Here is a 144179-nt window from a genome sequence, read left to right on the forward strand (position 1 = left end):
TCTCACTGCTATGAAGGTAATTAAATATCAGAACAGCTTATCAGGGAAGCCCCTGAGTCACCAGTGCTTCTTATGTTGAAATAAAGATTAGGTATCTATGAAAAGAGATGCTCTAATCCAATCTATTTTCTGTATACGGAAGGTCAGATAAGATGGACCTCATGGTGCCTTTTGACTGTGCAGTGAATTTAGGAAGCATAAACTCCCCTGTGTAAGGATCTGGCCTCATCTGGTACATGACGTGTCAGGCACATCAAGGGGAAATGCATAATACAGGCTGAGAGCCCAGCTGAAGAGCATTCAGCTAATGCTGGGAAGAGAGTTCCGAAATTCCTGGCTTTTATCCCATTAGCCTACTGGAAGATAGATAAGCTTCCACTTTTCTTAAAACTTTACATGAATCACAGAATTACTTAAGGTATTTGGTTTTCCCTGGTATTTATATTACAACAGTAATAAAAAGACACAGTCTTGACTGTGCTAAATTGATGCAGGATAGAAAGGTATCCTCTGCCCTAACAGGGTTTAAAATCTCATTGAGGACAAGAAAGGACTCAGCTGCACTCAGCAGTGGGAGTATGTATATACAGAGCTCCAGCAACTCAATGAGATCATGCAACATGTTCCTCCATGCCAGAAACGAGAGGAAGAAAAGCCGTCAAACCTTGGAAGCGCAGATAAATAAAGTGGTTGTGATGGAGAAAGGGGTGCAGGCCCCAGCAGGATATGACCAAAGCCAGAATCTACCCAAACAAGGCAGTCTCCTGGATGATGTCATCTCCAGGGAAGACAACGGCCAAGAAGCACCAAGAATAAGGGCTGGAAATCATTTGGTCACATGGAGAAGTGCCAAAATAAGCCAGATGGAACAACTCTTGAAAGTGGCTGTTTCTCCCCGCTGATTTAAAGGGAGCCAGGGGTGATTGGCCCAGATGGAGACATATGCACTTGAGACATTGTAAATCAGGTGAGATTGAACTCCAAAGAGCCAGAGGAGTCACAGTCTGAAGTGTTCACAGCAGCGAGGTATTTCTCTAAGGGCTCTCTCTGACTCAGTTGCTTAGCTGTGAAAAAGGACTTTCAATATGATCTGTCTAGAATAATCTACAGCTCATCTGATGTGAAAAGGGAATTTCAGAGGGACTGAAACCATCTGTGAAGTCAGGTTTTTTTGTGGCCTCCTATATTGCCTGGGGATGATGCTCAGAAATCCTGGTGTCAGAAGTGTAACCCAGAAGTGTAGCCACAACACAGGAGTGGTGGTTTCTTTCTTTTTTTTTTTTCTCTTATTCTTTTTTTTCTTTTCTTTTTTTTTTTTTTGTTCTTATTTTATGATGTATCTCAAAGCATGCAAAAGAAAGAAATAAAAAAAGAAGAAATAAAGGTAAAGCTGAGACATGCTAAATAATCCAGAATAAAAAGAAAATGTTTCATTATGGACAGAAAGGGAACACCAAGCCTGAAGTCACTTCAGTCACTTCAGGTGTTTTTTATTATCTGGTGAGGTTTTTAATCATTTTGCTGAAACCCCCCTGGAAGACCCCTTTGCTTCAAAAAGAACTAGGGCTTTTTTTAATCTTTGTGATTTCAGGCACTGAACCACAAAATCCAATTTCAGTTCAGGTTTCTGGGAAAAGCCCTGGGTATTGGTGATACAGAGGTTCCTGTTCACTACACATCCCTGTAGGAGAAGAGAAAACATAGCAGTGCTAGTGAACACACACGCACACACCCAAGGAATATGTTTGCAAGGATCAGGGTGTGCAGGGTTTCTGTCTCTTGCTTCTCCTCCACTGCTGCGGGTCCCTGCTCCCATTTGGAACAGGATCCTTCTAAGCTTCTCCTATGTGATGCTGCATGGATCCTGCCTCCCATGGGCTGAACCTAATGCAAGGTGACCCTGCTGCCTATGGGGTTTGATCCAGCTTGGTGCTGGCAGGGGAAAAAGGATCTTGCAGATGTTGAGGGGTGACCATGCCACATTGCTGAGGTGGGAGGGACAAATAAAAGCATTTATCAGCCAGCTGAAAAGTTCCCTGAGACTGTGTCCCAGGAAATGCCTGAGAAGAGGGTGAGTTGTTTCCCAGAGCACTTTCCTTGGCTCCAGACACAACCCTGAATCCTCCAGAAGCTTCTAAACTGGGGTTGGTTTCTAGCAGCCTTCAAAGGATGAACCTGATGGGTGTTCCTTCAAACCTGTGTGACTCTTTCATACTGCCATGTTCTGCTGCAAGGAATTACAGCAAGAAGAATCAGGGAACCACCTTTTTATGAGAGAGAAAGCGAGAGAAAGAAAGAGTGGAAGAAAGAAATAATGAAGGAGGGGAAAGAGGAGAGAGGAGAGGAGAGGAGAGGAGAGGAGAGGAGAGGAGAGGAGAGGAGAGGAGAGGAGAGGAGAGGAGAGGAGAGGAGAGGAGAGGAGAGGAGAGGAGAGGAGAGGAGAGGAGAGGAGAGGAGAGGAGAGGAGAGGAGAGGAGAGGAGAGGAGAGGAGAGGAGAGGAGAGGAGAGGAGAGGAGAGGAGAGGAGAGGAGAGGAGAGGAGAGGAGAGGAGAGGAGAGGAGAGGAGAGGGAGAGAAGGAAAAAAACGTCTAGCCTAAAGCACTTTCCCTGTAACTGTTTCCATGTCCAAGGCTTTCTGCCACACCAGAGATGGAATTACAGTGCTGGAGGAAACTCAATGAAATAATGATTAGCCTTTGGATTTAATTAGCACAGAGCCATCAAACAAGCATGTCTGTGCATCAAAACATTTCTCACAGCACCAGGAAACTCAGACCCAAACCTCTCCGTCCTGAGTACTGGGAAAGCTGATTTCCCCCTTCTTTTGGCCACAGGCACTCTGCTTCTGGTGCAGGTCAAGACCTCAAGTGAAGAGTGCTCAAGGCAACCTGTGAAGCTCAAGGAGTCCTGAAAAGCAGTTATCTCCAGGTGCTTGTCTCCTACTGCTCTCCAAAGCCAGTAGCATTATGTTCCTTTTACCGATGGTGAAACTGAGGCAGAAAGCACAGAGCTAAGATGGCGATGTACCCATAACACCCTCCATGACACAGGGCAGCCGCAGGAATAAATTCCTTCCTGTTCATTTTCAGTGGACACCCTGCAAGACCAACCCTGCAATTATAAAGGCTAGTGATGGGAAGATGTTGGATATCAGTAAATTAAGGCAGGCTTCATTTACAAGCAGAAAAAACACACTCAGAGGAAATGGCAAGTCTTGGGTTTCTCAGCCAGGCTGCTGAGACCAAGAAGAGAGACACAACTCATTTAATATTAATTAACTTATTTTATAAGATTTCATGCTAATGGCTGTACTTAACACCAAGAGCTTCTGTTCAACCACAATTATGGAGCTCCTAGAAACTGCTCCTTTCATACCCATGGAACAGGAGCTCAAAACAGATGGGAGACCAGAACTTGTCCACTTTAATTCTGATTTTCTGTCCAGTCCCTTTATGCTCCTCTTCTTTGTCACAGTTACATTTATCCTGCATGTGTCTGACATTTATCCTGCATGTGTTTGTGATGACTTGGGGGATGGCAGCAGTGTGCAGGCACCATCCCCTAAATCACGAAACTCCCCACTCATTCTTCCACCACCTGGGCATTTTGTTAACAGCTTGGCAGAGAAATTGCTGAACAAATTAACACTGCTTAGCTCTTGGGATCCTCACACAGTGATCACACCAGACAAAATCCACAGGACCCAGAAGCCGCTTCTTCATCCCTTCCCCTGCAAAGATTTTTCCTGGGATTACCCAGAAAAAGAAAAAGTTGGTTTCTACAGCTGGTTAACAGAGGGCTTGCAGAACGAAGATGCATGCTGTATCTGGTTAAAATTAATAAAACTATTGGCCACAGGGTCATGGAATCGTAGAATCATAGAATGGTCTGGGTTGGAAGGGACCCCAAGGATCATAGAGCTCCAACCCCCCTGCCACAGGCAGGGCCACCAACCTCCAGGCGTGGATCTACACAAGGTTGCACAGGGCCCCATCCAACCTGGGCTTGAACACCTCCAGGGACGGGGCATCCACCACCTCTCTGGGCAGCCTGTTCCAGCCCCTCACCACTCTCTCTGGAAAGAACTTCTCCCTAACATCTCATCTAACCCTTCCCTCCTTTAGCTTCACTTCATTCCCCCTTGTCCTGCCATTGTCTGCCCTTTTGAAAAAGTTAATCCAGCCTCCTGTTTCTCGGCCCCCTTCGGGGATGGGAAGGCTGCAATGAGGTCCTCATCACATCCTTCTCCAGGCTGGCCCAGCCCAATTCTCTCAGCCTCTCTTCGTAGGTGAGGTGCTCCAGCCCTCTGATCATGGCCTCATCTGAACCCTTTCCAACAGTTCCACATCTTTCTTGCATTGGGCACCCCAGATCTGGATGCAGGACTCCATCTGGGGCCTCATGAGGGCAGAGCAGAGAGGGCAGGGTCTGCTGATCTCAGATGGTGTGTAGCTGTGATCTTATGAAAGAGCATTAGAACTGATTGACAAAATTGCTGCTAGTTGCACTGTCACGACATAAGCACTGCAGTTTCCAAACACTTGCCACAAAAGTCTATTGTCATTTCTGGCAGCTCCCAGCTTCATCATGCAGGGCTGAAATTTTCCAATTTTCCCATTTAATGGGGATCTATGGAGTGTTTCCCATAGCCTGGCCAAGCATAACTGTTATGTGGGTTTGTAACAACCAGCATCCAAGTGTGATTTGCTATTTTGGGTTGTTAAGAAGACTCTGCAACTTTACAAGCGGAAAGACACATACACACACCCAGCTCCAAGCAGCTTCAATGGGCAAAATTCATTGATTTTTTTTCTATTTGTGGGCAGGAAACAAGGACATTAAGGAGCCTGATTCGTCATTCCCTCACCTGCATAGCCAAGAGTTGAACCAGCATCTCTTAAACCTTTCTCTATGCATCTGATATTTGCTCTGTCCCACAGTCTGTAAGCACAGCACTTGGGGATGGAGCTGTTTCTCTGGTATCGTCCATGATATAGATTATGTTCCTTTAAAACAAATAGCTGCCTGCTTTATTTTCCAGCTCCCCATGCTCCTCCTTTTGCAATAAATAAGATTCCACCCTGGAGAACGAGGGATCTCGATGTGCCGCTCCCAATTAGAAAGGTGTTCAGGAGAAAAGAGGTGGGAATAAATAACCTCCTCATAAATCATTTGCAATGAAAGGAGCGGGGAGGCTAATGATTTTAAATGGATACTTTGGCAATTCCTTTAATGAGAAGGAACAGGTAATTATGTTGACCTTGGAGATCACATTATTCTCCTTGGGCCAGGGGAAAGGAGTGATAGATTGCTTTGTACTAGCTAAGCAAGGGGTGATGTTACAGAAGACTGACACAGTCAATAGCTATCCAGGGAATGGGGCATTTGCTATGTTGTCTCACTCCTTTCCTTCCTGCCTGCTTTTCTGGGGGACGGGGGTGGGGGGAGGGTTGGGGTGTGGTGCGGGGCGGGGTGGTGATAATAGGTTAGGGACCTCAGGTTTGACTACTTGTTCCTTTCTTTGGAGGAAAATCCAATGTATTGAAGACTGGGTTCTGAGTTGTCTTTGCCTCCAGAATTTTATGCAGAAGCCAATGGGCTTCAGTGAGACTGATGCTAGAAAGCAGCCTTCCACCACCCCAAAAAAAGGGAGAAAAACTGGAAAACTGCATTCTCCCAATGGAGCAGAGTAGAGAAGTCCTTGGGGTTCACCTCTGAGCCTGATGTAATGCCATTGTGTAATCCCAGAGCTGTGTTACACTGAGCAGGGAGCCACACACTATGAAACTCAGACTCCTTTGAGAAGACACTCTGCTGTTGAGTACGGAGGGTCTCTATATCATGAGAAAGCTGAGCACATTGGGTCAAAATTAGCAACAGCTCAGGAGCCAGGATGAGGTGGAAGGGCAAGAAGTGGGGGTTTGTTCCTCCCATATAGACATCTCCATTCAAGCTAGCAGCCCAAACTCACCAGAGGGGAACAGGCACTGCTGTGTACGGATCATCTTATACTGGGGTGAGGACCTGAACTGGGGCAGGTGAACCACACCACAGAAGCACCTATTTCCCTCCACTGATTATTAAGAAAGCCCATGGCAACCAGTTTTAGGGAGGTGAAACAAGTCCCACTGTGGGGTTATTCAGAGAAACAACTTCTTCCAAACCTGCCCCTAGCAGTCAAAATTTTGGAACAAGTGAGGGAAAAAATTAGTCCCGTTTTTCTTTTGATTCCACAAATTTCCAGACCTTTTACTGTTGTACCTGGTTTTGCCAGGTGGAACAAAGGTGCAGGCAAAGACAGGAATGGAAATAAAGCTATCAGCCAAGCTGGTCTCTCTTCACCTTAATTTCTCATTTTGCCAATAGCCAGACACAGTGTGAGGCTGGAGAAAGAAGAATTTAGGAAGTAAAGTTGTACAGAGTCTCACTGTACGATCACCTCTTTCAGAGACTGATGTTTTGGGCAGATGCTGTCATCTGCACATTGTAAAGGTTAGGACTGAAGTTCTCCTCCAGAAGAGATGTCTGACAGCTTGTCACATTGAAATTTCACTCTTTTGCATATCACCTGACAAAGAAGACAGTCTTCAGCATCATCTGTCACCTCTGTTCATTAAAATATCATCCAGACAAATGAGTTGTAAAAGTTGAGCAGCAGTAAGGTGGCACAGTGAAAGGCTGAGGTTCTGATGGAAGCATTAGCTGCTACAAGACAATGAGGCAGGGTCACATACGAGCCTGAATGCCAGATACGCTTGAGATATAACCAAGTCTCCGGCTAAGGTATGTGAGAATGGATAGATCATTGCTCTTCTGCCATTTATTTTCCCCCAGGTTGCCCCATTTATGCCACAGAGACTTCTAAAAAGAATCACAGAATCACAAGGTTGGAAAAGACCTTTAAGATCATCAGGTCCAACAATTCCCATCCTAAACTAAACAATATCCCTAAGTACCTCATCTACCCTTTTTTTAAACACATCCAGGGAAGGTGACTCAGCCCCTTCCCTGGGCAGCTTGCTCCGGGCCCTGACAACTCTTTCAGGGAAGAACTTTTCCCTCACATCTGATCTGACCCTGCCCTGGCACAGCTTGAGGCCATTTCCCCTTGTCCTATCTCCTGTCACCTGGCTGAAGAGATCATTGCCCACCTCTTCACAACCTTCCTTCAGGTAGCTGTAGGTGGTGATAAGGTCTCCCCTCGGCCTCCTCTTCTCCAGACTAAACATCCCCGGCTCCCTCAGACACTCCTCATATGATTTGCCCTCCAGATACAGTTCAGTTCACTACAGCCAGATGTGATGCCTGTCCAGTCCAACATATGAGCTTTGTCTAAACTTGCCACACTGACCCCTCATATCTCCATCCAAATAAATTAATTCCTTGTCTGGAAGCATCCCAGCAGGAACCACTGCTGGCTTGAAATATAGCCCGAGGGAAGTTTGTTAAGAACTGGAAAGAGAAGGTTAAACAAAACTAAGCCATCTGAAGCTTGTGAAGGAGATTGGGGGCTTGACGGGATAAAGAGCTGCTGTTCTGCAGTGTGGGTGGAGGAAAGGACTTGTCCCAGTGGGAATGCGAGCGTGCCAGCTTTCTCCTTCCCCTTCATTCATGCCAACCAAAGCTTAGAGGTCTTGCCCAGCAAAGACTCCTGATGGCAGTGATGTCAAAATACTGGAGTGATCAGTGAAGACCCAGTAAGCCCATGCACAAAGCTTTGTCCAAAATATGAACTCTGCCAGGTCTGGGGAAGAAAGAGGGGGTGGGGCAAGCAGAAAAAGTGTGATTAGCTAAACTGTAGGAGATTGGAGCAGAATGGATTGTAAGCCGAGGGCCAGTTCATTCATATTGTACTGTTTCCTTCCTGCCTGGGGTTGGATGTACTCTAAAGAATGGCCTGGCTGGTCCTCGGCCATATTCCAAAGTAACTCAATGAGCTGTTAACACAACCACAATTTATAGCAGAAGGCATTGCTAGGTCTCCCCTGAAGGTCCTGTGAGTTCCTCTGCACCCATCTTCTCCACCTACCTACCTACTGCCATACCTGGGTGGTGACATCATCCTGACTCCTCACTGGTCTCCTGCAGCAGAGCTTTGCACGAGGGGAATTTTCCCCGTAAACCTATTTGTCTGCAGGCACTTCTGCCATCAGACTTCATCCTGAGAGAGACAAAAAGACCTCAAACATGTGATGAAGATGAACCTCGGGGACCTGTAAGCAACTGAAGTGTCATAAGAGAAAGAGACCAGGAGTCTCTTGGCTGTATTGCTGATGAGAGTTGGGGCAATCCTCGTCATCTGTACAGGCTGGGAGATGACGTGAGAGAGAGCAGCCCTGCAGAGAAGGACCTAGGGGTGCTGGTAGATGAGAAGCTTGAGATGAGCAGGCAATGCACACTTACAGTCCAGAAAACCAACCCCATCCTGGGCTGCATCAAAAGGACCATGGCCAGCAGGTCAAGGGAGGTGATTGATTCTCCCCCTCTACTCCACTCTCATTAAAACCCCACCTGGAGTGCTGTGTCCAGTTCTGGTGTCCCTAACAAAAGAAGGGCATGAAGTTGTTGGAATGTATCCAGAGGAGGCCACAAAAATGATCAAAGGCCTGGAGCACCTCTCCTATGAAGACGGGCTGAGAGAGTTGGGGTTATTCAGCCTTGAGAAGAGAAGGCTCTCGGGAGTTCTTATAGTGGCCTCCCAGTCCCTAAAGGGGCATACAAGGAAGCTGGAAAGGATTTTTTAGAAGGACATGGAGTGATAGGATGAGGGGGAATGGTTTTAAATTGGAAGGGGGTAGATTTGTATTGGATATTAGGAAGAAATTCTTCACTATGAGGGTGGTGAGGTGCTGGAACAGGGTGCCCAGGGAGGTGGTAGATGCCCCCCTCCCTGGAGGTGTTCAAGACCAGGTCGGAGGGGGACCTTGAGCAGCCTGGTCTAGTGAGAGGTGTCCCTGTCCATGGCAGGGGGTTGGAACTTGATGATCTTTAAGGTCCCTCCAACCCAAAGTATTCTATGATCCTATGAAATTGGGTGCAAAGGTGCTATTGTGCATATGTGGGAGAAAAAAGTGAAAGCAAACACACCATTGTGCACAAAAATGTGTGTTTGAAGGAAAGCAATCCCAAAACCCCATCCCAATTTGTTTCCCACAAATTTCTCCCCTCTCTTGTTAGAAGGGAACACTTGGGAGCTGCCCTCCAGCACACAGGAGCAACCAGCCACTTAGGTTGCATGTGTTGAGCAAGCTACAGAACAACTCTCCCTGGAAGGACAATCATTGTGGATCTAATTAAAGCTTGTCACGCAGCTCTGCTCGGCTAAGTAGCCTCCCTGTGAATGAGATGACCTCTGTTAATTTTATCTGACAACGATTGTTGCATCAAGGCCAAATCCCTACATGGGACTCAACACCCGCTGCGAGACAGACACAACAGCTGGTGCTCTGAAGGTGCAGAAGACAGGGAGGACCTGGTAACCCCAGCTGTGCGTGTGGACAGGTTTGGCTGTCTCTTGTCCCAATGTGCTGATGGTGCTGCCTGCTGCCATGTGTGTTGTTGGGTGGAAGGTATTGTTAGGGGTTGTCAGGCATTGGAACAGGCTGCCCAGGATGGAGTTATCATCCCTAGAGGTATTTAAAAGGCTGGTAGATGCAGTGCTTAGGGACAGGCTTTAGTGGTGGTTTTGGCAGACAATTCTACAATTTTATGATTCTCTGATTTTAAAATGATAAATCTAATTAGATATGGAACAAAATATGAAGTTAACCGACACTTTGCTAATAATCCTTGTGCAGAAACCTCCATCTCCCTACCTACCTCTGGAAAGGATTTCAGGCACATTTCTCCTCTCCACCCATGCTCCAGGGATGCAAGCATTGCAGCTGTGCTAGCACAGTTCTGGGGGCTGTGCTTTTGTTCCTGTCACTGCACAGAGTTATATCAGGGCTCAGCACTGTGCTAACCATTGGTGGGCCCAGACAGCTTGGAGCACCGGGGGAAGTAGCAGAAGGCTGGTTTAAGAGAATGTCTTGAGCATGGCAGAGATACAAATGTAATGGGACTGTGATACAGGCCTTTCATCTCTGCCTGTGCTCCCTGATGGTCAGGAGATTGGGGGATGAACATTACTGATGTGAACTGCCTACTGAAAATTACACAATCACAGAACTGTAGGGGTTGGAAGGGACCTCTGGTCATCACTGAGTCCAACCCCCCTGCCAAAGCAGGGTCCCTAGGACAGGTCGCACAGGTCGGCATCCAGATAGGTCTGGAATACCTCCAGAGAAGGAAACTCCACACCCCCCTGGGCAGCCTGTCCCAGGGCTCCCTCACCCTCACTGGGAAGAAGTTCTTCCGCATGTTGGTGTGGAATTTCCTTTGCTCCAACTTGAGGCCATCGCCCCTTGTCCTGTCCCCACAGCCCACTGAGAAGAGGCTGGCCATGTCCCCCTGTGTCCCACACTTGAGATATTGATTACCATTGATCAGATCCCCTCTCAGCCTTATTTTCTCAAGGCTGAACAGCCTCAGTTCTTTCAGCCTTTCCTCATAGGGAAGATGCTCCAGGCCCTTAATCATCTCCATGTCCCTCCTCTGGACTCTCTCCAGGAGATCCCTGTCTTTTTTATACCAGGGAGCCCAGAACTGGACACAATACTCCAGGTGGGGCCTGACCAGGGCAGAGTAGAGGGGGAGGATCACCTCCTCTGACCTGCTGGCGACATTCCTTTTGATGCACCCCAGGATCCCATTGGCCTTCTTGGCCACTAGGGCACACTGCTGGGTCATGGCCAACCTGTCAACCACCAGGACGCCCAGGTCCTTCTCTGCAGAGCTCCCCTGGAGCCTCAGGAGTGGTTCCTGCCCCACATTATCCCTTGAAGGCTGCTCAGAAATTCAGCAGAGGTATGGGCCAAGACACAGACTGGTCTGGCAATGTAGCAAGAGATAATTGAATGGATGCTCCAGGCCCCAGAGAATGCCCTGGCACTAATTAATTGATTAATCTTGAAAAATGGGAGCAGATTTTTGATCAAATTGTCCTTCATAAGATCCCTGAAGTAATGAAGCTTACAGAAAGGAGAGAGGAATCTTGTTATCCAGTGTTGGTTATTAGCAGCATTTAAATAATCTCACTGAAGGCACATATACCCCTTAGAAACACCAAAGGACCAGGAGACTCCTGTGCATCTGGTGGTTAACAAGAGTCCTGGGTGACCTCTGGGAACAGATCTTCAGTGCCTCTGAGATTGAATCAGTGTGATGGACTTAAAACTTTTATAAATTCCCAGGTAAATAACAGGGAACACAAAAAAAGCATTACTCAGTGCAGCAGCGAGACCTGAATTGAAAATCTCAGAGAGCACCTGACAATACAAGGTCTCAGCTTGTTATTCTCTTGTTAGAATGTAATTACCTTTTTAATATAAAAGCTTTTTTAATATAAAAGCTTTTAGAATAATTTTCTGGAAGTTGCAATGTGGAGGCTCCATAAATCTCTCTGGATTGTGTTGTCTTGTCCTCCACACCAGCATCCACAACTCTCTCTGATTGAAAAAATAACTGCATTACCAAAATCCAACATTTTCATTAGCCTGATGAGGTAATTAGCACTTATCTCCCTGTGATTAATTTAACAGGCATCTGTTGCATGGCAAAAGCTTCACCTGATCTATTTCCTCTCTCCTTGTAGCTGAAGGACCCATTTGTGAAGGAGCTCGATATCTGAACATGAGCTGCTCTCCTGGCTCACACACCATGTGCAAGCAGGAGCTGCATCTCCATCCATCACACCAGGTGGTCACTCAGATGGTTTGTGTGACACCCATGGCCTGGGCTTTCAGAACACAACCTCGAGCAGGAGAAACTGTGGCTGGAACTGAATTAAGTCGGGTAGTTTCCTCTCTGTGCCCATCTCTGTTCTCATTGCTGATAGAAACAGCACATGGCACTGATGGATACCGCATGTGGCATCATTACAGATTACTGATCTGTATGGAGATCGATGGAGATAATTTTGAAGGCTTCTCCTTTTCTTTGGAGTAGTCTCTCAGAGAGATCTGGTCTTGAAATCCAGGCCAGATGTGGTGAAGCAGTTATTGATCTGAAGGCACAACCATCAAACCATGGGGCATCTTCCATCTAGAATGTCAACAGGTGATTCCTTGAGCTCATTTAAGCTGGTGCAGCAATATGAGAGCTTCAGGAATCTCTCAGGAATGACAAAAAGACTTTGGAAAAACATGAAGACCACAAGTTGTGGAGCAACGCTCAGTTGCTTTGCTCAAAGTCACTGGACTAAACATTTTTCTGAGCCCTGATTGTTTGGGAGTGAAATAATGAAATTTATCAGATTAATCAACTAATCTGAAAGGATCCTATTGGCCCCCTCAGATCCAGATATTTGTGAGGCAGAGCACAGCCATTAGTGGGTACTTTGATGCTTTTGAAAGGGATTTTAAGAAGACATGTAAAACCTGTTATTGAAGGTTTCCTGAGAAGCCAGGTTCCAAGAAGTTTGATTTGAAGCTCATTCCATGGTGATAGCCAAGATGGAAGACACCCAAGTTGAGTCTTTGATATGAAAACAGATAAACAAACAATCAAAGGAAAGAATTTGGGAGGGTTGGTTTGTCTCCTTCAGGCTGTTCACTAGGAATTCTTCTCAGACTGGAGGTTCAAGGTCCCTACATTTTCAGTATAAAGATTCTCTCTATTGTCTTCCTGAATCTCTGCACCTGAGGAATCTGCTTTGTTTTCCTTGGGTTACTTTTTTCCTTCCAGTACCATTGCATTGTTTGTGGTACTGATTGTCTCGCAGTGTCCCCAGTGCAGGGTGGCTTCATTCTAACACTGCTCTGCAGCCTCACCTCAAGGTAACTTCACTGAAAACAATGGGTGACATTCTTTGTTTCATCAGAGCAACAGAATCCCAGTTAATAACTAGCTTTTACCTTACTGGTAAACCAACCAGCTTACCCCATCTGAAGATCCAGCCATATGATGCTACTCAAGCACTGTGCCACAATACTGCAAAGGAAAACCAAGGCCACTTAATGCTGTTGGGTTTATAACAGACAAAAAAAATAATGTTCCTTTGTGTTGGAATTACAACTAAGACATTCATGTTCTGATCTGACTCCTCCAGCTCAATGTATCATCTCACAAAGATAAAAAGATATTAATTCTATGTGTGAAGAATGGTAAACTGTCAGGTTCCCTTTTTTATTTTTTAATTACTGAAAAGGAAGACAGGAAACTGGCTCTCTACCTAAGCTCTGGAGCTAAAAGCATTTCAAGATGAGAAATAACTTGAGCAAACATCCTTCTCCTTATCTCTCACAGTTCCTCTAGGCTCATTTTGTTGGGTTTTTTTTTCCTTAGGAGCAAATCCTGTGTAGTTAATAAGCAGGGTGATAAAAAGAAATCAATGCTCCATATCCAAACTGATGTAATTCTGCTCTGAGCACAATTTTGCCAGCATGTCTCTTGCAGTTTCAGTTGTCTTTCTCTCCATTTTGTCTTTTCTTTGGTGGTTGCTCGTAAAATAAAAAGGCTGAAAGGCGGTATGTGAGATGCTGAGATGTGGAGAAGGAAAGGTACAGGATATGGTCCCTTCAGATGGGCTGAGGGAGAGGCAGCAATGGTCTGCAATAGACATTGGTCTGTAAGTGTGAGTTGTACTTAGCCCCCCAGCCATGTCCTGGTATTGAATGTCTCAACCTGCCATGACACTGCCCTGTGCTGAACAAGCACTTTACACCATCATTGATGCCCCTGACTGAGCTCTGCACATTTCAGCTTTGATTTCCTCTGCCTTTACAGCGCCTGCGTGAATTATATTTCCCTTACAAATAGAAAGAGGCATAAAGAGACATGGGGAATAAAGGGATGGGTTCCTAGGTGGTGAGGAAGGGTCACTGTCAACTTGCTGCTGGCTTTGGGCATCTATCTTCCACAAAGATAGATCCCCCCCAAAGTGTTTTTTTGGTCTCAGAGCATATCAGTTAGGACCCTCTACAAGAAGCCTTAGACTTCTTTACTTTTATTTTCAATCCCCTTTTATTTTCAAGCAGTCACAGATGTCATGCTCCTAATGCTTGAAGACACAAGCACAAGGTCAAGAAGGTCACTTTCCTCCTCCTTGAGATACAGCTCATCAGCTGCCTGCGTGTGCTTTCCAGCCCGCAGATAAGGAGCGGCAATCCAGGTTAGGCTCATCCTCCCCTCTCATGAGCTAAACTCAGAAGAATAACGGTGCTTTTGCCTGGCAACAAGTTTAGACCCGAGAAATTGCTGTGGCTCAGCTGATTTGTTGTAATCTTGCTCGTGCAACGAGCACCAGCCATTTCCAAAGCTGTTGTAACAGCTTATTCCAAGGACGGCAGCTACAGTTTGACAGCGAGGCCATTTAGCTTTAAAGCACAGGCTCCTCCAGGCTCCTCTAAGAGCACTGCTGTCTTTAAGGCTGGTAGTAATAGGCTCTTGACCTCTGTTGGGTTCAATAGCTATCACTGAGAAGAAATAGGGCTCTATTGCGGCACAATGGCTTGGAGATGCTGCATTCAGATGGTCCCTTTGCAGCGGGGGTTGTTTATAGAGCAGGAGGGGTGATGCGTGGAAACATCGCCCCTTGTTTAATTCAGGCAGTGAAAAGAGAGCAGTCTCCTGGCTGCACTTTCATGAGCAAGCATTCCTGACTCAAGTGAATTAATGAGTTGTATCTTGTTCTCCTGCACATTTGATATCACATTGTCCTGGGGCATTTAAAGGAATTAAGCTGGGTGACTGTTTGGCGTGGGGTTTTTTCTCTATAAGAAAGAGATGTATCGTCTCTTTCTTTATCTTTGATGTCACCTAAGCTTTGCATTTGTTCAGCCTATTAAAATCCAGCGAAGGGAGGCATCTGAAAACTCTGTTGTGCCTTTCAGAGCTCGGTCACAACGGATTTCACAGACCACACTGCTCCTCTGAAAGAGGAACAAGGTTTAGTCTCACAAGACCTTGCTGAAATCCGTCAGTTTAATTAGGGACTATTTTGCAAGGGTGAAAAATAATTATAGTTCATACAAAGTAGAAATGACCAAAAATTGCCTCATTAATGTTGATTCATTGGAACTGGCACATAACGAGTAGAGACTGGAGACCCTTGATGAATAGTGCTCCCTCCACACCAACACACTCCGCATCTCTAATGGCTGAACACTGCTTATTATATGGGATCAACAATGTGGAGAGGAGGCAGGGATGAGAGCAAGCAACCTACATGCAGATCAATGTGGTGGTGCCACCCATCTCCTGTGTAGGAACCCAGAGGCTGGAGCATGGGGCAACCATGAAGGTACAGCTCTTCCTACTCACTGCCCCCTACCTCAGCCAGGGGGGCTGCCCTGGGGATGGGGCAACAGCAGCAAATTCAGGGAAGGGAAAAAATTGGGGAATAAATTGGGAATTGCTTCCTGTGAGGTCTTAAATGCTCTTTTATTACCACTTAGAATCGTAGAATGCGTTAGTTTGAAAGGTACCTTTAAAGGTTATGTCCCACCCCCTGCAGGGAGCAGGGACATCTTCACTGGATCTGGTTGCTCAGAGCCCCATCAAGCCTGACCTTGAATGTCTCCAGGGATGGGGCCTCCACTACCTCTCTGTTCCAGTGATCCACCACCCTCATAGTGAAGAACTTTTTCCTAATATCCAATCTAAATTTACCATTTTCTAGTTTAAAACCATTACCCCTCATCCTATCACTCCATGCAGTGGGAACAGTTCTTCCCCAGCTTTCTGACAGGCACCTTTCAAGTATTGGAAGGCCACTATAAGGTTCCCCCAGAGCCTGCTCTTCTCTAAGCTGAACAACACCAACTCTCTCAGCCTGGCTTCACAGGAGAGGTGCTTCAACCCTTGGATCATTCTTGTGGCCTCCTCTGGACATGCTCCAACCTGGACAGGTCCCTGTCCTTCTTGTGCTGAGGGCTCCAGAGCTGGACACAGTGTTCCAGGTGAGGTCTCCCCAGCGCAGAGCCGAGGGGCAGAATCCCCTCTCCCGATCTGCTGTCCACAGTTCTTTTGATGCAGCCCAGGATGTGCTGTGGCTTCTGGGCTGCAGATGCACATTGGTGGCTCCTGTGCAGCTTCTCATCCACAATTACTCCCAAATCCTTTTCCTCAGGGCTGCTTTCCAGCACATCATCTCCTGACCTGTGTGGATAACGGGGATTGTCCCGACCCAGGTGCAGGACCCTGCATTTGGCTTTGTTGAACCTCATGAGGTTCACCTGGGCCCACTTCCCCAGCCTGTCAAGGTCCCTCTGGCTGGCATCCAGTCCCTCTGGCACATTAACCTCACCACTCAGCTTGGTGTCATCAGCAAATTTGCTGAGGGTGCACTCAATCCCAATGTCAATATCATTAAGAAACATATTAAACAGCACCAGTCCCAGCACAGACCCTTGAGGAGCTCTGCTTGTCACCATCTTCCATCTTGACTTGTAGCCATTGACAACCACTCTCTGGATGCAACCATCCAGCCAATTCCTTATCCACTGAACAATTGACCCATCAAATCTGTATCTCTCTAACTTAGAAAGAAGGTTTTTGTGGGAGACTGTGTCAAAGGCATTGAAGAAATCCAGATAGATGACATCCATAGCTCTTCCCTTGTCCACTGATGCAGCCCCTGGGCCAGGAGTCTCTGATCACACTGTGAGCCTTGACCTGTGGCTCAGGGATGGCACATGGTTCACAGCACCTTTCAGCATCAGGCATAGGTCACACAGGGGACCACCCCCCATGTGTTTCTTCCAGATGGACAAACCAATGTGACCTGGGTACACAGTTGCAATAGCAGCAAGAACCAACATTCATCAATTCAAATTATGATGGGGAACAGGGTTTGATGTCAGCAAATGACTTTAGCACAGAGAGAGCCCGGAAGAGGACATGTCCTCTGACAGCGGTTTTCAACCTGGACTGGACAAATTCTCCCATGGAGATACAGACTCTAGTACCACAGCTGAGATGGCTAAGCCTGTTGTTTCTACTTTCCACCAGCTCTTTGGAAAGGTCTCAAGAACTCACAGGCATCTGCAGACCAGAGGATTAAAATGCTCTCCTGGTTCACCACATGGGAGTGTGACCTTCAGAGAAATCCTGCCCAATTTTCTGGGGTCAATAGTTGTGTTAAACAGATCTTTATCAACATGCCTGGGGAAAAAAAAATCCTTCTGCTGATTAGGCACATGAGGCTCAGTGAACTTCTAGTGGGGGCTGTATCTCAATCCTTCACAGTTGGCGTAGGCAACCAGAGTCAGTGAGGAGTTGTCTCATTTCATTTTAGAGGGACGATACATCATTTGACTTACCCTAAAGCAGGCACCTAAAATGGTTTGGGGAATTGCTTTAGCAGTGGCCATTTTTCTTCTGTGACTACAAATGAGAGCTGAGGGTGATTTCATCAAATGGAGACATTTGCATTTAGATGTGTGAAGGAAAATGAAGTTAATCCCACCCTGTGATGGACGGGGCTTGTGTATAGCAGCATAACGATGCTGGGTAGCGTCAGAAAAAGGAGACCAACCACATGAAACACAGTCAGTGCTCAAAGGGCAGAGCTGCTGCCTACCTCATCTATCCAAGAGCTCAGAAAGACTCACAAGAAGAGTACAACATAGCACCCAGACCTCTTCTCCCTGCCTGTTACACTGCGGATGACTTCTACAGCTGGAACTTCAAACATCTACACTTGGGTTTGCCAGATCACCCCCTGGTGTTGTAATGACTTCTGCAATCAGGAATAATAATAAATGCTTCTGTTTTGCATGTACAGATGACACAAGAAGAGGAATCAAAGTAGAAGGAGAAGCAGGAAAAGAGAGGGGAGCAAGGCAGCCTGCAGATGATGCTCCTGGTGACCCAATGAGTCAGCTGGTTGCATTTGGAGCTCTTCTCCTTTCGAATCATTGCAGCTGCAGTTTGGTCTTAATAACAACCTGAACATATTTAATAGGTGGTTGTCCCTTTATTCTATGAAATCATGTCACCTTCTGCTGCAGCACAGCAATGGAATTGTCTCTAGAGCAAGCAGTTTGCTGGGTACCAGTTTTCCTCCCTTCTTTCTCCTGAAATTAGTTAAGTAAAAGAGACATTCTGGATAAAGACCAGCACCAGCTTAGAGAAGAGCTGAAATAAGCAGTGACCTGCACTCTCAGGATCATCTCACCTGTAATCTGAAAAAGCAGAATGAGAGGGACATTTTTCTGGAGGACTGACTGTGACCTGAAAGCTTGGATCCCTCAAAATCCCAAAGGTCAGCAAACACCAGTCCAGTCTGACAAAGAAATTAAATTTACCAGCAAAATAAAATTTTCCTCTCTGTCCCTGAGGAAATTGTTTCCCTTCCCAAGAAGCAGGCCACTGATTTTCAGGCTGGAGATACTTTTTGATTTTGGGATGTGAGCGATGGCAAGGAAGAATAAAAATAAGGAGAGCTTGCTGGCTGCACTTTGAGGTGAGCGGTTTCTGATCAGCTCTTTGACAACCTCCTCAGGTGGATATGCCATTTTGGGAAAAGCAACCCTTACTCTTATCCAGAAGGAATAAATCAAAATGGGAACTCCACTTTAAATTGGGCCCTTTCTAACTTTCTTCCTCTGGAGAGAATTGTTGAATCACAGACTGGTCTGGGTTGGAAGGGAACCTAAGGATCACAGAGTTCCACTCTCTCTGCCACAGGAAGGGCCACCAACCTCCAGGCATAATCTAGACAAGGTTGTCCAGGGCCCCATCCAACTTGGCCTTGAACACCTCCAGGGATGGGGCACCCATCACCTCTCTGGGCAGCCCGTTCCAGCACCTCACCACTCTCTCTGTAAAGAACTTCTTCCTAAAATCTCATCTAAACCTTCCTTCCTTTAGCTTCAATCCATTCCCCCTTGCCCTGTCATTGTCTGCCCTTTTGAAAAAGTTGATTCCCCTCCTGTTTCCCAAGGAAACCAATTTCCCTACATAGAGAAGGATTTATAGACACAGAGGTATCCAGAGCACCAGGCAATAACCTTGTCATTTCTAGTTTTCAGGCTCAACATACCACAGTCATGTGTTCAAAAATGCCTGTAACACCCCCCATCCCTCCCCCAATTTTACATTGGGGTGCTTAGAAAAGAGCTCTCTTTCTGGCCTGTTGGGAACAGGGGTTTTCCGGCAGGCCAGCAAGGCCCTTTTAATCTCAAACATCTACATTTCCATCTCTTTGCACATGTAATTTTGCACCTCATTGCTCCTAATTGAGTGGTTTTGAAAACCCATCCGGTAGAGCTATCCATTACTCTGCCACGGCCATGGTGTCAAAGAAAATAAGTTCTCAGACACTTCTGTCTATAAATAATTCTGCTGTCGTGAGGTTATCCGCAGGGAGTGTTGACAGCTATCTTATTACTGGTGTATTTCACCATTTTCTATCAAACTGCTTGGGTATTTCTTTCCCCACAGCCTCTCCCTGAAAGCAAAGGTGTAGGTGGATTGCAGAGTTTCCTAAGCAGCACTTCCAGCATCCAGCATTTTCCTCCTCCCACAAGGAAACACAGAATCACAAAGTTGGAAAAGACCTTTAAGATCATCGAATCCAACCATTCCTGTCCTATGTTAAACCATATTTCTAAGCATTTCATCTACCTGTCTTTTAAACACCTCCAGGGATGGTGACTCAACCCCCTCCCTGGGCAGCCTGTTCCACATGCAAACAACTCTTTTAGTGAAGAATTTTTTTCCTAACATCTAATCTGAACCTGCCTTGACACAGCTTAATTCCATTTCAGAGAATCACAGAATCACAGAATTGTAGGAAGGGACCTTAAGAGATCATCGGGTCCAACTCCCCTGCCAAAGCAGGTTCCTTAGAAATTCCTTCCCCTTGTCCTATCTCCTGTCACCTGTCTGAAGAGACCATCACCCACCTCTCTACACCCTCCTGTCAGGTAACTATAGGCAGTGATAAGGTCTCCCCTCAGCCTCCTCTTCTCAAGACTCAAAAACTCTAGATCCCTTAGCCACTCCTTGTATGATTTGCCCTTCAAATGCCACAGCCATCTCCAAGACTCAGGAATAAGACTTCAAATCACAGAATCACAGAATAATCGGTCTTGGAAGGGATCTCTGGAGATCATTCAGTCCAATCCCCTGCAAGAGCAGGATAATCTCAAGCAGGCTGCACAGGACAGTATCTAGGTGGGTTTTAAATATCTCCAGAGAAGGAGACTCCTCAACCTCTCTGGGCAGCCTGGGCCAGGGCTCTGTCACCCTTACAGTAAAGAAGTTCCTCCTCATGTTTAGGTGGAACTTCCTCCAGTTTGTGCCCATTTGCCTCTTGTCCTGTCCTTGGACACCACTGAACAAAGACTGATTCTATTCTGACCCCCCTCCTCCCAAGTATTTATCAGCATTCCTAAGGTTCCCCCCTCAGTCTTCTCTTCTCCAGGCTAGAAAGTCCCAAGTCCCTCAGCCTCCCTTTGTAAGAGAGTCATTCTAGTGCCCTCAGCATCTTTGTACCCTTTTTTGTACCCTCTCCAGTAGCTTCCTGATCATCTGAAATCCTTCACAGCAATTTTCTGGAATGAAAGGATGTTAGCTCCAGTCACACAGCCAAACTACGATGGTGATTAAATCCTGCTAACCCAAATTCCCCCTTGCAGTTTCAGCAGGATGCACAGCGCTAAACCCCTGGTGTGGTGTATCTCAGAGACAGCTGCATTTTTGGTGGGGGAGAAGTGATTTCTGTAGATCTGGCCATGGAAACCAGGTATGAGTTTTGGAGCTAACACCACAGCGCTGGCTTTTCTTGGGTGAGCAACAGCAGCTTAGTTTCCAGCAAGAATGAGTTGTTACCAAACTGGGGAGCTTGGGTGATTCCCCACAAAATAATAGATTTATGCATAGCAGCAATCAAACAGATGGACTTCCAAGTTGCAAGGGCACAAAACTTACTGCCTGGCTTCCCAGCCCAAATACCCAAGCACCCATGCCCCAGGTAACGCAGGCAAACCCTCACCTCTTGCTATCACTTCCCCACAAATCATCTCCATAAAGCAAACAGCAGCACAGCACCAAGTGAGTTTCCACACTGCTTTTGCACCAAGGCATCAAGTACTTGCACCCTCTGGTCTATACCACTGTTATATTTAGTTCATAATTAAACAAGCAAGGGACAGAAATAGCTGACAGCTTAAAAGCGCTTTCTTACACTCATCTTCTTGCTTTGTAAACACAGACCCTACTTCTCCCATAAACTATGGAGCACAGCTATAACTCACTCTCCCCAGCACTGCCTTTTTTCTTCTTGAGCCCAGACTATATTGACATCAGTTGAACTGCCTTTTTATTATTAGTATTTATTTATTTATTGCCTTGAAATTTGTCTTTTTATCAGAAGATGGCTTTGTTCATCCCTGAGGATTTCTGGGAACACCTCTGAGCTGGGCTGTTTCATCAAATCACTGTCCTCAAGTCAACATGGCACGAGGATGTGCCGCTAGGATGTGGGCCACGGCTTTTTATGACCAAGTTAGAGGAAAGAATTAGTTGAGCTTCTCCAGAACAGATATACTCCAATGAAAGATGTTAATATCATTTTTGTCATAGCCTGGAAATTCCCCCTGCCAGGGAAAGAAGCTAGTGGTGGGGCCCTGGGGAGATGAGTGGAGCTAGATGATACAACATGCATAACTTTGAAGTTTCATCTTTAGCATGTGACCCTACTGAAGCCTCAAATTGTAGTGCCTAGGGTGGGAAAGCTCTGAGCAGGAAAGGTACTTGAGACGAGGTACCCCTGCCCTGGGATATGGGGCAGATAAGCTAAATTTGGGGTCTTAGAGCACCATCTGCTGGCACCTTCCCCCAGGCGGAGCCAGGGTGGCTCGGACCCAGCTTTCACCGTGGCCAGGAGCGAGGAGGAGGCGTTGTTGAGAGCGGAGAAAGGCAACCAGAGAACCACCCAAGGGCGCCTTCGAGTCTTCTCAGGGGAATGGAGCAAGGGAAAGCAGGCAAGAGCCACTCATTTCGCTGCAATCAGGTGAGATGGGTGTCAGCTACCCATATGGAGAAGGGGATGAGGGCTCCTACCACATCTCAGGGAAGGCCAGACCAGGCTTGTTTGGGAGAGTCCACTATCCCAGCAAGGGGTTTGGATTATTCCAATGCAGCATCTTTGCTTTTGACTTGCTGGGCATCATGGGGAGGAGGGTAGACAGCTTCCACCCCATCCTGGGAACCAGCTGGCTGTTGGTAGGCAGATCTCCCATGTCCGGGTAGAAATCCTTTCCGGAAGGGGAAGAAGCTGAACTTCTGTCTTTCCAAGATGTTTCTGACCTCCAGGGCAGTAAACAATGGGTGGAAAGAAAGCAACCACCTCCCTGCTTGCTCCATTTTGGGAGAAGACCCAGGCTCTATGTGCCATGAGAGAGAGACCTCAGTGTGGCACATCTATCCCAGAGATCAGGGGACTTTGCCATGTGCACTGTGCTCCCCGCTGCCTGGCTCAGTGGTTCCAGTTTTGTATTGCATGCCTGCCCACTCACTGTCCTCCCACTGCACAGGGACCTGGGTTTCCCCACTCTGCTGATGGGACCTCTCCTCCAAGCCCTTAGCACCTGTGTTGGCTTTCCTCTTCCAAAACTTTCCTGTTCCATGATTTAGGTATCTAAACTTGGTGTCTACATGTAACTTTGGCCATCAGCTGCTTCAGAGGAGCTAGTTCTCTATCGGGCATTTTTGATCATTTCCTCAGCCCTCTGTTTTCTCCTTTGCTCCTTTTCCATGCATCTCTCCCCTCAATCCTATTTTTAGGACTGCAGTCCTATAGGATACAGTGGCTTTCAACAACAGCTTGGTTTGCCAACCCTGAAATAGTCTACTGTGGGGTAGGTCAGAGAGAACAGGTCTATATAAGGGATACTTGGCTTGCTGCACCTCACAGAATCACAGAATGGGTTGGAAGGGACCTCCAAAGATCATTGGGTCCAACCCCCCTGCCAAAGCAGCTCCCTAGGACACGTCACATAGGTCGGCATCCAGATGGGTCTGGAATATCTCCAGAGAAGGAAACTCCACACCCACCCTGGGCAGCCTGTCCCAGGGCTCCCTCACCCTCACCAGAAATAAGTTCTTCTGCATATTGGTGCAGAACTTCCTGTGCTCCAACTTGAGGCCATCACCCCTTGTCCTGTCCCCACAGACACTGAGAAGAGGCTGGCCATGTCCCCCTGTGTCCCACCCTTCAGATATTGATAACCTCAGTCTTCTTTTCTCCAGGCTGAACAGCCCCAGTTCTTTCATCCTATCCTCGTAGGGGAGATGCTCCAGGCCTTTAATCATCTTTGTAGCCCTACGAATCTCATCTTGTCCTCGCTTGTTCCACCTCACCTCCAAGACAGAGGTGCACGAACACCATACAGTGAAAATTTTGTTCTCAATAAAAGCTTAAGCCTGTGGAAACAGAAAGGATATCCTTGTCCACGGGGACCAGTGCTCTTGTTTGCACGAACGACTCACCCTGTAATATCCTTCATAATTTATTTTTTCTCTCTCACCTATAATTTAGATGGGACCATAATGTTGGAGCGTTTCTTGCATTCATGCAGAAAATAGCGTTCTGCTTCAAGGAGGTAAACTTTCTGCACGTAATAGCAGAGAAGAAAGTGTCTGGGATGACAGTCAGAGAGGATACATAAGTGGCATATTGATTTTTACGTGCTGCAAATAGCAAAAGGCAGCTGTCTTTTGATACACTTGGATTAACAAAGCACAACATTTGGCAGCAGAAGTGCTGCTGCCACAAAGCAGAAGATGGGACTGTGGTCTCTCTGCTTTAGACACAAAAGCAGGATGAAGGACTTAAACTACTGCAGTCCCATGGAAAGCTGGTTTTGAGGCATTCATCAGATATGAGTCACCAAATCATCATCTATTGAGACTTCCACTGTTTTCTTCTTCCTCTGTGCTACTGTGCGTCCTACACTGTGGGAAGGTGAGGAGACAGAGATGGAAGAGGGGGTGAGTCCCAGCTCTAGGCAATATGTGAGTACAGGAGACTGTCAGTCTAAATTTTAAGTACATTTCTAACTGTCTTGGTTAAAAAAAAAAAAAAAAAGGAAAATGAGAACCTGCTGCACCTCTTATTGTGGAAAAAAAAAAAGAAAGAAAAGTCCTACAGAATTTGCTGGTGTTTTAATCTCATAACTGGCAAGGGCAAGCACAGCTTGAGTTGAGAACCTGTGACCTGTTTCAATCACCCCTGCTGAACTGAGATATGGTAGGAAGCAAAACTAAAGTTCACCAGTTCACCCAGCCCTTCTGTAATGTGGGATATTGGTGCCAAGTCCTCTAAGACTAAGGTGTTGAGTGAGAAGAACTCTTCCAGAACCTGAGGCTCATATGGTGGTGACCAACAGACCATCCTGGAACAGGCTGCCCAGGAAGGGGGTTGAGTCCCCACCCCTGGGTGTGTTTAACAGACAGGTAGATGAGGTACTTAGGGGTATGGTTTAGCACAGGTCAGGAACAGTTGGACTCAATGATCTTAAAGGTCTTTTCCAACCTTGTGATTCTGTGATTCTGTGATCCTGAAATCACATCTGAAGAAGCAGAATAGGAAACATGGAGAACATGTGCCAGGGCTTGGATGAGTCACCTCCCTGGGCAGACTGTTCCAATATTTGACTGCCCCTTCAATACAGAAATTCTTCCTGATTTCTAACCTAAATTTCCCCTGGTGCAATTTTAAGCCATTCCCTCTCATCTTATTGCTTGTCACCTGAGAGAAGAGACCAACCCCCACCTCTCTACAACCTCCTTGCAGGTAGTTGCAGGGAGTGATAAGGTCTCCCCTCAGTCTCTTTTTCTCAAGACTAAAAAGCCCCCCAGTTCCCTCATTGGCTCCTCACAGGACTTGTGCTCCAGACCCTTCACCAGCTTCCTTGCCCTTCTCTGGACATGCTCCAGCATCTCAGCGTCCTTCCTGTAGTGAGGGGCCCAAAACTGGATGCAGCACTCGAGGTGCAGCCTCACCAGAGCTGGGTACAACGGACCAATCACTTCCCTACTCCTGCTGGTCACACCATTCCTGACACAGGCCAGGATGCTCTTGGCGTTCTTGGCCACCTGGGCACACTGCTGGTTCATGTCCAGTCATCTGTCCACTGACACCCCCAGGTCCTTCTCCAGGCAGCTCTCCAGCCACTCTGCCCCAAGCCTGTAGTGCTGCCTGGGGTTACTGTGACCAAAGTGCAGGACCCGGCACTTGGCCTTGTTGAACCCCATACAGTTGGCCTCTGCCCATCGACCCAGCCTGTCCAGGACCCTCTGCAGAGCCTTCTTGCCTTCCAGCAGACTGACACTCCCACACAATTTGGTGTAATCTGCAAACTTACTGAGGGTGCATTCGATCCCCTTGTCCAGATCATTAACGCAGACGTGAAACAGGACTGGCCCCAGCACTGAGCCCAGGGGTTAGCAAAAATGAACTTTGCTTTGAAGCAAAGATGGACTAAGCAAACACCTCTAGTTAAAGATCAATTAGTCCTCAGTGGATTTAAACCTGATGCAGGGTGCTTCATCCTCATTATCCTATGGGACAGCTTTTAGGTGCCTATGTTCTACCTACCCGCATGCAAAGTATTTCTAACACTTGCAGGGTTACAGCTTTCCTGCAAGATCTATTTGCATCTCTGCCACAAACACAACTCACAACTCAGTCCCAAGGGGAAGATGCCATGTAAAGTTACAGGCAGAGCCCATCCCGGAGACCTACACATTGTGTAGGTGAGGGGTAAAGGCTGGAGGCAACGAACGCGCCCAAGGTCAAACAGAAGGTTTCACGGCTGAGTCAGCAGCAGACTCGAGAGCTCCGGACTGCCAGTGTTTACTGCATCACCCCACGACCATCTGCAATCCGAACTTCCCTGTGTGCCTGCCCCTGCCCTCATTCACTCCAGTGGTCTTGTTTAATGAAAAAAAGAGGGTATGTGAGAGAACTGATTAACACAGGCTGCTCTGTGAAATGGCTGCCCTCTGCTGCAAATTTCAATTTTAAATTAAAAGGCAAACACAAAGTTTTTGGGTTTTCCTGTTTCAGTGAACAGCTGACTTTTCATGCAAAGAAACTCTCATGCAGGGAAAGGCCTTTGGGTTTCCTCTGCCCTGACTGCACCGGTAAAAGGTGTTCATCAGGGATGTTTTCAGTCACTAGCCTTGCTATCATCTGCAGTGCACTGCAACCTGTTCTCCATCCATAGGGTGATGATCACAGAAGACATAAGACACCCGGAGAGCTCTTTCTTAATGCTAGACCTAAGCCAGGAGGGGTGATGAATGGCAGGAGGAATGAAGGCTAGAAACTGCAGCCTCATGGAGCAATGAAGGCTGCAAGGATGTGGAAGATGTCTTGGGAAGTGGAAGATGACAGGATTCAAAGCCTGATTACCTCTACTCCATTTATGCATGCTGCAGGGGCTTCCTGCAATATGTTTTTTCTCCTGACAAGGCACTTGGCATCCCAGTATGAAAGACAAGTCCTTTATAACAGGAACCCACTTTCCCAGAGAACAAGTGATAGGAAACAGCCTCAGGTTGCACCATGGAAAATTTAGATTGGGTATTAGGAAAAAATTCTTCACTGAAAGTGTTGTCAGTCGTTGGACCAGGCTGCCAGGGAAGTGGTGGAGTCCCCATCCCTGGAGGTCTTCAAATGCCATGTTGATGTGGTGCTTAGGAACCGGGTTTAGTGGTGGACTTAATGTGTGGTGGGTTAATGGTTGGTCTAATGATCTTAAGGGTCAAGTTAAGTTAGTGGTTAGTAGGTCAAGAGAGGTCCTTCTCCCCCTCTACTCTGCCCTGGTGAGACCACACCTAGATTACTGGGTCCAGTTCTGGGCCCCACAGTTCAAGAAGGACAGGGAACTACTTGAAAGAGTCAGTGCAGGGCCACCAAGGTGATGGAGTGGAACACCTTCCTAATGAGGACAACCTGAGGGAGCTGGGATGCTTTAGCCTGGAGAAGAGGAGACTGAGGGGTGACTGAGGGGTTTATAAGTATGTAAAGGGGTGAGTGTCAGGAGGATGGAGCCAGACTCTTCTCAGTGATGGCCAGCAATAGGACAAGGGGCACCGGGTGCAAGCCGGAACATAGAAAGTTCCATGGGAGCATAAGGAGGAACTTTTTCACTGTGAGGGTGAAAGAGCACTGGGACAGGCTGCCCAGAGAGGTTGTGGATTGTCCTTCTCTGGAGACATTCAAACCTGCCTGGATGCGTTCCTGAGTGATTTAGTCTGGGTGATCCTGCTCTAGAAGGAGGTTGGACTAGATATCTTTTGAGGTCCCTTCCAACTCCTAATCTTCTGTGATTCTGTGTCTTTTCTAACCTAAATATTACTTTGATTCTATGACAAATCAGGGTCTGCCAGGGGTCCAGGAGAAGGGCTCAAAGGTCTATGTAAGACCAGGGACAGGGCAGGAGGTCTTCCCTGCCACCAAGGGGAGCCCTCTGGTAAAATAAGTTCACCAAATAAATAAATGGTAAGGAACTAACAGGTTCAGTGAGAGATACTTTAGGTAGGAAATTATGTTCAAAGCCTGAGCTCCAGCATAGACACACTCATTTGGATGTTCTTCCCTGGAATCGGATCTATTAGCACGGACAAACTGGTTTGTTGTCGTAGCATCTCTCTGTAACATCAGTGTGTTAATGGTCTTGGAAAGGAATAGTGGTTCTTGAGCTCCAGGTCTTTTTTGGTGCCTCAGATTAGCTAGCTAACTGAAAAGTCATGCTAACAAATTCAGCCTGATATTAGGAAAGTGAATGCAAGCATAGCTGTCACTGTCATTCACCAGCATAGCTGTGCTTACACTGCTCAGGGTGTCAGCTGCAGCCTGTGTTCGCATCCAAATTCACTTATTTAAATACAAGACCATGCTCAGCTGTTGGCTTGAGGAAACCTGGAGGAAATCCTAACTTCTCAGTTGGGACCTGACCCCACTTGCCAGCTGCCTAGTCTGCTCTTTCTGCACACCCCTTCTGTCCTTGAAGCAACACTACAGGACCAATGGATCCTTCTAGGAAGGGCTTCCAGCATCCCTTGTCTCAAAGACATGTTGGATCTGCAAGCAAAATCACGTGGGCAGAACAACATGCACATCTGGGGAGTATTTACACCATTTCAAGACATCTGAACTCTTAAACCAATTCTGTTTAAGCTAGTCAGTCTAGTTTCTGTGTATAATTAACTAAAAAAACCCCAGGAGACGGTCTCGCAGCATGATTAATCTGACCTCTTTTTAGACTTCTACTTTAAGATTAAATTATAGTGTCCACTGACAATAATGGGCATCTGTGGTAACCAGCTTGGATGGAAACACCTACTCTGTAGATATTTGTATATCATCCAAATAAATCAACCACTCCCAAGGACTGTCAGGTTGAAGCCCATTTTCAGGACCAGTCTGATGCCCATATTCTTGTTCTTGCACCTGGGTCAGGACAATCCCCATTATCCATACAGGTTAGGATATGATGGAGAAGAACTTGGGGGTACTTATGGATGAGAAGCTGCACATGAGCCACCGATGAGCATCTGCAGCCCAGAAGCCACAGCACATCCTGGGCTGCATCAAAAGGATTGTGAACAGCAGATTGAGAGAGCAGATTCTGCCGCTCTGCTCTGCTCTGGGGATACCTCACCTGCAGTGCTGTGTCCAGCTTTGGAACCCCCAGCACAAGAAGGACATGGACCTGTTGGAGTGTGTCCAGAGGAGGCCACAAAAATGATCCAAGCGCTGGAGCAACTCTGCTTTGAAGCCAGGCTGAGACAGTTGGGCTGGTTCAGCCTGGAAAAGGGAAGGTTCTGGGGGAACCTTATAGCATCCTTCCAGTGCCTGAAAGGTGCCTATCAAAAAGCTGGGGAAGAACTGTTCCCAAGGGCATGGAGTAATAGGATGAGGGGTGATGGTTTTAAACTAGAGCAGGGCAGGTTTAGATGAAACTTTAGGAAAAAGTTCTTCAATATAAGAGGGGTAGACCACTGGTACAGGTTGCTCAGAGAGGTGGTGGAGGCCTCATCCCTGGAGACATTCAAGGTCAGGCTTGATGGGGCTGCTCTAGTAAAGATGTCTCCACTCACTGCACGGGGTTGGTCTAGATGGCCTTTAAATGTCCCTTCCAACCTAACACATTCTCTGATTCTATAATTCTTCACATACTTGCACAGAGCTGTGGAAGGAAGGCTACAGCCCACGTTGGCTGTAGTCATTCAGGTCCCAGCTCTCGTTCACGTTACCCAGAGGAGGACACAGGAGCTGGCAAGGGAGCAGATTTCTCAGCTCAGCTGTTCCTAAACACGGCATGGAAGCTTTGAACTTCTGCTGCAGGCAGGCTCAGAGCCAGAGAAGTGTGAACACTGCGAGACTGATGAGTCCAAGTCCTCTTTGGAGCCAGGCCCGTTAAGCACCACCGACCATTGCTAAATGAATGCAACTGTAATATAGGTGTCACAGAATGAAGGGGGGTGGCTGGGCGGGGTGTTGTTACACACAACTGTACCTGTTTGGTTTGTGCAGTGGTGTCCCACCTTTGAAAAAGAAGTAATCCTGTTCATTATAATGATGCACATTGATGCTGAGGGGGGTATTGCAAGCAACAAGATAAACTATTTTTCTATCTTACCAGAACTTCTAGAGCAACCAGGCTGGGGAAGGGGCTGGAGGGCAAATCATATGAGGAATGACTGAGGGAGCTGGGGATGTTTAGCCTGGAGAAGAGGAGGATGAGGGGAGACCTTATCACCACCTACAACTACCTGAAGGGAGGTTGTAGAGAGGTGGGCGATGGTCTCTTCAGCCAGGTGACAGAAGATAAAACAAGGGGAAATGGCCTCAAGCTGTGCCAGGGCAGGTTTAGATTGGATATTAGAAAAAAAATTTTTACTGAAAGAGTTGTCAGGGCCTGGAACAGGCTGCCCAGGGAGGTGGTTGAGTCACCTTCCCTGGATGTGTTTAAAAAAAGGTTAGATGAGGTACTTAGGGATATGGTTTAGCATAGGATGGGAATGGTTGGACTCGATGATCTTCAAAGGTCTCTTCCAACCTTATGATTCTTGTGATTCTTGTGAATTATACACTAATCTTTCATCCCAGATTGCTGAAACAGGAGGTTTCCTGCATGCTGTCAACAATCCCCTCCCTCTTAGGACCTATTTCGCCAAGATAAGAAGTCAGTCCCATTAAGAAAATCTCCGGACTCTTGCTTCCTTGTCTCCTGCTCTGACACGTAGTTGAGCTGTAAAGCCCCAGTCACCTTGTCCTGCTCACCTGAGGGCAAACCACACTTTCCATGAGCTAAGGCAAAAATAAAAATGAGGTTTTCACACTGCAGCTCTCCCCTTCCCCCTCCTCCTTGTACTTGAGGCTCCTCTCCACTCTTTGAATTAGGAGGTATGTCAGGCTTGTGGAACCAAGCCCAAACTTTCCTGAGAAAACACAAGAGTCAAAGGCATGTTTTGAAAATAAATATCAAAGCTGGCAAGTGAGGGCGATGGAAAGACGGAAGCAGAATTGTCAGAAGCTGGTAGGAGTAAAATAAGAGGGGCTCTGCACGGCAGTTTCACACAGGACTCAGCCTCCTGCCAACAATATCTGGGGAATATTGCTCAAGAAAGCATCGAGCCTCGAGCAGGGAAGAAATTAGAAGTGTCTGTCTCTGCCACTCCAATAACAGGAGGGATAATAATGGGAGTGGGAGAAAAACCTGTGAAAAAAAGGGGAAAAAAGAAAAAAAAAGAGGGAAGAGAAACTGAGCAACAGAAAAGCATGTCAGAATTATAAAAAGAGACAGAGAAGGGAATTTTATTCATGAGCTTTCCAAATGCATTTGCCATTATCACAGGCATGAGAATATTATTCTGCTGCTGTCAGGGGGCATGTGACTGGGGCTCCAGCCGTCAGAAAAATCACTGCCAGCTGTCAGAGGGCCAAGCCATTAAGGGCGATGGGCCAACACCAATCACACTGTCAAGAAATACAGTTGCTTGTCAAGAGATTAGCAGTCTGGCCTCCAAAGCCTTCGGAGAGCATTGGCTTCAAAAATGGAGACGGTCATGTGAATAGCGCAGAGTCTCTGGGAACAGAAGCAGTGGGGAAAAAAGCTCCTTTTAAAAGAGAAATGCAAGAAAGAAAGTGTTAAACTGTTTCTGGTTGGCTCTGGTACACCAGGAGCACTAAATGGCAGATAGCATCTTTGCTCTTATGGTATTTAAAAAAGAGAAAAAAATAAATTAATTCTTCCAGAAACACTGCTTGGCCTTCAATCAAATGGGCTGCTGCACAGGACTGACCTCTGAGCACATCACAGCTTTCTCTGGGAAGACTGGCTTGAGAGAGAAGCTGACCTGAGATGGAGTCTGGCTGAATTTTATTCCCCTTTCCTTCAAGCATCATCAGTCCCCTAAGGTGTATCAGTCTTACTCGACCATGGATGGGGTACGTGGCTTGGGAGTGCAGAACTGATGCAGGCATTTCAGTCCTGGAGTCCTCAGCCTTGTTTAGCCATGGTTCAAGAGCAAGTCCAGTCCTGGAACCAGCAGTGGCTTTTCCAAGGGCCCTTTTCTTACTCTACAGGTGACAAACCTAGGCTTGGTTTTTGAAGTCTAGCCAACAAGGGAGAGTCCCTGTATCCCCTTCCAGAGACAGTCATGCTCCAGTTCCTACCAGAACACTACAAAGCCAGTAATGTGGATCACAGAAATCACACAGCGTTCACAGAGGGAGCTCCACGTCTTGTGCTAAGCATTCTGCATCAAGTTTAAACCATATATTAGGGTTTCCTAACTCTTAGGTCACACCTACTGTGCCATTTGAACTCAGAAAACCACCGAATGATTCAGACCATCCATGGCTGCCACGCTCAGCACTTGGTACAGAGAGAGGTTGCCCAGGACAGTAATTCAGTATTATATCACATTGACTTACCATGGTCAGCCAAAATGCCTTAACGCAGAGAGAATTCACAATGTGATTCATGATGTAGCTTCATACGTTGTAATTAGGTAGCTCACATTGCAATTAAATGATTATGTCCACAAGCAATGGCATTCTGCAATACAACCTGAAGTGACTCACTTTGCAGGAGCTGATGCCACTGATAAAGAAGGGTTAGTGGTACCAAAGGTCTAGAAAATGTAGTGATAGGACAAGGAGTGATGCTTTTGAATGGATTGAGGGTAGAGGTAGGTTAGATACGAAGAAGACATTTTTCCCTCTGAGGGTGGTGAGGCCCTGGCACAGGTGCCCAGAGAAGCTGGGTCTGCCCCTGGATCCCTGGAAGGGTTCAAGGCCAGGTTGGATGGGGCTTTGGACACCCTGGGCTGGTGGGAGTTATCTCTGCCTATAGTATGGGGTTGGAGTTAGGTGGGCTTCGAGGTCCCTTCCAGCTCAAACCGGTCTGGGATTCTGTGATTCTATGAAAATTTCCTTTCCTTCTTCCTAGTGATGAGCTCTCTTATTGAGTCTGATCATCAAACATGTACCATGGGAATGACCACAGGACACAAGTCACCTCAGAAGAAAGCTGCAAGTGGAAATGTTTTACTGTATTTCCTTGTGTTTCTTTTTACCCCCCTTTTAGTTTGTAGATCTGAAATACCCAAGCTGTTCTAATAAAATCCATTTGAGCTGTCTGAGAAGAGTCTTTTATTAATGACTTATTAAGGGAAAGAGTTTGGTTGAGGTGTAAGTCAATTAGCTCACTGGTAATTAACCAATATCCAGAAAAGTTGCATAGGATTTTTGCCAAGTAAATAATGACTTGATCTCTTTTCTCTTCTCTCTCCTGCAGTAAATGGGAGAAACACAACAAAGGGTTGTTTTGGGATTTGGTTTTTTTATATATTTCCAGGCTAGGTAGAAAAATTTGCATATGCTTGGGGTAAATATGCCATTTTCCTAGAGATCAAGGAAGAAAACAGCAGCTGTCTTCCCCACTGTAGGTGCAGCACAATTGAGCGTGTTTCAAGTGTTGACTTTTAAAAATTCTTTTAGCATCTGACATTTTAATGTATCTGTACCTGCTTACCACTGAGACTTTCTGCTTGCTCCTAGCAGTTCCCCTCTTTTCTTGCAGAGGTTTCCACAAGCAGCAATACAAGGAAATTGCTGTCCCTGTCCATGAAACCAAATGCCAAGTGGTGCATGACTGGATGGGCACAGGGTTTGTAGAGCACTGGGTGGGGTATATCACCTTCCAAGTTCAGACATTAATCGATTCATTGAGGAAGATACAGTGAATGGATGGTTTGTGGGTGCTTTCTTCTCTAAACTGAAGGTTGTAAGAAAAGAGTGAGACATAGGTAGTAGCTAGTACTTTTACATCTACTCTCTCTGGGTTTTGGGGGTAAAAAGTCATAGAATCATAGAATATACTAAGTTGGAAGGCACCCACAAGGATCAATTCCAACTCCAAGCTTCAGTCATCCCTCAGAGACTTCAAATTGGCTGTCTTCCAGCCACTTTCTGACAATATTTTTTGACAATATTTTGCCTTCAACATTTGCCTTAAGTCACCCTTCCACTCTTGGGACTTCCACTCCTACAGTAGCTGATGACTGATCAGTCTTTGCTCGCCCTCCATCTGACTGTATACCCAGAACAGTAGGAATGGGAAGCATGGATATGCACCGGGAGCTGACACTTTAAATCTGTGGTGCCAGAAACTTCACCAGTAAGAATGTGGATGGGAGGAGGCCTAAGCTTGAGGAGATTTAGCTGGACATCTTAGTAAACTGATGCTGACACCCAAAAGCTCAGTATTCATGGCCACCTGTCTGCATAAGGTAGCTGCTAGTAGCAGGAGAGTCCTGCCAATGGCTTTGGACACTGTCAAGTCATATAAAATGTGGAGACTTCAAAATATTTCCTTCAGGGTTGAAAATACATTTGTTGTACAACAACTGCCTTTGCTCTGTGCACCAGCAACATCATGCCTACCACGTACAGATCCTTATTTCAACTGCAAGCTGCAGGTGCCCTCCCTTCCCTTCCTTCAAAAGGAGCTAGTTGTAAGAGAGATCCAGCAACGTGTTCTACTCCAAACCTTTCCTCAGGTCCATTCATGGGAAGCTTAAGCTCAACTCAGTTACTGAAACACAGATATTTAGCGTTCTTGGACACGAAGCAGCTGGGAGCCATATGGGGTATGAGGCTGGATCTAGGTGAGGTACAGCAGCCCCAGGGCATCCTGCCTGGCCTTCAGCTCCTGCCCTGAAAGAATCTCAAATAAAACAAGTCGCCAGCATTTAAATAAGTGTTCTGAGCCTTTAAGGCAGGATCCGAATTGACAGTAACACACTTAAATATCGTTACACGGTTCAGGCGAGTCTCTTCATCTTGAGCTTCACGACAAATTAGCAGGCGGAAAGAGACAGCTCGCTACAGCTTTCCTAAGGAGAAGGCTGTTTACAGCTGTAAACAATGAATCCTCACGGCATCTGGGTTTGCTTTTTTTAAAGCATGAGAAGAGCTACAAAGCACAAAGGCACCGATTCCCAGATTTCCTTTGAAAATCAAGGAGATAGAGGCACGTGTCATTGGTGCTTTCGGAAAGCGTCCCTCCCATCATAGATTTTTGTTTGTTGTTTCAGCGTAAGCTGGTGTGTGTTCACCATAGATATTTTGCAGCTCGGGGCTCTGCTTCACATCTAAAGGTGGATTAAGCTCCCCCTCTACTCTGCCCTGGTCAGGCCACACATGGAGTGTTGAGTCCAGTTCTGGGCTCCCTGATATAAAAAAGACAGGGATCTCCTGGAGAGACTCCAGCGGAGGGACACAAAGATGATTACGGGCCTGGAGCATCTCTCCTGTGAGGAAAGGCTGAGTGACCTGGGGCTGTTCAGCCTGGAGAAAATAAGGCTGAGAGGGGATCTGATCAATGGTTATCAATATCTGAAGGGTGGGACACAGGGGGAAATGGCCAGCCTCTTCTCAGTGGGCTGTGGGGACAGGACAAGGGGCGATGGCCTCAAGTTGGAGCACAGGAGGTTCCACACCCAATATGCAGAAGAACTTTTTCACGGTGAGGCTGACAGAGCCCTGGGACAGGCTGCCCGGGTGGGTTTGGAGTCTCCTTCTCTGGAGATATTCAAGACCTGTCTGGATGCCAACCTGTGCGACCTGTCCTAGGGACCCTGCTGTGGCAGGGGGGTTGGACCTGATGATCTCTTCAGGTCCCTTCCAACCCCTATGATTCTGTGATAACTGGAAAGGTTACTAAGACCAGTTCTCCTTCCACATGTTTCCAGTGTCAACTGCTTCTCCCTCAGGAATGGCTGAGCAGCAGGTTGATCTCCTGTACCAATTTCAGTCCTGCAAATTAGCGCGAACTGACATGATTTTTATTTCATGGTAATGCAACGGGTTTAAAGCTGCAGGTGCTTGGAGACACCTACACATGCTGTCTGCTTTCAGGGTAGTAACCAGTGGGAGCAGATAAACTTCAGCTTAATCCACAGCTATGAGAAAGCAAACATCCTGATTTGGGGAAAATGGGAGCTGTTGTGGATGGGGATCACCTGCCTCAGCCTTGGATTTGAAAGGTTTTGGGATACATCTCTGTGGTGGGCTGGTGTTGGCTAAAGGCCAGGTGCCCCCTCACAGCTGCTTTGTCGCTCGCACTCCTTAGCTTGACAGGGGAGAGAAAAATGGGTTGAGATAAGGACAGAGAGAGATCACTGAAACAAAAGTAATCTAATTTATTACCAAGCAAAGCAGAGTAATGAGAAATAAAGCCAAATCTTAAAAGACTTGCCTCCACCTCCCCCTTCTTTTCAGGCTCAACTTCACTTCTGAATTCTTTGTCTGCTTCCCCACCAGCGGCACAGGGGGACTGGGAATGGGGTTGTCATCAGTCCATCACACGTTGCCTCTGCTGCTCCTTCCTCCTCAGGGAAGCGCTCCTTACTCTTTGCCCCTGCTCCAGCATGGGTCCCTCCCATGGGAGACAGAACTCCATGAACTTCTCCAACATGAATCCTTTCCCCAAGGGCTTCAGCTCTTCACCACTGCCCCAAGCATGGGTTACTTCCACAGGGTGCCAATCTTTAGGACCAGACTGCTCCAGCATGGGTCCCCCATGGGGTCACAAGTCCTGCCAGCAAACCTGCTCCAGCATGTGTTCCTCTCTTCATAGGGCCACAGGTCCTGCCAGGAGCTTGCTCCAGTGGGGCTTCCCAAGGGATCACAGCCTTCTGTGGATGCCTCCACCTGCTATGGCGTGGGGTCCTCCATGGGCTGCAGGAGGACACCCTGTTTCACTACAGTCTTATGCAGGAGCTGCAGGGGATTCTCTGGTCCCCATCACCCTCTATGGGCTGGTAGCAGAGGATGGTGCTTGATCTTGATAGACCTGTTCAGACGAACTTGTACTAGGAAAAGGGTGGAGAAGAAAAATGCCTCCCTAAAATCTGCTTTGAGGACTGGATATAGGACTGAACCATCCTATGGATGAGGGAATATCCTCTCCTCAGCTGGTTGCACCTCTTTTTTTCAATACCTGTGCTCGGCAGCCCCTCTTTCATCAACCCTTTGTAACACTGTTTGGGTTGTTGTATTCATATCTGAGCCCTTCTGTGCTGGATGCTCCCAGTATCCAGAGGGTTCCTCTCTCCATAGGGCCACAGGTCCTGCCAGGAGCTTGCTCCAATGGGGCTTCCCATGGGATCACACCCTTCTGTGGATGCTGGATGCTCGCAGCATCCAGAGAGCTGAAATCTGTGATGCTGTCATCCACTACCATAGCCATTTGCCAAAATGCATAAAATAGCCTTGAAAATATGACTAAGAACAGTCAAATTACATTGGAGAGTTTATGAATATTTATAAGGCTCTAGGACTTGAGTCCCTTTGATGATGCTTTACAAATGCATAACTCCATTTAACTCCAGCGCAGACACATTTCTGCTTTACCTCGCTATGAATAGGAAATCAGTTCTGCTAAAGTCTGTGCAAGTTTCTTGGATCAGATCCTTCTACCTTCCAGAGAATAGACTTCTCTATTTCACTCATTCAGGTGCCAATGAATTTCCATGATATTATTTCCGGCATAATTATCATCATCCCAACAACAGCGCTCATAAAGAGCTCTTAAACTTCCAGGCACTTTACAAAGAGTCTGATTCAGCCTCATATAATCCTGCTTTTGGCATCTTACTCATGCTATCTGCATATAAATCAATGGGATAAATTACATGCTACACAGGATCAGGCTTGCAGGATCTAGAGGTGTTAATGACCTTTTTCTGTCACGAGTACAGACTAGACGATTACCAGAAAGCTGTCAATTGATGACATTTTGAGATGTGGTATTTGGAAGCCCACACTATCATGGCATATGAGACTTCAGAGCTGAGATCCCTGGCTTGGGATTCCACACCTCAGATGATGTATACACTACAACCTAGTAAAATAACACCTTAGAAGAGGCACAGGTTCATAATTAAGGTAAAATTTGAAGAGGCAATTTGTGGCACAAAATTAATCTTCATTTATGTGGCTGATACCTTTATTTTAACATTATCAGAAACAAGTGAAAGCATCTCCAGGATTTTGTGTCGATTTTATCTCCCCCTTGGCATGTGTATATTGATGAGAGAGAAGATGTACAATCTTCTCCAACATATGTAGCCATAACGAGTTCTAATCAATCTGTTTGTTAGGTCTCATTTTATGCAGAAATTAAACAACCAGTAGCACAAGCCAAGAAAGAGCGCCTGCATGAAGCAGAGATAGCAAAAAATGTTCTTATGCAGGTGTCATTCCCTGAATTTCATGGATCACAAAGAAAAACAGCCAAACACGTGCAATATTTGAACAGCGGTCCTTTCCCAATCCCAAGCAAAAAACCCCAAATAATACTGGATCCCCACACAGGATATATCCCTCTAGTGGTACAAACAGACATGATTCCACCTAACGTCACAGAACCACAGGATCACACAGAATGACAGAATGATAGGGGTTGGAAGGGACCTCTGGAGATCATCTGGTCCAACTGCCCTGCAAGAGCAGGATCACTTAGATTAGATCACACAGGAACATGTCCAGCTGGGGTTTGAATGTCTTCAGAGAAGGAGACTCCACAACCTCTCTGGACAGTCTGTTCCAGTGCCCTGTCACCCTCACAGTAAAGAAGTTTTTTCTTATGTTCCCATGAAACCTCCTCTGCTCCAGCTTGCACCTATTGCCTCTTGTCCTATCGCTGCTATCACTGAGAAGAGCCTGGCTCTGGCCTCCTGACTCTCACCCTGACACTGATGAGGTCACCCCTCAGTCTCCTCTCCTCCAAGCTAAAGAGGCCCAGCTCCCTCAGCCTCTCCTCATAACGAAGGTGTTCCACTCCATCATCTCAGTGTCCCTGCACTGGACTCTTTCAAGGAGTTCTGTGTCCTTCTTGAACTAAGGGGCCCAGAACTGGACCTGATATTCTAGATGTGGTCTTACCAGGGCAGAGTACAGGGGGAGAAGGACCTCTCTTGACTTTACTAACCACACCCCTTCTAATACACCCCAGGATGCCACTGGCTTTATTAGCCACAAGGGCACATTGCTGGTCATGGTCATCCTGCTGCCCCCAGGACCCTTTTACCTGTGCTGCTCTCCAACAGATCTGTCCTTAACCCATGCTGGCACCTGGGATTGTTCTTCCAGTTAAGCCATGAGGCTTCTGGGCAGCATAAAACTGTATGGAAAGAGGATTCTTTTGCCACAGGCAACCTGAGGCCACCGGAAATTACTGCATTGGCATGTGAAGTACTTTTCTGATAATGCAGCTCTATGCTTGCTCCTCTTCTTGTCGAGTATTTCAGAATCAAGACATTCCCTCCATAGGACATAGAGATCAGACCAAAAAAAAAATCCAACACCTGTGACATAGGTAAGTTTGACTGTCTAAGCAGATAGGGCACATTTACATACATTAAATGACTTCCAGCTGTTACATTATACCAGCACAGTAATGTACACTACACTTTATAGCTCAAGGCTATAAAGGAAAAGTATTGCTTTTAATATAAATTACCATAACAGCTGAAATGGTCAAAATTGGTTTTGTAGAAAATGAATTTACCTTTACAAAATAGCTTCAGAAAAACAAAAACAAAACATGTATTCTAATGATCTGTGGCTGCCTCTTCAGTGCCAGCCTCCTGAGTGCAGTGACTAAAATGTTTGCCAGAGTTCAACAGCAGAGAAGCAAACCACAGAATGAGTCAGAAATAAAGGCACATTATGATGGAGAATACTACAGAAAAGTGTCAAATCAATAAAAGTTCCCCAATGGTTCAAATTCAGGGCTAGCTATGCATTTTGGCTTGTCTTTCTACCTAGAAAAAAACCCCAGAATGGGTAACAACCCAAATGGTTGGTGGGACCTACCCCATACCACCTTTCATCAACTTCTCTTACCCAATTTTAAAGATAGTTTCACATCTGACTTTGTTTCTATCGTAGGTACAAATGCCAAATACACGTGTGATGAGAAAAGAAACAAGCATCAGTATTTTAAATTATTTATTTAAAGTTAACTGCAAATGCATGTTAGATAAATTGTTTGTGCTTTCATATTGTCCCCATTTTGTGCTCCTGGTGTGCAGATGGGATATTTGACAGGTTTTGGTTTTTCTTTCATTTCTGAACTACTGCAATTTCACATTTGGAATTTATCTTTCTGCTAAAGACCTTTTAAAGTGGTTAACTACAATAACAAGACAGGTTAGAGCCCTAAAACCTTCCTTACTATATAAACTGAACCCTCAAAACTCCCAAAAAACTGAAGCACATCAAGCAGGCTAGAATATTCCTCAATGTTTACAACCAGTTTTGTGCTTCTGAATCCGTTTGGTACTCTTCCAGACCTTAACCTTGAAAGTCTGAAGCTGGGGAAGATAAGCTGTATCTGAAAATAATAGAAAGACAGGTCTGAATTAAAAAATGCACTGTGATTTTGATGAAGTTTTGACTATGTATTCTATCATTCCCAAGTGATAGTTCTGTTGTATTCAGCTCTGGTGAGGCTGCACCTCGAGTGCTGTGTCCAGTTCTGTGCTCCTCACTACAGGAAGGACGCTGAGATGCTGGAGTGCATCCACAGAAGGGCAACAAAGCTGGTGAAAGGTCTGGACCACAAGTCCTGTGAGGAGCAGCTGAGGGAGCTGGGGCTTTTTAGTCTTGAGAAAAGGAGGCTGACGGGAGACCTTATCACGCCCTGCAACTACTCGCAAGGCAGTTGCAGAGATGTTGGGGTTGGTCTCTTCTCTCAGGTGACAAGCGATAGGATGAGAGGAAATGGCTTAAAATTGCACCAGGAGAGATTTAGGTTGGTTATCAGGAAGAATTTCTGTACTGAAAGGGTTGTCAGGCATTGGAACAGGCTCTGCCCATGGAAGTGGTGGAGTCACCATCCCTGGAGGTATTTAAAAGGTGTGTGGATGTTGTGCTTGAGGACATGATCTAGAGGTGGAACAGGCAGGGTCAGGCTGTGGCTGGACTCGATGATTTAAAGGGTCTCTTCCAACCCAGGTGATTCTATGATAAATACATCTCTACCTAACATGGAAAGTAAAAATGTATGAGCTGAGCTGAAGAAGGTTGATTACTCTTCACAACAGATGTATACATTAAGGAACATCAGGATTTGCACTACTGAAAGATCTGTGTTTAGCCTGCAGGTTTTTAGCTTACAGTATGAGAGGTGAAGGGGAAAAAAATGTGGAAAAATAAGTTTGTGTCTTCATACACAGGTGTAATGAATTCTGCTGAGCAGCAGGATGTAAACACTGCACCGACCTCAAGGTCTGCCCAAAGCCTCTCTCTTTTTCTAAGACATAGAGAAATATACAATATGATGAGGCCTTTACTTGTGTGCTTTGTTCATGTGTTTCAAGTTTGGGGTTGGGGTTTCTTCTCCTTTTTAGCCTCTACTTGCCTTTGGAAGCCGTCTCTGCTTGAGAAGTGCTCTACATATTGTGGGTGTAAGCGTAGTATGTGTAGTAAGTTCTGAGGAACTAAAAAAAGGCATCAAGCTGAGAGAAAACCCCCGGCGTAGTAGGCAGCGCTATAAAAAACCCACCCTCCTTCCTCCTCCCTCCCAGCCCACGATCTACAAGAAACAGTCGCCTCCCTCGCCGAAAAACGTGCTGCCTCACTCGAGTTTACAAACCCTCCTCCAAAGAAAGCCAAAGGCGGAGGGGGGTAAAACCACCTCGGCGCTACCGAAGCGACCCGGGCGTTCGGGGCGGATGAGGAGAGAGTGACCGCGGCTGGGCCGCCGCTGAGCCCGCCCTGCCTCCCGCCTCGGCAGGGCCGGCCCGTCCTTCGGGGACAAACGGCTCTCCCCTCCTTTCCCCCTCCGCGGATTTTCCCTAAATCTGCCTCCCCCCCTTCCTCCTTGGTATTTTTTCTCCCTTTCAAGCTTTGCCCCGACTACAGATGACCAGGACGACGCCAAACCCGGCCATCTCGCGCCCGCAGGCCGCCGCTGTAGCAACGCCCGCCCCGTTCTGCCCTCCTCTCTTCCCCCGCCGCTGTCTCCGCGGCTCGGTGGCTCCTCCTCGGCCGGGCGGGCCCAGAGCTGTTCCCCGCCCGCCGCTGCCGTGCTCCGGGCCCAGTGCCCTTTTTTACTCCTCCCCCTCGCTCCGCTCTGGCCTGAAGCGGGCGCCGCGATGGCTCCGGCAGCTGACCGGGAGGGCTATTGGGGCCCGCCGACCTCCACCCTGGAGTGGTGCGAGGAGAACTACGCCGTCTCCTACTACATCGCCGAGTTCTGTGAGTGGCCGCCCCGCGGTCCTTGCTCCGGGCCCGGGGTCCGCGTTCCGCTGCCGCCTCAGTCATCACCCCGTTCCTTCCCCGCAGTCTTCCGTGCCCTCATCCCACTGGCTAGGCCCCGCGGCGGGGAGCCCCCCCCTCTTCCTCCGTTGCCCTTCTTTTCTGAGGGGGTCAAAGGGCGGGCTAACGGGGCTCCAGCCCCTCAGTCAGCCCCGGCGGGTGGAAATGCGTGTTTTCCTCTCTCCTTCCCCCTTCCCCCCCCCCCCCATATCTGTGTTTTGGGGGAGTGGTGTAGCCCCCTCCTCACCCCGTGTTGTTTGGCCCCCTCCTCTTGCTCCCCCACAATGCCTGTCTCTTCGTCCTGAGTCTGAACTGAGGGTAGGGCAGGAGGAGGGTGTCGTGGGGCTTTGGGAGGCATCAGAGGGGGTGTCTGGCGAAGTGGGTCATGGTGGGGCTCGGCCCTGGAGCAGGGGTGGTTGTGTGGCGATGTGTGGATGGTCGAAGACTGGAGTTTTGACCGAAATCGCGCTTGGGGATGGGTCTGCGGCTCTGCTCCCCTTGAGAGGAGGTGGGAGCATCTGCCCGGCCACGGCTGTCAGCCCAAGGAAAACCGTTTAGGGACAGCAGGGAGGGAGAAGGTAACTATGGAAAAGACATCCTGATCCAGGAGAGGCACCTTTGCCCCAACTGGTGCTTAGTGGGTCTTGTCGGCCATCAGTTTGCTCTGTTGCAGGTGGTGGATTTTTAGGGTAGCTCAGAGGAACAGCAAGAGACCCAGCTGTTGTTTTGACCTCACAACTCCATTATTCAGAGGGAGTTGGGAATCTAAATGTGTTGAAGTGCGTTTTAATGGAAGAAGAAGGTACTTCAACTATAAGGCCATCCAACAGGTGCTTGAGAGGTCATGGGTTGCAGACTAAAAGAACAGTCCCTCTGTTGCTGATGTTGTGTTGGAAAATTAAGTGGTTTTGTGTCCTGGGCAGTGACTGTAAAGGGTGTAGTAGTCAGCTACATGCTGAGAAACACCCTGCCCTACAAAAAAGCTTTCGCAGGTATAAGATAGGCAGCTGCTTTTGAAGTGTTGACACCCTAGGAAAATAGTACTAAAGTTAACAGGCTCACCTACCTTGGAGTGGGCGATCTGAGGAGGCCTTTTGCATAGCTGGGATGCCTCAGCAGTGCTTTGGAAAAGCTTGGCATGAAAGACATGGAAAGTTCTGGGTGTCCATGCCAGGCTGTGACTCCTGGTTACTAACACTGACTTGGGTGAAGGACCAAAATGAATAGTTATGAAAGAGGTTTCAGAGTGTGGGAATGGGAAGGAGTACAGGAACTGAACAACAGTAGCATAGGCAGCATAGAAACTTGCAGGAAAAAGGAAGTTGGTGTGTAGATTTATGGCTGAGAAAGAGGCAGGCTGGCTGAAGAGGGAACAAAATTAAATGCTCTTAAAGCAGGGCAAACTTAGAAGCCTTTAAATAGAAGGAGACTTTTGCAGAGTATGTATTTTTGTATTTTCCTCGTGGTAAAACAGTAATTTGTGAGATAATCCTCATGGGGAAGAGGAAGCACTCTGTTGCTTCACCCATGTAAAAATAAATTTGACTAGCATGTAAATTTTTGAAATAGTCCCTGCATTGTTGGCCCTATGAACTGATACTTTTCATCTGCTTCTAGATTATGCAAGAGAAAGATCCAGATGAGATTAACAGTGGGAGGCGGAAAGGTGTGTGTTCTGAAGAAAAAAGAGACTAATTACAGATGGTCTGGTCTCTCCTTACAGTTTTGGTGTTTAGGACAACAGGCTGCTGGTCTCTCAGTTGCACTGAAAAAAAGATGTGTGTAAATTAGACCATTTAAATTGTCCAGGCTTAAAAAGTAAAACAGTAAATAAGCCCACTTTATTTTAGGGTTATCGTAACAGTAGATAACTTCAGTGGAGATGTCAAGATGGTTTAAATTCTCTTTGGCAAGAATTTTGTCATTCCTTTTTCAGGGTCAGCGGAAATGATCTTGGGTTTTGTTTTTCATTGTTGGTTGGTTTGGGTTTTTTTCAGTATATGAACCCACTGCATTTCAGTCTTAGCCAAGAAAAGTTGCTTGGCAATGTATCTTTCATTAAACAACTCAGGGGTCTTTTCCAACTTTCTGTAAAATACTTAATGTCAAACTAATAACATTGGAAGATGAGGTGTTACCTTAAAATCTAGTTGTTTTAATGTAAGAGCTGAGAGTGTATTTGAGGTCTCTGTGGTCCAGAGATCTGCTGTCAGTTGCTGTGCCCTTATGGCCTCCTTGCTCTATCAAAAATTCGAATTCTGAGAGCAAACAAACTAGAAAGTACAAAAATATTTTTGTCATCTCAGAGTTCTCATTATGGTTGTTTTTGGTGTTCCTGATTTAAAATCTCACTCACAGCCTGTATTCAGCACTATCTTACACAAAGAGTGAGAATCCGTTTCTCACTTACTGCTGCCTTGTCACTCAGTTAAGCTGATGGTGTTTCCAAAAATTAGCATTAAATGTTGATTATAAATTATTTATAAGAAGCTATTGGAGGCCCAAAGCTTGAAGGACAGTGGCAGGTCCAAATTGAGTATTAATGTTTTCCTCAGGCTGCAGGCTGGAGAGCCAAACTGAAAGCTTGTTGTGCAAATTACATCTTTCTGCCATTTAGCAATTTGTTTTTAATATGCTAATTTTAGTACAAATTGCTACACTGTGTTCCAGAAGCCTACATGCAGTTCTTTGCCCTCCGCTCTTTAAAGAGCAAGTGTAAATGATGGCAGCTAAGCTAGCCCTGATGTATTCAGGGGTGTGAAGGTGAGGTGAAGAGTCTTTGTAGCACTTTATACTTGGATCCTCTGATGTACCCCAAACACAGTGACCTGTGCTCAAACACTGATTTTTTTTTAATAGTGAAAAATGCTTTTCCTCAGCCTCAATCTGCACCTAGCCAGTTTTCTTCCCTTCTGGGGGTGGATGACTAACTGCTGTACGTCCTCCTGTAGAATATTAAACCAATTAAAACGGAAAACCAGTTGAAAAGAATTATTTTGCCAGCTTGACTATGTTAAACCCTAAAACACTGATCGAGTCTGTTGTATGGTGGTGTAATTCCTTTGGGGTTTCACCAGAGTTTTGGATTGACTCTTGCGTGCTGGAGGGCAAGCAGTAGAAATGTTGGGTTTTTTTCTTTTTAAACAAATCTTGTCCAGCTCTCAGTGAGTTACCCAACCTTTCGTACACCGACAGAAGCAAAATAATAATAAAGGAAAAAAACTCATCCTCCTCCCACCCAAACAAACAGAACAAGGTCAAATGCAAGTGCTGTTGTTTAACACTAAGTGATTAAATGTTACAGTTTACTCTTTATTTTAGCAGGATTGATGTTTTTAGGCCAGTTTAGCCCACATAGTGTTCAGATTTGGGGTTCTGTTTGTTGTGAGTGTCCACAGAAGTGCCTTACAGGGATGATAGTGAATGTAAGAAGAAGTTTTCTTGTAGAATATGAGGAGTGGATATAACTAATATTCATAGATTTCCTTTGAGGAAAAAAACAGAGAGGAGTATCAATTTAAACAATTTAAATTCAAAGGAGCTCTCTGTAATACCCAAGGGCTTATAATTCCCAGTCAGGAGAGTCATGGGGGTGAATTTGTTGCTCTTATCAACTCAGTGCTGGGTTTCAGTTTGCATCAAACCTGAGTGATGTTTCCAGGGATGTGAAATATTGCCTCAAGCTATCATTGTCCATGAGTAATATGCATCACCTACAACATGACTGCTTTTGAGATATTATATCCTTATGTTGACATTTACAGCAGCAAGTATCTGGAATATAGCTTCGGGCTTCTCAAGGAATTGGTGAAATCATTTCTTTCTTGGCTTCTGGTCCTGTCTCAGTATGTTCAGCTGCCTTCATACAAGGAAAGATCTTTTTTATTTATTTTTTTATATTAGCAGGTTTATATCCATCACTTTGTGTTTTCCTTAGAGATCTGATAAATATTTATAACTCTGCTTTCCTTATGGAACCCTTATTTAGGAAAAAAACCAACCCGACCAACGAATCATGAGAATCTGCCCATGTTTCTATCTGCTTTGGCTGATCTTGCTTAAATCCCTCCTATTTTTGCATCAAAGAGACTGAGATCACTGTTACCTGTGGTGTTAGATGCAAAATATCTCATGAATGTAGTGAATGCCATCCAACCATTCTCAACATTGTGAACAGTGACACAAAATCACTGGGTGTTCTTTAAGATTTGCTCACAAAAAGAGCCCCAAACCCCGTCTGTCAAAGATGCACAGCTCTCTGTTTTGCAAGGGGGTCATTACTTTGGAACTTAACAACTTGCAAAATGTACTTCACAGAATCACAGAATCGTAGGGGTTGGAAGGGGCCTCGAGAGATCATCGGGTCCAACCCCCCTGCCAAAGCAGCTCCCTAGGACAGGTCGCACAGGTCGGCGTCCAGACGGGTCTGGAATATCTCCAGAGAAGGAGACTCCACAACCCCCTGGGCAGCCTGTCCCAGGACTCCCTCACCCTCACTGTGTAAAAGTTCTTCCACATGTTGGTGTGGAACTTCCTATGCTCCAACTTGCAGCCCTTGCCCCTTGTCCTGTCTCCACAGCCCACTGAGAAGGGGCTGGCCATTTCCCCCTGTGTCCCATGCTTAAGATATTTATAAACTTTAATTAGGTCCCCCCTTAGTCTTCTCAAGACTGAACAGTCCCAGCTCACTCAGCCTTTCCTCATAGGGAAGATGTTCCAGGCCCTTAATCATCTTTGTAGCCCTTCTTTGGACTCTCTCCAGGAGATCCCTGTCTTCTTTATACCAGGGAGCCCAGAACTGGACACAGTACTCCAGGTGGGGCCTGACCAGGGCAGAGTAGAGGGGGAGGATCACCTCCTTTGAGCTGCTGGCCACACTCTTCCTGATGCATCCCAGGATCCCATTGGCACTCTTAGCCACCAGTGCACACTGCTGGCTCATAGCCAACCTGTCGTCAACCAGGAACCCCCAGGTCCTTCACAGAGCTCTTCTCCAGCAGGTTATCCCCCAGCCTGTACCAATAGAGACGGTTATTCCTATAACTCCAGGTTAGAATAATGTCATTAATACTGAATTTTGACTGCCACATACGTACTGTCACCTGTTCCTCTCGGGCCTCCTGCTGTACTTTGCCTCCTTTGCCAGAGGCTTTGGAAAGCAGCCAGAGGCTGTTGGGCAAGGTACTATCCCTACGAGCTAAAAAAAATAAAATCAAGGTAACTCTGGCTTCCAGAGTTTGCCTTTTCTTCTGATAATAATGTAGCAGGTGAAGGGACACTCATTGGGATTAATTGGGTGTGATCAACAGCCTGGCTGTGGCTGAACTACTTAAAGACATGACACAGGTGAGTTCTAAAGTGCTGTTTAAGAGAAGACAGTGTTACAGCCTCACAGACTTAAAGACTGAAAGGGATGTGAGTGTGTAACTTAAATGACCTAATTGCAGGAAGCCTCATCACAGGTTTTCTCTTTAAATTCATCAGGCTTCTCAAGGGAGCTCCCTCATCCAAGGGGGCAGTACAGACAGAAAAGGGAGTATCACAACTAATTGATGGTGGCTATAATGTAGTGTCAAGTGGAGTGTACAGAGCAGTGCTCAGCTGTGGGGATGCTCTTCAGGATGAACGCTTCCAGCTTGCTATTTGTGCTGCAGACAGAAAGAATTTGCTATCAAAGAATAGTAACGTGGAAATAAACTCACAAGCCAGATGGATGGTCTCTGCTGTTGTGCTTTCTTATTTCTTTAATGATTTTAAGTGATTTTGAGTCATTTGCAAATACCCTTGCATTCATTTATTTCCCCTTCCAGGTTGTAAATGTATATGCTTAAGTATAGGAAGTTCCATCTGAGTGTCAGGACGAACTTTGTCACTGTGAGGGTGATGGAGCCCTAGGACAGGCTGCCCAGAGAGGTTGTGGAGTCTCCTTCTCTGGAGATGTTCAAGCCCGCCTGGACACGTTCCTGTGTGATTTAATGTGGGTGATCCTGCTCTGGAAGAGGAGTTGGATTAGATGATCTTTCGAGGTCCCATCCAACTCCTCTGTGTTTCCTGAAGTTGTGCCAGGGGAAGTTTAGGTTGGGCATTAGGAAAAATTTCTTTACTGCAAGGGTTGTCAGATACTGGAACAGGCTTCCCAGGGAGGTGGTTGAATCACCATCCCTGGAGGTGTTTAAAAGAAAAGTAGATGTTGTGCTTGGTGACATGGTCTGGTGTTGGACCTAGTAGGGCTGGATAGATGGTTGAACTCGATGTGGAAGGTCTTTTCCATCCAAAACCATTCTAAGGTGATTTTATGGCACTGTTTTGCTGCATTTTGCTACAACTAATGATTTATGTGTTAATTTTTAAAAACTTACTCCTTTTTTTTCCTGTAGCCCATGGTGCAGCTCTACCTCTCATCTCATGCGACCTTAATCTTCTGTTTTACCAAGAGTTTTCTTTGAAAGGTCATGGAAGTCTTACATTTGCCCACCCAACAGTTCCCATGTATCCATCACATACCCATCCGTGCTTAGAATGTCACGACTGCTGTGGTAATGGATCACGTGTGTTTATCTACTAATACTTCTGTAGTTACTGAGTTAGAATAAAATTCTTAAGTATGGTTTAACAAAGCGTTTGATTACTCTATAATTAGTGCTTCATATTCAGTACTTGTACAGCTGACAATTGGACATCTGCCACTCCAAATGGTAACAGCATAGTGGCATTTGTACAATTTAATTACGCCTATGTGCAAACTAAGGCAGAGAGGCTTGGGAACTGCGTGATACGAATTCGCAGAACAGTAGCTAGAAATAGGGAGATTAACGTAAAATTATGGTAAGGGAACACTACTGACTTTTAAATGGCTTTAAATGAGCCTTTAGTCACAGATAAAAAAGACTCTTGTCATAATTGAAAGACAAAAATGTTTTCATTCTGGGGCTTGTTGTGTCTTTGTGTGTGTGAAGCTGTTATTTACGTACTGCATTTTCTATATTTGCTGGAGCCTTTCAGAGACCAGTGGGGAAGATGTGTTTTTTAAACAAAAGACAGATTTAATAATTGCTGTGGAGATGTTCAGAAAGAATTCTGGGGAGTTGTCTCCAGTCCCAACAGCTGAGCAGTATAGGGCTGTTTTGTCTTGCAACATATGCGAGTTCTAACATGCTTGGCTGTTTATCTTAAGACCTAAAGAGTATCTTAGAAAGGTTCATGGATCATAAAAGTTTAAGAATCTGCCAAGAGTACTTTTAGTTCAAAATATGTATCACAAAATGAAATTTATAATGCTAGAAGAGAGGCTACTTACAAATGGTTATCAGGAAAAACTTCCCTGCCTATGCTTTGAGTTTTCTAGGTATGGGGTTGTCTATACCTGCCTCATTAATTACAGCCATTTTTCAGTCCATTAGCAGAGAAGCTGAGCTGCTGCATGAATTAATAGTGCTTGGTTATTCTGTGGTTGTAGAAGTACAAGGAAGGTCTCATGGAGAGAGAAGTTTTGGAGAATGTTACAACTAAGGAGTGGAACACCTTCCTTATGAGGAGAGACTGAGGGAGCTGTGATGCTTTAGCTTGGAGAAGAGGAGACTGAGGGATGACCTCATCAATGTCTGTAAATATGTAAAGGGTGAGAGTCAGGAGGATGCAGCCAGCCAGGCTCTTCTCAGGGATGGCAGTGACAGGACAAAGAGCAGCAGGTGCAGCTGGAGCGGAGGAAGTTCCATGGGAGTGTCAGGATGAACTTTTTCCCTGTGAGGGTGAGGGAGCCCTGGGACAGGCTGCCCAGAGAGGTTGTGGAGTCTCCTCTGGAGAAATTCAAACCCACCTGGATGCATTCCTGCGTGATTTAGTCTGGGTGATCCTGCTCTGACAGGGGGGTTGGTCTAGATGATCTTTCGAGATCCCTTCCAACTCCTAACGCTCTATGATTAAAAAAAACCCAATCCTAACAACAGAGCAGCACTGGTCTGAATGTGCCCATATAGGCAAGCTCTGGGTAAAGTCCCTGTGACTTTGCTGGGCACTGTTTAGAGTTAAGTTTTCAGGCACAGATGCTTAATTTACTTGAAATATGCTACGTAGGCAATCTGAGCCATGACTGAAAACTGACACATTCTAAGTGATCAGTGCAGTCAGCATTTGTGGGATCATTATCTCCTTTACAGTAAGGTCCATCGACCACTGGCAGAGTATGTACTGGCAGGCGTGGAGACTCACCCTTTAAGCCCCTTCCACAGCCTTATGAGGTTGCTCTCCAGTGCTTTGCCTTACCAGCAACTGGTGACTCAACCTGCCCTTCACATTGCAGAGCTTTCCTGAGGGGAATTCCAAACTTTATTTCAAAATTGAGGTTATAGTGTCCAGCAGCATATCTCTTTCCCAGCAGTGTTGTGCCCTGGGGCATTATTTTATTTGGTTTTTCTGGTAAGACACAATTCCTTGGTTCCTTTGGACTCCAGTGTCCTAGAGTGACCCAGCAATGATGTGTGCAGGGTGTGTGTCTGTTGAAGGGTGTCTAACTGGCTTTGTGAGCAAGATAGTATTTCCCCTTGCAGCCTAGTCCATGCGATGTTGCCCTGATTCTTCTCTCTTACCCAAAGAGTTGGAGAAAGGATAAAAATGTGGGCTGGTTCAGCTGGACAAGGATCCAGGTGTTAGTTTGGGGCCTGACATTTAAGTTTGAGGAGAAGGCAAGGCTTGATCTTATTTAGGGAGGAAGACAGACAAGCAGAATTAGGAAAAGGTGTGGTGTCTGTGGGGAGCTGAGCATCTGCCTCTACCTAACAGCATGAGGTGAGTGAAGTCAGGACATAACTCACAGCAGCTGTTCCTCTCCCTCATTTTTGTCCTTAACATCTAATTTTCTGTGAGTGGCACAGAACATCAGAGTATGTTTTGTATGAATTCAGACAAGTAGGATTTCAAGGCATCAGCTTTATGGTCATAAAGTATGACCCTGGAACCTCTAGGATTTATGCAGCACTTGAACTTCTGCTGCAAATACTGAGCTTGTTAAAGATGCTGCTAGCCATGAGACTGGATTTTCTGTAATTGCTAATTCCAGTTGGAAGAGAAATTTAATTTGGACAAGATCCATCATCTAGGAATCAGATTTACTATTAGATCAAAGAAGATCTAATTAGATTAGATCCTGTAGATTAGATCTAATTAGATTAGATCCTGTAGAGCTGTGCAGCATTCAAAACAGTCTGCACACAGACAAACTTGGGACAGAGTATCTTGTGAAATCTATCCTGAGAGGTGTCCCAACTTGGGGGAGGTACTGGGTCACATCCCACTGCAGTCCCAAAGAGCTCAACTCATCAGGTAATTCTGGTACCTTCTAGATCAGTCTGAGATGGGGCTACAATCCAGGCAGCAGGACTTCCAGGTGTAGCTAGGGAGTGCCTGATCATCTTGACTCATTGCACTTCTAAGCAAGACAAGAACACAATGTTGGGATTGCAGAGTGGTCTGAGAAGGGCCAGGAATGCAAGACAAAAAAGTAAAATATGCTGATGTTAGTGGTGTTTTCCAGACAGGTTAATCCAGTAGAAGGAGAAATCCATCGTGCACTAACTCGGTCTTGCACCAGTAGTATCAGAAACTTCTAGTCACATGAGTCAGGAGGTTTAGTTAGAGGCACAGTACCTCTGCCTGGAGATCACAGGCTGTCCTGACTGTAACGTGGAATCATAGAATTGTCTTGGTTGGAAGGGACCCTTTAGATCAAGTCCAGCCTTCACCATAACCTGCCAACATCGTTGGATATTCTCTTCCCAGTGTGCGAAGCACTAAGCTCAGTTTTTGCAAAGAACACTCAGTTCACAGGGCTCCCAGGGGGCCCATGACCATTACTTAATTGAAGAAGTGCTTTGGAAAGGTGAGTATCCCACTGGGCCTCCTGTGGCTTGAGGCTCTTCCTCAATAAGCCACTAGCTCTTTCTACCATCCCATTTGATTGAGGGTAGTAGGGGGTGTGAAATACCCATTGAATTTCTTCCTGCTTTGCCCATTCTTGCGCTTGAGAAGTGTGAACAGTTATCACTTTGGATGACATCAGGAGTAGGTAGATTTAACCAAGATGAGAGACCTTGTACTGTATTTTGTTCATCAGCCTTTTGGTACTTGGTTGCCATAAGGAAGCTGGAGACTACTTCCACTCCTGTGAGGATATATCCATATCCCACAGGGAGTTTGAATAGGCCAGTATAATCAATTTGCTGTGCAGACCATAAAGTTTTTCCTTTGTTGATATGTGGGGGTGCTACCTTACCAGGGTGATCTGTTTGCAATTTCAGTTTAGGTTGGGGGCATCCTGAAAAGATATCCTCATGTGTTTTTAGAGGCCAACCTCAGCTTTAGGCAGCAAAGTGAATAATAATAATAATAATAACCATTCCCCTAGATGTTACCATTTAGGATCTGGTGTATCTCCCACATAATTTTCTTCATTCTGGCTAATTCATCTACTTGTTGGTTCCAGTTTGTGACTGGTTTATTTTTCTTGCTTTGAGCTTTCACCTATCCCATCTTAACAGTGATTTTTCTAGTTTTGTCTAGTAATGCTACCAATCTTGAGCTCTCCAATTTGAGGATCTGTTTGCTTCCCGTTGACAGTGCCATGGGGTGGCACCTGCCTATATGGCACAGTGTTGACAGATAACTTCTGTTTCACTTTGTAAACAACTGCTTTTAATTCTCCTACTTGTACACTACCTTCAATACACCAGGGAGCTAAAATGACCCAAAGAATTGATTTTATTTTCACAGGGTGGCATTCTCTTCTAGTTAAATGGGTGTATTTTTCCCTCTACAACTACATAACAAGGCTTGCTGGGTAAGAAGGGATATATCTGTGCGATTCTAATTGCAAACTTGATTGCTTTTGGAGGGAGTTTCCAGTGCTGCTCTCCTGCCAGAAACTACCAGGTCTGTGCTGGCCCCAGACTACAGCAGGCAAGTGGTAGAGCCTGATCTGTGGTTATTGGACTCGGGAGGAGAGCTGCAGGGTGTATTGCTACACATATTCCCTGCATTCTTCCCATAGGATACAGATTTTAATGTATTTTTTGTCCAGGTTTTAAACCGTGTAGAGTTAGGGGAAGAAAAAACAAACCCAAAACACACAGATTTCAGAAATTGCTCCAGGTGATGTTTTGCTCATGAATGAAAACTGATGCCTTTATCTTTTTTATTTTTCCTTTGGTTTTGGGTTCCCCCCCCCCTTCCCCCCCCAAGTCCATTTCACAGCTGTGGAAATGTCCCACGTAAGCAGAGAAAGCTAACTAGATGCAACGTGCTGACCAGTACCTGAGTAAACAGCCTGGAAAATTAGAGAAGCAAAACATTATTTCTTCAATTTATTCACAGAAACAAAGTGGGGGGCACACATTTACTCACAGCACCCTGTCCCTGCAGATCTGGCTTCTGCAAAGGGGTACTGTTTAATGCCATCTGCATGTAAAACTGTGGGTAGCAGCAGCGATGTGGAAGTTCATGGTTTTCTTTAGAAGCAGCAGTGTGAAAACCAGTTCAGTGTTCCCATTTCATATCACCCCTGCCTCTTTCGAGCTGGTGAGCGCATTCTCTAGGAAGAATGGGCTCAACTGAACTGTGTGGATGCCTTGGGAAGCAGCAGAGAAGTGCGTCGTGGCAGTGAAATCATACAGCAGATGTTGTTTTCGTTCATTTAAACAAACTGCTATGGCTTTGTGATCTGTGATATCACAGTTGCTTTTCACTCAGAGGTTTGGGGTTTGTTGGCTGCTTCAAGTTTTATCTTCCTGTGAGGCTCCTCAGAATATTATCTTCAGGACAGTATCTAACATCGGCACAGTACTCAGATGTTAAAACTGATGAGTCCTTCCCAATTCATTTTTTTCTTGTGTTTTCTTTGCACTCTGTTCTATAGGTTGCAGAGAAACATTTTAAAGCTATATTCTTTTCTTAAATGTGTTCCTTTCCAAGACCTCCAATTTTTTTTTCTTGCCTTTAAATTCTTCCATGCTGATTTCCAAATGGCTTTCTTATAATTTCTTTTTTTTTTTTAATCCTTCATGGTATTTTCTCTACATTTCTCTCAAATCCATTCTCTGAAAGTTTCCTCTGCCAATCTTTGGGCCACCATTCGTGCTTGGAACTTGGTTGTTTTTTGTCTTCAGCTTTCAACTGTTTCATATCATTACTAAAATTGTTTCATATCATTCAGTAACATTGACTTGTGTGATACTCAAGATTTGTTTGGCCTTTGATCTTGCTGTCTGCAGATAAGAAGCTTTATTTTCCCTCTATATAATAGCTTTTGGCAAGGTTTGTGGGCAGATAGGCAGCTGTCTCTATTTTTCTTTTGTCAAACAAGATCAAGAAAGTTGTCTTGAAATGACACTTGGACTGTGGCTAAAGAATAGAGTTGGAGTTAGAAGTTGCAGACTAGGAGTGACAACCTTTGAGTCTTGGGTTTGTGAATTAATTGGGGACTGTTGAAATTTCTTGCCAGAGGTTGTCATATTAACTGGAAAAGGTTCACAGAACATTAGGGGTTGGAACGGACCCCGAAAGATCATCTAGACCAACCACCCTGCCAGAGCAGGATCACCCAGACTAAATCACACAGGAACACATCCAGGTAGGTCTGAATGTCTCCAGAGAAGAAGACTCCACAAGCTCTCTGGGCAGCCTGTCCCAGGGCTCCCTCACCCACACAGGGAAAAAGTTCCTCCTGACATTCACATGGAACTTCCTCTGCTCCAGCTGCACCCGGTGCCTCTTGTCCTGTCGCTGCCATCCCTGAGAAGAGCCTGGCTCCGGCCTCCTGACTCTCACCCTTTACATATTTATAAACATTAGTAAGGTCACCCCTCAGTCCCCTCTTCTCCAAGCTAAAGAGGCCCATCTCCCTCAGCCTCTCCTCATAAGAAAAGATGTTCCACTCCATCATCTCAGTGTCCCTGCACTGGACTCTTTCAAGGAGTTCTGTGTCCTTCTTGAGCTGAAGGGCCCAGAACTGAACCCTGTATTCCAGGTGTGGCCTCACCAGAGCAGAGTAGAGGGGGAGAAGGACCTTTCTTGATCTGCTAACCACCCCCCTTCTAATACACGCCCAGGATGCCATTTGCCTTCTTGGCCATGAGAGCACATTGTTGGCTCATGATCATCCTGCTGTCCCCCAAGACCTCCAGGTCCCCATCACCTACTTGCTCTCCAAAAAAGCAAGTTATGAAGATTTTAGAGAGTAGAAGTATCTGTGTAAAAGAAATTAAGTTGGGTATTTGGAAATGAGAAAGAAGAGTCCAAGACATTTCTGAGATCGGGTAACTTTTTTTATCATGTGTTCTGGGTAACTTCTAAGTTTTTTCACTTAAGGCATTTCTGCAAAAAAGAAGATACTTAGAGGTGGGATTTTCTGTTGGTACCCCTGCTAAGAGAGGGGATGTCATGTCACCTGTCGGGGTTTGAATGGTTGCTGCATACCTGAATTGGTCTGTGTTTGCTGACTGGGTTCATGATCTCCATGTGCTCTGCTTTATGTTTGTCATGTAGTATCTCACCATCCAAGTAGGGCAAAATCCAAGAGAATGGCCTTGAGTCATCAGTAGGAGAAACTTTGGACACCTACACTGACAGCAAGAAAGGGGGGAAATTGAGATTACTTGGAGTTTGTAGAAAGGCCACTCTAAAGCTACAAATACCTGGAAAAAGAGCCCTGATGCACATTTTTCTCTGCCACCCACCATCCGTGAGCATATTGGGGGTCCCCTAATGCTCACCTCTCCTTTGTCGCTACAGTACCTGAAAGAGTCCTACCAAAGCCTCTGAGATGATACCAACGGCTTACAGTGCCTCAAGATCTGTACTTACAGTGACCACTGTAAGTTGCTGGGCTGCATGTACTCTGATACCTCAAAACTGTCAGCTCCCACAGCTGTCCTTCCTGTTCTGGACAGAACCACAGGTGTAGAGGAGTTGGTGAAGACACTAAGTATGAAACCAGGACGCTGACATCAGCATAGAAGAAGAAAGGTTGGGAAGGGAGTTCAATATTCTGGAAAACTGAATGTAATGTTGTATTGGCGGCTGCTTGGTTTTAGCTGTCTGAAGAGCCAGTTTCTCCATCTTTGTTGTTTGCTTCCAGTCTGACATCATCAAGCTGTCTTAAAATAACGTTTAAAATACGTTTTATTTTGTTTTCCAGTAAAAACTATAACAGCAGCAAATCTGCCCTTCAGCAATGAGCTTATTGCATGTAATACTCTAACTTCCCATCATCTCAGTCTAATCTCTTCAGACTTTGATTGCATTTTCCAGCTCTAAGCACTAGCTTTCAGGGAGCTTTCTAGATTGGTATTTCAAATGATCTGCGTATGTCAACCGTTTTTACTTTGAATTTACTTGAAAATCCTTCTAGGTGTACTTCCAAGTAATTAGTCTGCTTGCTATCATCTTAAGTGTGTGGTTATCAGGGAAATGACACTTTCTTTTCCATGAAACATCCCATACTCTAGGAGGGAAATGAAGTGTGACAGGATGGCACATCAGCTAGTTGCGATGCAAGTTTACTCCTTGTAGTCTAGTTTACCTACTCTAAAGGACCAGTGCACTACCTTGTTTCTCCAGGGTGCTTCGTGCACTCTTAAAAAAACAAGTGCCCTAGGATAGATTCTGGCCCTTTTCTTGCAAACTTAATTATTTTTAGTGTAATGCTCCCTTTGAAACTCCCAACAAATGTATTAATGCTTCAGAATGCCCTGCACTAGTGTGTGATAGACATAGTTAGAGCCATTGTAAGAAAATTAGCAACACTGGCTTAAAAAATGAGGGATGTGACATTTTGATGTAGTTGTTCTGGCTATCTTTATTCTGACCTGTCACCTCAGAAGATTTTCCTTGCAATTACTTTCATGATTATCTTAAATTTTGTAGTTGCTTCTTCACATTTTGTAATCTGACGTATTAACCCTCTTCTGAGGAGCAACATCTCATGCGGATCTCAGACCTCACTTTTGAAAGGCTTCAAGACAGAAGCCTCTGGGGAAAAAGAAATCAGTCATCCTTCCTCGGAAAAAAAACATCCTCAGAAAAACTCATCAGTCCAAGTTCTGGGACTTGAGATGCTTTTTCTTCATTTGTGATAGTCTTTAAGAATTCTGGGAGGAGGACACCATGATGTTAAGCATTAGAAGATTTGGTAACAAAAACGTTGTTTCTGAAAAGTCCCTAGTTCTTACTCTGGTATACTTTCTGCTTTGAAGCCTTATTAATGAGAGGTATTGTGATGAACTCATCTATTTTCATCATGGCAGGTGAGGATGATCTAGTGACTAGAGGAGCACTTTGGTGTTGGGAAGTCCTGGCTTCAGTTTTATGCATGTTTCCTCATGACTCAGGCACCTTTTCTTGCATGGATGATAAGAGACGTATGCAGAAGACTGGGGTTCCTGCAGATTTGGAGACTAACTAGGTCAACAATTTATTTTGGATTGAGGGGGAAAAGCAAAAACTTGGCCCAGCAATGAATGTTTCATAATCTAAGTTTAAGTCCCATCTTGAGTAGAGATGTCCTTCCGTACATTCAAAGTTTCTTCCCTGAAGGAGTTGTCAGGGCCTGGAACAGGCTGCCCAGGGAGGGGGTTGAGTCACCATCCCTAGATGTGTTCAGAAAAAGGGTAGATGAGGTACTTAGGGATATGGTTTAGCATAGGATGGGAATGGTTGAACTTGATGATCTTCAAAGGTCTCTTCCAACCTTGTGATTCTGTGATATGTGGAGCTTTAATATTTGATTTTGTGTAGTATTAGCTTTCACTCATTCATTTTTAGGACAATACATGTAAGAGTCAAGGTCAGTGTTTGCACAGCTGCCTGTTAGGTTCAAATTTTCTAGTGTCTTTACTACAAAATAGCAAAGCACTTGCAGAGAGGTGAGACTAGGGAAAAGGGTAGCTAAATTATAACCTGGGGCAATTCAGAAACAGTTTAATAAGTGCTTTTGTAAGCCCTGCATACCAAAGACAGGGTTGTACACTAGAAAATACACCCACACTTTTTTACGGGTTTGAACTGAGCTTTTGTGTGTGCTTTGTTAGTCAGGAGTGGGGAAAAGCTGATTCTTCTAATTACCTTCTGATTGTTTTAAAGAACACAAATGTAACCCAAAATACTGTAATCAGAGTAAAACCATCTGCAAAAACATTAGCTGAGCTAGTGCAGTGAATACCAAGGGAATGAATTCTGCAGCTGGAATATAAAGTGTGTGAGGCCATAAATCAGAACATATCGCTTGACGCAGCATGTTGGCACCCCTTGTAAATGAGCATTGGGAATAAAAATCAAATTGTGCTGTTAATTATTATTTTTTCTCCCTAAAATTACTTCATTACCCCTCCCCAATCCAGTAAATTATTATCATAGAAGCTCAGAATCTCCTGAGCTAGAGGGGACCCTTAATGATCATCAGGTCGAACCCATGTCTCCAAACAGGCCCAGTCAATTCAGAGCAGGGCACTGAGCACATTGTCCAGACGCTTCTTGAGCTCAGCACAGCTCAGGGCTGTGACCCCTTCCCTGGGGAGCCTGTGCCGGTGCCTGAACCCCCTCTTAGGACAGAACCTCTTCCTGACATCCAACCTAAACCTCCCCATCTTAGCTGGGCAGAGTCTCTGAAGTGACGGGAGAACTACCAGTTGTCTCCCAATGTCTTAAGGAGCCCATGGTATTTTCTGTGCACTATGTTTTTGCACGTTAATTGCTCTCCTATCATCAAAAATACTATTTTATACTAGAAGAGAGAGAATTACTTTTATACTCGGTTTTGTTACATTTAGACTTAGAGATAAATCACTGAAAGAGTTTATGTTTTCATAAGGGTATCGGCGTACACTTATATATCCTGGAGAAATGGAAGCCCAGCAAGGGAGAAGCAGCCAAGACAATCTAAAATCACTGTCCTGTGCCCTGACTTCAGACACACAGACCGCCCTGTTGGCCACCAACTCCGGAGCACCAATGCTGCCTTGAGTTTTTTTGGCTGTGTCCCAGCACTTTGACTTACTGGAAGCAGCTCTCTGTTGTGGCCGGAGCTGAGACTCGTGTGACTGGAACGCAATGTGCTCACACTAGTGGTATGCATCTGTCTTGGTGCTAGCAGTGAGGAGGCAGCTGTGTTCCTGCCTCCTTTGCTTCCTTTCTTTGTCTGTGGTGGATTGTTTTCCTTTGTGTATGTTGCAGCGGTGTTGTCTAGTCTTGTTTGAAACTATTCCAGGACGCACCGCTTCTTTTAGAAGATGATGTTGCCACATGAGCTTTATTTCTGATGTTCTACCTAAACCTCCTTGATTCAGACTATTAGTGCTGATCAATGTGCTCTTTATTAATAACAAAAATAACTTCATTTTTTTCAATCCTTCCTCCATGTAAATCTGTTCCACATTGCTTTCATGTATCTTCTGCCTGCCCAAGATCTTTCGTTTACTTTGTAGTACTCCTTGCTGGAACTGAGCCCCCTGCCTCATTTGTCCCTCACAGCTTTTTTCATAATAGTATGCCAACATCTATACAGAGCTGGATGAGTGCAGCATTCCTTTGCAATATACTCATGTTATCACCTTTTTCACTTTATCACGTTTTTCTGTTGTGTTTTGCCCGTCTTTTAATTTTATGATCTGTATGAACTTGCTGTTCAGATTTCTGATTTTATTTCTGATTCACCCAGGGAGATCTAATAGTCCCTCTAATAACCCATTACTTTGAACTGTTATTTATCTGTACCCATTTTACAGCTCTTCAGGAAGTTTATCAAGTTCAGTAATTGTTTCACTGTTTGTTTCTTTTTGGCAATTTGCTGTTAGATCTGTGGTGGTTAATCCAAGGTGCAGCTGAAGTTGCTGCTTCAGTTAATCTCCAGGTAAAGTCAAGGCTTGCTTAGTATTCAGAAGGGAGAGTTACAGTAAGAAAAGAGTCCTGGTACTTAAAAATAAATATTTTAAAGATGCCTCATATCCTTCTTCCCTCTATTTTTCAGCCCTCCTTCGTCCTGTTCTCCCAGCCTGGAGTAACACTGTTGTGTTTCACTGAGTAACAGGAAGTTTATATTGATCATTCACGCACATTAGGAAGTAGGGAGTTTAGTTATTATGTACTGGCAAAATTCCCATTGGAATGACTGTTTTCTCCCCTTGAGGTCCTTCTGAAATATCAAATGGAGACAGGAGTTTTCATTTCCTGACGCTCTGAAGAGTAGCTATTGTAGACTTTGAAGTGGAAGATGTTAAAAATAGTTGGTGGAAGTGAAAATCTAATTGCTATGCTGCCCTCCTGGTGATAAGCTCTAAGTGAAAACTCTGCAAAGTAGAAGATAGTGGCCAAAACAACTGATTCTGGGTAGTTGGGTCTTCTGAACAATCATGAAGCGTCAGTGACACAAATCTCCTCTGGGCTCTAGCTTAGTTCTTTGCAACTGATAATATAGAATATGTATTGTATGGAAAGTTGTTGGATTTTATTCAAATTAATTCCTCTGTTGATGCTTAAAATGCTGTGGTAGGTGAGTTATGAATTATTTGTACTGTAACAAGGACTCCCTTGGTGTTGCTGGGCCAGGGAACTACCCTTTTTACACTTTTCCCTTGCTTTTATTCTCTGTATTCATCTTTGGTTTCAAATCCCTAGAGATCCTTCCAAGAGAAATCTTCTCCTTTAAGGAAATAAGTATCCCCATGGTAGATGGTTATGCTCTCAAACATGCCTGAATCTGTGCATTGTTTTGCAATTTCTTTAAATTTGGTAGGCTCTCTAATGAGGAGCTGTATTTTGTACCACAACCGCTTGAGATTATTCCAGAAGCAAACGCTGTAAGACACAATTCCTTGTATCTGAAAGCAGCTAGAAGGATGATTCAAGTTCTACATGCGTCATGATGCCATATGACAGGCTTTGGGTTTTTTAATAATTATTTTTATTCATGCAACGTTGGATACATGATCCAGGAAGGGCAGTGGAATGGATGTTTTTCAGCCTCAAAACCTTGTTTGCTTGTTTGTTTTATTTAAAGGGACACTTTGACTTTATTGTGACTTAGGCATCTATTTTAGAACATAGCAGCCACTTCCCTATCTTGTGCTACACAGTGAGGTGTAGTTGTCCTTAAAGGGAGACTCCCTTAGGGAGGGACTTTTTAGAAGGGCTTGTAATGACAGGATGAGGGGGAATGGCTATAAACTGGAAGAGGGTAGATTTAGACTGGATATAAGGAAGAATTTTTTCCCTGTGAGGATTGTGAGACATGGGCACAGGGTGCTGAGTGAAGCTGGGGCTGCCCCTGGATCCCTGGCAGGGTTCAAGGCCAGGTTGGATGGAGCTTTGGGCACTCTGGGCTACTGGGATTTATCCTTGCCCATAGCAGGGGGTTTGGAACATGATGGGCTTTGAGATCCCTTCCAACCCAAACCTGCCTGTGATTCTATGAAAAGCCTGTGATAATATGTGATGGGTTTAGCCGTGATTTTAAATGTTTAATCAACTTTTTCTAATTCTAGAAAATTTCTTCCTTGCTCTCTGAGGGTAACATTTATTTCTGTTGGGTTTGAGCTGTGTAGAAACCACAGTCCACAGAATTCTGTCTCTTTGTTTGACAGCAAGTGCACGTTTTAACGTTTTAAAAGATCCCTGCAGTTGGTAAACCTTCTGTGGACAGACACAGGAGAAAAGATATGTGTTTAAATCACACTGCTTATCTTGTCAACAGTTGAAGATGATACTTTTTGCTTCTTTTTAGTAATAATACTTTTCTCACTGAAAACATCTCTTGTATTCTAACTCACGGTGTTGTGTTCCTCACGTTTTACATCCTGCCTATTAGTTCTTTATGACCATGTTCTGTTACAACTTGACTTATTTACAATTTTACTTGTTTTATCCTCCTGACTCTTCAGGCAAACTTACTGTAGAAATTACTTTCTAATGTAGAAACAACTACATATTTGGGAAAAGTGTATGGAAGTAAGGTCCTTCGAATTTGTGTAATCCCTAACTGTACCAAGCTGTCAGTATAACAGTAAGCAGTATATTGTGTCCATATTTGCCCTAAATACTGTAATTTATATTTTTTGGCTTTGAGGTAGTCAGTCTTTGTACAGATCATTAGGCATTTGTGATAACATTGGTAGTTCTTAGGACCTGAAGGTGACTGAATGTGTATGCATCTTAAAAAGACATGTCAGATTTTGCTGTTTATAAAGAACAGGATGTAGATGTGGTTGTTTTAGCACCTAAACAGCTGCCCTTCCCACAGGCAGTAGCCTGACAAAATGATTTTTTACATAAACTTAATTTTTTTTCAGGCATGATGTGGCATTAGCTATGACAGTGGAGGTTTAGGTTGGATGTCAGGAAGAGGTTCTGTACTGAGAGGGGGGTCGGGCGCTGGCACAGGCTCCCCAGGGAAGGGGTCACAGCCCTGAGCTGGGCTGAGGGCAAGAAGCATCTGGACGATGCACCCAGTGCCCTGCTCTGACTTGGCTGGGATTCTATGTCCCTGCCTCTGTCACTTCAGTTCCTGAGCTCATTCGCTTTTGAGTTCATTTTTCCCTCTGATTATCTAGTCCTCCTTTCTGTTGAAAGACATGCTGAAGATAAAATGCTGAGAAGCAGTCTTTGGTCACTAAAGAAAATCTAGATATCTGAGGACCAGTACTCAAGGAATCCAGTACCGAAATGCAAGAACGCTGTCAAGCCCATGTCTATCCACGTGCATTCATCTAACCTCTGATATACTGTATTTCTTACAGGCATGATCAATAACATCATCTTTAATTATTTTGCATACTTTCTGCCTCAGTCACAAATTCTCTGTTTTACTTTTCCCAAGGACATCTGCTGCATAGCTCCCCTATGAAGAGAGGCTGAGGGAGCTGGGCGTGTTCAGCCTGGAGAAGAGAAGGCTGCAGGGGGACCTCATTGCAGCCTTCCAGTACCTGAAGGGAGCAGAGAAACAGGAGGGGAATCAACTTCTTAAAAGGGCAGAGACTGGCAGGACAAGGGGGATGAATTGAAGCTAAAGGAAGGAAGGATTAGATGAGCTATTAGGGAGAAGCTCTTTCCGGACAGAGTGGAGAGGTGCTGGAACAGGCTGCCCAGAGAGGTGGTGGATGCCCCAACCCCGGAGGTGTTCAAGGCCAGGTTGGATGGGGCCCTGGACAGCCTTATGTAGATTCTGGCCTGGAGGTTGGTGGCGCTGCCTGTGGTGGGGGTTTGGAAGTGTGTGATCCTTGGGGTGTCTTCCAACCCACACTAGTCTATGATTCTGTGATTCTATGTTCTTGTTTTAAAAAATGAAAATCTGTTGAAAAAGAAAAAGATTGAGTTTCTTGACAGTTTAACTTTCTTCTCATTTTCAACTTCCATATCTGTTTCCTTCAAAACTTGTTTCACTTGTCTGTGAATCAACTTTAGAGTCTGAGTTTGTGCTTGTGTCACCTTTTTCTTCTTTCTTGGGATTGTTTGCAAATCTCTGTGCATATCCCGCTGCCAACTTTTGATGGAATTAGTAAAAATCCCTTTTAATGAATTCATAAGCTATTCTGTGTGTGGATGATCCTGTAAAGACTAGCTAGGCTTTCCTGAAACACACACTCCTCGAGTTTGAAAGAGGCCTTGTAGTTTTTGTTCATGAAAGAAGTAATTTTCCAAGCAGCATACCAGAGGACTTCATTGTTCCCCCGCCTCCATGTCCCTTCCTAAAAAAATTTGCAGGACTCTCACTAAGTATGTTTTGCAAATGGATTTGCCTAATCCCTGCTATAAATGTTCTGAATAATACGGGCCAAAAAGTGCAGAGCAGGAGTGGCAGGAATTTACAGCCAGATTAGGTATACGGTATTTCCTCTCTCAGCAAGATGCTCCTAGATTAAACCATCGTAAATTTTCAATAATTTAACATAATTACAGCTTTACAGGAAGTGTTGAAACCTGTGCTTTCCTACAGAAGAATCTAAGGGTTTTTTTCTGCATTCTTACATTCATCTGAACTTTGTTATGTTATGTACATGGGACATAATAACCCCGTGCAGTGCTACAGGCTTGGGGGAGACTGGCTGGAGAGCTGTCAGGCAGAGAAGAACCTGGGGGTGACTCCAGGCTGAACATGAACCAGCAGTGTGCCCAGGTGGCCAAGAAGGCAAACAGCATCATGGCCTGTGTCACAAGTAGTGTGGCCAGTAGGTCTGGGGAGGGGATTGTGCCCCTGTACTGGGCATTGGTGAGGCAGCACCTCGAGTGCTGGGTCCAGTTCTGGGCTCCTCACCATAAGAAGGACATTGAGGTCCTGGAGCGAGTCCAGAGAAGGGCAACCAGGCTGGGGAAGGGGCTGGAAATCAAATCCTCTGAGGAGCAGATGAGCGAGCTGGGGGTGTTCAGCCAGGAGAAGAAGAGGCTTAGTGGAGACCTTATCACCACCCACACTGACCTGACAGTAGGGTGTATAGAGGTAAGAGATGGTCCCTTCAGCCAGGGGACAGGAGATGGGACAAGGGGAAATGGCCTCAAGCTGCCTCAGGGCAGAGTCAGATTAGATGTTAGGATGGTCGGCTGGGCCTGGAACAGGCTGCCCAGGGAGGTGGTTGAGTCACCATCCCTGGATGTATTTAAAAGACGAGTAGATCAGGTACTTAGGGATATAGTTTAGCATAGGATGGGAATGGTTGGACCTGATGGTCTTAAAGGTCTTTTCCAACATTTAGAAGGTGCAGTAGGATCATAGAATCACAAGTCAGGTGCCTTCCCAGTCATGGGTAAGCATTATGGTATTTAATTCAACATTTTGATATTTTATTTTTTATCCCAGGATTTTGACAGTTTCACAATCAGGTGACCTTGAGCAGTGATATTTATCTATTGTCTACTAACTTCTCCTGAAAGCGGATGTAGCTGAGAACTGCTTTAGGAAGCAGAAGCTTCGCTCTCCAGACTCTGTAGCCTTTACTCTCCTTCCTAAGGCTGGGTGACATCTCTGCATCATTTGTGGGAGGACATGGTCATGGTCAATACTGAATTTTAGTGGATTTCTTCCAAGGCTGGTCTCCACTGGGAGTGAATCACATCCCATTGCAACACTGAGGGAATGTGGTAAAAGGTTAATGATTCCACAAAGAATTTAAGCATGAAAAAGGCCTTTTATATCGGTGTAAACTTGTACGTCTTTGCAGAACTGTTTTGACTTCAGCTTGGCTTCTTTTACATGGAAGAACTCACTACAGAGCTGACTAGAAGAGTAAGATCTCTGGCACATCTCTTCATTGCTTGTTGTAACAGTGAAATTCATGGTTGTGCAGATGATGATGTTAGATCAATAATTGATTTAAAGAAGATCTGATAAAAATCAGATTTTTATCTGTTCGAGACAACTGTCTGAAGCTGAGATTTTGATCAACTTCATAGGAATTCAGGAGAGTTGACTTCTTAACTAGGTGCACTTCTGCTTCGTGTTCTGAGATTTGGGGTTAAATTATCTGTAAACCCATGAAGTATAGATTATTTTGTTGTTATTGTTGTTCCCAGAGGTGCTGTAATACTTTGGGGGGTTGTATGATTGTAGTTTGGTAGCTTTCACTTTTCTGTGGGATGGGTCTTGGGAAGTAGGACTCCTGGAAAAAAAAGGTACTTGAATGAGGGGAGTTACTCAGACCTGGCCTGCTCACCCTTGTTCTTTGTTTTAAAGATTGAATTTCCTTTGAGATTTTCTGCCAGAAATCAGGGTGGTTTTGACCTTTCCATTGCCCCGTACATTGTACTTGTCATGGAGATATTTAGAAATTAGAGCTTCAATTTTATATACATTTAAGTGATGACATGTGAAAGTGCAGTTTAATTTATGTAGGCGACGCTCTGCCTTTCTTTTAATAGATTTGCACTTTGTTCCAAATTGCATGTCGTTCTATTCCCATTACATAACTTTCATTCTCAAAACTATGATTTGTGGCCGGGCTAAAAGGCTGAATCTGCATCCCTTCTGCTGAGAAACGTACCGTTTCCTTATGCTTCACTTAAACTTCTCCCTATCTTATTGTACTCTTGCATAGGCCAGGACAGTTTGAAGAAAACATCTAAATCATACTTGGGAGACTAACCTTAAAAAAACACAAAAGTTCACAGAATCACAAGGTGGGAAAAGACCTTTAAGTTTGAGTCCAACCATTCCTGTCCGATGCTAAACCATATCCCCCAGTACCTCATCTGCCTGTATGTTAAACATATCCAGGGTCAGTGACTCAACCCCCTCCCTGGGCAGCCTGTTCCACAGCCCCACAACTCTTTCAGTAGTTTTTCCCTAACATCTGAGCTGACCCTGCCCTGGCACAGCGTGAGGCCATTTCCCCTTGTCCCATCTCCTGTCACATGGCCATCACCACCATCACCTGCCTCTCTACACCATCCTGTCAGGTAGTTGTAGGTGGTGATAAGGTCTCCCCTCAGCCTCCTCTTCTCCTGGAAGAGCTGTCATGCCTCTGGGTACGAGAGCTGGGCTCTTGGCTTGTTCTTGCTTTCTCTGTTCTCTGCAACACTGTTGCTTCTTTGCATTGCATCCCAGCCTCTGCATGAGAGATGGAGAGTGGTGATATCTTCCTTAGGTTCAGGCTTTTGATAAGCTTTGGCCATTAGTTGGCTATCTCGCTGATCAGTAGTGGCTTCTGGCTTTTTGCTGTTCTTTATCATACCCTCTTACAGCCTTTGGTCTTACATTGTGATCTGTGATGCAGCGTCCTGTCCAGCTTGTTCTGTATGTGTGTGCTGACCAGCATACTAATAGTGAAGACTGAACTGGTTTCATTGGGGAACAAGTCACTCGGTGACCTTTAAAGTATCTTGAGGGATTCTGGAGGAGACAGTTCCACAAATAGGTTTAAGGAAAGAAGAAAAAGAGAAAACAACCCAACAGCTTTCTTAAAATACCAGGTTTGAATTATTTGGGGCTTATATCTCCTGAAGGTGTTAGATTTTAATTCATGTGCAATCAGGGTAACCCTATTTTTCTGCCTCCTGACAAGAAAGCAAGCACCATCTAAGCCAACCTTTTTAGTTAAATTGATATTTTATTACTATCAATACATGTGAAAAAAAGACTGGAGTCAAAATACTTTTAGCTTTCAAGCAGGCAACTGTTTTGTACTGGAAGATAACTTCCAAAAAGGTGTAGCTTTCTGAATGAAAACTGTTGAACCTGTCTTGAATGAATGAATGAGTGCAGCTTTATTTGTTTAAAATGCTTGGGATCCAATTCTAAGTCTCTGCTTTTGGTTTCTGTCCTACAGGGAACACAGTGAGTAACCTGATTTTCATTCTACCTCCAATCTATGGTGCGATTCAGACCTATAAAGATGGCCTTGAAAAACGGTATTTAGCTGCATATTTATGTCTTACAGGTATGTGTAAAACTTAATTTGCTCTTTCATTATAAAGAGAGCTCAGATGTGCAATGAACAATATCCAAATATTAATAAACTAAGTAGTTAAACCCAAATGTTTTGTGTGTATGAAAAGTAGACCTCTATGTGTTATACTTATTAATGCTTACAGAAAATTGCTGTTTGAAATACTTGAAGTTAGAATTTACTAAACTTTGGAATTTTAAAGACATGCTTTTCGGGCTTTAAGTCCTGCTCTGTGTACCTTAGCAGTGTGTCCTTCTATGGTGATTGAGAGAGGGTACTGTGAGTGTCCCACTTCCAAACAATTTCACACCATATTAACGTTTTTGTGAACTTTGTATGGAACAGTAATCCATGAAATGCCCGGGATCTTTCATGAATTTGAATTTATTTTCAGTTCCTTTCTGGCATATATCACCCAGCAACTTAACAGCAATTGTATTTGGAAGCTTTGAAACTGTGGAAGAATGATGTGACATTTGTGCATAGGGGGACTTAAGGGCAGTCAGTTTTTTTTTTTTTTAAATAGCAAAATCCAGAAGAGAGCTAAATTCCTTTTAAAACGTTAATTGTGCAACTGGATGTCATGTTCCTCATGAGCTAAAAAAGATATATGAAGATGGTTCAGATTTTCAGCCTGGAGAATAGAAGGCTGTGGGGGGACCTCATTGTAGCCTTCTCATCCCTGAAGGGAGCAGAGAAACAGGAGGGGAATCAGCTTGTTAAAAGGGCAGAGACGGGCAGGACAAGAGGGATGGAGTGAAGCTGGAGGAGGGAAGGGTTAGATGAGATATTAGGGGGAAGTTCTTTCCAGAGAGAGTGGTGAGGGGCTGGAAAAGGCTGCCCAGAGAGGTGGTGGATGCCCCATCCCTAGAGCTGTTCAAGGCCAGGTTGGATGGGGCCCTGGGCAACCTTGTGTAGATGGAGGCCTGGAGGTTGGTGTCCCTGCCTGTGTCAGGGGGGTTGGAGCTCTGTGATTCTTGGGGTCTCTTCCAACCCAGAGCATTCTATGATTCTATGATTTGGCAGTTGGGTCTCGAAGTAAATTTCACAGAATTTTTTAGTTTCACAGGATTTCTATGTTTGCTATAGCTCCTATCTCTGTGGAGTCTATCTTTCCCAGTCTTCTCAGTGATAAGAGCCTGGCTTATTGTAGATGTTGCTTTTAAGATTGGCATACTTATGTATTTAGGCAAACACTGTCAAAACTCTCATATCCATATGCTAAATGTATTCTTGATGCCAGTTAAACTGGAACACGTACTAGGTACAACTTCATGGCTTTTCAGTTACATCAGCTTTGCTGATATGTATGAAACATAAGCAGCAGCAATGCACAGCTTTAGATGTTGTCTGAACGCTTTCCAAACAGCCGGTTGTAGGCTGTTTATGGTCTTGAGTAATTACTCATTTTTGTCTCCCTATAAAATAATTTGGCAGAAGGAATTCTTGAAGGTCAGAGTTTCCTTTTAAAAAGGCAGGGAAGGAAACAGTGTGTAAGTATTTGTTGCAGTTAACTGTTTGTGTGTTCTTGACTCAAAGTATCCTTTACTGCCATTCTTACTAAACTGGAAAAAAAACCCAAAAAAACCTGTTTATTTGAGACTTAGCCTTCAAAATTCTAGTAAATCTAAGTTGTGGCTACTTCTGCCATTGACACTTCATGATGGGCTGTCTGACCAGAATGTGAGGTTGTCACATCAAGACTTCTCTGAGTAGGCATTTCTGATATTAATGTTTAAAATATTTATACATTTTATATATTTTTATATATATTATATACATATATAGGTTTAGTATATATTTATATATTATATTTCATCTTCAAAATATTTTAAAAAGAAAGTCTACCTGTGATCACAATACATAATGTGGACTTCAGCTTTACGGAGTTCTTGTTCACCAAGGAGAGCTCAGCCTGTGTGTCTGACAGCAGGACTGGAGGGCAGCCCTGTGTTTCAGCTGGGCTCTGCTCATCTGTGACTGGGATGCCTTTGACTCTTGTCTGAAGCGATAAGTGCTTGTGTGGCTTAATTTTAATTTCCTATGTTGGAGCCTAACATTAAAGGTCACTCCCAAAACCACTTCTATTTTGTCTCTGCTTCAATGATTGTAACACTGGACTGTTCTGCAACAGTGGAAAGATGTGAAGCCATATAGAAGGCTTTATAGTGTCTCAGTGAAAAACAGGAGTGGGATGGTTTGGAATTCCAAACCTCTGAATATTTATTCTACTACAACATAAAAGCAGCAAACGAGAAACAGAATTTTAGATATAGTTGAAGTGTGCCAGGAGCATTGGCATTCCATCTGTTCATGAATGAAAAGCATACTGGAGTAGAGACAGAGTAAGTGTACAGAGGTTTCTTTTTATAAGGAAGCACCAGAGAGAATTCTTTCTCTTACAGTAATTTTATTTATTAATTTATTTCACTCTACTTGCTGAATTTGTAGTAAAGAAGTCTAGACTTAATCTGTAAAGGGATAGTGAATTTAACACAAACTTCTGAGTTTACTTCAGGCACCATCCTTCTTTAAAGGCTATACAGTAGAACTTCTAACTAGCTAGTAATGTCTAAGGGTTGTTTTGTTGAAGTAGAAATTCTTCAACAATTCTGCTATGAAGATGGGGGTGGAAGGGAGGGCAATTCATTTGGGTTCTAACAACTTAGAATCATTACTGAGTTTTTACAAGATGTTAAAAGACAGCTGTCAAAGCGGACATTAAAATGAAATCTGTTAGCATTTGAGAATAAAAGTAGTGTAGTTTCCAGTCATTATTTTGATCTAAATCAGCTGTTTCTTTTGGATGCTTCCAGACATTTAGCTAATTGTCAGCTCTTTCGTGTGATACCACTCTATGCTCAGTGCTTCTCCACTTTATACCCCACAATTTCAGTTGTTGACATTTATTTCCTTTTTGAACCAACTGCATTTTTAATTAGGGATGCTCTGTTCATTTCACATACGTGTTAAGATCTGAAGTTGGGAGGGCAAGGAGGGGGATTTCTAAATCACTGTTCAAATACATTTCTTGTTGATACTGGTTCTGGGACAGAATTGCACTTCTCAGCAAGTTCTTTAAGATACAGCCCTTATTTCTGCTGCTTTTCAGCTCAGAGGGGGTGTTGTCAATGAACTCAATAGGAACTGGGTAAGGTTTTTATGCTTTAGGGAACTAATTAATCAACTTGTAAATGATGAAGGATAACCTTAAGCAATTACTTCAGCATGATGGAACTTGATGATCTTTAAGGTCCCTTCCAACCCTAAGCGTTCTGTAATGCAGAAACAAATGATCTGACTGTCGTTACCTCAAAGAATAGACAGTTGGTTTTGGATGCTGTGGCACTGTATCTTGTTCTATCATATGCCACTTCCTCATGCTTCCTGGGGTACTATGACTCACAAATGGCTCATATTCTAGACAGGTCTTAATTTTAAAATAAATAAAAAATAGGATAACTCTTTTGTACCTGAAAGAGAAGACAAAGCAGAATCGATGGAGTTACTTTATTAGATGCTTTGCTTTTGTATTTCTTTGGCCTGTTTAATAGGTTTCAGTCATTCAAGCTGTGTCAAAGTGGTGGAAAAAAAGGTTGGAAAAAGTTTTCTGTGTTGACTATAGCCATATGAACTCGTAAACAACTCACTGAACTTCAATCCCAGTGAAACTCTATCTGTAAAATAGTTGTTTGAGGGCCTTCAGGCAAAGTTAATTCCCTTAATAGCCATAGAGAAGACACTTAGCCCATGCTGATGTTAGTAAATCAAATGTGCTTGGGAACATTCCTGAGTGCTGAAGCCAAGTAGTGTGGAACAGCCTGTGTCTGTTCATCTTAGCCTCCTAAACAAGGTGACTGCATAGATTCCCTGCCAGGCATGGGCACTGGACTCTTCAGGCTGTTGGGCTGTGCCTGGGAGCTGCTTGGGGAAGGTGCTAGTTGGAACAGGCCAGGTTCATGCCACAGACAGGTCTGACAAATCCCTAGTGCAGACAGTTGCATTATAGTGTCTGGGAACAGATTCAAACACCTAAATGTGTGTGTATCTACCTGTACAGAGGGGTCTGTCTCCCATGTGAGCCAGTAAAGCCTTGAAAAACATTTGGCTCATGCTAAAATACCCCCTTATATTTGGCCAGCTGAATTACCCTTTATAATGCCTTTCTCTTTAGTGGAAGCTTTGACACCTAGTTCCCATGTAGGAACATAAAAGTGTTTTCATACTGTGCCTGTCCAGTTTAAATTCAAAACACATTTCTGAAATGCTAAGAACCTGCTTTTTCTATAAAGGCTTTAGGCTTGTGATAAGAATTTTGAATGCTGATGGATAGTCCTATATCAAAATGAATTATCACTGATTATGTGGTACTTCTGATTCTTCCTAAAACTGTTGGAAAATTCACAGGGGATATTTGTGTCCCTCTGGAGTTCAGATCATGGGAATTTATATGGCTTCTATATGCAGTTGGATCTTGTGTGAAATGTCAGGTTACATCTAGCATGGTTGTTGCCTTGAAGCCTTTAAAGGTTTTGAAGCACAGTGGAAATGCCTCTGTATCAAGCAAAGCTTGCAGATGTGTTGCTTTTATATCATCACCACGATCATCTTTATCAACTGGCAGTAACCGCATGTCATATCTGCTGCTGGGGAAGACGGAGCGGTTTACATATAGCAGCTAACCTCACCAGCCAGTCTCCAGCTTTCCTGGAGCCCCTTGAGGGACTGGAAGGAGCTCATAGGTCTCCCCCAAAAGCAGCCTTCTCTCTTTTTCGGGCTGAACATGTCAAACTTTCTCAGGGAGTCTCCATAGCAGAGGTGCTCCAGCTCTTGGGTCATCTTCATGGCCACCTCTGGGCCCGCTCCAACAGGTCTATGTCCTCCTTGTCCTGGGGACCCCTGAGCTGGATGCAGTGTTCCAGGTAGGATGTCACCAGAGCAGGGGCAGAATCCCCTCCCTCAACCTGCTGGTTATGCTACTTTTCATGCAGCCCAGGGCACAGGTGGCGTTCTGGGCTGTTAGTGCACACTGCTGGCTCATATTGAGCTTCTAACTCCCCGACACCCCCAAGTTCTTCTCCTCAGGGCTGCTCTCAATCCATTCTCCACCCAGCCTGTAGCTGTGCTTGGGATTGCCCCAACACACGTGCAGGACCTTGCCCTTGGCTGTGTTGAACTTCATGCATTTTGCAGTCCTACCTCTCCAGCCTGTCCAGGTCCCTCTGGATGGCATCCCTTTCCTCCAGCACGTTGACCACACCACACAGCTCGGTGTCGTCAGCAACTTGCTGAGAGTGCATCGATCTGTGTCCATGTGAATGATAAGGATGTTAAGCAGTGCTGGTCCCAATACCAACCCCTGAGGAACACCACTTGTCACTGGTCTTCACTTGGACATTAAGCCATTGACCACAGCTTTTTGACTGCAACACAGATGGTGTTAAAACTTCCCAATTAACATACAGCTTTTAATGAATTAAGCTCCTTTGCAAAAGGAAGCACCTAAAAGAATAACTCCAACCCCTACTTAGAAGATATGGAGAAAATCTGTTGCTCATCTGTTAGTGGCTGTATGGGGAAGGTGCTTCTGTTGAAAACTGGTGTGATTGCAGCAATCGTGTTCACTTGTGTTTTGAGAAGTGCACAGCTGGTAGAACATCTCCTGGTGGTTCTGGGTTTTGTGAAGTAAATATTCCTTAGAAATAGCTGTGTTCCTGCAGAACCAGAGGTGAAGGTATTCCAGCTGAAGTATTATATCACAATTTTTGGTGGACAGATACCTGCAGTGGGCCTTTGTAAGTTTACCAATTAGACTTTTAAGTGTAGCAAAAATGTTTGCTCTGCTCATAGCAGAGGAAACAAAGTTCTTGCGATCCTTGTTGTGTGGTAGGTGTTTCCTCTTGGTACTTCCCAACATTTTCATCACCCAACACTTACCCTGCCTTAAGCTACAAGACAGTAGCTCCAAGTATTGCAGCTCTTGGTCCAGTGAGGGCAGTATTAGATACTAGTCCCTTTCTGCTGGAGTTTGCCAGTTATTGAGTGATGAGTAAGAGAGTAAGACGTACACTTCAGTTTATCATCTGCTAATATAGTTTCCCTCTTACTCCTTTTTACATGGGTTCATGGAGCTTTTTGCACAGTTCTGTGCTGAGATGTAATGTGTGTCTCAAATGAGAAACCTGGTTCTTAGCTCACTTGGTGTCTAGGTGTAAACCATTTTTAAGCTCTTCCTCTTGTGACACAAACCATAGCCTTTTAAGCTGTTCTTCTGTAATAAGCAGGTATAAAATAAAAACAGATTATAAAAGGCGAGAGTCAGGAGGATGGATCCAGGCTTTTCTCAGTGATGGCCAGAGATAGGACAAGGGGCAGCAAGTGCAAGCTGGAGCAGAGGAAGTTTCTTGTGAATATAAGGAGAAATCTTTTCACTGTGAGGGTGACGAAGTCCTGGGACAGGCTGCCCAGAGAGGCTGTGGAGGCTCCTTCTCTGGAGACATTCAAACCCACCTGGACACGTTCCTGTGTGATTTAGTCTGGGTGATCCTGCTCTGGCAGGGGGATTGGACTAGATGATCTTTCGAGGTCCCTGCCAACTCCTAATGTTCTGTGATTCAGTGAAACAATATCCGTAAAGAATCAGTTTTGTTCTTCAGTCTTCATTTAAACCACCCCTTCCAAAAGATGCTGTCATGCATAGTTACCACAATAATATTTGAGGAAAAATTGTGCAGTCTTGAAAGGGAGTTATCTGATGAATAATCTAGTCATATAATTTCTATAGCCATGTAACATCCTGATTTTCTTGCCAAATGCACTTAAATACCATACAGACCTGTGTTCTCTGTCAAGATTGGATGTATATAGCTAAAGCATTGTTGTCCATTGCATAGTAACATTTCATAATCAAAGAACCTCCAAGTGCAATCGTTACAGAGCAGCAAAAAGGGCTTTTTAATTATTTTTAGAAATTAATTGTAGTCATGAAGTTAATGACCTGAAGCACTAATATCTGCAGTGTTCCTGATTTTTTTGCAGAGACTGGAAGGGAGAAATAATGTAGAAATAATCACTTCTAGTTGTATAGAAGGAAGAGGAGGAGTTTGATAGCTGTTTGTCAGGATTTACAAACCCTGGTAATATTAACAGAAAAAAAACCCCAAACAGCAACGAAAAGCTGGTCCTATTTGTTAATTTAATATCAGCTGTCATTTCTTATACAATGATTTTGCCCTTTTTTTTTGAAAAATACAGTTGTTACAAATCATAACAGTTTGTGTCATGGGGATACTGAAATGACTGTGACAGGCGGGTTAATGGATGGTGCCATTTTCATGATGATCTTAATGTTTTGGGGATTTTTTTTTCCTTCAGAATGAGCAGCAGTTGTAATACATTCTGTAAAGATTAAAAAAAAACAGCTATGAGAATTTCTCACTAAGATCTTAATGAAGGTGAAAAATGGTTGTTGCTTATTGTTTGGAAAGAATTTTCAGAAGCAAAAGAACTTTCAGAAGTACATATGGTTGTTTATGTTCTGGTAGAACATTCCCAGGGAATTCGTGGCATTAAAGTGTTTGGCAATACATTTTTAAACGTAGCTGCCTTAGTTTGATGTTTCAGTAAAGTGACATGATTGAGTATTTCATTTCATTGAGTACTTGTAATACCGTTAGAGTCAAATAGCATCTGAAGAAACATCTCCAGATGTGTCTATCAACTGTCTTGGGAACCCTTCACAAAGTGCACGGTTGGTTAGAGAGGTCTGTTTCTGCATCAGTGGAATCCAGCTCTTGTGTCTGAAAAAGGTTAGTGCAGCAAAGCACAGCAGCACTACCTGGTGATCAAGGCTTGAGTGCAAATTACTTGGCTTTCTGAATCTCGAGTCTGAGGTACAGTGTAATTTCTTGAAAGAAGATGAGACATGGCATTAATGTACCTGTTCTTGAAAAATAAAACTGAGCTGGTGCTTAATGAGAGTGTTTAAATCATAACATTTCCAAGTAATGAATGATGCAGTAAATCTCTACCAGCTAAACTGTAAAAATCCAGCTGCCAAGGAATGTTGTCCTTGTCTAACTGAAAAAGCTGTGTGTAGGCAAAGTACGTATCTCATCAGTTACTTTCAGAAGTAAATTCAGAGTTTAAAAACAAAGCATTTCAAATAAAAATCATTACATAGAAGGATGAGCTTCCAAGAAGAAGGTTTGGAAAATGGTGATCTTGTTTCACAAAATGAATCCATACTGTGTGCGTTTTGTTTTTTTATACTGAATTTCTAGTTCTGAGTTCCAGTAGTATTTAATTTCTGCTTCTAGAGCTGACAAAAAGCTCCTTGTAAAATCTGCCTTTTAAAACTGGACAATAAGCAGAAATGTCCCAGGCTTTCAGGAGTACTAGCAGTTGGGTGATGCTTTGTATTATAGTATGATTGAGATAGATAGATAAATCTTAATGCACATTAAAATAATATAGAATTATAACATTGCTTTCATTCTGAGTTCTTTCCACACCCATCCTCATTAAGATAACATCGCTTCATAGTGAGACAGTACTGTGAGGAGGGAAAGAGGTCACCCACCCCCCAAAAAAATAAATTCAAGGATACCATTGGTGAATAAAGAATGAAGTTGAAGGCTGTGGAAAATTGGGGTTTTGCCCTTTGAATGAGATGCCCTGTTTCTATTTTTCCCCAGTAAAGTTCATGCAATTATGTTAATATACCCAAAAGTTTTTCCATGAAGACTTTTAACTAGAATTTCAATTTGTTTTCAGCTGTGGGATTGGGATCTTGGTGCTTCCACATGACCCTGAAGTATGAAATGCAGGTGAGTAAGAATAAGTAGCTGTGAATCACTGATGTGTGTATATCTCACTGCAGTCACGTTGCCATTTCTCAACTAGAGGAAACTCGTGTGACGTGAGTTAATCCACCTTAAGTATCATTTTACATGACTCCTGCTCTCAACAAGTGCAGGTCTTGTTTCAATAGATGTTTTCCACCGATATACAGGAATGTATATGTGCATCTAAAATAAGAGCTATGATCAGTTGCTTATGTTGGTGAAAGGCACTTTCTCATTTTGGAAATGATACTATCTTTTTACTCAGGTTGTTATTTTAAAATTCGTGTAGTTTTGACTTAATAGCAAGCAGTATAGACTAGTGTTATTGTTATTGTGTCCTTCTTTTCATCTTAAATAGAAAATGTAATAGAAAGCGTTATCTAGGTGTACCTATAGCATTAATCCTGAAGTCGGTATCATTGGAGTAGCAATAGTTGAGTCTCTTTTTACCTCTCTCTCTTATTCTTAAGTAGAAGGAATCTCTGGGCATAAGGATTTGGTCTAGGTATTGCCCATTTTCTAAAGGATCACAAGGAATCATGTCCTGTTGTCCGGGTTTAGGTCTGGGAAGACAAAGGAAATTCATCTTTGAATCAGGGTGAAGTGAGATTCAGTTTCGAATTTATAAATCTATGTTTAAAAGTGTGTGCTGGAGCTCTGTGCTCCCACCACAGCCCATGAAATACGGTGAAGTCAGTGGCATTCAGAGAGCCGGTTGGCTGGGCTGAATCAGTCCCCAGGCTCTGCTGGCACACTTAACTTGAATAATATTATCTGAATATAGGTGTTTAGTGTCATTTTAGACCTTGTAAGGATTTTGTCTGGCCTCCAACTGCCATCCCACAAAGGTTCAGGTCTCTTAGACCCTCCCCTGTCCCATCTGCCAGTCTTGGGTGGGTGTACTGGAGCTGACAGAGTATCTCAGATGGCTTTGGGTACCTGTGGTGTGGCAGCTGAGTCGAGTCATGGATTTCTAGTGATCACAACAGACCTGAGACACTGCATATGTGGAAACCAAAAGTTAGGTGTCTGAGACTTGAACAGAATTGCTGTCTGTAGCGATGCCCTGGTTTATTTATATCTCTGGCATCTGCTGGAGGCTGTCAGCCTCCATGGAGCATACCACTGCCTCCACCTATGAAGATTTGGTGCTTTTCTCATGAAAAAGGTGGTTCCTAGATCCATTTTACCACTTCCTCACAAACTGAGGTTTGATTTACCTATATTCTCTTCAGTGGCAAAAACTGCCTTGAATTTCCACCTTTTCATCTTTTTCCTCAACTGCTTTTTCCTAACCCTGACAGTGTTTCAAATTTTCTTTCCTACACTGGTGCAAAGGTCAGCAAGGCCACCCTGAAAATAAAATTATGTGGGATTAAAATATTCATATGTCTCTTTCTTTCTCCTTCTCATATTTTGGTGAAGTCTGCAAGTGGCCCATAATTATTCTGATTGCTAGCTCATGAGTCACCGCAGAGGAAACATTTCAACCAGTAAATAATTTTTCCTTATTCACTTTATCTCTCATTAGGATTATTATTCAACTTTGATAGCTGTTTGGAGAGATATATGGTGGGTTTTTTTTATTTGTTTTGCAGTCTTAATACTGTAATTGGTCAATTCAGGTTGCTTAATTAAGAGAAATGTGGAAGTTTCTGTTCTTGAAAGCATTATTTCGAATACATCTGAAGCAGTCATCTCTCTTTTTCTCCTTTTTTATGGGACCCTCTTTGTGCCTTCCTCAGGAATCCAAAATACTTACTTAATCAGTGAAATCAGCTCACTGACTTTCTTTCTATCCATGTTTCTTCACTGTTCAGACAGGCTGTTGACAGGATTTCTGGAAGCATCAATTCCTTTTGTTACAGAAGCCATCATCTTCTGTGAGCAAATTCTAGCTAGGACCTTTTGGGAGGCTCTTTGGTGGGACCCTGATGTCCCCCAAGAAGCTGCCAGCACATGAACTTTAAAGTATAATCAGCTGTGCAAAGCTTTAAAATATCTTGTATTTCTTAGTCTTTCCCCCCCTCTTTCCAATTTGTGAGGCCTTACAGCTCCTAGAGCTGCATGAATGAATCCTGCAGCTAATTCCTATTAGACTTGTTAAAGACCATCACTGAATTTATAAAGAATAACTGTTAGTATAAAGCTGAATTCAACTGTTGCTTCTGCATTTTCACCTCTAATGCACCACAGCAAAGATAATGTCGTGACAAGGTCCCACCTCACATGCCTGTTAGCTGCAGCTGATACTTTCTTTGCTACCTATTGCAGCCACTGACGCTATAATGTACAGATTCGGGATTTCAGCTTTTTCTGCAAGCTTAGCTGTGTGCTGGATCAGCTATGGGAACTGGTTTGTCAGGGGTTAGATGAGCATGAGAAAGAGAAGCAGTGGGAGGGGTGGGTGAAACAGCAAAACGTGCCCTTTCAGTGGCAGATAATCAGCAGATCTGTCTAGTGGTACTGTGAAACATTTCCTGACGTTTCTCTGGCCAAAACCACGAGAAGTTGATAGTTCACACTCAGCATAATGCATCTGACTCCTCCTAGAAGAGCTAGATCACTTTTTTTTTTTTCTAATAGGAAATTTCAAGGTATTTTTAAGAAGGACATTGAGATTCTTGAACAAGTCCGGAGAAGGACAACCAGGCTGGGGAAGGGGCTGGAGGGCAAATCCTCTGAGGAGCGGCTGAGGGAGCTGGGGGTGTTCAGCCTGCAGAAGAGGAGGCTGAAGGGAGGTTGTAGAGAGGTGGGTGAGGGTCTCTTCAGCCAGGTGACAGGAGATGGGACAAGGGGAAATGGGCTCAAGCTGCACCAAGGCAGGGTCAGCTCATATGTGAGGGAAAAGTTTTTTACTGAAAGAGTTGTCAGGGTGTGGAACAGGCTGCCCAGGGAGGGGGCCGAGCCACCATCCCTGGGTGTGTTTAACAGATGGGTAGATGAGGTACTTAGGGATATGGTTTAGCACAGGACAGGAACGGTTGGACTCGATCTTTAAAGGTCTTTTCCAACCTTGTGATTCTGTGATTCAAATTGTGGTGGTTTGACTCTAGCAAGGGCAAAAATTTGTAAATGTTCTTTGAGAGAAGTTTTAGAAGGAAATGATGATAGTGATAAATTAATAACTGCTTTGATAGTATCTGTTCTTGAGAAATTGCCTCTATTGTGATTATTATTTTATTTCCATTAACGTTGCAAGTTTCTGGAGAAATAACTGGTTTAACTGTAAGAGACCTGTCTTCTCCCAAAGTATTAAAATTATTTAAGACAATAAAACGTTATATAGAATAATGGGGGGGGAATCAAAAACCCCACAACAAATAAACAAACAAACTCCTGTCTCTGAATTAAAATACTGTAAGAAAATTAAAAAATTATGAAGCAAACATACGAGCACATCACAAGGTGTTTCACAATGGGCTTTATTTTATATTCTGGAGAAAAATTTATTTTAGTTTCTTCTGTGAAGCTTGTAGAGACAAAAATGTTTCTGGCTCTATTGAGCAGGCTATAGATGGGGTGGTCTTACCCAGTCTGATTTACAAAACTAATTGTTATAAATGTTTCAAGAGGTATGAACAGCAAAGACAGCATGATTCTTTGAAGGCATGGGCTTGTTATAATAGTCAAAAGAGTCAGAGTAATAAGCGAATTAATGCAGCAAGCTTTTAGTAGTTGAATATGATTTGATGCTGCTGCATACTGAAGTACAGTGAAGAAGGTGGGTATCCAAATTAAACACTCCTGTTTCCTTAACTTATCTCTCCCTAATTAACTTACACAGGCATGTAGTAATGTTCATGTTTCGATATCTCTGCTTTTTGTAGCTCTTGGATGAACTGCCAATGATATACAGTTGTTGTGTGTTTGTCTACTGCCTGTAAGTATTTCTTTGGGGTTTTTTTCCTGAATATAGTATTGTGAAATGTAGACTCTCTGAAGCCAAATCTAGTGTACAGTGAAGCTGACACTGAAGCTTTTCCTGATTTCAGCGACGTCTCAGTTTTGCTAGCAGTACAGCATTATGACTTGGCCATTAGAGCACCAAACTGCTTTAGTCCTATATTTCTCTTTGCTATTTCAGAGATGTTTTACTAGTGTTTGTTTAAAAATAGCTCTTGCTAAAGACTTTGTGTAGTACACAGCCAGAGCTTGATGTTACTCAGTATGAAAATGACAGATGTAATAAAAACAACCTCAGTAACACCTACAAAATTATCAATAATGGGATTTATTTCAGCTATATTTCTATAATGTAGTCTGACTCCAAACACAGACTTCAGATTTCTGGTTAAACCTGCTTTCCACTCATCTGGAAAATGAAAGAAAAAGTATTTTGTGAAGAATTGAGTGTGTATATTGTGTAGAGTGTCTTGGAACATGTGTGACAGCTTAATGCTATGCTAGGGTGTTATCTCCCACTTGATTTTGGGAGCAATGCAACTTTTGGTGACTGTAAAGATACAGCAAGTTGTCTTTTTCTACCAAGCCTGGATTTATCCTGATTTCTTCTGTCACATGGAAAATCCAGATGATAAATCAAATTGTTGCAGGCAGATAGAAGGAAAAAATAAAACATCTTTTAGCTTTTGAACATATACAATATTCAACCATTGAAAGTTGGAGTATCTTTGGTGAACAGCTTGCAGTGGAGGTGGGATGCTACAGGACTAAAGCCACATCTGTGGAAATTACCATCACTTTGTGATTCATATGTTAGTAGGATTTGTGCAAACTTAGGACCAGAATCATAATGCCTCTGTTAGCTGAAATATTTCTACTGCAGCTCCCAAACTCCTTGAAATTGCCTTTGCATTTATTTTCTCTGATTTGAATGCGCTTGGGGAATAGGATGAGAAGTGGCTATAAAAATCTCTTTGAGAAAATAATCATGCTTATTTGGTACAGTGGTTATTCTAGTGTCTTCAAAAGCGCTGAGGCCTGTTACTGCATTTATAGCTCTAATGGAAGCATACATTTGGTAGTAATTAATATGGCATGAGGTGATGTTTAGTTTAGGAAGCCTTTGATTACAATTGTGATTTTTCTTGAAGGTTGTTCAGCTAAACTAGGCAGATGTAACTTGGAGTTGTATAGGCAACTCCCTCCAGACCAAATGACTTCATGCTGCCCAAAGGTCACTTTTTGTGTTGGGTTTTTGGACCTTTTTTCTGATGGAGATGTGGTCTGGGATGTCTGCATGAAATTCAGTCACAACTGTGATGAAGTGTTAGTGTAGGGATTGTGAAGCTAATTTTAATTAGTTGTTTTACATACAAGGAGCAATTTCACAGAATCATAGGGGTTGGAAGGGACCTTCAGAGATCATTGGGGCCAACCCCCCTGCCAAAGCAGGTTCCCTAGGACACGTCAGACAGGTCGGCGTCCAGATGAGTCTTGAATATCTCTAGAGAAGGAGACTTCACACCACCCTGGGCAGCCTGTCCCAGGGCTCTGTCACCCTCACTGTAAAAAAGTTCTTCCACATGTTGGTGTGGAACTTCCTATATTTGCTGGTTTACCTTCCATTTCTGCCAGTGCCCAACCTAGCAAATTTACTGTGTTGTGACTGCAATAAGCCATGCATAGTGTGCATTTTAACAGATCTCAAGTTCACTGTGGGATAAGGCAGTCCCTTTCCCACGCTGCCTTTAGCTCACAGATGTAATGTTTTTTGGCAGCTGTATTGCATTTTGAACTCATTTCTAATTTGCCATCCATTATCGACCCTTAAGCACCTTCTGAAAATGCTTCTGCTTCCCAGATTCTTTCCACTGACTGGGTTGTGGAGACTGGCTGCAGAGCTGTCAGGCAGAAAAGGACCTGGGGGTGTTGGTTGACTGCCCACTGAATATGAGCCAGCAGTGTGCCCAGGTGGCCAAGAAGGCCAATGGCATCCTGGCTTGTGTCAGAAATAGCGTGGTCAGCAGGTCCAGGGCAGTGATTGTGCCCCTGTACTCAGTATTGGTGAGGCAGCACCTCAAGTGCTGGGTCCAGTTCTGGGCTCCTCACCATAAGAAGGACATTGAGGTCCTGGAGTGTGTCCAGAGAAGTGCAGCCAGGCTGGGGAAAGGGCTGGAGGGCAAATCCTCTGAGGAGCAGCTGAGGGAGCTGGGGGTGTTCGGCCTGGAGAAGAGGAGGCTAAAGGGAGATTTCATCACCACCTACAATGACCTGACAGGAGGGTGTAGAGAGGTGGGCGATGGTCTCTTCAGCCAGGTGACAGGAGATGGGACAAGGGGAAATGGGCTCAAGCTGCACCAGGGCAGAGTCAGATTAGATGTTAGGAAAAAGTTCTTCCCTGAAAGATTTGTGGGGCTGTGGAACAAGCTGCCTGGGGATGTGGTTGAGTCACCATCTCTGGATGTGTTTAAGAAAAGGGTAGATGAGGTACTTAGGGATATGATTTAGCACAGGACAGGAACAGTTGGACTTGATGATCTTAAAGGTCTTTTCCAACCTTGTGATTCTGTTGTGTTTTTTTTTTTATATATGCATGTCCTTTTAGGGATTTTTTGCACAAAATTAAAAAAAAAACAAAAAACAAACAAACCAACAAAAACCATTTACTGGTATAAGTGTAAATTTTTATCTTAAAATGATGCATCTTTATTGGAGGAGCTGCAGCTTTTTGAAGGGTCTAAGTAAGACTCATTTGGATCAGTTTTCCCTCAAATTTTGTGGTAATATACCTTGAAAAACACATCTTTTCTATGCAAAGTGATGAATGTTACCGCTCTCCTTTATGTTCTCTTCCAGGTATGAGTGTTTCAAGTACAAGAACACGGTCAATTATCCACTGCTTTTCTTGTTAATAACATACAGCTTCGTAGTCAGCATAGTAAGTAACTTTTCTAATGTGCCATTTTCACCTGTAGGTTGACAGTGTTCCTGCCAGTGAAGGAACGTTGCACAGGCAGAACTGAATCTCTCTCGCTTCCAGTCACGAAGGGCAAATTATTCTTTTGTTGGGAAAATTACTTGCTGGCCAGAGAAACGTGAAACCTTTCTATCTAAACCACCCTATCAAATAAATGAAGAAGAAAAGCAGTAATCCAGTTGCTAGAGTAGGAATGTGATGCAAAACAGTCACTGTTGACTTGTTTGGAGACCTTGCACAAGCTGTGGTCCTCATCTTCCCTCATTCGAATTCGACCACAGAAGTGAGAATATTCCTGTTCAACAGACTGCAGGAAGTAAACTGTGAGGCATGGTCCAGGATATTGACTGGTGTGTTAAAACAGGAATTGGAATAAAAAAGGAATTTAACTGTTCAAAAAAAATACAGGAATTTTAACAGTGTCATTAAAATTTTAAATTTATTTCCTTTCTTACTGCAGTGACTCTCTTTTTATGAATAAAATGAATTTTGTGCTGGCCATCAATGAAGATGGAGTCTCCTTCATTGCTTTAATTGATAACCATTTCTTTTTAAAAAATAAGTATTTTCTAGGTCATCTTCTACCTTCAAAATACTTGCCTGCTCCCTGCTGTGCCTCCTAAAAGGTTTTACACTTGTAGGGTGTTATGCCTCGGGTCCAGTGCCCTCTCTTTGAAAGCAGAACTCCAATGAAGTGTTTTAACAATAGGAAGAGCTACTAGCTTTCTGTAAAATTAATTGAAAAGTTAAGGCATTGTCAAAAACAGGCATAATAGCAAGTCAGATTGTTTTCTTCTTGCAATGCATGTCACGAGTGTGTCTGGTAATTTCTGCATCTTAATTGTTTTTGTATGTGTTTCTGCTCTATTAAATGAGGAGATTTTTAGGTGTTAATGTCTCTATTTATGCTTCTTAATTGAAAACAATTCCAGAGTTAAAACATAAGGCTTTGCCAGAGGAAAACTCTAAACTTTAATCAACTTTAATGGTGCATGGATAGGCACCAATGTCTTTATTCATCTAAATATTGCCAAGACTTGTTCTGTTAGAATCATGTTATGATAGTTCTCTGTTGCAAATTATTTCTTTTTTCTTTTTTTAATCTTTTCAGGTTTACTTGAATTTGAAAGAGCCTGTATTCCATCAGGTAAATCTTGCTCTGTTGGAGGAGCTAATCTTGTTTTTTAAACTATCCTCTTTCAGTAGAATGTTTTGTAGGATTATATAGCTGGAAGGAACTTGAAAGGCGAGTGCAATTTGCCGTTTCTTTAAGCGGTATTGCTGCCTGTCGTGTTGCCATCCTCTTAGTGACCTAAAAAACTAGAATAGTTTAATATGTGTTGGGTTTTACCATTTGACCTAGTGTTTCATGTGGTTTTCATCAGTGGCATGTGTACTGAGGTGACCTTCGCTACGGGGCAAAGGTGTGTGTGAGAGGGAAGGGCTTGATGACTCCTTTTCCACTTCTTCCCATTAGCAGCTGCTGTCAAACCGTGACCTGACATCATAACGTGGCTTAGGTGACATCACCATGTGCCTCTCTCCACCTTAATGTATTAGTTTGGGATTGGTTTGGGGTTGCTTTGTTGTGGTTTGGTGGGTTTTTTTAGCTACTCGACTTTGTGTAAGTTCAGGCTGAATTTAAGCACAGAATGTCTTCTAGGGTTATGTAGCAGGCTGGTTGTTACCGTCTTAGAGGCTTAATGACATACTTGGTACATGTTCCTTTTGAAGCAGCCCAAGAATATTAATACACATCCAGTGTCTGTGGGGGTAGGACTTGTAACACTTGCCTCTTCACAGGACGTTAGAAACCAAGTTGTGTATGCCAGGAGTGGTTTTCCCTCACTTATGATTTTTTGATTAGGGATAACAGCTGAAAAATTGCCAAGCAAAAGCACTGAGCTCTTTGCAGGACAGAGCTTTAAAGCCGTAATTTCTGAAATTGGTTGTGCCATCGCTTGTCAAAACATGCCTGCTGCGTCAGCAGTTGTACAAACGATACGTGATTCCTGTCGATGGATTAGTGAAGCAGTGATGAATAAAATAAATTCCCAGCTACTCCAAGTAATGTCCCCTGGAAACATGAATTGTTACTCTACCTGTAGATAAAAGGAGAAGCTTCCAGGGTTTTTTTGATAATTTTAATTAAAGCCTTTAATTTTTTTCTTTCCTCCTACTTAGATTTCTGACAGGAGGATAATAAGCTGGGGTGAAAGCAGCAATTCCTGATGCCGGTTAGAATTGGTTTTGAATGAAGTGACTTAAAGTAATTTTGTAAAAACCAGAATTTACTATTGATATTGGACTTTTATTCCTTTAAGCAGTTATCTATTCAACCTGCATCACACCATCGCTATATTCCAGTTTGATGCATTAGCCATAGGTATTGCCCTGTGTCACAAATGTGAAGATGAGGAGTATTATGACTCATCGGGAAAGAAGGAAATAGGAAAACTTAAAACCATTGCCCCAGACCTTTAATTTTTTGCATCTGGTTTCTCTTAGGTTCAGAATATGAATTCCCTGTTATAATTTATACATGAGGAATTGATGGAGGAAAGATTTAGGCTCATAAAAGTGCTGGCCATGTTACAACAACTCTTTCCAAATTGATTTTTATGGAGAACATACAGTTATGGCCAAATTCCAAACTTTCAAGTACTACCCTCTTTTTTTTTTTTTTTTTCAATAACCTTTGCCAAATATGTTGTAAATCCAGGGGAAATATTTCTGACTGTGCAGCCAAGCAAGGTTGTTTTCTTAATACTTGTCCTTCGTTTTGAAGTGCACCAAAAATAAATAAATCTCCATATAATTTCACTAAGCATTTTCCAGCAGAGTGGGTCGTGTAGACTCAAAGTAAAGTTAAACATGCTTGTGCAATCACGGTTTAAATCAGTCTCTGCATTGGAAAGCAGCATCAGGCCATAAAGCAGCAGCATTTGCTTCCTCTAGGAATTTGTCTGTGATCATCATCATTTGTCAGCCCTGCAAAAATGGGGAATAACTACATAGCTTTGTATTGTTCATTGTTTCAGTATATTTTGCTTTTCCCTGAAAGGAGAGTGATAGGAATGGAAAAGGATCCTATTATATTTAGTCACTGGCATCCAATCCTTGTCTTTCAGTGAATTACTTTCTACTTTCCTTCCCAACTTAGGCTCATAAATTACTTACTGCCAGCAGGGTATGGAGGGGGTTTCAGTTTGTTATTCATGGCATATCGGTGTCAGAGCCCAACTTCTTTTTCTCCATCCATGGCTTGGAGATCTTTAACAGCCTTAGTGCTGTTAACCATGGGAGAGATGAGATGTGTGTTTTTGTCAGTTGGAGGCTGCACATCGTTAGAAGGAAAAAATCACCTCCTTGCCTGACAACTGATTTGGGGTTTTTGCTGCCTCATCAATTAAATGAAAGGTAGCGGTGGCCTTTACAAGCTTGTATTATCTTGTTTATGTCAAAATCTCTCAGGCTAGAGAACCATTATTACCTAATTTCCATAGTGCTAAACAAGCCTACATCCCAGTTTCATAGTTGTTTATAAACCAGCATCATCAGCAAAAAAAACCACTGTGCCTTTCCCCCTTTTTCATCTGGCACACAGATTTACTCTCTAATGTGAATTTGACTGAGGAACTCAACAGGTTAAAATTCTCCTCAGAATTAGTTTTAAATTAGATGAGTTGCTTGTCCCTGTTTACCCCATATATATTTGTATACAAGGAAAGGGGAGCGATCCTTAGACACACAAATATAAGACAGTCCTGGAAGTAGAAGAAGTTACTCTGGAAGCTAAAGGTTTAGACTCAAGTCTTACAAGTAGCCTTTCACCTAGAAGGCTGTCACCTCCAAAGCATTGTTTCCCATCCTGATTTGTTGGCTTGTTATGTACCATATGCTGGCTATGCACTTGTAGTGATTAAAAAACCTTGTCCAGCTAGTGGGCCAAGTTAGGTGAATAATGAAATCGATCTAAAAACCTGTTTTGTTTGCATAGCCATCTGCTGCACGCGTTTGAAGCAAATTTTGAGCAAACAAATAATTAGAAGGTAAATAGAAAAATAGATGAAGTGACTGTTTCTTCTACATTAAGAAATGTGATTTTTAAAAAATAACAAACTTCTTTTGTGTAGACATTCCAGAAGTGTTGCTCTGGTGGCTCATGAAAAAGTCAGCAAGCTGGAGAAGTAGATGAGTACAGAACATACTGATGTACAAGTAGGGTTGAGGGTGTGACTAGTGGAAATGACTAAGGGAGATGATGAAAGGCAGTCTGGACTTGGTAGAGATCAGTAGTGGGATTATTTTTATTTAACGGAGTTGGGTACAGATGATATTTGTGATGATACAAAGGTCAGAGGCATCGCTGAGTAGAGAGGAGGACATGAAAAGACAACAGGGAGACCTTGAGGACATGGGTGACAACTTACTCAGAATGGACGAGCATGTAGTGATGGACAAACACTGTTCTTGTTCTGAGCTGCACGCAGATCACATAGGGAGGCAGGGGTGTGCCTGGATGTGTTTGCTGATTGTGGAGTAATAAAATCACAGAGTGTTAGGGGTTGGAAGGGACCTCAAAAGATCATCTAGTCTAACCCCCAACCAAAACGATCAGTGAATTTTCTGCAACAGTGATAGAAGTAAAATAGTAGTAATTGGATTTGCTAGTTAAGGTGACTTTGGGTAAGAGGGAGAGAGTGAGCGTGGGAGAAAAAGGTATTTCATTTGCCTCAATGAAAAGATTAATAGAACTGTTTTCCACAGGTGTTTTAAATATGCAAATGCGAAGAAGGAAGTGAAATCACAATGAAAGGTGTATGTAGAAGTATGTATGGGAGTCTGAAACTGCATAAAGAATGTGTGATGCCAGGGTACAGCCTGTTCAAACTTACAGGATGCCCCGTTTTGGGGAACCTGTGTGGACCCACTTGGAGTCCCACAGCTCTCCATAGTTCCTCCTGCTGTTAAGGCAACACTTAGTTGTAGTCTTGTGGCTTAATGCATTGTGCCTTTTAGCTGAAGCGTGACCATGAAAGTGAGTCTGAGTCAGTTCATTCAGTAGCTGCTGGGGCAGTGTGTAGCCCTAACAGCAACAGCCATAACTATGCTGCTACTCGACTGTGTTTTGATGTCATCGTGGGGATTGCCCAGCCTCTTTCTCTCTGCTCAGATTTCCAGGAATCCATGAACACGTAGAACTCTGTTGTCTTTGTTGTAAACTGCAGATAGTGTTTCCAACTTGAGGTACTTAAGCTCACTACCTTTTCCTAGCTGGTTGGTATATTAATAGATAAGCAACAGTTGCCAGGAACCCAAAATCTCTCCCAGTGTGTACACTAATATTTGAGGCTGATAAATTGACTTTAACCAAGGGCAGAGGGCCAGGAGCAGAGGAAAGAGAGAAGGGGAAATAATAGGCTATTGCTGCTTTCTTTACTAGAAGGGTAGATGAAGATCCAGTCTTGTATGGTCCCCTCAGTGTGGAGTACCAACCTTGCTCCTGACTTGAAGTGAATCTGTATGATTTGCTTACCTGGCTCCACGTGAAATATGCTGCCAAACACAGAGACATGAAACACTTCCCATTTGTTAATTAGAAGGTGTGTGTTCCTATTTGGCCTTCTTATCAGGTAATCCACTGTGTGTTAGTAAGACTTTGGGTTTTTCCCCATTGCAAAGATACAGGCTTTAAAGCTGAAATATATGCAGCTTTATTTGCATCTCAGACAGCAGAGGCAACTGCCTACTGAAAACAAAAGATGATGAGGATCTGATGTTTCCTTTTCTTTCAGTTGTAGTGCAAGGGTGTTCTCCGCCTTGCAATTCAAACGCGCTGTGAGACAAAATAGCACAAAATTACTGGAGTTTTCATCTCCCATTTAAATGATGTGTAAGTTAAAGAAGAACAACAAGTGTAGAGTGCTGCACGTGGGACATAACAACCCCGAGCAGTGCTACAGGCTTGGGGGAGACTGGCTGGAGAGCTGTCAGGCAGAGAAGGACCTGGGGGTGTTGGTTGACTAATGGCATCCTGGCGTGTATCAAAAATAATGTGGCCAGTAGGTCTGGGAACGTGATTGTGCCCCTGTACTCAGCATTGGTGAGGCTGCACCTTGAGTGCTGTGTCCAGTTCTGGGCTTCTCACCATAAGAAGGACATTGAGGTCCTGGAGCGTGTCCAGAGAAGGGCAACCAGGCTGGGGAAGGGGCTGGAGGGCAAATCCTCTGAGGAGTGGCTGAGGGAGATGGGGGTGTTTTGTCTGGAGAAGAGAAGGCTGAGGGGAGACTTTATCACCGCCTAGAGCTACCTGAAAGGAGGATGCAGAGGTGGGTGATGGTCTCTTCAGTCAGGTGACAAGAGATGGGACAAGGGGAAATGGCCTCAAGCTGCACCAGGGCAGAGTCAGATCAGATGTGAGGGAAAAGTTCTTCCCTGAAAGAATTGTCAGGGCCTGGAAAGAGTGTGCCCAGGGAGGGGGCTGAGTCATCATCCCTGCATGTGTTTAACAGACAGGTACTTAGGGATATGTTTTAGCATAGGAGGGGAACAGTTGGACTGGATGATCTTAAAGGTCTTTTCTAACCCTGTGATTCTGTGAACAAAGGCAGCTGGAGAAATTTAAAAAATTGAGTCAATTTGAATAAGGTAGGAGTCTTTTATTTTATGTTATCCTTCTCCAGGTGGAGGGATAGTATCTGACAAGCTTTTGTCATGATAAAATCAGTGAATCCATGGGTGGTAAAGGAGTAAAAGTAAGCACTGCTCCCTGAAGTATAAACTAAGTTGTGTAGCTCGGTTTATGGGCCTCTAGTAGGAACCAGCTGTAGCGAGACGTGCAGCTACGGCCTGCGCGCCTCACAGCAACACCTCCTGGGTGCTCGCCTCCAGCGTGAGGAGGGGGACTGAAGCATGCAGAGCGCAACGGTTTGTTGTTCCGCTCGTTCACAGGCTTTTAAACACAAATGTGTTTTACTGCTAACAACCTGTTTGTGTGGGGGAGCGGAAAAGTCAAGAAATTGAAGTGTCAACTGCATATTTTTCTGCAGTGTTCTCTTTATTGTTTCTTTCTCCTTCCTCTCCCCATTAAGGCTGTCCTCTTCCACAAGCCATTAAGCAACTCACTGGGAGCTACCAAGCCATAGGCCCTACAAAGAATGCTTGTCTTAGTTTTTGCTTTTTCCTGCTTTTAGCAGCTGCTGCAAAAGAAATATAATAAATAAAATAGGAATTTGAAGCCTGTATTTTACCTGGCCTTTGAGCTGCCTGTAAGTCATGTTTCTCTCTTCAGAGTCTGATGTTGTTTAACTTCCTGTACAAAGCACCCAAGACTAAATCGGGTAACACACAAAGGTGATCACACCCCAAATGAGTATGACACAATTTTCTCTTCATGGGAAAGTTTGTCCTGGGTCTCTGGTGCAGAGGAGCTTTTTAGCAATGGAAATTGTAGGAAGAAGATCAGCAAGGAAAGGGCATCAAACTGTAATTTGGGTTTCAGAGGAGCCTTTCTATGAGTTTCTTCCTCTTGCCATACCCCTCTTCAAATGGATTTCTGGGTTCGATTAGGAAAACCAAACAGGCTGTTTTAAATGAGACCAATGAAGTAAAATGGAGTTTAACTTTTAAACTTAGCCTACATTTTTGTTATGGTGGGGTCCTCTGAGGCAGAATTTCTGTGAGAAAGAGTTGTACCAGAGATGAGGCATCTTGCACACCTGAGCAGTCCCCTTTCTAGCTTTACACAGAATCACAAGGTTGGAAAAGACCTTTTGGATTATCAAGCCCAACCGTTCCCGTCCTATGCTAAACCACATCCATAAGTATCTCATCTACCTGTCTTTTAAACATATCCAGGCATGGTTTAGCTTGAGACTGATAGGCATTTGATACTCAGTCTATGTCTAGTGGTTTGGTTTGGGTTTTTTTTTCGTAATTCATGTGCTGTACCTCAGCAAGGAGACTGGAATTAGCTAACAGCTTTGTATAAAGTACAAGCCAGAACCAATTAGCCTTTCAAATAGTTTTGCTTTGCTTAGCTCTACAAAGCAGAACACACAGCAGTAGTAGTTTACTCACTTAAGGTATTTGATCTCACTCTGAATGCAAATAAAGAGCTGCTGTGCCAAATGACTTTGCATAGTCAATATTGGAGCTTGCTTTTACCTGTTGTCAAACGTAAGGGCTCTGTTTGTCTGTCTTATTCTGTATGTACGCACTGATAATGTGATGTGTGCTACAAACCTCATCCTTACAAGCTAAAAGGAGCTTGAAAATTTGCCTTTGGGGACTTCTGAAAGGTAGACTTCACTTGCTACAGCAACCTGTTTTATGCCAGACGACTGGCGATATGCATGTGCTTGCAGGGTAGCAGTGACTGAGTTACAGCTCAGATGAGTTTTGGTTACAGCAGAATAAGAGGTAGCCCTTGCCTTGAAGATGATAAAGTCTAAAAGAAGGACAGGTATGAGGAGATCAGTAAGGACGTGGTAAGGATGCTGGTTTATAAATACACATAGTGTGTTTACATAAGGTTTAGTGCCTTTTAAATGTAGGCAGCAAAGGTTTATCATTTTTTTGGTTCATGTAAAAGAAGGCAGCATTAGCTAAGAGTTAACTAATAAAAGCAAAATCAAAAAGTGAGTGAAACAGGGTCAAAGTAAGTGAAACAAGGTCAGTGATCAAGGAGGCAAAAAGTAGCGAGGGGCTTGTGGGCCACTGGAGAGAGCAAAAAGCAAGGCAGAGCTGTTTGGAGCAAACCACCTTCTGGCTGGAGGAAAATGGTGTATTGAATAAAAACCATGGAGAGTAATGTCACTGGTGTCTGAAAATCCTCCCTGCTCCCAGTGCCTTCTGCATTACTATTTGGAGATAACTGATCAGATGTCTTCTTCAGTCTTCACGTCTTGGAGATGGTGTAATGTGGACCCTAAGCTTGTTAATAAAAAAGGGAGAGAGATTTAAAGATCACAAGGTAGAAAATAAATTCTTATTTTGACTTTTTTGTATAAATCGGGCAATTATTCAAGTTCATCAAGCTTACAGCAAGGTTTTGCTCATGGATCTCTTCAGAGCACGCAGCCTTCCCACTGTATAATTAGATTGAATCCCAGCAATCCATAATGATTGGTTTTAAATGCTTCCTGGAAGGTTTCTTCCATAGTGGTGCTCAGTGTGAGCATACTGCATAGTCAGATCAGGTGTTTGCTTTCAGGAGAAATTATTAACCAAATATCAGTGAAGGCAGTATAGCTTTCAAAAACATTTTTAGCTGATGCTTGTGCAATCCTGGGCTTAAAACACACAGGTCAGGGAGAGATAATAAGTTAGTTACCCTTTTGGTTTCAGGATGCTTACTGAGTGCCATCTAGTGTTTGCTTTCTAATTCAAAAAAAGTGAAAGTGGTTTTACACAACTGTCTTTTCCTGTAATTGCATAAAGGGCATAGTTTATAATCATATTTTTATTTGAAACTTTTATGACAGACTTTCTTGAGAGGAAGTTAAGGTACTGTTTTCCTGAGACTAACAAATAAAAATCAACAGAGGCTTCAAAAACCTTTTATTCCTGTGGAAATTCTGTAAAGGCTCCTGAATCCAATTGCTGAATCTTATCTCTGTTTTTATTTCCAGATCATGTATGGAACACTAGTTTCCATTATAGTTCTACGATCTGTTTATATAGTATTATGGTAAGTAACCATTCAGTTCCCTATTGTAAAATAGGACTTCATAGTATCTTTGGTGGGTTTGACAGAAGAAATTGGCAGTGGCAAAATGTCTTTAATTAGGCACATAATGCTGTTTTGTGTGCTCTGCTTGGTTTGAAGGGAATGACTCATCTCCTTACGTTTTTTTGGAAGCCACTGGGATAACATTAAGCAAAACACATCTTTACACTTATGATTGTTGTTCACTGCTAGTGGTTTCAGCTGTTAGCCTGGGACTCCTAGGAGAATGAAATTTCTGTCTTCATATTGCTTAGTTGGAAAAGACCTTTAAGATCTTCAAGTCCAACCATTAACCTTACAGTAAACCATGTGCCCAGGCACCGCATCTACACATCTTTTAAATCCCTCCCTTTAAAATCCCTTTTAAATCTCTCTTGGAGAGAGCTTAGGGTAAGACTGCAGACCTGAACCATCAGTTAATATTTTCCTTTCCTCTTCCCTACTCAACTGTTTAAAATTCAAATGTAGAAGATAGTAATGCAGAAGCCTAAATGATAATTGTCCTTATACTTTTGACTGGGTAAACTTAGGTATACGTTATGGAAATTGAAATAAAAGCTATTTGAAAAAAACAAAAAAACAAAAGGGTATTAGAAATGTTAGGCAGGAGAAGCATTAGACTCATCAGAACACAGACTTGGTGGTAAAAGTGGAAAAAAAATAATTGAATCCGTATCAGAATAAACACGTTTCTTTAGCTCTTGAGCTCAGTTGGTTGCCCCTTCTGATCTCTCCCCTGTGAATTGTTGGTGTTCTGTCTTTGGGGATTGTCCCCAAAAATGTCTGATTTCTCTTTTCATTCTAAATGTGCTTTTTGTTAAATTTTGTTTCAAGTTACCTATCTGCTCGCAAGGAAGAATTTAACAAAAAGTGTGAATTACAAGTAGGTCCATTGAATCACCTTCCAATTACACTTCCAGTTAATTTGGTTTGACTTTCCCTGAGGAATCCCCACAGACCAAGTGTTAATGTTCACAGACTTTTATTAAGCAAGAAGAACTGATAATATCCTGCTTGCTTGCAGCTTTATAAGCAGTCATCAGAGTCACTTTTCAAACCCATGGACATCAACATTTCAATTCTAACCTAGAAATCTTCACTGATACTACCTCAATTCACTTCCAGGGGAAGCTTTAAGTTGACTCAAGTTCAGGCTGTTTTAGTTTTGTTCCTATACAAGAGTTTAGTACAGTTCTAGTCCATTAGATTAAATTTCTTTGTGTAGACCAACCCTTGAGCCTGTCATCTCTCTAGTTCTGCAAATCTCACACATTTCTGTGTTCTCATTATTTCTAAAACATTTTGTCATCTTCTGTCGCTGGCGGTAACACCACCATCCTTTCTCCCACGGTATCATTCATTGCCTTCCTCTAGCAAAGTCTGTCTCTAAAATTCCACTTAGTTTTTTCACTTCAGTTTTAGGGGTTTGCAGTCTTATTTTCTTGATTAGCTGGGTCACTTGATTGCAACAGAGCCCTACAAAGACTTGCTTCCCCTTTTGCTTATATTATGCAAACTGGTTAGAAAGTTGGGGTGAGGAGGGAAGTAGGTTTAAACTACTTCAGAATTTTAACTAAACTACTACTAATTTAGGAAAACATTGTTCACTCTGCGTGTGGTAGATCACTGGCACAGGTTGCCCAGAGATGTAATGGAAGTCCCATCCCTGAAGGTATTCAAGGTCAGGCTTGATGGAGCTCTGAGCGATCTGATCTAGTGAAGGTGTCCCATCTCACTGCAGGGGGTTGGACTAGATGACCTCTAAGTGTTCATTCTAACCTTACACATTATGTGGTTCTATGATTTTAAACTAGTTCTTCTAGAGAAGCTCTGCCAACTTCACAGTACCCTTTCTTTTCCCTAAACATCATCCGCAAGTACATGTGGATTTACAGCCTCTGTGTTGCTAAAATGTATCCCTGTCCTCACACTGATAGTGCTAGCACTTGTCCAAGCCTGTTTCAACTCACATATCAACCCCAATTTCTACTTATTTTGTTTCTTACTTCCTTAATATGTTTTAGTTTCCTGTCACTCATATTTCTTACTGAAAGTAAGAAAGTCACTCTGAACTTACAATGAAAATCTCAAAGAGCAGCATTTTTGTTCTTCCCTCATTGCCCCCACACTTTTCATCTGTTTCTTGGTTCTGCTTCCTTCCCAAGATTGCGACTTGGCAAATATTGTTCTCTATTCACAAAGCATGTTCCCCATTAATAAGTGATGCCAGCTTCTAATTCCTTCACAAAATAACACCATTTATTTCTTGAACAATTCTAGCTACAATTACCTAATTACTAGCATGTGTAACATACAATTTAGTGCTCTTTCCCATCCTGGGCTTGCTTATGTTTCTAGAACCCTGTGTTGGGAATATTACAGTGTAGTCTTTGCCATGTACTGTGTGGTGCTCCATGCATTTATTAGACTAAGCAAATAATAATTTTGTTAGTTTATATTGGCAGTACACTTGTTGTGAATGTGTACAACTTGTACCTGTGGAAGAAGCTCTGCTGGTTGTGTTTTGTACATTTTTGGTTGCCAGTGTTCTGAAACATGTTGTTTGTAACACGGGAGAGAAGTTCTCCTAAAGTTCTCCTTTTGTTTTTCTCTTCCAAAATGAAATTAACATCTTTCCATCCCAAATAGAACTCGACAATAAAACACTACATGAAATTATTGTTTTCTGTAACCATTTGTTTGGTTAGTTGTTGGTCATGGTGGCCTTATGTTCACAAAAGGCTACAGTTATTTTGAAAGACCTTACTTAAACAGGTCCCCTAGGGTAGGGTTAACATGCATTGGAAAAGAGCCTCTTCTTTTGGGAGAGTCCTAATTTGTAACACAGCTGGGTTTTAACTGAAAGATTATATGTGGGATTAAAGAATTGGTACCCTTTAGCAAAGTTTGGGTTTCCCACTTATTTGTTGTGTTGGGAGAGAGCAGTATTTGGGGGAACAATTAGAAATAGAAGTAAAACACTTAAAAGACTAATCTATGAGAATATGAGTTTAGGAGAGTGGGGAGGAGATCAAATACAGTAGGTGAGATTTGAAGTTGATATTGTTTCAGTAGATGAGATTTGAAATGGATATTGTTTTCTTTTGAAAAAAAAAAAATATATAGCCATTTTTTCATATGTAATAGTACTTATGTCTCTCAAAGCTGCCTTTAAAGCCTCTTGAACTAAATTTTGCATTGTCTTTCTCTCTAGGGTATACCCGTGGCTTAGAGGTCTAGGCTATACATCTTTAACTGTATTTTTAATGGGATTTTTTCTCTGGAATGTGGACAACATTTTCTGTGATAAATTGAGGTGAGTTTTTTTCACTTTGGGTGGTTCTTAATTGCCTTTTAGCATAAAGCTTTGGTTTTTTCCAGGGTCTATTTTCAAGTCCATCTCATGGTATGTATGGTGCACTGCAGTGCACCAATCCAGAAACTGTTTTTCATCCGGTTTGCTCATGACTAGATTCATCACTCAACAGACTAAAACTTTTTGAATCCATAAATAGATTTATTTTTAAAAATAATATATATTTCTCTTTCTCTCAATTGAAATTGAAGTTAAAGTAACACCACTGAAATAATTTTGAGGATCTGTGGCTTACTAAGGCCTGCTACTCAAACCTGATTTCATCTGAATGACTTTTTTATTGTTCTTTTTGTTTGTTATTGGTTTTATTTCTGCTCTTGCCATTTCCCAGGAAAATACCAAAAGTGATAGTTCTACAGGTTAAAGAAATATCTATTGCAGTGTCTGCAACCAGTAACCAGCAGCTGTTTGAGTGTCTCAGAAAGAACAGTAACTCTGTGAGCCAATATACCATGCTTGGTTGTCATTATTACCCTGAAGTCTTCTGGCTTAGCGCTTAGGGGTGGCCAGGAGAAGCTTCCTCTCTGTTTAGTGTATTGCCAAACAGGGTTAAAAAAGGCCTCCAGACAAAGCTTGTAGAAAGCCACTATCTGGCTGCATGTCTAAATATCCTGCCTGTGCAGGCAAGAGCACCCGTCCAACCGGCTGTTCTCTGAACATGTGTTCCTCTGGAACAGGATAACTGCATCACAGCACCTTTCTTTTCCTTAGCTGTGGTGCTTGTGTTCCACCATAAGATGGAGGTAGAAAGGTTGTTCTTGACTCTAATACACAGTTATACCACTGAATCTGCAGCGTACAAAATCACAAGGTTGGAAAACACCTTCAAGTTCATGAAGTCCAACCATTCCTGTCCTATGCTAAACTATATCCCTAAGTACCTTATCTACCCCTTTTTTTTTTTTTAAACATATCCAGGGATGGTGACTCAACCCCCTCCCTGGGCAGCCTGTTCCACAGCTCCACAACTCTTTCAGTGAAAATTTTTTTTCCTAACATCTGAGTTGACCCTGCCCTGGTGCAGCTTCTTGCCATGTCCTGTGACCTGTCTCCTAGCTGAAGAGACCATCGCCCTCCTCTCTACAACCTCCTATCAGGTCGTTGTAGGCAGTGATAAGGTCTCCCTCAGCCTCCTCTTCTCCAGGCTGAACATCCCCAGCTCCCTCAGACACTCCTCAGAGGATTTGCCCTCCAGTCCCTTCCCCAGCCTGGCTGCCCTTCTCTGGATATGGTCCAGCACCTCAATGTCCTCCTTGTTGTGAGGAGCCCAGAACTGGACACAGAATCTTCCTAGTCGGTTGCTTTCTTGTGGCCAGATCATAGTGTGTTGCAGAGAAGTGTAGTGTTTTCCCTCTGTCCCTTTTGGCTCTTTAATCCCTGAACCAGGTTAGACCAGTTGAAATTTAACTCCAACAGAGTTTTCCTCAAACTTGTTTTAAAAATACAGACTTACTGAAGATAATACATGGTACCTCATCCCTCTAAACACTTGATACAGGTGGCATAGAAAAGTTATTTCCCAATACAAATGGGTGTGTGGGTATTCAGTGACTTTGCAAATACTGGCATCAGGGTTGATCTTTGCAGCTGCATCACGTCACCGGTAAGATCATAACCACCAACTTGCTATGCCAGCTGAGCTGCTGCAGGTCTGTGGGGCTTTTGAACTTGCTCTTAGGTTACAACCAGCTGCTGAAGCACTTTTTTCCATCCTCATTTTGCAAAGGAGAAAAAAAAAAGCTTATTTCCTGTAATGCTTGTTGGGTTATGGTGCTGGAAACGAAATAAATGCGCTTGTTTACTAGCTTAGATCAGATGTCTGAAGAGCCTTGGGTTTTGCTGGGTGGTATTATAACTCCAGCCTTTGGAGAAAATATATTCTAGTTTCTTGCAATTTTTTTTATTCTCTAAAGATCTAAATTGTGACTCATCCACCTACCTGCTCTTTGTGGTTTTAATGTTCAACATCGTGTTTTGGGTTTGATTTTGGTTTTTTGATACTTCATTAAATCTTAACCTTGTTTAAGAGAAAAAAACCCAACAAACAAAAAAACCCAAACCCAACATCTCTAGCACTTTGCTCCCCTGGTCCCACACACTTTTGAATTTGAGCTTTGAGATTCCCTGCTGTCTGAAGGCTCAGGGGGTGACAGTCTGTACATTCCACTGTGTCATTGCTGAGCTGACTGAATCAAAGCTTTGTGTTCATATTCCTGACTGAGAAGCTCTGGAAATCATAGAATCATAGAATGGTCTGGGTTGGAAAGGACCCCAAGGATCATACAGTTCTAACCCCCCTGCCACAGGAAGGGCCACCAACCTCCAGGCCTGGATCTACACAAGGTTGCCCAGGGCCCCATCCAACCTGACCTTGAACACGTCCAGGGATGGGGCATCCACCACCTTTCTGGGCAGCCTGTTCCAGCCCCTCACCACTCTATGTAAAGAACTTCCTCCTAATATCTCATCTAACCCTTTCCTCCTTCAGCTTCAATCCATTCCCCTTGTCCTGACATTGTCTACCCTTTTAAGAAACTGATTCCCCTCCTGTTTCTCTGCTCCCTTCAGGGACTGGAAGGCTGCAGTGAGGTCCCTCCACAACCTTCTCTATTCTAGGCTGAACAAGCCCAGCTCCCTCAGCCCCTCTTCATAGGGGAGATGTTCCAGCCCTCTGATCATCTCTGTGGCCTCCTCTGAACCCTCTCCACCAGTCCCACATCTTTCTTGTATTGGGGGCCCCAGCTCTGGACACAGGACTCCAGCTGGGGCCTCACGAGGGCAGAGCAGAGAAGGGACAGTCATCTCCCTGTACTTCCTGACCACCCCTCTTCTGATGAAAACGAAGCAGTAGGTCAGGGATTAGCCAAGGGAACTGAACACTATAACATCAAGCAATATGTAACTATTACAGAAGCTGAAGATTTTTCTTCCTTAACACCTGAGATCGTTTTCCCTTTTTTATTTTGACTGAATGTGAAATTAAAGTCAAAAAAGATGACAGAGGAGATACAAACATTTGCTCTGCCCTCAACCAAAATAGGCATTATCTGCAGAAGCCTAGTGAGCAGGAGAAACCAGGGCAGTGTAGTTCCTTCACTTTCTCTATCTCAATCCCTTAGCCTCTAACTATCTCACACCCCATAGCTGTGCATAATACAGATTACGTTGGTGGAGTATACCAGACCCTCTGCTTTCACTGCTTCTGTGCTGAAGACCATTTTGTCCCTGTTTCAGAGCTCAACAGAAAATCATAGAATCACAGAATGCATTGGGTTGGAAGGGACCTTTGAAGGCCATCTAGTCCCACGCTCTGCAGCGAGCAGGGACATCTTCACTAGATCAGGTCACTGAGAGCCCCATCAAGCCTGACCTTGAATGTCTCCAGGGATGGGACCTCCACCACCTCTCTGGGCAACCTGTGCCAGGGATCTTACCACCCTCAGAGGGAAGAACTTTTTCCTCATACCCAACCTCAATTTCCCCTTTTCTAGTTTAAAACCATCACCCCTCATCCTATCACTCCATGCCTTTGGGAACAGTTCTTTCCCAGCTTTCCTATAGGCACTTTTCAGGGACTGGAAGGCCGCTCTAAGGTCCCCCCAGAGCCTTCTCTTCTCCAGCCTGAACAAGCCCAACTCTCTCAGCCTATCTTCATAGCAGAGGTACTCCAGCCCTTGGATTTTTGTGGCCCTCCCCTGGATACACTTCAACAGGTCCATGTCCTTCTAGTGCTGAGGGCTCCAAAGGCAAGCTAACCTTCTGTGGAACTGGAAAATAGACGGTGTGATTGCCCAATGTGAAGCAATGATTTCTGACAAATCCCATTTCCTCTTTCAGCTGTTAAACTCAGCATTTTATCCCATGTTCACATGGATAAAATTCTACCATTCTCCTCCTTTGTTGAGAATGGTAGAACTCATTTGGGACTGTGGGATGCCATAAGTATGTTCCCTGAAATTTGAGTCCAGAAGTAACTGGTCCCTCAGTGTATGAAGCGTGTGCTTTCTTCAAGCCTGTGAGAGTGCTGGCTTGCTAATAATCTTTCTGTACTGAGAGTACGAGGTGTAACTGCTGTTCCTCACCTGATTGAAACCCTGCCTATGTGAAGCCTCACTCATGAAGCATGTGCCCAGTAATGTGTTCATGAAAAATACCCTTTCACATGGTGTTTCTTCCTTACAGAGCACTACGAGAGAAGATGCCTCCTGTTGTGGGAGCTGTGACGCAGTTTCACGCGTGGTGGCACATTCTCACAGGCTTGGGGTCTTACCTCCATATCCTGCTAAGGTAGGGCATGTTTTCTATGTTGGATGTTCATAAATCAGTCTTAGGAGACTTTCAGATTTACTTCAAAATGTTGTATCAGCCAGAAGAGCAGGAAAATGGCTTAGAATTTATTAAACTGGTGGGAGTTTGTCTTTCTTCTTTGCAACTGATCTAAAAACTCAGTAGTTTTTATTATTCAAAACTTGTTCATTAATCTTTAAGGAGTCAATGTTCAGTAAAATGTGACTCAGAAATGGGAGCCATCTAGCAGTAAAACTGCAAAATTATATGACTGTATATGAATTTCAAAATATAAGCTATTAATACCATTACTGAGCAGCAACTGTGAAGTACCTAAACAGGTTTAATTTTAGAAGCATAACTAACCTTTTCAATAGGCACCATAGTTCCTGAAAGCTAGCAGGCATCATGCTGCAGAGCAGAAGGGTGATGGCTGAAGTGGCATGAGCAGAGCCATTCCCCAGAAGGGCAGGGTGTTTCAGAAGGCACCTCAAATCAGAGACTAAATTAGCAAATCCACAGCCAGCAAGTTTTTGTCTGTTTTTGCTCGATACCACCATCTAGTGGAACCTGGGAACACAAGCAGAATTTAAGCTGGAACCTGAATAATTTCTGCACTTGGGTCATTTTATTATGAAGGAACATTTTACCATGTAACTGTAAGAAATTATCTGCTTAGCAGACATAGTCTATGTAGTTGAGAAAACCCAATTAACTACCAGTTTTTCTATATCTAACACAGCATTCTCCTTTTTTGTTAGGTGCTTGAATAGCTAGTCAAAGGAAAATGCAGAGGAAATAACATTTCTGATGTCTTCTTTAATATACACATGGATGTGTATTATATGTACCTGTTAATATATGTTGTATATATAAAATATGTTGTATGTAGGAAATGGCCTCTTTGCTTTGCCAGACAGGTTGTCTGCTGCCCTAAACAGCTTGAGACCATCTTTTGAAGAAGATTCCTTACAGAAAGCAAGCTGATGCAAACAGTTTGGGTAGCATAGGCAAGGTTTTTTCAGCGTTTGCATCCTCTAGTCCTTGGGGAATGTGCAGATACCTGATTTGTCTGCCCTACCCCAATGAATTACATGCTTTCCCTGCAAGCTTCCCTAATATTCTCCCAGAGACATAGTGGCATCACCTATATCCACTGTAAAAAGTGAGGTCATATTCAGGAAAACATCTGCTGAGGGGAGAAGTTGTATAGGAACTAAAATGAGATACAGAATCAAGCTATGCTGCTTCCCTCACCCGTCCCCCCCGCTGACCCCGTTTAACATCTGCTATATTTCTTGGTACACTGATTTTAATCTCATCCTTCCAAATGACAGGCTCTAGTCCCTGTTTATTCTTTTCCAGAGTGGAGACAGAACTTACTTCTCCAGGTTTCTCTCTCACATAGGTGATGGGGTAGATGAGTTTGTTAATCATAGTCTAGCACAGAGGGATTTACTGTAGGGTAATGCCCTACATTTAATTTGTGTAAATCTAGGCAGAATGGGGAAATCTGCAATCACAAAAGAAATTATTTTCCAGTAGGAAAATGAAACTGGCATTAGTAGATCATTATTATTTTATATGCTGTCATACACATGCAATTTTAAGGATGCTTTTCTTCTTTCCCTCAGTTTATACACAAGGACACTTTTCCTGAAACACAGGCCAAAGGTGAAGGTAAGCAAGCAGTGTTTTGTATCTGTTAATACCCTGCAGCATTCACATGTCTTGTGCTTTGAACTTGTGCTGGGGCTCACTGATCACGCCTGTCTGGGCACTATCATAGTTTTCTATTTACATCCCAAGAAATGCAGTTGAAATGATGGTTACAGAATCACAGAACATTAGGAGTTGGAAGGGACCTTGAAAGATCATCTAGTCCAACCCCCCAGCCAGAGCAGGATCACCCAGACTAAATCACAGGAACAAGTCCAGGCAGGTTTGAATGTTTCCAGGGAAGGAGACTCCACAACCTCTCTGGGCACCCTGTCCCTGAGCTTCGTCACCCTCACAGTGACAAAGTTCCTCCTTATATTCATATGGAACTTCCTCTACTCCAGCTGCACCCAGTGCCCCTTGTCCTATCACTGGCCATCACTGAGAAGAGCCTGGCTCCATCCTCCTGATTCTCACACTTTACATATTGATAGACATTGATGAGGTCACCCCTCAGTCTCCTCTCCTCCAGGCTAAAGAGGCCCAGCTCCCTCAGCCTCTCCTCATAAGGAAGGTGTTCCACTCCATCATCTTGGTGGCCCTGCACGAGTTCCCTGTCCTTCTTGAACTGAGGGGCCCAGAACTGGACCCAATATTCCAGGTGCAGTCTCACCAGGGCAGAATAGAGGGGGAGCTATGGTTAAATGCCAACATTTGTTAATATATTAAACAGTTAACAGTGTTTACTTTTCTGTTCCAAGAGACATAATATTCCATGAAATCTTTTCTCCTTTTCCTACTTTTCTTTTAACAGTTTATTTTTGGAATTTGGCCTGTCCTTCTTGTGGAGCCATCCAAGAAGCTTTGACTGAGACCTAGGCAGTCCCCTGCCATCACCTAGCCTGGCTGAATAAAGCGATTCAACAGTTACCTGTGGCTGGAGTATCGAAATTCCACATCAATTCAAGTACCATTGCTAAGAAAGGACATCTCTGGGCCGGAGCAGAGCAAAGAGTTGGCACACTAGGGAAGCGATGTTCAGTACAGCTTTATTCTAAGTTGTTGAAACAAAGTTTAAGACACAATATTTTTTATGTATATATTGTATAGCTGACGATACTGAGCTAATATTTCGTGCTGGTCACAGAAAACTAACCATTTTTGAAGTGGGTTGCCTACATTTTTCATTCAGTTGTTGTTCTTTCTGTGGTTAAAACTAATCCTAGTAACTGAATGACAAAACCAGGCCAGCGATGGCCAAGCTAAGCATTTGTGTGGCCTATAGTGAACTGAATGCTTAACCTGAACTACTTTAACCTTGCACTTTTGTCAATTAATGAAGTATGTAATGATTGATTTAGGGCTTTGTTCTATCTTGCTTTACCACAGCCTCCTTTGCAATTTATATTTGAAGCAAAACATTTGGGATACCTATGCCATTTGGTTCATTTTGTACCTAGCTTCAAATTCCTCTGTAGTCCAACTGAGGTACATCATGAAGGGTATTCCAGGGTGTCACCAGCAGAAGACACTTAAGATGGCTAAGTGTTGTAAAGCTTCTTTTCCTGTGTGCAAACTGAATTCCTGTGACCAGTGATCCATCAGGAGACTATAAACAGGAGAAACACTTTGCTTTTTTTATCATTATTATTTACACGCCTCCCTCTTCTAACCCTTTTTTTTATTTCCCACATCCCAGTCATGTTAGATTGACAAACACGTTAGATGTGTGCTGGTTCAGCTTCCAGTTCATCTCTTTCCCTTGTTTTACAAGTTTTAAATACTTGTCTGACTTTCAGAAGCATCATCTTATTCAGAAATATTGAAGAAAGAGTAAAGAACAAGATTGATGTTGAGGATACCCCAAAGTTATAATTGGCAGTGCTTTGTTCTTAATCTGCCCATCACACAGTTACTCTGTGGAGAGTTGACTGCTGCTTAAAAACTGAACTTTGGGGATTAATAAGGGAAAAAAACCCCAAAACCCTCTGGTTTCTGCAGTTTTTATCTACCCAGCTGATGAAAGTGATTAAGTGAGCTCAATGTTTTCTTTATACTTACGTGGTTTTTCAAAATATACCTCATACTGGAGGCTGCGGCTTTGTCTCTTCAGACCTTGGGGCAACTAACAGAGTCTGTCTCTGGGCCTCCTGGCTGCCGTGCTATGCAACTTTTGCCTGCTTCTGATGCTCTGAGGGGATTTATCCTTCTTGCTGTGAAGGAAAAAAAGGGATATTCTCAGACTGATTGGAAATCCCATTCTGCTTTGATTTAAAATGTGCGCACAGGCACCGTCATGTAGGTATAAAGGTGTCTCCCAGACCACCAGGTCCTGGCTAGCGCCAGTTTCCTTCCTCCAACTGCTGAAAAAAAATGGACTGAAATCCATATTGTACAATCAACACTGACTAAAATGATCTTGTCCCTTTAATATCTTTATTTTCCCTCTTTGCAGCTTAGTTGCATCCTCCATGCTCAACAGTAGCATTCTTTCTGATGCCAATCTCCATATAAAATCGTGGCTTTTCTTACATGGTTGACCCTGGGTTCTTGGCATCAAATAGACCCTTTCTTGAATGACAGTTTGAAAACCAGTCCTGTAGACAAAGTCAGCATCTGTGTTGGGAAACCTGAGCAATGTTCAGACTGAAAGAGATTGGAATTACTAGAGCAGAAGTTGGAAAATGCTAGCTTGGATCGAGTGTCTTGAATTATCCAGGAGGCATATTTTTTGTAAAGAGATTTAAAAGCTCTTTTAAATATGTAGCTTAAAAATAAGTGCCTCCAAGCTCTCCCAAGCATGACTCTGTACACCATCTCCAATTTCCTTGTGTTTACATGTTTCCATAAGTTAGGGAAAGAGTCCCATGTCAGGAACAGTGCAGGAAGAAGACCTATCAACAGTCACTCATGACATCTGCACAGTATGGTATTAAGAAAAAGAACAAAGCTTTTATTTTAGTGGCCTTAGTTTTGTTACTTGAGGATCTGGGGGCTCTGCTGGGTTTCCCTGTAATTGCAGGAATCAGAGTGAGCTGACAAGCTGCTTTCTTATTGATAAGGGATCAGCACAATAGCAAATTTTAACAAAATCTGTTGGTTCCCCTACACATTTTCAGCTAGGAAGCATTATGTTTCTTCTTCACATCTTGTTCAATTAAATTTTCAGGATTTAAAAAAAAATAAAATGGAAAAGCTCTTGTTTTAATTGCTCCTGTTAGCTTTTTCACATCTCATTTGTCAGTAATATTTTTGCCTTTAAAAAAACCCCAAAAAGTATGCAGATTGGCTTCTTCCTCCATTACAAACAACCAAACTCATGTGCAGCACTACCCACCCCTCCAGCAGCCTTTCTTTCAGGTTATGTTAGACCCTGAAGAATGTAACTTAAAATGTGTGTTCTTTTCAGCCTAAATTATCTAAAATTATGGGTGCTTTGGTTTGTCTGCCTTACTGATCTCATGTGCGATGCTGAAAATGGCAATGTCAATGAAATTCAGACTGCCTTTTCCTAGTGCCTGGAAAGATATATGTCCTTACTCCTGTAATGTGTTAAGTGTCTGTTAAATTGCTTTTTATTTATACCACTTGTATGACATGCTGAGTTTCTTTCCTGCAAACTTTAGAGAAGCATATCCCAACTTTTCTTGCACTGCATCATCGTATGACGCGGGTCATTGTTAATCCATTTGGGTTATTTTTAGTAGGATTCAGACAGTGGTGACTTTAAAGGGAATTGTGGAAGTAGTGGGTAACTTCTAATGTGAATCCTACTGGATGGACTTAATAGCAATGGACTCTTTTGTTCTTTAATGTTTTTGAAGAATCAGGAAATCTGCCAACTCATGACCATCAGCTTGGTACACAGCAGCAACAAGTAGCTCTGCAGACCCTGACCTGCGAAGTTATTCCTTGGAAATAAGAGGGAAAACCTCCAAATTACTCTCCTAATACAGTTCAACACCTCATACCTTATGCCTGGAATCTAGGTTTTTCTGGATACAGCTCAAGACATGCATTACCTAGGACTGAAGACATGAGAAACAGAAATCTGCCATCAGGAGGCATCTGATCCATGTTTTGAAGGCAGTGGTGTTGGCCAGCAGTATTAGTCATCTCTGGGCTTCATTTTCATGCTTTTTTTTTTTCCTTTAAGCATGGGGAAGATGTGCTACCCAAGAGCGTTTAGAAGACTACCCCATAGTCAGAATTGGAATATGCAGTTGATCTACCTCTGTCACGTATTGTACTACACCCATGCCCTTAATTACATCCGGAGGTGTGCAGACATCAGAGCAGCCATAGCCTGTGCAGCCCCTGAGGTTGGCAACAGTGTTGTATTGATCCATGGCTGACTGTTCCCTCTCTAAACACCCCAAATTGTTTGGTACCTGTCACTTTTAGGTTGTGCCCAGTCTGCTATTCACATGCGTGCAGATGTCTGGCTGCTTTAGAAAGACATGCCAGGATGAATGTTTAAATGCAGGCAGGTGGAGTGAAACCTTTTTGGCAGTTAAGTGGCATTTATATCTCAGATGCAAACAGCATAACGTGTTTTACCTGATTTTGGAAGACATGATGGAAAGTGCTGTTTTATAATTAGTATTAATTCTCTCTCAATCTAATATTGCACTGCCTTGTTTGGCTGAAGGGAAACTGTGATTTGAAATGCAGTTGATTCTTCTGGTTGTGCTTCCAGCACTGGGTTTTGAACAGCTGAATGAGTTTTTCAGCTAAATCCTCCATGTGAGAGTCGCAGCAACAGAAAATGCTCCAAGTTTCATGAATCATAGCTGCTATCACCTTGTTTAGTCTGCATTCAAGAGTTTCAGTAATACTGGATATTTTTAAACCTGTTTCTGGATGTATTTTTGGCATTTGATAGCAGGTAGTGAAAGAATTAGGTACCCCACTGCTCTGTGGAAGATGAGCTCTACTTGAAGGAGCAGGCCTCAGAATCCAGGAACACACCTTAATTCAGGCAGTAGGCGCCCCCCATAATTTAAAGCAATGTATTGAGGTAAATCAGTGTGTTCACTTGAAATAAACTCCACCTGCACTTTGTGAGTAGGCGCTGGGCGGCGTTAACTGCAAGTACTGTTTAACTGTGAGACTTCACTACAAAGAGGGTAAATTATAGAGTCTTTATTACCAACGAGGAGTGAAAGCCAGGAGGAGATTAAGAAATCTTACAAGCAAGCAGAATAACAAAAGATTAAGCACAGAATCCCGTAGCATTACGTCAACTGCCCTCCTGAAAACTGCACTTTACTTACATAACAAGATTGAATGTTTTGCTATTTATACATTTAACTTTCCCTGCTGACTCTGCACTCTACCGCAGAAGCGATACGGTCTCCATTACATTTGGTTCATTGTAGATTACTTAGCTGCTCTTTTATGAGCATGGAACGTGACATGAATTGCTTTGTTCATGAATGAATGCATTTCTTATCCTTCTGGAACGTCCTCTGCCAGCTTTGTTTGAGAGTCTGTAAGTAACTTACAGGGAACATACTGTATTGCTATTAAGATTGGGTTTGGGTGTCTTTGTTTGGTTCCTTCCTCACGATTGCCTAGAGCTGCCAAGTGCCTGATCTCTTTGTCATGGGTCGTTTCTGAGAGCTGAGGCTGCTTCCTCCTGGGGTCCATAAGAAAAGGTCCTTGGTAGGTTTGGTCAGTTTGGTTTCTGTTAAAAACTCTTCTACTGCAGGAGCCACAGTGCTCTTTTTAGTTCCTTTCCAGAAGCATGGTTATCCAATACTTGGCTGCCTCTGCTTGGCTCAGATTCAAGCCTGACTACCCCGTGTCCCTGATGCAGTTGCCTCTTTCCAGATTTTGAAAGCTGGTTGAGGGATGTAGCCCCACAGCTGGTTCTTTTAGTGTGTGGTTCAGTGACAAGTGGTGTGAGGGCACAGCAGTCAGGCAAGCACTTCATGCAGAGCCCCATTCCAGGAGCTCTGAACCAGGTGCTCCAAACAGCACTGGGGATATGGGGATTCATATGGACAGTTTTGGGAGGCAGAGTTGATGCCTGAACCTCTTACTTTACTTCAGAATCCTCCCTTTTTACTTGTTGACGATGCCTAGATTCGATTAAGCAAGTAATCCCAGATTTCAGAAGGACCAAGTTCAGAGTCCAGCTAATGCAGGACCCTAAACCAGTGCCTACAGAATTTTTCTACACAGATTGCACCTGCCTGATGTTTAGAGCAGATTGTTGGGACTTTACCAATTAAAAGATAAACGGTCTTTTGATTATTTGTCCATCATCACCAAAATACATGAACAGCTGTAAGCGCAATGTCAGATTCTTCTTTCCCCAAAACTGTGGAACACATGTATGTCCCTCCAAAGCTGATGTTGAACAGAGACAGGCTTTAATACAGGCTCTTAGCAAACCCTGTACCAAAATGTTTTGTAAATTAAAGCCTTGGTCAGTCACTACAGAAGAATTTTGGTTGTGTGTAGTATTGCTCCCTGGATTTTGAAGCAACATAAACAGCATAAACCCCTTAGACTGAACAAGAACTGATTTTTTTCTTGATCTTCCAAATTGATGTTGACTATTTGATGTTGACTGTTGAGCTCAGCTTAATGCACTGATGATGTTTACTGTCTTAGCAAATAACATCTGTCCATCTGTAATGGACATGAAATACCCCACGCGATATGTGACCAAACTTCCTAACACTCTTCGTTCTAACATGTGGGTGGGGTTTTTTCCTCCCCTGAAATTCAGTATATTGTTGAAGATAGGTGAGAGACCACTGTGAGAGATGAGTTAGCAGTTGACTTGTAAACCACAGCTGCAGTGAGCAATGTTTGTTGGCAGTTTTGATATACTGAACTGATTCTTCATACCAAACCAGCTGGTAACTAACACGATGCTTATGTGTATCAGCGTATCTTGTTTTGCAAAGCACAGTAGCTTTGAAATACTTAATGTATTTTGTTTGTTATTCATGCTGCAGTCAAGCACTAATTTGTGTCTTTATAGTTCAAATTATTAAAGAATTCTGGTTTAAATATAACTTTTCCCAGCTGTTTCTTGGCTTTTGTGTTACATGAAGCTAGCTGGTTCATCTTGGTGCTGTTGAGTAGATGCGTCACCTTGGCTGGGTGGGTGCAAAAGTAGAAGAGCAGGATTGGTGTGAGCTGCAGTGAGGGGGAAGCTGCTTGCAGCTACCACAGACTAAGTCCCCGTGGTAGTAGCACAACTTGGTCATCTTGGTTTTTTTCCTGCAGCCAGGAGTTGGACTCAGTGGTCGTTATGGGTCCCATCCAGCAAACCAGAAACATTTTAAAATTAAGAGGGAGATGTGATTGATTGTGTCCAGTTCTGGGCTCCCTGGTGTAAAAAAGACAGGGATCTTCTGGAGACAGACCAGAGGAGGGCTACGAAGTTCATGATTAAGGGCCTGGAGCATCTCCCCTGCGAGGAAAGACTGAGTGAACTGGGGCTGTTCAGCCTTGAGAGAAGACTGAGAGGGGATCTGATCAATGGTTATCAATATCTGAAGGATGGGACGCAGGGGGACATGGCCTTTCTCAGTTGTCTGTGGAGACAGGACAAGGGGCGATGGCCTCAAGTTGGAGCACAGGAAGTTCCACACCAATATCACAGAATAACAAGGTTGGAAGAGACCTTTGAAGATCATCGAGTCCAACCATTCCCATCCTATGCTAAACCAATGTGTGGAAGAATTTTTTCACAGTGAGTGTGACAGAGCCCTGGGACAGGCTGCCCAGGGGGGTGTGGAGTCTCCTTCTCTGGAGATATTCCAGACCTGTTTGGATGCCGACCTGTGTGACCAGTCCTAGGGACCCTGCTGTGGCAGGGGGGTTGGACCTGATGAGCTCTGGAGGTCCCTTCCAACCCCCACAATTATGTGATTCTGTGTTAATTTTAAACTCTGGTGCAAGGCTCTGGGGTTCCCCAATCTTTACTCCCTTGTCCTGTGGCCCTTTGAGCACTGGACCTCAATTGGAGGTGACTGCAAATAGCACAAGACCTTCTCACCTGCAAAGGCCATCCCTGCTGGGCACCAGTTGGAAGATAATTCAGGTGCTTGTCATGGGTGGGAGAGGAAAAGGCAGGAGCCAGGTGAATGCACCACCAGCTTGGAGCATGCAGGTCAGGCATCCTTCACCTCATCCTTCTGTTTCTTTCAGCGAGCAAGGAGGACAATCACTGCAGGGCAGAACCTCTCCAGGCAGAAATCATGGACCAGTAGGCACTTGCCCAGCAAGCCTCATCACACTTCAGCAGCCAGGGTCAGGTAGTGGCCTCTGACCCCCACTCAGAGACCCCATTTTCTCCTGCTCGTGGCTGTTGCTCAGCTTTGTCTTTGCAGGGACAACCCTGAACCAAATATTCAGGGGCCAAAAGCACAGGGCAGAAAACCACATAGCCAGTGGTGTAAATGCCTGGGGAAGCCAGTGCCACCCCACCTTGGTGCTCACTTGGTGATGCTGTACACAGAGGCACATCCAAACCCCCCAGAGAAACGCTGCCTGAACGCAGGGCTGGGTGAAATCCAGCTTTGCATTGTGAGCCTGCAGCTAGCCTAGACCTGAGTAAGACTTGGAAATTTCCCTGGGGAGAAAACGCTGTGGTTCTGTCAAAGACCTCCTCCCAACCAGAAAATTCAATTTTGAGCCTGACAATTCCCTTTCAACACTGCCAATTTACTTGCAGCTTTATTAATTTTCCATTCCCTCTTCCCCCCCCACCCCCGCCTCTGATTCCCTCCCTTGTTTTTTTATCTTCATGCAGCCTGCTCAGATGCTAAAACTGAAGCCATGTATTTGCAAGGCCTTAACCCCACTGGCTTTAACCAGAGGCCTGGCTGCGCCCAGTGCTGTACCCGTGATGGAGGCACTTGCTAGTCTGGCAGAAGAGCTGGTGATCCAGTCTGGACCTTGGGTGCTACACGCATGGAGACAGTGGACATCGTGGGGTCAGTAATGGGTTTGTTTCCTCTGTGGGTCACTAGGTGGCTCCTTGTTTGCTGCAAACATACCTCGAGCAGCTCAAGTGATCTTGGCTTGGCTCTTACCCAAGGGACTGAGCACTCAATGTGCTTCTGTTGAACATGCTTCCTGCTGAGAGGGAGCGCAGGGGCAGGCACCCATCTCCTTTCCTTGGGGACCAGGGCCAGAACTCAAGGGAATGGCGTGAAGCTGTGACAGGGGAGGTTTAGGCTGGATGTTAGGAAGAGGTTCTGTCCTGAGAGGGGGTTTGGGCGCTGGTACAGGCTCCCCAGGGAAGGGGTCACAGCCCCGAGCTGGGCTGAGCTCAAGAAGTGTCTGGCCAATGTGCTCAGTGCCCTGCTCTGATTTGTCTGGCCCTGTGTGGAGCCAGGAGTTGGACTCAATGGTCCTTATGGGTCCCTTCCATCTCAGGAGATTCTGGGGTTCTCTGATCTCCTGTCCTTATGGAAAACAAGATTTGAACTGACCAGGGAGCTCCGTGTCCACAGAGAGCACCTTAAGGGCTATTTGCCCTTTCTCTGCCTCCCCAAACAGATCCTTCTGTAACACCTAAGACTTGAGTTGCCTGAAGGGAGAGGCCCAACACCAGAGTGGGGTCCAGCGGGGTTCCTCAGATGGGTCCCCATGGAGGGACAGGACAGAAAACCACCATGGTTGTGCTGGCATGGCAGGGAGGATCAGCTGAGACAGGACAAAGACAGATGCTTGAATTCATCCTCAGTGTCATGTTGAGACCTGGAGCTTGAGGAGATCACCTGCACCCTGAGCAGGAAAAGAGCTGGGATGATGTCTTCATTCACCTTGTCCATGTGAGGGACCCTGTGTCCACCAACACAGAATTGATGTGTGGAGCATGACCTGTGATGGATAAAACATCCCAACCTACGAGCAGAAACTGCACTTACTTACTTCAGACCTGCTTTGCAAGGTTGATCCAGCATCCTGGCTCTTAAATTTCTTCCAAGGTGAGACAACCCCAAGCTGGGTATCTCACCTTGTTCATATGCAACACCCAAGGGTCTCAGTGCAGGACACTTCCCAGCTGCTACAGTAACCCAAATAGCCACTGAAAAACATCCAACCTTGTTAATCTCCCCGAGACTGGCCATGTAATTAGCATGCAAGACGCACACACTGACTTAATGGCATTAACAGTAATTAATGGCACTGACAAACATACAGAGCCAGCGCAGGGACTAGCCAGACCTTCACACACACAGAGCTCCTGTGGGCCATGCACCCACAGCACAGCACCCAGCGACACCTTGAGACACCGAGTGCTCTGACTCAGTGGTTTCTCATCGCTGAGATCGGGTAGGTGAATGCTAATGAACAGCAGCTCGCATGATCCCACAGAAATTTAATTAATTGAGTTACTCTGCTGATGTAAACTGATGTCAAGCTCCCAGTATTTATAGGCTGGCCGAGCATTGGGGCTGCAGTGATTTATGTGGATGCCTTACCTTAGCGCTGCTTTCCCCTCGTAGCTGGCGTGTTGACTCACTGCTGAACAGCGGTGTGGAGTAAATTTTCTTCAAATATTGCAGCACTGTAGGAGCCTGGGGACAAGCTCAACTTGCTCAGGTAAGAGAGGCAATGAACAGGACACCCAAATCCACTCTGCACCCAGGCAAACCTGTCCAGGCACCTGTGAGTCATTGTTTAACAGGATTATGTTTGGAGCCCTCCAAGGGTTTGCTTGTTTGGAGTTGGATTTTTTTTTTTTTTTTTTTGGTTTTGTGGTTTTCTCCTTCTATTTATTTTTTCTTTAATCTTGTTTTTAATATCCTACCTTGGCTGGAATAAAAATAAGATTAAATGATGGTTACAAGATGAAAACCAGCAACAAACCTGCGAGCGGTAACATCAAAGCAGAGCTGTTGGAGAAGGGATAGCTTTACACAGGTTATCTGAAAAGCAAACAAACTCCAGCTGTGTTTCCTTGCTGCTGGCATGAACTGAAGCAGGAGGGCTGATTAATGTCATGGAGCTGTTTCTGCTGAAGTTCCCTCTGCCACATTCCCCTGAATTTGACAGTTCACTATCAATTTGTTTTGCAGCCCATGCACTCTCCTACATCCCTCCAGAGAGTTGTGGCTCTTCAGTACTGCCCAAGACACCTGATACTTCAGTGGGTTTCGCCATATAAGAAAGATGTAGAACTGCTGGAGAGAGTCCAGAGGAAGCCACTAAGATGATTAGAGGGCTGGAGCACCGTCCCTAAGAAGAGAGGCTGAGGGAGCTGGGCTTGTTCAGCCTGGAGAAGAGAAGGCTGTGGGGGGACCTCATTGCAGCCTTCCAGTCCCTGAAGGGAGCAGAGAAACAGGAGGGGAATCAGCTTCTTAAAAGGGCAGAGACTGGCAGGACAAGGGGGATGGATTGAAGATAAAGGAGGAAAGGTTTACATGAGAAATTAGGGGGAAGTTCTTTCCAGAGAGAGTGGTGAGGTGCTGGAACAGGCTGCCCAGAGAGGTGGTGGCTGTCCCATCCCTGGGGGTGTTGAAGGCCAGGTTGGATGGGGCCCTGGGCAACCTTGTGTAGATGGAGGCCTGGAGGTTGGTGGCCCTGCTTGTGGCAGGGGGTTGGAACTCTGTGATCCTTGGGGTCCCTTCCAATCCAGACCAGTCTATGATTCTATACACTCACATCACATCATGTTCATGGATGGAGTGAAAGCCCCTATTGCCAGCCCATAACCCATGCTGCACCCCTGCAGCCCCCTCCTTCTCCACCCTGGAGCACATCAGCAGCTCCAAGTCAGGTTTGTACAACCATCACAGCAACAGCCCTACAATAAAATCTTGGCTTTAGGAAATCAGTGTTTAGACACCACTCACGATACATCTTTGTAAAGCCAGAACTGCAAATCCACATAAAAACCTGGTCATTTGTGCCTTAAGTACATTTACCAGTGCTAGACAGTTGTGGAGGTAGTTACCTCCAGCAAGGGTGGCGATGAGTATCTGCAGCAGAAACACCATCAGATGGGAAGGCTGGAGGTAGAGGAGAACATCTCTTTACAATCTCCTCTCTGATTTTAATTTAATCCCTGGTGTTTCCCTGCCTGAAGCCATGCCCAGCTTGGCTGTTTCTTCCTAGAGATCTTGGATCAGGGAAATAGAGCAAAATGGGAGAAACACTGACAAGTTAGCTATATTTTAATTTCAGGTATACAGGTGTATACACACACACAGAGCCTGATAATGTTGGAGGTGGCTCCTGCAGCTTCAATTCAGAAGTCAGCAGATTAAAGAAAGCAGGAGTCTCCAGTGTTACTCATTAAGGTGTGGCAGCAGCTGTAAATCTCCTGTATCAGTCCGGGAAAGGCACGTGTATCTATACAAACTGCAAAGGTATGTTCCACATCAAGGTGAAGAGTGAAACTGTACTGAACTTGCATTAAAGGCCTTTCATTTTCCTCTCCCCCCTTTTCCTCTCCCCCCTTTCCCTCTCCTCCCTTTTCCTCTCCCCCCTTTCCCTCTCCCCCATTTTCTGTTTTCTCCCCTCTTTTTTCTCCTTTCTCCCCTTGACTTTTTTTTTCTTTTTTCTTTTTCTCTTCCTCCTCCCTCTCCTTCCCCTCCATCTTTCCTTCCTTCTTTCTGTCTGCCTTTCTGTCTTTCTTCCTTGGCTGAGGAGAAGTAGCCAACCCAACTGGCCAACGTGATTTCCACAGTCACTTGTGCTCGCCTAGATACCAGGCTATGGGATTTCCCCTGGCAGAGTCTGGTTTGACATCATCAATCCATTAGTACAACCTCAGTTCAGGTGCCCAGAGGAAGACACAATGCCCCGTGTTCCTCCCTGAGCTGTTTTAACTATTAACTCACACTCTGCCCCAGATATAAAAGCTGGTATGCAGCAATGTGGCAGCTGCAAATGAGGAGACTGGCCCAACACGATGCTCCACACCCCCTACCTGTATCCCCTGATGCCATGCCCCAGCAAAGCACAGCCTTTTCCAAGATGCTGTTTGAAACCTCCAGGGATGCCACAGTCTCCCATGCTTGTCCCTCCTTGGGGCTTTTCTGCTTGTAAGAAGCTGATTGTAAAGGGCATTTCCATCACAAAATCACGAGGTTGGAAAAGACCTTTAAGATCATCGAGTCCAACCCTTCCTGTCCTATGCTAAACCATATCCCTCAGTACCTCATCTACCTGTCTGTTAAACACACACAGGGATGGTGACTCAACTGCCTCCCTGGGCAGCCTGTTCCACATCCCCACAACTCTTTCAGGCAAGAACTTTTCCTAACATCTGATGTGACCCTGCCACATCAGGGCTTGAGCCCATTTCCCCTTGTCCCATCTCCTGTCACCTGGCTGAAGAGACCATCTCCCACCTCTCTGTACCCTCCTTTCAGGTAACTGGGCAGTGATAAGGTCTCCCCTCAGCTGCTTCTTCTCCATCTTCCTTTTTTGTCTCTTACCATTGTCACTGAACTGGGTTAGGTTTTTCCTGTCTTCAGAGTTAAAATAGAAACTTTTCCAATTCTGAAACCCTTTCTTCCTTTCTCTCTTTTTGTCTTCAGTGCCCTTTTTCCAGCAAAGACAGGTAGCAGTAAAAAGGCATTTCATTAGCTGTGTATATCTTTAGACTTATTAAAACACCGTCTTCAAAGAGGAAATGACCTGGGTGCTCTGGGATGGATTTATATCCGTGAACATTACAATTTCCCAGCCTCAAACATGGTGATGGGTCTTTCTGTGTTGTACGACCGCTGCTGGGTCTGGTGTTTTCTCTCTTTTTTCCCCTTTGAGACACAGGGATGTCTGTATGAGACAGCACCATCCCCCTGGGATCCCTTGGACCAAGACCAAAGGCTCCCGAAGGATGTAGTGCCCAGGTCAAGCATCCCAAGCCCATCCTGCTGGCATCATGCAGACGTATCTCCTTCCACAGCCCAGACCAGCTGAGGCCCGCTGAAAGCACCACTACAAGCCACTGTAAGGAGGAAACAAGAAGCTCCATTGAGAATTTAAGGAAAACATAATCATTTTGTCTTTGCTTTCCCTTACCAAATGCTTCACTCTTGTTTGCTAATTAATACAGCCCTTTCCTCGCGACTGGCAAGTGGGTGAGATTACTTGAGTTATTAAAAACTAAGGAGAACCTCGGATTGTAAGGAGAACCAGACAATTATCTAGCTGGCTGCTGTCCCCTATTGCTAGCCCGGGATATTAATTATTTTCCTGCTGATTCGAAGGGAAGGAAGCCAAGCTGTGAATCAGCCCTGCCACTTCTTTGCAACACCTGTCTTTTCCCTAGATCTCCTCTCCAAATCTCAGCCAGGTCTGGCAATGCTTAGTTAATGAGATCAGGTGTAATTGCAGCACGGGTGAGCGGGTAGGGTTGCAGAGCTGGGAAAGAACTGGAGTAACTGCTCTTCCTTCTGCATTGCAAGGCTGGAAAGGCTTTCTGTGAGCTCGGAAAGGTGCATTAATGTTTGCTTTTTTCACAGGAGCAGAGCACTACTGGTTTCTTCTCCAATGCTCTGTCCATGGACCGTGCAATGCGATCTCCTTTAAAAAAACACCAACACCCAGCAACAAAGAATCTGAAACACATAAAAAGCCCAAGTTCTTGACTCGTGTAGCTTGTCTGGGGGGCATCAAAAGGAGCATGGCAAGCAGGTCAAAGGAGGTGATCCTCCCCCTCTACTCTGCTCTGGTCAGGCCCCACCTGGAGTATTGTGTCCAGTTCTGGGCTCCCTGGGATAAAAAAGACAGGGATCTCCTGGAGAGAGTCCAGAGGAGGGACATGGAGATGATGAAAGGCCTGGAGCATCTCCCCCTTCAAGGAAAGGCTGAGTGAGCTGGGGCAGTTCAACCTAGAGAAAAGAAGCCTGAGAGGGGATCCGATCAATGTTTATCAATATCTGAAGGGTGGGACACAGGAGGAAATGGCCAGCCTCTTCTCAGTGGGCTGTGGGGACAGGACAAGGGGCAATGGCCTCAAGTTGGAGTGTGGGAAGTTCCACACCAATATGGGGAAGAACTTTTTCACAGTGAGGGTGACAGAGCCCTGGGACAGGCTGCCCAGGGGGGTGTGGAGTCTCCTTCTCTGGAGATATTCCAGCCCCTTCTGGACGCCGACCTGTGCGACCTGTCCTAGGGACCCTGCTTTGGCAGGGGGGGTTGAACCCAATGATCTCTGGAGGTCCCTTCCAACCCCTACAATTCTGTGATTCTGTAACACTGCCCAGCAGTCAAGCCATGCTTCCTTGTGTGAGTAAAAGTAGATATGACACAGATTTAATGAGACAACAGCTTCTTGGAAGCACCACAGGTCTGCTCAGAAACCGTGTCGGTATTCATTTACTTGACTTAAGGCAGTTGAGTTGTGCAAAAGAGGGGGGAAAGCTATCTGGAGTGCTAATTAAATGAGGTGTTAAGGAAAAAAAACAACATAGCTAACTCAGCAGGGTTTGCTGAAGTTTAGGTGTTCTTTGGGCATATTGCAGTTTTGGGGTTAGTGGAGAAGCCTTCCCAGGGACCCTCTGAAGATTTAGGGGCCCTCCATGGAAGCCTGCGCCTACGCCACCTACACAGAGCATTTAAAAGTAGTGTCACATCCTCAAGATTCCTGATTGAGACATCCCTGGTCTCTAAAATTTGGTAAAAGAGAGGAATGAAAGCACACAAGATGTCATTGGTACCGTCATCTGTATTACTGGTGTGTGAGGGGAGTATTTGCACAGCTCAGCTGGTAACCAGCAGTCCCACCAGTAATCATAGTATCATAGAATGGCATGGGTTGGAAGGGACTCCAAGAACCACAGAATTCCAACCCCCTGACACAGGCAGGGACACCAACCTCCAGGCCTCCATCTACACAAGGTTTCCCAGGGCCCCATCCAACCTGCCTTTGAACACCTCCAGGGATGGGGCATCCACCCCCTCTCTGGGCAGCCTGTTCCAGCCCCTCACCATTCACTCTAAAAAACTTGCCCCTAATATCTCATCTAAACCTTCCCTTCTTCAACTTCACTCCATCCCGCTTGTCCTGCCAGTGTCTGCCCTTTTAAAAAGTTCATTCCCCTCCTGTTTTTCTGCTCCCTTCAGGTACTGGAAGGCTGCAATGAGGTCCCCCTGCAGCCTTCTCTTCTCCAGGCTGAACAAGCCCAACTCGCTCAGCCTCTCTTTGCAGGGGATGTGACTTCTGCTTTTCCCAGTATCTGGTAAAACCGTGTATCCAGAGATCTCAAAATGATGTTCAAGTCCATTTCACAACCCAGCAGCAATGAGAAACTGCTGTGTCAAAGGTCTCTTTTTGGGAAAAAAAAAAAAAAAAAAAGAGGTACATTTGGGAACATCTCCTTCTCCTACACATTCCTTTGGCTACAGTACAGTATTTTCCCCTGAAATATAAAATTTGCAGAGGAAGAAGGGGCAGAAGCCAATCACCAGATGCTGCAAGGCAAGAGGATGATTTCTGAGCTTGCACTGAGGTGGCTGTGCCCAAGTCAAGGTGCTTGTGGTCTCCCAAACACAGCAGCTGGATTATGGTTCGAGGGGTTAGATGAGGATGCTGAGCAGTGCAGGGTTTACACGAAGAATTACGCTGCTGATGTTTATTCCCACACCGTCAGCTCCGCCTTCCCAGCCAATCTGTACTGCAGCAAATAAATCTTGATTGAGTTAATGGGTTTATGCTTGCCTGGTGCTTGAAGTTAAGCCTGGGTGAAGCTGGGATGTAGAGGTGACCTCTCTAATTAATACTCAAGCAACTTCCCTGAGCTCTGTAACCGGAAACAGTCTGGGAGCAGAGGTTGGAGTTGGCTTCCCCACCAAGTGCAGGAGTCAGCACAGGTGCTGGCGTTGCTGCACACTAATATTGGGATCAAGGTTAGGCTGATAAGCAGTGTGTAGTAAAAAATACCTTAGGAGCCTGCAGGACATGCCCCAGAGATGTTCCTTGCAGCAGGGGAGTAGGTTCTAAAGTGAAAATACCTGCCTTGGAAATGGTGGGGAAATTCCCAGATGACATGTTCCCATGTGGTGAGAATGATAGGAACATGGGTGCACAGTTCCTGGTGCAAGAGGATGAAGGGACTCTTGGGACACATGGCCACCATAGTAGGTTATCCTCAGCCCCTCTGAAACATCCGTTTCCTTGAAATTTAATGGATGTGAGTGGCCAACCCTCAGGTCCTGGTGGGTGTTGGAGACAGTTCAGCCAGAAATACATTACACAAAATTAATAAATCCCCAGGGACATTTGTCCTTTCAGATCCACTGGCTATTCATCTTACTGTCTGATCTCATAGGGAATCATCTGAGTCATCTTTGGTCTTGTCTTCTTCTGGGAGCTTTGCTCTACACAGGAGGTAGCAAGGGCTTGGTTCGGTGTGTTCCCATAAGGTCCAATGTTTGCCTGCTCCTCCTCCACAGAGTTGGCTACTCCAAACGCCAAGGAGGGCAATCCAAAAGTGTCATCTGAGGATCACCTATGCTTTGATGTATCTAAGCATTATAAATAGGCAGTATTGTTAAGCATAGAATCATAGAATGTTCTGGGTTGGAAGGGACTCCAAGGATCACAGAGTTCCAACCCCCCCGCCACAGGCAGGGCCACCAACCTCCAGGCCTGGATCTACACAAGGTTGCCCAGGGCCCCATCCAACCTGGCCTTGAACACCCCCAGGGATAGGGCATCAACCACCTCTCTGGGCAGCCTGTTCCAGCACCTCACCACTCTCTCTGTAAAGAACTTCCCCCTGATATCTCACCTAACCCTTCCCTCCTTCAGCTTCTCCATCCCCCTTGTCCTGCCAGTCTCTGCCTTTTTAACAAGCTGATTCCCCTCCTGTTTCTCTGCTCCCTTCAGGTACTGGAAGGCTGCAATGTGGTCCCCCCTGCAGCCTTCTCTTCTCCAGGCTGAACAAGCCCAGCTCCCTCAGCCTCTCTTCTTAGGGACGGTGCTCCAGCCCTCTGATCATCTTCATGGCCCTCCCAAGCAACTGGGAAACAAAGAGAAAATCAAATCACAGCAGAGTTTTCCAAAATTTGCTTAGGAAAAAGCAAACCCTGGCTTTCTGTGAGTCCTTCAGAAACACGCCACTGTTTTGCACAGTGAGCAGAAACAGTGGGAAGCTGTTACCAAGCCAAACTCAGTCTCAGTTACACCAGTGTAAATCCAAAGTCATTCCAACAATCTCAGCATTGACTTATCCTTGTGAAGTGATGATCAGAAGTTGTTTTAATGTCACAACAAACTGCTTATCTGCAAGAATTGCATGGAAGAGCCTTGATGTAAGGTGCTGCCTTGCCTGGGTGTCTATGCGCTCTTGGGAGGTTCAGGTGTCTCTCTGCTGTGAGCTGAAAGCAGAGATGGGAAAAAAACCCCACTTTTATATTCTTTTGTCATTAAGATGAAGAGAATGAGCAGGAAAATTGCCTAAAAAGCTCTTGGTAGGCCTGTTTGGAGTCAGCATTTGTTTGGGTGGCTTCTGACCTGTCATTAATAAAGAGCAGCTGAGAGGACAGCAGTGCTGTTAGCTCCTTTCCTTCCTCGCTCTCCAGAGAATGTGGAATTGCTGGTGACCAGCTTGTTTTTAAAACCATCTGGCTTCTCACTGTGGAAAAACCCATAGAAGAATCAAGGTCATGGACCAAACTCCTGTAACACAAGCAGAGGTGCCTCTCTGCCAAAGAAGATGAGCCCTGGTCCCCCTCTGCCAGGTGGTCATGGCTGAACGATGACCAAAGTCCTGGAGGGTTTGTGGCCATTAACTTCTAAGCTCTCCAGTGTTGCTTGTGCCATGAGAAGCACTGGCAAGGTGGAAGCTCTTGGGCCACCACCTTTTTCTGCTGCTGTCTCAGAGCTGTGGTAGAAGGCTGCATGTGTAGGTCATTACTGACAGACTCCCTCCTGGTCCTGGCATCTTCTTTGGGGGGTCCAAGGAAAGATTTAAGCCTTTGCAGTAGAGAAGGGACATAAGGGACATGGTGCTGGGAGTTGTCATCTCCTCCTTTTCTATATTAGTCAGGCAAAAGGATGGGCAGCAGGTAAGATGGATCTTTACCATAGGCTGTGTCCTGGTTCTGGCCAGGCTAGAGTTCACATCCCCAAGCAGCCAGCACAGGTGAGCTGAGTTAGCCTGGGCTGTTTCCACACCACCTGACATCACTTCCCTCATAAGAGGGGCTGGTTGGGGAGGGGTGCTCCTTGGTGACTCCAGGGCAGTGCAAGTACAGCCGGAGCTTGGGGCTGTCCTCCTGTCTGCAGTACTCACTGTGTTATCACCAGGTGTGAGTTAAATTTGCCATGGGCTGTTATTGTTCCCCTTTCACGGTGCTTTTGTCAGCAAACTGTCTTTATCCCAACCCAGGGAGGCTCTGTGTGTTTCTCCTCTGGGAGTGAGCGAGCAGTGTGTGGTGCTCAGATGCTGGTTGGGGCTGAACCACCACAGGCTGTTAGTTCTCTGTTACTCCTAGGTCCATCAGCTTATGTCTGGAAGCCTTGAAAATCTGAGTCTCTCTGCTCTGTCGGGGAGAAGGGTTCAGGCTCTTTGAAAGCCCAGGAATAGACAGGCCATATCACACTTGACTTCTGGAGCCCAGAAGAAATTATGTTGGGTGAAGAGGGTGGGAAATGCTCCTGTCTGCATCCTCCAAGCTGCCCTTTAGGTGGCATCTCCCCATTCCGCAACGCAGTTTAGCTGTTTGGCCTCCTGGCTGTGAACCCAGCTGGGGTTTAGCCAGGATGCTTGCCCCAACTTCACCTCCTGAAGTGAAGGTTACCCTGAGGGGCTGCAGAACTGGGCTGGCTCGTTTGAGTTCAGTATTGTAGCCCATCCCTAGACCAGGTTTCGCAACATCATCTTTTCTTCAGCACTTGGGCATTTTCCTCCAAAGTCATTTATTCATAGGCAGGTGAGTACTTGTGTAGGAGATGGGATTGATGAGGGGTAAGAAAGCTGTTGGCAAGCCCAGCTCTCCTGTAATTACACACTGCTGAGCAAAAGGCTGCTCAGACGGCCAAGGGATTGGTGACCTGAGCCCCATTTCCCACACTCGTGTCACCTGGTGTCATCCTGAAGGAGAATTTGGGATAAAGGAGAAGAGTAGATGCTCAAGCAGCCCAGTGCTGCCAGAGGTTGATTTGTGATACCTGAGTTACCTTCTTTGGATGTAATCACATCTTGAGAAGAGGAGGCTGAGGGGAGACCTTATCACTGCCTACAGTTACCTGAAAGGAGAGTGTAGAGAGGTGGGTGATGGTCTCTTCAGCCATGTGACAGGAGATAGGACAAAGGGAAATGGCCTCAAGCTGCACCAGGGCAGGGTCAGATCAGATGTGAGGGAAAAGTTCTTCCGTGAAAGAGTTGTGAGGCTGTGGAACAGGCTGCCCAGGGAGGGGGTTGAGTCACCGACCCTGGATGTGTTTAACAGACAGGTAGATGAGGTGCTTAGAGATACGGTTTAACATAGGACAGGAACAGTTGGACTCAAGTATCTCAAAGGTCTTTTCCAACCCAGGCATTGTGCAATTCTGTGACAATCTTTCCTCTGCTGATTCACCTTGCTAGCTTCTCAGGGGAAGGCCAGGCTCTTAGCAGCTGTCTGGGCCACGGCGCCCATCTTCACCTCAGCTGCAACACCGTCCCTCTTCTCTGGTACAAACCCCGATGTCGCGTTGTCATTCCCCTCCCAACAAGCTTCTTGCTGCTTGACTTTTGTTCTCCCTTAATAGCAGCCAGCGCAATAAAAAGCCGCCTGATTTGTGACTGTGCAAGTGAACGCTGATACAGACAATTAAGTGGGGAATTTAATGGGATGGATTTCCCAGCAGAGTTATCAATTAGCAGGAGCTGTTTGCCAGCCGGCCGCTGTGCGGATCACGGCACGGGCGCATCCCGAACCGCGGCTGATGCATTGGCCAGGGCAGCGAAGCAGAGGATGGGTTTCATCAGGGCTTATGGTTTCCACCTTTCATTTTATGCAGAAATTGGGGGGTGGGAAATGGGCCTTCTCAGGCTGAAAGTTTATGATGTGGATCTTCGGATGGAAATGTCTCTTCTGGCCAGGCACTGCTAGCGTTAAAGACCTGGCTGCCATGAGTGCTGCGCTCCTGTGGGAGGTCATGCAGTAAGCTGCAAGGTGTGGGCTTGTTAGGTCCCAGTGACTCCATGTCATACCTGACCAGTTTACTGACTGATTTTCCTACCTTAGCTGGTCCATTGTAGTGCACCATGGAGAAGAACGGAAAGGAAGGAGGTCTCTGACCTGTGGCAGCACTTAAATTAGAAGGAAAAGGATATTGCATGGTCTAATAGCTGCAAAAAGATGCTGGTGATGTCCAAATGTGAAACAAAACACAAATATTAACAGAAAGGATAGGCACCTACTGGACTGTCTACTAACAGAGGTCGCAAAGTCTTGGGCAAGCACCTGTCTGCATGAGCAACTAAAGTATCTCAGATGCCTTCTGAGACCTCCAACCCTGCCAGTCACCTCCCAGCCACAGCCCAAGTTTCTTTGTGGAAGGAGCATTGCTGAGTTCATCCCCAAGCTGGACTTTGTAAGGGCTGGCTCGTGCCTTGAGAGGGTCCACAGGGTCTCTGAGCATCACAATGCTGCCTTCCAAGAGCCTCAACTTCTCCATTGTGGTCAAGGGCAGCAATTTGGCTTCTAACCCAAGAGCTGCCTCTGCCAAAAACCAAGAGGAGTTGCTGTAGTTTCCCTTTTTGTTACCAACTGCTGGTCCTTTGGTCACGATGACCCCCATAAATAAAACAGCTAATTAACACCCTTCTCCCACCAGTGATTGACTATGACCTTGAATGACCTTGCTTAATTTAACTTTCTCAACCAGCTATTTTTGACAGCGAATAATTTAACATCCTTGTGACCCCAGTCTTGTCTCTCTCCTGCCAACTGGCTCTGCAGTTTAAATGAACAGCAATAAATAAATACATATCTGCAGAGGGACCTAAATGACTCCCATTACTGGAGCATCTGAAGGCCTGCTTAAATAAATCAAGTGAGTAGGAGATTATGCTGCAATCATGTGGAGAGGGGAAGGAGAGAATACATTACTGTTATTCCAGAGGCTGCGACCGGGGCAAGCAACTTTGTAGAATTCAAGAATGATTCTGTTAATTCAAGTGCAGATGGACCACTGGAGGGATTGTAGTAGGAATTTTAGCACTGGAGCAGGCTGTCCAGGGGGGTATGGAGTCTCCTGCTCTGGAGATATTCCAGCCCCGTCTGGATGTCGACCTGTGCGACCTGTCCTAGGGACCCTGCTTTGGCAGGGGGGTTGGACCCCATGAGCTCTGGAGGTCCCTTCCAACCCCTACAATTCTGTGAATCTGAAGTAGGCTCATTTCTTGGTGTTTTCAAAGAGTAGCAGAAGATTGCAACCTGGTGGAATCAAAGGTGCTCAGACTCCTCTTGCCAGGCAGCTCCTGCACTGGGAATGGGGCCATTGGAGGTTGCTCCTGCATTGGGTGTGGGGTTGTTGGAGGTTGCTTCTGCTTTGAGGATGAGGTCATCAGAGGCTGCTCCTGCATGGGGCTGTGGGAGGTTGTTCTCTGCATATCCACTGCATGAAAACGAAGATATAGACACCGCTGCCCACCTGCAGTCATCTTCTCATTTTTCTCTCCCAAACATGACCTTGGAGGGGGAGAACTGGCCTTGTAGGGTGACAGGAGTGGGAAATTCTTCACTTCCCACTTCCCTGGGCAGGCAGACCCTCATCTTGGACAAACCCCAGGACCAAACCTCACCTTGGGGGTCCCCTGCACGAACAAGAACAACGAATTATTCCTGGGAAGGAGGAAAACCTCAGTAAATCATGTGCCTTGAAATCCCAGAAAGAAAAAAAAATATTAATGATTCTATCTATTGTAGGAACCACGAGCTGCAGTTTCCCCTCCTCTACTTCACCTTTCACCTTGTTTCTGTTTATTTTCAGGGTCTGGTTTTGAAGCATCATTATTTCTTTCTTTCCCCACCCCTTCCAAAACCTGCACAGCCCTCACATCAACCCCTTCGCCGCGGCCTCATCTGTATCACGCTGAGGAGCAGCGCAGCGTCGTTACACATCGTATTTGCATCCTCCTCTTCCCCCTGCTGAGGCTGAAATCGAAAACGCAACTAAGTTAAGCAGAGAGATCTGGGGCTGCGACGAGACAGGGCTCCGGGCCCCATGGGGAGATGGGGGTGGCTGGGGACCCTCTCGCTGCTGTAATTCAGTGGAGGAGCTTTTCCCTAATGTTTTCCAGGCAGTTAACAAAATAAAACCCCAGGCTTCCACTGCTGATTCGTCTCATGGGGTGAGCCTGTTTCATCCCAGTTTTCATTTTTCCTCCCTCCTTTTTTCTATTTTAATCCTGCTGCCTAGCACTGCACGGCATCACCCATCACCCCTGGGGATGACAAACTCATCCCCCCATCCCCAGCAGCGGGGTTGCTCCCCCTTAGCAGCTTTGAGGTGCAAACCAGTGCAACAGGAATTCCCCTCTTTACCTCTGTTGCTATTAATGCAAGCTGGCGGCAGCTAACTGGGCAGGAGGTGTTTATACTGGTGGGAGGAATGATGGATGATGGTATTAATTAATTAACTAACAGCAATGGAGTGTCTTCCTGCTGAAGCGCGTCACAAATCAAAACAGACTCTGCGCTCTCCCAGGGAGCAGCAGCATCAATCCCTGCCCCAGCCTGCCCAGTAGCTGGTTTTAAGGCCATTATTGAGAAGTTGGGGGTTGGAGACCTGCGTAGGACCTACCCTTCCCCTTCAAGAATTGAAAACAGAGGGTTTGAGGCTTTGTCTTCCCCCACAACCCCCCCTTTTTTTTTCCTTTTAAGGTCTTTGCTGTTTGCTGCAGGAATTTTTGAACCATCACTGAATCAAAACCACAGCTACTGATGGTTTTGAGGCTTCAGTTTGGGTGATCATAGAATCATAGAATGGCATGGGTTGGAAGGGACCCCAAGGATCACAGAGTTCCAACCCCCTGACACAGGCAGGGACACCAACCTCCAGGCCTGGATCTACACAAGATTGCCCAGGGCCCCATCCAACCCTGCCTTCAACACCCCCAAGGATGGGGCATCAACCATCTCTCTGGGCAGCCCATTCAAGTCCCTCACCACTCTCTCTGTAAAAATCTTCCCCCCAATATCTCATCCAACCCTTCCCTCCTTCAGCTTCACTCCATCCCCCTTGTCCTGCCAGTGTCTGCCCTTTTAAGAAGCTGATTCCCCTCCTGTTTCTCTGCTCCCTTCAGGTACTGGAAGGCTGCAGTGAGGTCCCCCCACAGTCTTCTCTTCTCCAGGCTGAACAAGCCCAGCTCCCTCAGCCTCTCTCCATAGGTGTGGTGATTGTTCAGCACTGTGCACAGCCATAGGGCTCTGTAAATACAGGGTCCTAAAACCCCCATGGGTTTTGGGGTTCGGGGTTAGGGGTTTTTTTAACCCTTGGCGACTTTGGATGAGGGGAGAGAAAAGGGGTGCGTGAAGCCATGCACTGAGCTGGTTTTGAGCATAACGAGATTGCAGCAGCGACTTGTGTTGGGCAGAGTGGGGGAAACACCAGCAAAGAGAAGAGAAAGACTAGAAAATGGCTTTTGCTGCCAAGGGAAGCGCTCGCAGAACTGGAGGTTTTTGGCCTTTCTATTCCTTCAGCTAATAAATGAATTAAAACACTTGCAAGGCAAGCACTGCATGAACCGAGCAAGCAGTGGAATCACCACAAAACACTACGGACCTCGATGGGAAAAGCCCAGGAAGGTTTTGAGTGATAAGGAACTTGAGGGGATGGCTGGAGGTGATGCGCAGTGGCCACGTGCAGCTGCAGGTGACACCTCGGTGGGAACGGGAGCTCGTGCCAGGCTAACGTTGCTCCAGGCACGGCCCCCTTTCTAATTTTATCACCGAAATTTCACTGCATCACCGCAGATGTGGCGAAGCAGATGTCCTCAGGCGTTCGCTCTGTGGCTGGCAGGCAGCAGCTAACCCTTAGCCCCATTTTTTTGTCCCTCTAAGAGTCTGATTGCCCACAACTCTGAATGCAGAGGTTATTCTCATCCTTTGCAATCGTTTTCTTTAATTGTGCTTCCCTTGCCACCTATTTTTGGCCTGATTAATGATAAATCCTGTGTATCGACAGTAAAGCTTGTGTGTCAAGCCAGAGCATCAGATCAGAGCTGACCACGACACAGGGTCTGTAAAACCCCACCGACTCCTTCACACACTTTGGAGTGGGTCCTGTTTATTCCTCCCCTCCCTTCCTGGATATGTATTTGGGGACTGGGAATGTATGTTTTCCACTTTGGGAGCAAGGATGGTCACCTCAGCCCCATCGCCAGGCCAAGGTCCACTGCACATCCACTTCCAAGCACCCACACAGGTTTTGAACCCCGTCCAGGTGCCTCAGTTTCCCTCTTGCAAACACAATTTTGGTCTCAGGCTGGAAAACACATCTTCAACCCCAGCAACCCTGCCCTGCATCATTCTTGCCTGGCTGGGGGGATGTCCCCTTTGCACCCAAATCCTGTGACCCCTGACGACTCTCCTCACACCCCCCAGTGCTGATGTCCTGCATGGCCCTGGTGTGCAGTGTCCAACTGGTGCACACTGCTCCAGTCCTTCCAGTTCCTAGCCTGGTGCCACGTCCAAGGCAAAGCCAGCAGGACCTTGTCCTAGTATCCAGTGCCAGTATCCAGAACCGGTCCCAGTGCTGGCGCCTGGGGAGGTGCTGGTAGCTACTGCTAGTGCCCAGGTGATCCAGGCACTGGTCCCAGTACCCCAGTACCCCATTACCCGGTGGTGCTGGTGCCTGGGCAGCCCCGGTTCCCCGTCCCAATTCCTATCAGGGCAGTGTCACGCCCTTCACCCTTCCCGTTTCTGGGCCCTTTTCCCGGACGACCCCAGATCTCGGTGCTTGGGCAATGCCGATCCCCAAATCCCGCTTCCCGGCGGGATTCATCAGACCAGTCCCCTCAGTCCCGTGCGCAGGTTCTGGACCAGCACCAACCGGTGCCGCTCCCATCTCTCGCTGCCCGGCAGGGCCAGTCCCCGCACCCAGCGGCCGGGAACGCCGATTCCCGGTGTCGGCTCCCATTCCCCGTCCCCAATCCTGGTGCCGGTCCCCGGTGCGGTCCCAGCGCAGGCGCGGCGCCGGCGGCCGCTGCCCGCCCCGTCGGGGCGGTGCTTGGGGCGGGGAAGGGGGCGAAGCGGTGCGGGCAGCGGCGCGCCCGGAGCGGCGGCACCAGCCACCGGCATCGGGCATCGGGCAGTGGCACCGGCTCTGGGCAGGTAAAGCGGGGCTTTGACCCTCGGGGGGAGGATGGGGGCAGGGGATGGGATCGGGGAGAGGTTCGGTCCCTGCACACCGCCGCTGCTGCTCTTCTTTCTCCTCCCTCGGCGAGGAAGCGGCTCCGCGCCCTGCCCGGGGGTCCAAACCTCCCACACACACACAACCCCCACCCGTCTTCCTCCTCGGGGGATGCTCGGGGCACCTGTGGCTTTTGGGATTCGGGAGCAGCTGCATTGCGAGGGGTGTAGATAAGATTATTTTGGAGGAGAAAAAAAGAAGCCAAAAGCAGGCACCCGCCTCCTCCCCCTGCGTGGAGCACGCTGCTGCCCTTGCCTTTAGCAGGGCTGGCTGAGGTCTGCTCTTGGGGGGGATGCTGGAAGTCGGGGTGCCTGGGGATGGTGTATCTGACAGCCACACCACCCTCCCCCCCTACCCCCTCCACCCCCACCCCCACCCCCCCCCCCCCCCCCCGCCTCCGGGTGGTTAAGAACTTGCAGCTGCTCCCGGGCCAAACCAGACAGAAACTTATGCAGCGAGGCCTCTCGGAGACCAGTGCTGGCTGGGAAGTGGGATGGTTTTGGACCAGGGGAAAAAACCAAATCCTGAGGTTACAGCATTATTCCCTGTTCCTTTTTTGGGGGGGATAAACCCAAGGACTTTTAGGAAGTTGCTTGGAAAGTTAAGGCAAGAGAGCTCCTGCCTCCGGGGCAGGCTGCTGGTGACTGATGTCTTTTCGGGTTTCCAGGCAGAGATGTGAGTTGGGATTTCCCGTATCCCGAGGGTAGGAGGCACCTTCCCTTTGTCTCTTTCTTCCTACACTGAAAAAACATTATTTTGGGGCTGAGAAACCAGTGCGGTGCTTTCTAGTGGAGGGTGTCCCATCAGAAGTGGCTCTGATCCCCTGTCCCCTGCTTTCCACTCCGGTAAGATGCTAGGTGAGCCCAGGCTGCTTGCCTGGCCCTGCAGATCCACCTGTGTGTGATACTGAGATTTGTTGCTGGTTATTTATTGCCAATCACCATTATGTTTCTGCCTGGATGCTGTGTTGGCCCTGGGCTTGGTGGGGAGTGCAGGCAGACGTGGCAAGCGGAGATGAAGGCAGGGCAGCGAGCTCGGTGGGCAGGGGAGGATGCTGTTAAACTCACAGCTGCTTTTCTTGCTGCATCCAGCAAGGGCTGAGCTGCAGACTTTCATCTCCATCCACTCTCACATCTTCCCAACGCTCAGCCTGGTGCCTGGGTGTGCTGAACTGGTGTTAGACTGGGATGAGGGCAGCACAGGGTCCCTGCAGCTGCACCTCCTACCCCATGCTTTGCACAAAGGTGGTGGGTGGCCCAGAGAGCCTGACTGGCTGTGCTGCTCCAGGTAGGGGTGAATTGAGGAGGGGCAAGCTTATGGATGCAGGGAAGAGCAGGTATCATCATGGAAGCATCCTTGGGGTACAAGAACCAAGGAGGGGGAAAAGCAGCAGAGCCAAGCACGTAGCTCCTGCTTGGTGCAACATCTTATTACAAGCACATCTGTCCTGGTGTGGTCCGTTTCCCCCCTGCCTTTCCTGGGAACATCAGCTGCCTCCTACTTATTTAAGTAATTCTTCACCTGGGGCTCAGCTCCAGCCCCCGAGCCTGGCAGCAGGGCTGTAAAACCTGTGAGGGACTAATGGATGTTCTTGGGGAGACCCTCCACCCTCGGGAGCTGGATGTGAGGTCTGAACCCCTGCGTCCCCCCCCACCCCATCCCTGCAACGGGTGTGTGTGTACACACTGCCTTGCCCAGCATCTGGCACTTGCCAGGAGCGATGTGCCAGAATGGGCTGGGAAAAACTTTCTTGTTGGCAGCGGAGTTGAGGATCAAGGCGTTAGCGAAAGGCAAAGCAGGTTTTGAGGAAGGCAGAGGAGCTTGCTGTAGCAGGTCCTGCTCAGAATAGAAATCAAGTCCCTTTGTCATGTCCTAGGGACATGTGGAAGCAATGATCCTGTCCGTGAAACCGTGACACGTTAAAAAAGGGGCAAAGGGACATGACCGAGGCACTCAGGAGGCTCATGGGAGTCGAGTCCCCATCCTTGCCTGTTCTGGTAAGAAATTACTTAGGTGGGGCTTTGGCATGGCCACGAGCCCAACAAAATCTCTGCTTGCCTGCCTCGTCCCCCACAACATCGTCTGTTCAAGGGCCCTCTTTCAGTTGGGGATGGATGTCCACAGAGAACTACCATGGGCATCATCGAGCTCCCTGAGGTGGAAATGCAGGGCTGTTACCAAAGGGGGCTGTGCTGGACTGTGCTACAGGTCTCCTTTATCTGGGTATGATGGGGGTTGGTACGCCTCATGCGTGTGGGAGTATGTCAGCAGAGAAGACTTCTACTGGGGGGAGGTAGCACAGGGCACTGCTGGCCGGAGTAACCCCACATGGGAGAGCTTAGATCTGCTTAAAGCCTTTAAGAGAAGATATGAGCTCATTCTCTTTTTTCATGCCAAGATTCGTCTGCAAAACCAAGCTGAGAAGCACCATCCTTACAGGGCGGGTGGGATGCTTGGTCGGAGGGAACCAGCTGACCTCGAGGATGAGTTGCAGGGTGTGGGGATGTCCCCAGGACATATATCAGGCCGTACAGTGCGGTGCTTTGTGCTCTGTTTGGAAGTTGAATCACATCGGGATGGCCGAGACTGGGTGCTCAGGGGTATTTTGGTCCCTGGGTGCTACTGGGAGGGTTGCAAAAAGGTGAGGGGAACCAGGCAGAGGGGTGTTGGCAGGACAAGGATACGGAAGAGTTAATGTGGAAGGAACCCAGCTCTCCAATCTGGTGTTTGAGAGGGATTAAATCAGCCTGGAGCAGGTGCAGGGAAAGAGGGCGCTGAGCTTGATCGGAGGGATGGAGAGAGGCTATAAAAGCCCAGCGAAACAAAGGCGGAGAGGGGATGCGCTTGCTGCCTATAAATACATCAGAGGGGTGAACACTGGGGAGGCAGAAGAGCTGTTTAAACTGGAGAGTAATGTTGTGGGGGGGACAAATGGATGCCAGTTGATCCAGTTTAGCTTAGGAGGCTTATCTAGAGGCTCGGCACCCCATCTGAGGAGGATATGACAGTGTTAATTAGGGCACATCACCTCTCTTCCAAGGTGCTTGACTATAAAGTGGGATTTGGGGCTTGTCGAGGTAGGAGACCAGCACTCTGGTCCAGGCACCCTGTCCTGGTATCTCCTTTGGAAAGGGCTGTGACAGCCAAGTGGGTCTCTCTACCAGACCAGGCACACAGCAGATGAAGCCCAGCCATGTCACTGAGCTAATTTTTCTCCTATTTTTTTTCCCTCTCTCCCCTTTTCTTTTTTCTTTTTTTTTTTCTTATTCATAATCAAATCCAGCTCTCCCTTCCCTGCTCACTGCAGAGATTAATAACAAAGCATCGATGCTTTAAGAAGGCTTTGGATCTGATCCCAAGAGGAGATTTAGACAGCGTTTGTGCTGGGCTATGATACTAAGAACGGGTGCATCCTCTAAATCCATTCACGCCTGTGCATCCGTTACCAGATATTTTTGGCCAGAGGTGCTGAGACCCTTCTCCTAACACTTACTCCATTCAGGGCAGCAGCAGGTTAATACATGGAGGATGAAAAGGAAGCAGCTGTGCCTGGAAGGTTAGGATCAGTCCCTCTCCCTCCTCCTCTTCCTTCTCACTAGTCTCTAGAGGTGTCAACTCCTTTCTCTGCTGATGTCCAGAGGTGAAACCTCTCCTGTACCTGCAGAAGGGTTTCAGCCTGTAGAAAGGTCCCCATCATCCTTTGCTTGCATCATGGGGCACGCTCGGGTACCACTGACTTGCTGATGTCTTCATGGCTTCACCCGCTCTCCTGAGCTGCTTGCGGATCAGGAAGGCTCAACCACAGGCTTGTGATGATCTGCTTTGGGCCAGGGTGTGCTCCTCCAATCTCCCAGTGCTGCAGGCAGTGTTGCAGATGGGGATAGAGGTGCAGGGATTACTCCCACCCTGCTCACTTCCAGTTCATTACCCAGGGAGAAAGGGCCAGGCTCTGGGCGCTGAGGAAAATGGACACAGGTCCATTGACTTCATGAGCTGCTGTGATTTGCACCAGCCCAGCGTCTGGCTAGCTGCAACATTAACCCTTCCCTGCTCTTTGCTCTTAGCTCTCCCCTTTTGCACCGTGGAGCCTTTTTACTGGTGCTAAGCTGGCTTATGCTGTAGGAGAGACCCCTGTTCGGGTGCCTTGATACAGGGGGCAACTTTTTTGAGGTTATGGTGGAAATAGGAAGTGTTGCCACTGAGTTTTTCACTCCCACTGGGGAAAAAAATCCTTTCTCCTACATACTCTTGGACAAAGGGAGGGTCCAAAAGCTTTTGCTGTTCTGCACAATATGCTATTTTTCTGACATGGTTGCAGACCTTTGTGCTTTGGGGATCTTCCTGCACTGGAGGTGTGACAGATGATACCCCTGCAAAGCCGTGCTGAGAGCCCGCGGGGTTTGCAGCATGTAGGTCAGAGAACTGGCTCCTTTGGGCCTGATCCAGCTCTGTAGAGGAGACTGGACTTAGCTTCTCACCCCGGTTGGACTCAGCTCCTCACCCCCTGCCTACTCGCACGCCCCCCTAGGCAGCTTTCATGTACTCTGGGGGGTATGTCCCAATTCAACGACACTTTGACACGTTTTACCTTAAAATACTGCTCTGGCATGGCAAAAGATTCCCTGCCCCTTGGTGTGTCCTTGTGCAAAAATGACCAGTTTAATCCTCCCACCGTTCTTCTGAGCATCACCTCTGCTGCCTCCTGGCCTGCTATTTCAATCAGGCAGGAACATAGGTTAAGGGGAGAGGGGACCTTAAAGCATCCCATCCACCTCAGTGCTGGGAGGCTGGAAAACCTGACCAGGGAGCTTTGAAATGGTACATGGGAGGCGGTGTCTTCTCCCCACCTCCTTAGCTGATGGGGCAAATCATTATCCTGTTTGGAGCTTGTCCTCGGACAAGGGAGGCTGCAGATCTGATTTATTCCCTTGAGGTTTAATCCTGTAATCTGGCCATGACTATTCCAATGCGACTGCAGCAGCCCAGGGCAGGGCTGAGCTTTTACTACCAGGGGAAAGGGAGGTGTAATACTGCCTTCTACTGTGTTACAACATACAGGCAGCAGCTCTCTGATCGCCAGGTGAAAAGGGCAAGGTTCTGCAAAGCTGTGCTCCTTCCTGGCCTTCCCTTAAACCAAGATGCTTTTCCTTCCACTGTGTTTTTGTTGTTGCTGCTGGTTGTTTGTTAGGGTTTTTTTTTTTGTTATATCTCCAGATAATTCATGCAGTGACTTTCCTGGGTGAGAAAACACATCCTTTGCAGTGAGCAGCACCCAGTGCCCCAGCCCACATTGCGTTTTGGCTTGCTCGAGTTACCCTGGCTTGCTGGTGCAGGGTGCAGGTGGTTTACTCCATCCCTTCCCAGCCCATCCTGAGCTGTTCCACCATTGCCCCCATCCCCATAGGTAGAAGAAGGAAGCACTCCTCTTTGTCACTCCTGGTTTTGGTTGTTGGTTTGTTGTATTTCTCTGCAAGCCGCACCCTGGCAAGTACGAGCTCCCTACTAAGAATTTGCACGGTGGCTGCTCCATAAGCCTCGCGGAGCTGGTCCTACCAGTTGTCTGAGCCTGTGTAAACACTGTACTGATCGCTGGGGGTTGATAAAGGGGTGTGATTTCATTGCTGGGCAAAGGGGAACCTTGTGCTGGTAAAAGGATGAAGCTGCAAAACTCTGAGTTTGCAGGGAGCCGTGCCACCCGCTGCCGCGTGGGTGTTGGATGAGGATGGTGCCCGTTGGCTGCTTGCCCAGCAAGTCTTGCTTTGGCTGCCTAGCAGATCTTTGTGCAGAAGCAGGAGAGCAGTGATTTATTGTGCCTAACGCTGGGTTATGGCCCTGGCCCTAGCAGGTTTCTGTCCTGTGCGGGGAAGTGAAACTCTTTCCGGTATCAAGGGGAAGGTCTCACGTGCACCCTGTGACTCGGTGATCAGGGCAGCTGCAGTCTGATGCCTAAAGAGATATGGAGCAAGGACTTCCAGCCTGATCCCTGCTGGGAGTGGAGGCAGGGGCTTAATGCTGCTCCTGGAACCCTCTGCTCAGCCCATGCTCTCCTGCTTGCTGTTAACCATGTTAACCACGGAGAGGGTTCAGAGGAGGGCCACTGAGGTGATCAGAGGGCTGGAGCACCTCCCCTATGAAGAGAGGCTGAGGGAGCTGGGCTTGTTCACCCTGGAGAAGAGAAGGCTGCCGGGGGACCTCACTGCAGCCTTCCAGTCCCTGAAGGGAGCAGAGAAACAGGAGCGGAATCAGCTTCTTAAAAGGGCAGAGACTGGCAGGATAAGGCGGAATGAATTGATGATAAAGGAGGGAAGGTTTAAATGAGAAGGGGAAATTCTTTACAGAGAGAGTGGTGAGGTGCTGGAACGGGCTGCCCAGAGAGGTGGTAGCTGTCCTGTCCCTGGGGGTGTTGAAAGCCAGGTTGGATGGGGCCCTGGGCAACCTTGTGTAGCTCCAGGCCTGGAGGTTGGTGGCCCTGCCTGTGGCAGAGAGGTTGGAACTCTCTGATCCTTGGGGTCCCTTCCAACCCAGACCATCCTATGATTCTATGTACTACGAACATGCTCTGAGCCGGTGCCCACCCCAGCTCTGAGCAGAGTTTTGTGTGGTGACAGGTATTTTTGCTGGGATGAGAGCAAGGATGACGGATCCTGCTGCTGGGCACGGCAGCACAAGCAAGCACCAGCCGTGCTGCGCTGCAGCAGAGCAAAAGGTCTTCAAAAAGAGGAGAAATCTACTCAAGGGAGGCTTCCCTCTTCAAAAGCACTAGCAGCTTAAGTTGCTACAGGCCTTGAAAAATTACTTTTGTACCTGTGATGCTTTAGAAGAGTCACAGGAAGAAAAGCTCATTAAAGACAGGGAGAAAAAAGGAGATAAAATGAAAAAAAAAAAAAAAGGGAAACAAAATGGAGCTCAGTCTAAAGCAGATCTTTCTGGCCCAAATTGAAGGTTTTGCAGGCAAGGGGAATGCTCTTCTGAAGTCAGGCAGTACCCAGGTGTGATCTGGATATTTGCTGCGGTGGCATTTATAGGATGTGCAGCTCAGGAAGGGTCTTGCAAGGGCGTTAAGAGCCCATCAAAGGGGAAAACTGAAAACGGAGGGCAGGGGCTGGAGGAAGGCAAGGAGCAGTGTGCCTCAGTGCTTTTGTTCTGGCCTAGGTCGTGCAAAGAGAAAATTCTAAAACTGTTTATTAGGCAAAGATGGGGATGATCCCAGGAGGTGTTCAAGGCCTGGTTGGATGGGGCCCTGGGCAACCTTGTCTAACTGAGGGCTGGAGGTTGGTGGCCCTGCCTCTGTCAGGGGGGTGGAACTCTGTGATCCTTGGGATCCCTTCCAAACCAGACCATTCTATGATTCTATGACATCAAGGCAGAGGGTTGAGCCCTGACTTGGGGCTCAGAGCTGTCCATTTGGGTCAAAGCCTGGAGCCTGTTGTCAGAGGCAGCAGGAGGCCCCTGTTATCTGAAACTGCAGGTGGTGTTTGGATCCATCTTAGTTTGAACTGGAGCAGGTCAAGGGGCACACCTCTGGGTCTCTCAAGGGGAGACCTGAAGGACTCGGTTGTACCTCCAGCCCTCCAAAAGGGACACAGTTTAGGGTTCTGCTTGCACCAAAGGGTGGAGGTGAGGGAGAGAGAAGACACCCATAGCCCTGGGGATGGAACGGGTGTTAGCGATGTAATCTGGGCTGAAGTTGCCGGAAGGATGCTTTTGGGTCAGCTGGAGAGATGAATAGCACAGTTAGTATGGGAGGAGGATCTTGTAGGATCCAGCTGCCTCGATTCAGTCTCCTGCAGCCCTGTTATCTCCTCTGCTCCTCAGGCACGCGTCTCCACATCTTCTGAAGTTCAATTGCTTTAATTATCCCAGAGGCTGCAGAAGCTATTGAAGGCTTTTTTTTTGGCGTGCAGACGTGCTGCATTTTATCTGTGCTAATGATGAGTGTTCTGAATCAATGTGCCAGTTATACCCAAGCCTCCTCAGAAGCATCTCCATGACCCATAACGCCCAAGAAAAGGGCTCTCTCTTGTCTGCCTTGAGCAATGCCCTGTGACTCCTCTGTCCTTCCCTCTAGCCACATCACAAGGGCACAGGTCTGTCTTCAAACCATGATGTTTTTGCCCAACTGGAAAGAAAAGTAGGGCGAGTATATTGATGTGGTACAAGGCTTCCAATGGAGTCGGTGTGACTAGATTTAAAAGAAGCTGGTCCAGACACTCAATTAGAAGCCCTGAATAAATAATAGAAATACGTGTTCAGTCCAATCCTAGGAAGACAGTATCCCTTTTTATTTTTTCTTAATACAAAAAGTGATTCAAATAGATCACAGACTCACAGAATCATAGGGGTTGGAAGGGACCTCCACAGATCATTGGGTTCAACCCCCCTGCCAAAGTAGGCTCCTTAGCTCATATTGCACAGATAGGCGTCCAGACAGGTCTTGAATATCTCCAGAGATGGAGACTCCACACCCCTCTGGGCAGCCTGTCCCAGGGCTCTGTCACCCTCACTGTGAAAAAGTTCTTCCACATGTTGGTGCGGAACTTCCTGTGCTCCAACTTGAAACCATTGCCCCTTGTCCTGTCTCCACAGCCCACTGAGAAGGGGCTGGCCATTTCTCCCTGCATCCCATACTTAAGATATTTATAAACATTAATAAGGTTGCCCCTTAGTTGTCTTTTCTCTAGGCTGGACAGTCCCAGCTCACTCAGCCTTTCCTCATAGGGGAGATGCTCCAGGCCCTTAATCACCTTCGTAGCCCTCCACTGGACTCTTTCCAGGACATCCTTGTCTATTTTATACCAGGGAGCCCAGAACTGGACACAATACTCCAGGTGGGGCTGAGAAGGGTACAGCACTCCTGTTACCTCGTGGGGTGGGTGGTCTGCTTTCAAAGTGATGTGGGTGACAGCTCTCTTGTGATAAGAGGCCCATTGGGATGGACAACCACAGATGGAGTTAGCTTGATCCTGCATGCTCTTCTCTAAGCTGTATTTCTCTGATGCCTGAAAACCTGCTGTCTGTGAGCTGTGCCATGTTTGAACATAAACCTTGCTGGATGATGCCAGCACCGCATCTCTCTGCTACTCCATCCTAGTTTGGGCTACCATGTATAAACTCAGAGAGACACGGAGAAGGTTCCTGCTGTCAGCAAGGTGTTTTTGGGAAGTCCAAGAGCTCCTGAGAGCTTAGGAGTGCTTCCTGGTTACTGTTGCTCGGTGCTGCTCCTTGCAATTATTAACCAGGGTTACGCTTGGGGCACTGGGGCGTGGAGGGTTAGCAAATCGATGGCCATCATACCTTGGCAAAGCCCATTAATTCACCTTTCCCGTGCTTGTCCTGCAATCTTTGCTGATCTATGATGGGTTTTAACCCTGCTGTGACCTGGGGAACAAACCTAATGTCACATGTCTGCTGTGGTGAGGCTGGCTCAGGCTTTGAACAGCACCTGGGGATCTGTTGGGGGTACTCAAAACTGAACTTCTGTGTTCTTCTCAGACCACGAGTGGGTTGGGATGAGCTGGACTCAGACCCATGAATATCTTCAGCTCCTCTCTGCTTGTCTGCTGGCATGTTATAGCCTTCCTTCTCCCACTGCTCTTGGGTCTGTCCTTGTGGAATCTCCTTTTGCTGTTCTTCCTACCCCTGTCCCTGCCAGTCCTGTGTCTCTCCAGCCTCCTGCATTGGTCCAGCTGGTGGGGGATGCTGCCCACACCAGCTTTTCTTTGAGCTTGCTACTCTGTCCCATGCCAGGATGCCTTCAGACATACCCCAGTGCTGTCTGTCCTTAACATCTGTGTTGTGGAGAAGGAGAAGGGCCAGCCTGCCCGGTGCCACGGACGGATTTTGCGTGCAACGCTCTTGCCAGGCAGAGCTTGCTGCCAACGCAGGGTTATTAGGGTGTTTGCGGCGTAGGGCTGCCCTTTCTTCCTGCAGCTCTTCCAAAACTGACTCCGTTTGCAAACAGTGACTCATATCTGTGAGGAATGAGGAACTCCCAAGGCCAAAGGCGTCCCTGGTATGAGTTATCCAAGCGAAAAGGAGCTCCTGGCTCCAAAAAGGAGCACTGGGCTGGCTCCAGCAGAGGACTGGGAACCAGGGATGCCCAGAGCCTCCTGTTAACCCCAGCCTGCCTGGGAAAAAGTGTATTTTGAACGGGTACCTCCACACAAACCCACTGTCTGGCTGTGTGTCTTGCTGCCATTTAGCAATGAAGGAGTGATGCTTTGGAGGAAAGCAGCCCGATAAATTAAGCACACATGATAACAATCGCTGTGTGTTTTGGGAACCAGCCCTTGAATGTCTTATCTCTGGTTGATTCTGTGCAGACGTTTCCAGCCAGCCTTGCTCTGGTGATCACAGAATCACAGGATCGTAGGGGTTGGAAGGGACCTCGAGAGATCATCGGGTCCAACCCCCCTGCCAAAGCAGGCTCCCTATCTCATATTACATATATAGGCATCCAGACGAGACTTGAATATCTCCAGAGATGGAGACTCCACCACCTCTCTGGGCAGCCTATTCCAGGGCTCTGTCACCCTCACTGTGAAAAAGTTCTTCTGCATGTCGGTGCGGAACTTCCTATGCTCCAGTTTACAGCCATTGCCCCTTGTCCTGTCCCCACAGACCACTGAAAAGGGTCTGGCCAATTCCCCCTGCATCCCATGTCTAAGATATTTATAAACACTAATTAGGTCCCCCCTAAGTCTTCTTTTCTCGAGACTAAACAGTCCCAGTTCACTCAGCCTGCCCTCATACAGGAGATGTTCCAGGCCCCTAATCATCTTCGTAGCCCTACGGAGCTGCTCGCACCAGGTTTCTGCTGGGATGAGTGACCGTGGCCCCTTGCCTGGCTGTGCTGCAAATGCACTTTTTAATGAAAGAGTACACTTGTAACAATTTTTTTCCTTGAGGTTTTTGCAGTAAAAGCCAGCTGTCACCTTCCTCTGTAGGTCTCAATGCCTTGCAGAAGGCACCAGGATCCCTGCAGATGGAGAGTGATGCTTTTCCCCACTCCACAGAGGAGGAGGGGGAAGCATCTGGGAGCATTTGCCATACTTTGGTGCTTTCAAAGGGCTGGATCTGTGCAGCAAAGAAACCCAGCCCCTAACCCCATCAGGATTTTTTTGAGACTTCATCTGCTACAGGGAGGGGTTTTTTTGGGGTTACGTCGTATCTCCATGTGCATCCACACAAGATTAACCCTCTGGCTGAAAGGTGCCACGTTCAGGTGTCTGGATTCAGTCCCCAGTTACACTGCAGCAAATCACTGACACGAATCAGGGCTTGTTATATTTAAGTGTAAAAATGGTTATTTTGCCTTTAGCCAAGCGGAGTTTTTAGCTCTTAGATGAGAACAGAGATACCACCAGGCAAAAGGAAGAGATAAAGGCCAGAAAGGGACATTCGGTCTTCCGTTCTTCAACAGTTTTACAGCCGCTGCTTGCTGAAATAAATGGTCTGTACTTTGCATTTTTGGCTAAAGCAGCTGCTCCAGAACGGCGTCCAACTCTGCTCAGAAACATCTGGATAGAACTGCCTCTACCTTCCCCTAGGAATTCTCTCCTCCGGTTAACCACAGGCAATTTGAGAAGAAATGATGCCTTGTTTCCTAATTTTCATCAGCGTGGCTTCACCTTCCAGCCATTGTGGATGTTGCTGATGGAGGATGCTGTGTGGTTCTGCTGGCTCCTGGCCATGCTCTGTTAAGTCCAAAGCAAAGCTACAGCAGATGCATAGCTGGGAGCAAGAAAGGCCTTTGGGAACAGAGCTCAGACCTGCTGTAGACCATGTGCTGATGGTCCTGGTGGCCTTTCAATGGGACTGTCACTTTGTAGCTTGTGACTTGAGGCTTTTTTTGTTCACAGAGGTATTGGCTAAGAGGTGTGGAGTGCTTGTCTCATGTTCAGTGTAGAGAGAGGTTCAGAATTCAACTGCATATTCCCTGGGTCATGAAGAAAGGATGTATAAAGCTGTCCTGGCATTGGTAGCATTTCCTCTGCTGAGCTGGTGTCAGTAGGTGGAAGGGCACCCCCGATATTGTATCATGTCTGTCAACAGAAACAACCAAGAAGGATGAAAAAGACTATTTAAATAAACATTTTTTTTAAGAACCTGGATGCTTGGAACACTCATCTGTTAGGCTGCTGTGTTGCAGGCTGTCCTGCTTGGTTTGGGCTTGGGCAACGATATGCCTGGTTCCTGTTTCATCTTCTCCTTGGCTGATCCTATACCTTTGAGACATGACATCAAAGATATCTTGTGTTCGGCGAGAACAGAGCTGAAGAACACAGGCCAGCAGATCCTGTCCCCTAAGGACAAAGTGTTTTGTCTGACCTAAAGGCAGTCAATTGTAGGATCTACAGAGAACAGAGAACCTGGTCTCTTCAGCCAGGTGACAGGAGATAGGACAAGGGGAAATGGCAAGAAGCTGCACCAGGGCAGGGTCAGATCATATGTTAGGAAAAAGTTCTTCACTGAAAGATTTGTGGGGATGTGGAACAGGCTGCCCAGGGAGGGGGTTGAGTCACTATCCCTGGATATGTTTAAAAAAAAAGGTAGATGAGGTACCTAGAGATATGGTTTAGCATAGGACAGGAATGGTTGGACTTGATGAACTTAAAGGTCTTTTCCAACCTTGTGATTCTTTGATTCTGTGATCTAGAAGCAAGGAGGCCATTGCTTTTGCCTGGGGAGTAGCTCTGTGCCGATGCAAGCGTGGTTAACCAATGCCAGCTAGCCGTGGTACGGGAGCCTCCAAGCTGGAAGGGGAGGAAGCAGTTTGTGGAGGAGGGAGGAAGAACCTTTCAGCAACTGTTTGGTCCTGGCTAACACAAACACTTTGAACCTTACTCCCTGTTCCAGTGCTTGGAGCTGTGATCACTACAGCTGGCAGGAACTTGAATGCCTGGACAATGCTGGAGGTGAAAAGGGCAAGTGCACAACGCTCCTGAGTCATAAGTCTGGCTCCCTCCTCGAATGAAATAATTTCTTGTTTAGCTCTGTGGCTGAGCTGGGGTCGGGCTCAGACCATCATTCCAAAAATTCAGCTTTGCTGAGAGGATTGCGAGTGTGGGTACACACAAACACAAGCAGGTCTAGGGCTGTGAATTCAGACACCCGGTTCTCTTGCTCCTTGAGGATCGATCCTAGCTTGGTGCAAGAAGGCAAAGAGTAACTGGGCAGCCCTTGAGTTTTCTATTGTGGGAGATTTTAACTTGAGCTGTCTAAGCGTGTAATGCTGTAAAATTTAACACTGCCCTAAGCACATTCCCCTCGCTCCTTCCTTTTAATTATGCTCTTTGTTTTTTTTTTTTAAATGACCCTGAACAGTATCCCTTCTCATTCTGCTTGACATTTCCTTTGCAACTCAAATCCATCTCCACCTTCTCATGTGAGAACATCCTCGCAGTGAAGCCCGGTGGCCATCCAGGTGACGGTCCACTGTGGGGTGGGCGAACAGGGCAAGGAGTTGGCCCTTTAACCCCAGGCAGATTTGGGTGTCAGAAGGGCTGGAGCTCCAGCTTAAAAGACTGTGGTCTTGTTCTAATAGGGACGGATGTTGCCCAGCGTGTGTCGTGGAAGTCAGCGCTGCAAGGGTTATTGGAAAATGCAGCTCCAAGCTGTCGTTGTAGAGCTGCCTGGGGTGGAGCAGTAATTTTATGAATGAGCAGCCAAGTGACAGCCTTTGGCCATGGGAAAGGCTGTGGTGCAGCATCCAGCATCTCCTGCGTCAAACCCGTAACTCCTGTTTTAACTCTTAGAAAGGCACAGGACATCCCTCCCCTCCTCTCCAGGGTCTTTTCCTACATCTCGATGGTTCTTTCTGCACAACCTCCCTTGGAAATGTCTTTTCCCATTTGTCTGTCTGACTCGTGTACCAGTCCAAGCATTTCATCTTGCATATTAGCAGCAGCATCCTTGCCTCTCAGCCTGTTACATTCACGCAGAAGGCAGCTGCCAACCACCCTTTCACTATGCTGCTGCTTTGCCTGTAGCAGTGAGTGCTGCCTGATGGTCACTCCAGAGGAGCACATTCACTGCTGAGATGTCCCCATGACCTTCCTGAAGACATCTCTGTTGTTCACCCCCTTCCTCACTGGCACAGGTTGCTCAGAGAGGTGGAGGAGGCCCCATCCCTGGAGACATTCAAGGTCAGGCTTGCTGGGGCTCTGAGCAACCTGATCTAGTGAAGATGTCCCAGCTGACTGCAGGGGGGTGGGACTAGATGGCCTTTAAAGGTCCCTTCCAACCTAACACAGCCTGTGATTCCATGGTGGAAATCTGAAGTCTAGCTTGGTCCCTGTCCCTCTTAGCAGGGGGGCTGCATTTTTTGACTCCTGGGTCTATTCCCTCAGTGCTCAGGGAGGCTGTCTCCTTTTCTACAAAGAGTAAGTCTGGTGTATTATTCAGGTCTTGATATTGGGCTATTTATTTTTAAGGGGATCCTGAGGGCAGGTGACGCACTTTTTCTTTGTAGCATGTGGGAACTGGTCTGGATGCCAAAGAGAAAATACCATGAGGATCGCTGTAAGCTCTTTAGCAGCACCTCAGTGCCTCACTGAGCTGCCTTCAAAGGCTCCTGTGTGAATTAATTCTTTTTTAACTGGCTCCATGCGGGCCAGGTTCTGGCAGATCATAAAGCACACCAAAGGCGGAGCTGCTTTCCCCATCTTTGGCCTGCCAGCTAAGATGTTATAGAACCACAGGATAATTTGGGTTGGAAGGGACATTTAGACATCATCTAGTTTCACCCCACTGCCACAGACAGGAATGTTTTTATACTGTATATATACTGTGGAGACCGGTGAGGAGTGGTGTTCCTCAGGGGTTCGTACTGGGACTGGTGCTGTTTATGCGCATCTTTGTGGGACATATGGACAGTGGGATTGATGCATCCTCAGAAAGTTTGTGATGACACCAAGCTGTGCAGTGCAGGGCACATCCTGGAGCAAAGGGATGGCATCCAGAGGGACCTGGATAGGCTTCAGAGGTGGGACTGTGCAAACCTCGTGAAGTTCAACAACTACAGGCTGGGCAGAAGGGCTTTGATGGGTTTGGTGGATGAGAAGTTCAACATGACCCCTAAAGGGGCTCCAGAAAAGCTGAAGAGGGGCTGGTGCCAAGGGCAGGGAGGGCCAGGCCTTCCTGGGGAGGGGGGAGACCCTGACATAGGGTGCCCAGAGAAGCTGGGCTTTGGGCACCCTGGGCTAGTGGAGGGTGTCTCTGCCCTTGGCAGGGGGTTGAAACTATATGATCTTTGTGGTCCCTTCCTACCCAAATAATTCTACTATTCTATGATTTGGAGAAAGGTGGGTGGCTGTCACAAAGCACTCCACAAGCTGCTTTAGTAACTGATTCTCAGCAGAAGAGACCTTTGGATCAACCAACAAGGGGCTTATTTTGGGTTCACTTAAGCTCTGAGTGATGAGCACTTGTGCTGCTAATCAGGCTGATAAATGCCATCAATTAAAACCTATACTTTGCTCTTCTGCTTTGCAGAAGTGAAGTGTTTTTGTCTCTCCCAGACAAGAGCAGGCTGGCTGGGTAGGTGATGCTCTTGGAGGATCACTCTTATCAGCACAGGCATTGGTTTACCTCTCAAACACCTCCTTTCCTTTGGCTAATCCTAGAAACTCATTAACAAACGATGCAACACCACTCCTAATTTGATGTCCAACTGTAAGTGAACATATAATCCTTGGGATTTTGGATGTTTACAGATTAGCTGCTTCCAATT

The 144179-nt window shown here is 45.4% G+C and overlaps 1 protein-coding gene across 1 annotated transcript; it reads left to right on the forward strand.

Annotated features, from left to right (window-relative positions):
- Positions 1-41743: 41743 nt before the first annotated feature.
- On the forward strand, positions 41744-102970 carry ACER3 (alkaline ceramidase 3; the record flags this gene model as incomplete). Its single annotated transcript, XM_084261772.1, has 11 exons — positions 41744-41846; positions 67199-67309; positions 76094-76146; positions 79995-80047; positions 82927-83008; positions 84159-84194; positions 92683-92741; positions 95995-96096; positions 100339-100443; positions 102078-102123; positions 102917-102970. The coding sequence occupies 11 exons, from the start codon at positions 41744-41746 to the stop codon at positions 102968-102970; spliced, it is 804 nt and encodes a 267-aa protein (XP_084117898.1).
- Positions 102971-144179: the final 41209 nt, after the last annotated feature.

Source organism: Gallinula chloropus (genome assembly GCF_964237585.1).
Source record: "Gallinula chloropus genome assembly, chromosome: 1".
NCBI classification, from domain to species: Eukaryota; Metazoa; Chordata; class Aves; order Gruiformes; family Rallidae; genus Gallinula; species Gallinula chloropus.